Below are 144,179 nucleotides of genomic sequence, written 5' to 3'. Positions count from 1 at the left end.
TATTTGTTTTAGTCGATTGGCAGCCCTACTAATAAATAATGAGAACTCAACAAAGATGGTTTTATAACCCTCAAACAATCACACCAGGTTATCTTGAGTATATTCCAGTTCACCCATGTGCTTTCAGGTCATTTTTTTCACCTATTTTATGGAATGAAGAAAGCTGCCGAAGCAGATAAAGTCAATCAGACTGAGTGAACAAACATGAATCAAATGTCCTCCTCTGAAAGGTAGATTTGTGGTCACCACATGGGTGATAAATCCTATACCTTGCTCATATGACATGATACTGCGCGCTTTCACACATCTTTCTCTCTATCACGCTGTTTTTCTCTGTTTCAGAGCCAAGGAATGTGGGAGGGAAGATCTCTTAAGCTAAAATATGAAATTTTACAAAGAACAAAACAAGATTTCATAATGGCAGTGCTATGGCTATATTGATGAAGCATCACATAACAATGTCTTCTGATAATGGCTAGTGTGGATTTTTAGGTTTCACAACAGTTCTAAATTAAAAGTGCAAAAGGGTTAGGAGTGGAGAACAAGTTTCTGTGCTTGTTTCAAGTGGTGACAACATTATGACAAGTTCACATCTGGTTTTGCACAATTCAGCTGTGTTGCTTGCGTTTAATCATGCTGTTGTGAAGGAAGCTGGCTTCATGGACAATATAGATAAGTGTTTCCAATCTTCTGTGGTTTACTGGAAGACAAAAGCCTTACTGTATTATGAGGAAAGATGCTTTTCACAAACAAATAAAGAGTCAGCAACTTCGGTTTGCCACCAGATTTTCTGAGCATGCGCAAATGTGGTTTAATTTCCACTTCCATGCAATGTTGAGAAGGCATGGACTCCAGTCTAGCTAATTGCTGAAATGTGACTTGTCTTGGCCAAGCACACCCTTATAATAAAATGCCCAACAGGATGAACCTTAAGTAGTATTTTGTCATCCAGCTACATTGGATGGTAGCATTAGCAGCATTTTTCGGCTTTTCCGTATATCACACTTCTGCGTAGTCACATTTTAATACGGCCGTCTCATTACATTGAGTTCGCCTTCACATATAGGTCACCTTTGAATCTGTTATAGTGTGGATGACAGTGTGGTTTTCATAATATCGTAAGCGCAAGAGAAGCTACATATTTTAATGTCTATAAAAATTGATTATATATATATATAGTATTATACACACACATATGTATGTTATTATGTTAAAAGAATATGCATTTAACATACAGTTCTCATTAAACTAATCTTTATCTGGGTCGTTAGGAATCCCGAGGATTTGAACCTTTGGATTACACTGCCCCTATGCACATCAGTAACAGTATTAGTGGGCAATGATAGCTCTGATAAACACAAAATATGTATTTACAGTAAGAGACCATAAAACTAAAACTTCTGTCTTTAATGTTATTCACGTTCAATGCATTTACGCAAAAGATGACTAATCTTTTGGTCTGAATTGACACTTTTGTCTGATAACAGACTTAAATATCAGGGCAATTTAATGTGAACCAGACCCAAACCCTTAGCACCACTCCAGGCATAATCACATTGCTAAATATCCTCAAAATAAACTGCATTATTCCCTTACAACACCATTAGATAAACCATGCGTGGCGGCATTTATTTTCTGTACTATTTTTCTCAGTTACACTTTATTTTACAGTATGTGCACTTATGTGTACTTACAGTGTACTTACCTAAGAAAGTACTGGGTAATATAACTGGTTAAGGTTAGGTTTAGGGGTAGGTTCAGTTAGTACCTAATTATTACCCAGTTATTGTAATTATTATAATAAGTACATATGTACATGGGGAAGATGACTGTAAATTAAAGTGCTACCTTTGTCTCCTATAAGCATTAAGTTTGAAACTATGCATATAATGCCAGATTGTACACATCCATCAACAGTTATATTACAGCCGAGGTGATGGAATGTTTTTGTCTGACTTGTCGTGACCTATGAAAAGTCCTGACCCCTTTTTATTGGATGCTGCTCGGCCATATAGCATTGTAAAGTAGAATTTGAATCGCTTCCAAAGTGAACAAATGATAAATGAGTGCTGAAAACATCACACTAGTCATCTTATACAAATGCCACTGACAGCAGAGGTTCAGCTCACAAAGTCAAAGATGGTGTTTGTTTTTTTCACATGCCAAATGTCTTTTAAGATGTTATTAATGAACCAAGGGTTATGTTGAAAAGGTAAGCAGGAAATCTCTTTTTTCTTTGTTCCAAAGAAAACTTTCTGCTTGAAATGCTACTTTGCAGTGCTTGCTGAACAATAGTGCAGTATCTGCATAGCAGTTGCTTAATTTGATCATTTCTTTAGCAGAAACTATTTCGGTTGAGTTGTATGCCAAAGTTTAATATATCACACTGTAAAAAATGATTGTTGGTTTAACTTAAAAAGTAAGTTTAGTTACCTGGTTGCTTTAAAATTTTGATTTATTGCAATGTAGGAGATTGGTTTAATCAAAACTCAAGATATTATGTTATCTGAACCACATTAATTATCTAAGTTGATTTGACTGAAGAAAAAAAGATGTGATAACAAATCATGAAAATATTTTTTTACAGTGCACTGCCACTGATAATTAAGGAGACAAAATCTATTGAGTTAGTCAAACACTGTGTAGCGTGGATTGTAGCAGGGTTTTTTTTTTTTTGCACACATGCCCTAAAATGCTTAAAATGCTATTAATTATTTGAATTTGAGTTCTATAAAAAAATATTTCATTTTCTGTCAGTGGTTAATGTGTGCTTAAAATCACATTGACGTTCTGTTTAGAAGGTTTAAGTGTGTCAACTGTTTTTCTTTTCAAGTTATGCCCGTGGACATTTATTTTAGCCCTGCAAATGATGGATTAATGATGTTGTCATTTTGATTGGACCAGAGGGCATATGCATTACATGTCGTTTGCTGTTCTCTGACAGATCCATTCAAATACAAGCATAAGAGAAGATGAAGGCAAGGTGGGCTTCCTTTGCCCTCTCTGATTTCCATATGAAATAATTTCCCTTGAGAGATCCCTGTGGCACTGCATTTAAATGAACAGTTCTTTGGTTAGTTCCGTTCAGAATGCTGAAAAAAAAAATTAACGTGTATCATAGTAGTTCTTGATGGTTCTATAATAGCCCATAAGAAAGAAGAATTCCTAATGAGGTCTCTTTAAAATCTCAATCATTTCTCCAAGACTGCAATGAGACAGGGCAATTTGCTTCTCAGATGTTTCTCCTTAGAAACACTTACGTCTCCTCACAAGTTTCAGAAGAGATGTCACAAATATCACACATTTAGCTCATATGTGCAATCTAAAAGTCTGTAAATCAAGAGTCATACATCTCAAAATCAGCTCAAACATTTCTTATCAAATTTTTCTAAGACCATATTTTCCAAAAATATAGGTTACATGCTATTCACTTTAATATTTCTGTTTTGCTATAAAGTATGTTAACAAATGTTTCACCGTATCACTTTTATTTTCCTTTTTTAGGACAAATACACTATTCACTATTTGAGATCAGTAAGATTTTATTATTTTATTAAGTAAATTATTTATTCAGTAATGATGTGTTAAGTTTTTCTGAATGAAAGCGGCTGACGCTCATAATTCATATTAAAGGTATCGAGTATCGACAAATTTTTTCATTTCATAACTCCTGACACAAATTAAGAAATAACTGTCGCTATAAGTTTCTCAGAATACAATAGTGGTCAAATACTGAAACTTGAGTCTTATATCTTTTTTAATGATGTATAGTTTGTCAAGGTATAACATTAAATCTGATAGTAACTTTGAACTAAATAAAATAAAAAAAACGCTTCAGTGCGCGGGCGCACTGGCAACGGTTAACAGGTTAAATTGATCAAACGTGACAGTAAAGATATTTACAATATTACAAAATAAATGCTGTCTTTTTAAACTTTCTATTCATCAAAGAATCCTGAAATATTATGCAGCGCTGTTTTCAACATTGATTATAATAAGAAATGTTTCAAATCAGCATATTATAATGGTTTCTAAAGAATCATGGGACACTGAAGACTGGAGTAATGGCTGCTGAAAATTCAGCTTTGCCATCAGAGGAATGAATATATTAAAATAGAAAATGTTGATTTTAAATTGTAATAATATTTCACAATATTACTATTTTTACTGTATTTTTTGATACAAAAGAGACTTCAAAAGCATTTTAAAAATCTTACCGACCCAAAACTTTTAAACTACTAATCTGAGTAAAAAATCAAATAAAACAAATTAAAAGACAATGAGAACCCTGTTAAGTCTCTATGAGAGAGCAAACTCAGTGCAGTATTATTATTATATATTTTTTTTTCATTTGGTAAGAGAAAATACTTTGTTGTACAAACCACTCCTTGATTCATTAACTAAACATGGATTGATTTCTCTTTGTAAGAACTATTCCTACATAAAATTCTGTAATGCAAATCTGTCAAGCATTACTAAGAAACCATCACAGATTTGAGAACGAGATGGATCAGGTGGTAATGCTGATTTGGCAAGACAAATAGCCTCATTCAAGTCCTCTACCATATGAAGCTCTATAGAATCGCCATTTTTACAGTACCTATCAACAAACCCGTTTTTTCCCCCCACAGTTGTTCACTGATTGATCACACATATCCGTTTCGCTGTGTGTGCCGGCCAGTGTTTATAGTTACTGGAGTGTGTTGGGTAAATACTGGGATTAACATGAAGGATCGATCCATTTTACATCAGCACGGAACTTTTGGAAACCCACCGTGTTTCCTTCACAGGCTCTAATCCTGTGGCGGAGACTTCTCAGCTGCTCCTTCCACTTGTAGAAATACGTTCCCAGGCAAATCTGTGCTTCATATAGATGGGCAGACAATTCCAGAGCACATGCACGCGTAGAAACGGACACTGAGTCACATAAACACTCACATACACTTGAGTCGCAGACCAGAATCAGTCAACATCGAGCCGTGTGAGCTCGACACACACGCTCGGGGCTCAATGTAAATATGCTGTGATCTGTCCTCTGATTTATTTACTACTGACATGCTTTTCCACACACTCATTTATAGACTGTCAAGAGTGCATGCTGGGAAGTGGTGTAAATTCTGTCATCATTTCCTCACACTCATGTCGTTCCAAACCTGTATGACTTTCTTTCTTCCAATGAATACAGTATGATTAATTTTGCTGAATGCACACTTCTATTTTTGAATAATGAGAAAAAAGTATATAGTGACTAGGGTCTGTCAAGCTCCAAAAAGGACAAAAGAGGTCCCTGGACATTCAGGTTTGGAACAATGTGTGGTTGAGTAAATAATGACAGAATTTTCATTTTGGGGGAACTATTCCTTTAACGACAAATGTGATGGCACGCATAAGGTTTTACCCGTTTGGCTCAAATTCTTGCAGTTTTCCTCCCATATTATTTTAGTGCTACCTCAGATTTGGTTGATTATGTGCAGGTCCAATTTTACAACCCTGAGGTTTGGCTGAGACTTGAGCTGCTTTTGATTTTCCTTATCTAGACCACAATCTTAGCCATTGAAGAGTTTTCAGCCTTGAGTAAAAAATAATACCATACAGTGGACCCCAAGATTATTTGGATATTAAGTGGCATTTATTTTAAAGCACAAACTCAAAAACACAAAAAAAGAGTTTTTTAGGTTAAAAAAAATGTATATACTATACACTACAATTCAAAGGTTTTTGGTCAGTACAAATTTTTAATGTTTTTGAAAGAAGCTCTTATTCGCACAAAGGCATCAAAAAATGCAGTAAAAACAAAAACACTAATATTGTGAAATATTTCAAATAACTTTTCTGTTTTAGTTTCTATTTGTAAGTGTCACATGATTCTTCGGCAATCATTCTAATTCTAAAGAAACTTTTCTTATTAATTTCTCATTTATTATTCATATATTTGTTTCAGGATAATTTCATGATGAGAAATGTCAAAAGAGCATTTATTTGAAAATAAAAAGATCTTTTGTGACATCATAAATGTCTTAACTGTTTTGTTCTATGAATTTAATGTGTCCATTAGGGCTGCACGATTAATCGAAAAAAAATCACGATCTCGATTCAAACATAAATGCGATCTAATTTCTTAATGATGGCGATTCACTTCCGTGTATTTCACTGCATTCAGATCTCTGCAGAAAAAGCAGCCAATTACAATTCCCTTGTTGTACAGCCTACCGAAGTTAATGAAAAGTGTATGATAATAATAATTTTTAAGTTGTACCGGCAAAAGTGCGTGTTCAGTGCTGTTCGCGAGTGTCACGAGTCACCACAGCAATCAACTAACCGCTTACGTTTCTGTGGTAATCTAATAGTTAGCCTACAGCTCCTGCACTGGGATTCAAGCAGCTGCAGCTTATTTAAGGTAATGGTGAAAACCATTTTAGAACAGCAGCGAAAATGTAAAAGTAGGCTATATAAACTTTAATATATCCTTTTATTGAAACAGGTGCTTTGCTGTCCTTTTACTTACACTTTTGCGCAGAGACAATTTTATGTCCTATAAATGTGTCGTATTTTTGCTAATCCGCGCAGATTTCATTTGATGATTCTGTTTAAAGTTATTAATAACAAATCATGAATGAAAGATAAAGAAAATAGCAGAATGTGCTTTATCGAAAATAAATATTAAAAGCGCGATAAGTCGCGAAAGAGAGCTGAATTATACTGACAGGATGCTGTGAGCGCGCTCCGAGCGCAACACGGACAAGCTTGTTCCGGTTGCGAGTCTAAACGGCCAAATAAACACAGAAATATTTCAAAATGCCAAGTCGAGTATTCCCGTAAACACAGTAGATGTAAGTACTATGTACATTCTGTGCCAATTGGAGCAAAAAGCACAAGTTCTATTTAGTTATTTTTATTTAGGCTGTTGTTAATGTTCTCTTATGTTCAACAACATAAAGCTTTAAAATTAAAGGGTCTAAAATAAAGAAAAGAGACAATTTTTTTACTCCTGCACTTTATTATACTGAATGTCCTTTTTTTTTTTTTTTTTTTTTTGTACTTGAGTGCAATAAAGTTTGGTTGAAAAAATGAGAATCGTGTAAGAGAATCGTGATCTCAATTCCCATGGAGAAAAATCGTGATTCACATTTTAGCAAGAATCGTGCAGCCCTAGTGTCCATGCTGAATAAAAATATTAGTTTCTTTAAATTTTGAATAGCATATATGCAGAAAAAAGTTTGGTTCTTGGGACCAGTTGAATAAAAGTTAGTTATGTGAGAAATCATTTGCAGATGCCACTTGGTTTGATATTTCTAATTCATACAATTTAAGTGTGGCCTAAGAGTCCAAATACATTTCAGGGCCATTGTACAAATCCATTCATTCCCTATAGGGCATTTCTGTATGACCAATCAGTGTGCCCATTCTTAAACATATGCAGCACAGATGTGCGGTTTCACATCTTTAAGCCACAGACACACAACCTGATGTTTCTTTAATTCCTCTCCTATAATTACAAGTGTCTGCCTGCCGCCCTAGAACACCAGGACGAATAAAGCATTCACATATGAACACTGAATACATGTGGCATGTCAGTCAGTTTATTTCAGTGATGCTGGTTGAAAACCTAAAACGTCACACATCCCACAGAGATCTGTTTTCAATGGATCAAATTGATACAGTGTGTATTTGTTGCCATCCGTTAGGTTTCTATGTAATGTCTGTCTGACAAAGAAGATAAAGCATGTTTGGATAATTTTCTCTTTGCTGGTCTCTTATCTCCATCTCATTCATTAAAGTGAAAATCATGATGGATTAAATTTAGTCTGTGAGGGCTCAATGACAAAGTAAACCACAATTACACTGATCCAGGATGTGAGTGAGTTAGGAAGCAAAGGGAAAATGCAGTCGTGGAACAGTTTTGTGAGCTATTTGTTGTATGTATGACAGTATTTAATATAGTTTCCCTTTCAGTGAACGGTTCTTAAAAGAACCATTTTAATCATCTAAAGAACCCTTTTCCACTATAAAGAACCTTTTGTGGAAATGGAAAGGTTCTATAAATGTTAAAGGTTCTTCATGGAATCATTAATGCCAATAAAGAACCTTTGACACACAAAAAACTGTTTGATTCAGATCTTCCACACAGTACTGGTCTGCACATTTTCCTTAATGCCCATATGATCCTCTAAAAAGTGAACTTATGTTGCATATCATAACTGAAAAGTCTGTTTTTCCATTTTTCTACCCCTCTAGTCAACACAGCTTTCATACTAGTTAGATTGTCTTGACGACAGACATGCAAGCAAGCTCCAATGAGGGAAATCTGAGCAGACATCATGAAAGTTCATAATTCGCCATCTGCACGGTAAGGCTTTTGTGTTCATTTGCATATTTTGACATGGTGAAAGATGAGCCAATGAAGCTTTGGATTGCAAATTTGGTGAGGTTTTAGAAAAGACAGACTGCATTGTTTGTGGTTTAAGTGGAGTTAAGTTAGCTTTTGCTGATTATAGCAGGGACGCCATGCCACTTATTTGATTGAAGTCATGTAATGTTATCCTTATGGAGACTTTCATGATTGAAAATGCAGGCAAAGTCTTTTGACAGTCTAGAAACCAGTCTTCATAGTATGCAGTTAATACATTGATATTAATAAATGTACATTTTAGTCACAATATTGCCAGTTATTTTGCCTATATTTGATCTGCCAAAAAAAAGTTCCAAATGCTACAACAGAAGTTATTGTGCATCATTGAAAAAGCAGTAGTGTTCCTGAATGAATCATGTTCTTGAATGAGTCGTTTGAGTGAATGATTTAGCAACTCATTCATAAAGACAATCACTTTTTTGGTTCCTGAATGAATCAGTGTTGTTACTGAATTGATTATCTGAATTGTTTTAACTCACTTATAAAAAGTTACTTGTTTCATTCCTGAATGAATCAATATTTTGAACGAATTGCTTGAATGAATGATTTTCTGACTCGCTCAAATAACAAAGTTACCTAAAGTTAAGACACTGGAAAAAAAATATGAGGTTACAATGAATTTTGCGACTATTACCACAACAAGGCTGACATTGACTTGTTGTCACCCTAGAGGTACAGTATGAGAACTTTACACTAACTACCTATTGACGTAACAAGAGTCTTCTGTTGTTTTATTACGGTGATACAAGAGGGTTGCCATAGTGTTAAAATGATATGACCACAGAGTTACTCAAAACATATGGCGGGGAAACCACAGTGTTACTGTAGAGGTTAGACATGGCTATGACAGAGCAGAAAAGAATGAAAGAGATGTGTGCTTCACTGTTACATCTGATTTTCTGCAGATGTGCAATACGTCAGTGCCAGAGATGACACATTTTACTTATGTAATTGGTTAGAATTACAATAGTGCACAATAAGTTAGAACAAAAGTAATAAAACGTTATCTTGATGCTATCACACTGTTTCCAAAATCACTTAAGATCACTATTTCAAATATGTAAACTGTCATGTTCACCTCTCATATCAAAAGTAAAATGTCTGAATTTAGGGCTCCTAACTAAGAAAGCTTTGAAATGCTCCACACAAGAGATCATTTATCACTTTTAGTGATGCACAGAGATCTATCGCTGTATTCAAGAGCTGAGCTCATCTAACCAAACCCTCTGGCCCTTAGTAAATTATATATATATATATATATATAAAAAGCAGTGAAGATAATTCACAGGGTTTCACTTAAGATTATTACTCTTGAATTGTATTTTTCCTTTGGCTTTTTAAAACACTTTTGGTGAAAAATGGGGTAGTTCTGGATATCCGTTTGCCTTAAATTATAAATTGGAACACCTTTATTATTAAAGTAAAAATGAAAAAAAAAAAGGTATGTGCAAAAACGTGTTTACATCCTTACCTTGAGGCCATTCATGATTCACACTAAAAAAGGTATTCTTAGTGCTGACCCAATCCAGTAAAATTGCCTATTTTTCTTTTTAATGGTGTATTTCACTATAGCCTGAATTACCCATAGCAAGATTACAGACTGTGAGAAAGCCACATAATGCCTGTTATTGTATTGTTTTAATGGTGGAGGATCTCTGATTTTTGTCTTGGTGGTTACAGGCTCCATTCAGACTACAAACAGTGACATGAAAAAAAAAAAGAAGAAGAATGATGTTCTGTTCCAAAACCTGATAAGGTGCCTAGGCAGCATCTTAGGGCAGCACAGATGTCTTAATTATGCTGCCTCTTAAGATACCTTGTTTTAGCCAAATTCTAAGGCAACATCACATACAGGCGCAGGCGCGTGGTGGCTCTTTACAAAGTGACATCGCCAACTGGCCTGGCATGCATAATGTAGTGTTTTAAGTCATTTTTAACAGTTTTTAGTCATTGTGAACGGGGATCGTTTTGACAACTTTTCAAAAACGCGAAGGAAAAACTTTTCCGCTTTTAGTACTTGTTGTGTAAACTTACCCTACAATACACAGATAAATGAGGACTAAAACAAGACACAGGTGATGATAATCAGTAACTATGGAAGCAAACTGTAAAAGGGAACCACGGGGAACAGGAACTAAACAAGAAGGTAAAAATTAAGAGTAACTGGAATGTAAACCAAACAGAACGTGACACTTCGGTTTCGGTTAGGATGCTGGGTTTTGGAAAAGAACTGTGCACTTTCAGCCAAGTTTTGAGATATTTTTCCATTGAGCAATGCATGTGCTAATGGAAAAAAGTAATTCATTAATTAAACATTATGGCTGTACGTATTGGTTAATTTATTTACATTCTCAACTTGTCTTAAAGTTCAAACGCATTTCTGATTTTGTTTTTGGAACCAACGCAAATCTAATTTTGCATATTTCTTTGGAAAAACCTCAGATGTATTGATTGGTGATGGCAGTGGGCTGGAATTAATTATATCTAATGTCCCTTGACAGTTCTTTGAGCTGGAGTGCAGAGTCTGCACTGTGTCTACAGACTCCCAAACGTCTCGTGATTTAGCGGCTTTTTATGCTCTTTTTAATCCTTTCTGCCAAAGTTTAGACCTCTGAGAAATTCTTCTTTATGAAAAAAGGAGTGTTTTCCATGTCTCTGTGCATGCTTCATAAACACTTACTACCTGAACTTTGGGTTTTCTCGGTCCTGCTGGGAGAAAATCAAGACTCCCTCGACTTATTAATGTTGATCGTATATTCTCAATTCACCCTGCGAGAGGACAGGTGCTCGGCTGAAATGGGGTGAAAGGAACATTTGGCAACATAATTGTGAATTGCTCTGAATCACAGAACAGCCACATATCTCTAAGGTTTTTTTTTTTTTTTTGAGCTCTTATCAGCTGTGGAGTGTGAAATCATATCATTGTGTGCAGGGTCTATGGCTTCCTGTTGTTGTGAAAGTTAGTTGTTTTTTGAGCAAACACTGTTTCTGTTTTATTTTCATAATAGATGTATTATTTTCCATGTGATTAACATGGATGGTTAATCACAGTTCTTTGTCTATTTTAAATTTTTGTTGAAATCATGAATGTATATCGATTATTATAATTTTATTTTTTCATATTTTCAGTTTTCATTTAAATTAAAATGTTAGTAATTTGTTGTGTTTTGTCATTTTTATTAGTATTTTCAATATATATATATATATATATATATATATATAATTTAGTAAATTAAAAAGTTTTCATATCACAAAATATATTTATTTTACTTTTTTTGACAGAGTTCATGACATTCACCTTGATAATATTTGATAATTGTCTGCAATACATGGTAAAAATGCATACTTATGTAATGTGATGCATTAGTAATGTTATTTGGGTGTAAACATCATTCAGTTACAACTACCACCAGCATTACTACCAACAGTACATCATTGGTTAATAAAGCATTGTGCATCAGACAAACATGCTTGAAAACTGATAAAGCACAGATAAAGCAAACTACAGGTTATTTGCATGCAGAAGCGCGTCTTCCTAAAGGTGATAAGATTGCTAATCTTTGCTGTGTTGAGGTTCACCTCTCCTAAAGGCCTGTTGTTATTAGCGATGCACATTTCCATCTCAGAAACAACCTTCAAAATGGAGCAATATCCTGTGCTGGCTGATTATCAAACTCCAGATCTTAATAGATCTTTTGTGAAAGTAAGAGCTAAATCAATCACAAATGTAGCCTGAGAGCATCCTTTTTCAGAGGACCAATTTGTCGACCATTTCACATCAATCGCTATCTCCTAGCCTCGTGTAAATTGAAAGCAGAGTGAGACGAGTGAGTGAGGATGGATCTGGCCGTTTCCAACGCCCGTCTTTCTCGCAAATATCACCCAGGGGTGAGAATGAATCAGGCTGAGGGCCCATTTTCCGAGTAGTGGTTTGCTATTGTCAGACTACACATAGAACTATGCTTTTATCCTTTCTGTCATCACATACATTTATCATTGGGTCTGTATTACCCAGGGTTGTGTGCTAATGCAGTTTTGTGAGGGGAGGGTCCTGCTCAAACAGAGGTGAATGGATGTATTTGAGATTTGCCTGGGCCCCAGATGCATTCATTTTACACACACACACACACACACACAAACAGACACATTTTTTCCCCCAGCAGATATTTTGAACAGATACTTACACTAATCTCCCCCTGAAGATGTGAACAATTGGTAATTTACTGGCAGAAGCAATGCTATTTAAGCCTGTATAGCTACCTCCCATATGTTTTGCTCTGATCCATTTATCGTTTTGTCCTATGGTGGTCTATAATACCCGGAGAAAGGAAGTGTTCTGAAGCATTTTTTATGGATTCTTTTATGAATGAAACGTGTTATTTTATAACAATGTCAAATAATTTACCACCACTTTTTTTTGTCACTGTCACAATTTTTTATAAGGATTTAACAAATAAATAAATTAAAGATAGGGTAGTCAATTTCTAGCCTGGCTCCGCCCTCCTACGTACTTCCGCTCAATTTTCATTTTTCTGGGTTTGAGGTATATTCTTGGGTTGATCATTTTTACCGTTCCAATCAGCGAACAGAGGGAGTGGCTGAGAACGATGACGTTGAGGTCGTGCGCTAGTTTGAATTGTAGGGTTACGTCATGACCAAATGTTAGCGATTGGTTATGGCAGATCCAGAGTGGCTGTGGGCAGATCCAATAGTTTTAAACTTCAACAGAATACCCACCTTCAAGGAAGTTAACACTTGTCAATGTAGAGTGGCCAGACTCTCTGTACAAATGAAATGTACGAGAGTCTGGTAAGACCATGCTAGGCAATTTCAGAGAGGCTAGCAATAGCAAGCTAGCTTTGAAAGCATAGGATCCATCATATAAAAGATCACCATAATCAATTATAGAAAGGTACTCTCTAATATTCTCTTTCTGGCCTAATAAGGGGGAAAAAAATAAGCAATCAAAGACCCCAATTTTGGCTTTATCCACAAAGTTTCTACAAATATTTTAAGTTTTAAACATTGATAATAATAAGAAATGTTTCTTGAGCAGCAAATCAGCATATTGGAATAGCTTTCCCAGGTTTTTATGTCGTAATGAGGCTCTATACATGTCATTATTTTTGGTTACAAACACAAGACGTGTTCCCCTATTTCCTGTAAACCACCGTAACTCAGTTTTGGCATATTTGAGCTCACCATCTCATTAAGGTACCAAAATCACTCCTTTAGGGAGAAGTGTCTCTTATGTCCCAGCTCACTCCTCTCCAACATTCTGCCTCCACGCTAAATCTTTTCCTCTATGCATTAGGAGTGATATAAAACACAAAGGCTGAGTACACGGATGACAGTCAGGTCAGTGCCTGAGAGGGGCTCGTATGTCAGTGTGCCGAGATTGGCTCCAGATGCCGTGAAATGTATTACAGACCAACAGTGGCTTTGTAATGTGAACGTGTGGGATGAGAGCTCTCTGTGAGAGCCACATGCTTCTCTTTTGATATGGGCGGCAGACGTATGCCTGGGCCTCATGGTAATTGCCTGCTCCATACGTGGTCTGAAGAACCTCTCAGAGCACAATAGGTAGGAGGACACGCTGTTGGCTGCTGGGTCTGTCCTAATAAACTGGTCTACTGCAGAAGATGGGAGATTTATGCTTCTCACATAGTCAGACTTTTCACTTGCAGCAATATACCAGTCCTTATTTTGGTTTGTTTTGTTTTTACATTTAATTTAGGGACAGGGTTATCTGAAATACAGAAAGCTTATGAATATAATATCAACATGCCTGCTAGTTTAAGCTGTAGGATGTGACAGTATTTGTCAGAACTTTTGTTTCTATATATAACGCTTGATAAACCACTGTTTATTTTTTATTTTTTTGTATTTCAATTGGCGTAACTTCATCAACCCATCTCGTGATGAAAAAGCGATGACAAGGGAATATCATTTTCATATATATTTGATGCTTTTTGGCTAATGTTTTTAATTATAATTTTATTTATTAAGGCAGATTTTTTTATGCTAACAAAGGCTGTTTATTTGATCAGAAATACCAACCCGTTCTCATACCCAAGGCGTCACTTTCAACCATGCTTCAATATCTGACGCTCAAAGCACCCTTTAGCGTCCATATGAGACGCATAACCCTACCACAGACCTAAACCTACCCAACCGAAGCGTCACATATTGACGCTAAAGGGTGCTTTGAGCGTCAGATATTGACGCTTCCGAAAGCGTCAGTTACATGACGCCTAAACCTACCCATAACCGAAGCGTCACATATGGACGCTAAAGGGTGCTTTGAGCGTCAGATATTGAAGCATGGTTGAAAGTGACAAAAAGTGACGCCTTAGGTATGAGAATGTGTACAGTCAAAACAGTAATATTGTGAAATATTATTGCAATTTAAAATTGATTCTCCATTCTTCAGTGTCACATGATCCTTCAGAAATCATTCTAATATGCTGATTGGTGCTCAAGAAACATTTCTTATCAATATCAATGTTGAACAGCTGTGCTGCTTAATATTTCTGTGGAAACCATCACTGTAAAAAAAGTACAATCAACTTGGATGTTTAAGTCATTTCAAATTACATTACATTAAACTGACTTAAAACATGAGTTGAATCTTGTATAACATTTTTTTTTTTTTAATTGCTTAACTTATTTTGATGATTTAAAACATATGTAAAAACATGTCATAACTTATCGATCATATTATTTTTTACAGTGCATAATACTTTTTTTCAGGATTCTTTGATGAATAGCATGTGTTATTTTGTAACAATGTAAAAGACTTTACTGCCACTTTTGCTCAATGAAATGTATATTTTATTCAGGACATGATGCATCAATTAAATTAACTAGATTAATTAGAAATGCACTCATGTCAATCAATATGTGTGTGTGTGTGTGTGTGTGTGTGCCCTTGTTTATATTACATTGTGGGGACCAAATGTCCCCATAAGAATAGTAAAACCTGAGATCACCTACATTGTGGGGACCAGCCAGCGGTCCCCACTTTTCAAAAGGCTTATAAATCACACAGGATGAGTTGTTTTGAGAAAGTAAAAATGCAGAATGTCTCCTGTGATGGGCAGGTTTAGGGGCAGGGGCAGTGTAAGGGGGTAGAATGTACAGTTTGTATGGTATAAAAACCATTACGTCTATGGAGAGTCCCCACAAAGATAGTGAACCAGACGTGTGTGTGTGTGTGTGTGTGTGCGTGTGTGTGTGTGTGTGTGTGTGTGTGTGCTTATAATGATATCAATGATATTCATGTAGACTCACCGTTTGGAAAACATCATTAGAATATTCTGTGTTGGATTCCAAGGTTAGGTGGAAAGTCAAGCTTGGTGGTTGGTAGATATGGCTCTTAATCAGTAAGTACAGTGAGGGCCTCCAGATCAGCCATAATGAACGGCACACTAATTGGACTCTGGAAACCTCTGTCCTCATCTGGCTGCCCTTTATTATGTATGGGTGGAACAGGCAGGAGCCAGGAAGCCCACCACTTCAGAGAACACCGCAACACAAATAAAACTGCACTGATGAGATTAAGCAATTCAAGATGTGTGCGTGTACTTTTTTAGGCAAACCGTGAGAGAGAGACTGTTTCTCTCTTCCGTTGTTGTTGCGTCCGGTTGTCGGGTCCTTGCGTGCACACCTCGCACAAAAGCCACATGCATTATGTTCCATTCAGTAAACAGAGCTGTGTTGTTTTCATTATGCCTTTATGTGTCACTCAGTAAATAAACATTGTTTCCCATAACTATTATATGGGAAAGATAAATACACAAAGCTAATTAAAAAAAAAAAAAAAAGCCTTGGGACACTGCTCAGATGATGCTCTGTGATTCATATTTTGGGTGAATCTTAATGCTGGCTTTGAGAAGGAGTGGAAAATAAACATTTACAAAATGTGACTAGGATAGACTGCTGACCAGATGAAACCTAATTAAATTTGAATTGTTAATTTTATGCACATGCACATTTCACTGAACCAAACAAGCAGTGTATTTTGTATGAGTGTTTTTACAACATAACACATTGTTGCATTTTTGTTGCAGTTATGTGGAATTTTGGAATGCATATATATATATATATATATATATATATATATATATATATATATATATATATATATGTGACAGTTTGAGGTTTTTGAGTTCTGTTTTTGAATCTGTTTTAGTGTTTTCAGTTTCTGTGATCCGTTTCCCCCCCCCCCCCCCCCCCCCCCCCCCCCCCCCCCCCCCCCCCGGTCTGTTTAATTAGTTCATCTGTGTCAGCTGTGTCTTGTTAATCATCCTGTTTGCCGGTGTATTTAAGCCCAGTGTTTTTCCTCAGTCTTGGTCTGTCGTCGTCTATGTATGGTTGGTTTGATTCCTGGAGTTTTGCCTTTTGATTTTGAAATCTGAAATGATTTCAGTTCTGGTAAATAAATACTTCTTTTTGAATTACTTGAATCCTCGTCTCAGCATCCTGCCTGCTACAACCCTGACAATATATATATATATAATGAGATGTGTGATTATTTATTTATTTATATATATATATATATATATATGCATAGATAGATATTTATTTATTAAAGAACTGCATATGAAAAAAAGCACATTATTATTAGTAGTATTATTATAACTTTAAAAAATGGTTTTATTTTATTTATTTATTTTACAGCGTAGTTGTGCTAGCTGGGACTGGAGCCCAGAGTTCTGATGCCCAGGCCACCATGGCTTTATAAGTTGGCTCTTGTGATGTTGTCTGAGATTTTGTTTTGCTACTGCCTTAACTGTCTCATTAGAAGACAATTCCTGTGTTTATGTTTTATGGTTAGTGTGCATGTGCATTTATTTGTGAAAAGGGCTATCGTGTGGAGAGAGTTCAGTCCTGTCAGTGTTTTGTTTTTTTCACATTAGAACGCCTGTCTCATTTTTAAGCCTGTCTGTCAACAGTCCGCCGCATGCTGACAGCACACTAGATGCTGAAATAAGGTACAGCAAGATCCTAGAATGACCACTTACTGAAAAGACACATCCATTCAGCTTTTAAAGGCTTTGCAGGAATCTAAGATTTCTCTTAACTGTTTGATAAAGCGTGACAGACAAGCTTGAGTATCTTGAGGGGAATATCTCATCATTAATAAGTACACTACACTTCTAGTATATATGTTCAATTATTCATTCCATTACTTAAGTTTCAAGACACATACAGACGAAGATGAAACGGGGGTATAAAAAGAAACAACGAAAAGATACACGTGTTTTTATCTTGCTTTTATCACTTGTCCTTCACATGATTGGTTTTAATAAGTTATTTTTTTCAAATTTAAAGGCACACTAAAGAACTTTGGCATCTCGCCATCTGTGGCTGAAACAGTTACTTGTGGAGCTGTTTTTTTTTATATAATTTCTGCATGGATAAATATTCTGATGGTTTGATGATTTCCTGCCAAATCTGACTCGATACTCAAAATATAACCCATTATTGTATAGCTTAACGTGAGACAAGGACACATTTCTGAACACTGGTATTTTATGTATACCGCTCAGACTAATTTGTAGACTCATTTGATCCAATATTTCTATGGACTTTGTATTTTTTATTTTACAATTGACTTATTAGCATATATTGTCATTATCTTAGCAACATGTTTAGCATTATACATTTTATAGTATTTATTAATATTTTAATTTAGCTTTTAATTTTCAGTTTTCATGTCATGATCAAATGTAAATGATCATGATTTTGCAATGTGCTTGTTATTTTTATTAGTATTTTTTAATCTTTCTATTTAGCTTTAATTTATTTTTATTTCAGTTTTAGTTTTAATCATTTTACATTTTAAACGTATTTTATTTCAGTTGGTTTCCGAAGGGAAACAAATTTTTATCTATATTTATTTTATTTTATATCAGCTTTATTTTAATTGATAAAAAGGATTTGAATAGTTTTAGTTTTACTTAACAATTACCACATATAGACGCGTTTCCACCACAGAAACTTTCCCCAGGAACTAGGAACTTTGCGGTGGTACTCGGTGTGTTTACACCGCAGGAACCATGGGTCTAAATGAAGTTCCGGGTAAATACTGTATTTCCCCCTCCGAAAGTCCCTGCTCGCGAGGTAGTACTTTTTCAAAGTTCAGGAACTTTCAGGTGGGACTTGGGAGCTGAACATGCTGATTGGTTGAGTTCATGCCGCATTTTGATTGGTTGATTTCACGCAGCATTTTATTCAACCACCATCTGTTGCGGTGCGTGCAGCAACAGTCGTCTGCTATTCGAATCAACAATGGAGTTTAAAAAATACGACAGATGGACCGATGATGAGGTTCAGGCTTTATTAAGCTTAAATTCAGAGGATGAAATCCAGTGGGAACTCTAAAGTCACGCACAGTCCTACGTCACCGGACTATTTGCCTAATCTTCACGGTACTTTAGACCGCGGCTAGCAACAGGTCTGGGGGGTGGGGGGGGGGGGGGTTCATGGTAAAAAAGTTCCTGGGACAAATTGTTCTGGGTAATTTTGGTGGAAACGCAATGATTATGATTATATTAGAATCAATATGATTCAAGTATCCTAACATTCACTTCTTTTGCTATGGAATTTTGGATACACAAAACACTTGCAGTCTAAGGGTTTATTCATACATGTATACTGGTTCTCTTGGTTCTTTTGGTCTAGACCAAAAAAGAAAATCGTACATATTTAGTCCTGGTTCGCTTCGCGGTCACACTGTATTTTTTAACAGCATATGACATGTTTATGACATATATTTTGCAACAGAACTTACCAGACATCCAAATCAATGTCGTGTGCTGGGCTAAATGCGCTTGAAAATGTGATGCAAACAAATATCTGCTGCAAGAACACAGCAGTTCCCACAACTGTACCGAAATGTAAGGCAACATGGCTCCTATAATGAGAAGAACTTAGTTTTGCTTGAGCAATCTGTCCTTTTTAGGGTTGCATCTTAACCTCAAGCAGTGGTGGGGGGAAGATCCATCATATCCTCTATGTTCATCTCCTGCTTCTCTCAGACACATCCTTACCGGTTGTAAGATAAGCCTGTCTCAAGGGAGGTACACATGGAGACACAACCAAGTGTTAAAATGCTTGGCCGCAACGATTGAGACCAAAAGAGTAGCCATCAACGCCCTGCCCATTAGAACATCAAGTATAGCCCAGGCAGTGCCGTTCATCCGGGAAGGGCAGAAGGTACAGGGAGGTAGCACGAGACTGGAAAAAAAAAATTTGGCTGATGTGGGCAAACAAGCGGAGATGGCAGCGGATGCAAGAATGGGAAGCATTTGTCCGTCCAGTAGAGATCGGTTGCAGGGGCTTTGTGGCAGCAACAACCATCAGGTTGCTGAAAGAGCTGGGAATCCACGGCCAAGCCCTGCACAAGTCCATCAAGGAGACAGCAACGACTGCAGAACGCTGCAGGCAGTGGCTTTGGATCAGACGTAAAGACCCCAGTTGGGCTCAAAGATGCATGGGGACACACACCCGGGCCTGATCAGGGTATATTAGGTTTAAAAGGGTGAATGACGCGAACGGGTACTAATAACCCCCAGCATCTAGTAGTGGTTGGCGCATTCCAACATTAGTGCTGTGTAAAACGCCCTTAGGACTATGATTAAACGGGACATTAACCATCTTGTCCTACTGTATGTGTTCATCTGATATCACATCCTGTTTTTGGTTCATTAGTTTGAAAAGGTGGGTCTTGGGTCCTCTTGTTTGGTGCACACCAGGGGTCAGATTGCATCGTTCACAACCTATTCAAATGAACCACACTAACAGACCAATCCCACAAGAGTTCGCTTTTATCGAACCAAACCTGCCAAGGGTGAAGGCACCCTTACATGTACAGATAGTACAGGAAAGTACTTGCATACTTTCAGAAATAAAGTATTAGTACCCTTTATCAGCCAATGTCAAATAAAGGCTATACAAGTCAACACTTGTGGAACAACAATGAGGTATGTGTACTAGCCTATAATGTAATGTGTAAAGTGCATACTTAACAATGAGTTGAACACCATTAGAAGTGGTCATTAAGATTACTGGACAAACATGGAGTCACCTTGAGGATATTATGTATGGAAAACCAGTTGCAAAGATCTGTTCTTGGTGTAAATACATAGAGTAAAACCTTTATCTTCCTATTTTACAGGGTGTGAACTGTGGCCTGTGCTGACCTCTCAATGGAAAAACTATTTCCAGCTCGGTCACTGCTGTTTGCCCCTCTACATACAGATAACCAATCATTTTCCATCCTGTTTTTCATTGCAAGCAGTTTATGTACGAGACAACGATAACATTTGACGGTTGGTGTGTTATGTTTGTAGGTTCAGGGTATCATGTTTGACAGTGTGATGGTCAGCTTTGTTTACACATGTGCAAGTATGGTTTCTTGGCTTTATTTTAGCGAGATTTGAAAATGGATTCTTATCAAAGGTGTGGTTAGAGCAGTGCAATATTTTTGTCTAAAGTAACCGGTGAAATGTAATTTGTGGGCAGTGTGCATAGTTCGTGTGGCAACCCAAACACCAAGTAACCTAAAAGCATATTTCAGTGATGTTTACTGTATAGAATTCAAAGTGGTCTTTATGTTTTAGTCCAGCTGAGTGGAAACAGACATGGCTCTGGGTTATGGAAAAAGAGATTGTGTTTTGGATGACTGTCAAAATATTATCAATCAATATGACCAATCTAAATATTTTTCCCCCACATTGTACATCTGTCTCACTCTGTGTTATGCTGATATGCCTACTGTGCTGACCCGACGTCCAGATAAAAGCCCACGACACACAAACAGATCACTTCCCAGACTCAATACTGAACCCACGGCTCAGAGAGGTTCTATAATCTCAGACAGCACTGTAACCAGTGGGATGTAATTAAAGCACCTCAAGCGGTGCACAAAAGTAGCTCCTCTGGAGCTGAGGACATTGTCCATGTGGTGCCTTAGGTTTTATTTTTTGCATGCAGGGAAAATATGCAGGCCACAGTTAGACTCTTTCATGTTTCATGACTCAGATAAAAAATTTTGAACGGGGGGTTCAGTTTGTCATAATGTATTTCCAGCATTTTTAGCGCAATTTTCCACCGGACAAAATTGCGATTGTTAACTCATGATTTCTGTTCTGTCTGTGCGCACCAAACTTGTACTTCTATCTACTCCTCAACCAGACCACCTAGAGACTTCGGGTTTTCGGCATTATGTTAAGGAAGGTCTAATCTCGGGAACGCACAAAAAAAATCCAGGAAAAGATTTACTATCTCTTACGCCGCCTTCACACTGGCAGTTGAAATCAGCTCCGTAATACGCAATACGCCCCCAGCGGACGTCGTACACAACGGTGAAAAGCGTCGGAAGCACTGATCTATATAGAATGACATTATATATATATATATATATGTCATTATATAGATCAGTGGTCGGAAGCGAGTATATTTAAATATTGAATTATTTAATTGTATTAACTGCCCTAATAACGTTAAAACATCATGAAAAAAATGACATGACAACTAATCGTTATAAAATCATTATTTATTTTATTAAAAGTTAAGAATCCAGGTTTGTTTATCAGTACCATATAGCAACGCTAACTTCCGTTGGGATGTTCGGATAGAAACCGTCCGTAGCCTTTCGCAAGAGTTAATTTTTTTTTAACGCATCCAGATGGCCAACGGACACGATTTTTTTCGCACCGCACTCGTTCGCACCTGGTTCGGACCCATTCGCATGCGGTCTGCGAATCTCCATAGGAAATGAATGACTTCCGGTCGTTTCGCTGCCGTATCGGAGCTGATTTCAACTGCCAGTGTGAAGGCGGCGTTAGTGTTGTGATCCCATGACGTCAGAAAATTGCGCTAAAACACTCACTGAGTTTTTATTACTTGTTTCCATTCAAATCTTTCCACATGCGTTGAAGTAGTATGTTAGTTCACCCAAAAATTATGTAATTAATTACTCACACTCATGTCGTTCCAAACCCTTAAGACACGTTCATCTTCGGAACACAAATTAAGATCTTTTTGATGAAATTTGAGAGATTCCTGTCCCTCTATAGACAGTCTACGCAACTACCACTTTGATGCTTCAAAAAGTTCATAAAAGAGATCGTAAAACGAATCCATATGAATCGAGCAGTTTAGTCCAAATTGGGCTCTGAGGAGACACAATCACTTTATGATGAATAAACTGAATTTAGGCTTTTATTCACATATGAACATTCATCAACTCACTCATCAGCTGTGGTAAGCGGAAGCTCAAGCATGTTTGCTTGACGTGCAAAAACCAATGAGGTTTATTCTCGTGTTACGCAGCATGTTTGAGCTTCCGCAAGAACCAATGTGGTTCATACTCATGTTACGCAGCATATTTGAACTTCCGCAAGAGGTTTGTTCTCACACGCCAAGCAGGTTTGGTTGAGCTTCGGTTTATGTTTGCTGATCAGTGTTTATACAGTATGTGAATAAAAGCCTAAATTCAATCTGCTCATCATATATAGTGACTGTGTCTCTTCCGAAAATTTGGACTAAACCGCTCGATTCATATGGATTAGTTTTACGGGTTCGAGCCTCCTCCAAGGACAGCAAGCAATGTTAGTTTACTATTAACCTTTAAGGCTGAATGGGCAGGCGAACTAGTGAAATATATATAGCATATTCTTGTTTTCTTATTCTTTTGTGTTTGCCCTCCAAATTTTATGAGGCTCTGTATATTTTGCCATAGATGAAGGTATGAATCACATAGTTAAATACTGGATTTGTTTGGACGGATAAACATAAATAAATCACCCCCAAATTATGTCAGGTGACCTGAACATAATTCAGTGCCCAAGGTTTGACATTTGGTGCTTTGCCTCTGGTCTCAAGTAACACAGTCCTCTCTGTATATGAAAATGTATATGGAGCATTTTACCATAGTGCAAATATGGCAGTGGTTGTCATAGTAATGGTGCTTGGTGCGCAAGTTTCCAACTAAAGGAACACCAATTTAGGCTAACTGTGCTAAGCATGTCTGCAACTCTGTCTTACGAAAGGCATAATTATTTCTTGTACTACATTCAGCAAAGTTTAGCATGTTTGGTATTTTTTTCTCACAATTTTTGTGTTGTAAAAATTGTATAGTTAAAGCTTTTATATTTAAGACTGAGGGGGGAAAATAAAGAAAAAACAGAGGAGCAAAGACTGAAAAAGAGAGTAGGAGAAGGAGAGAGAGAGAGTATATTTTGTCCACACACTCAGTGGTAAATCAGCAGTCAGTAAACTGGGCCAGTTCTATTGTTGGTGCCTTGCAGCAGAAAACAGAGTCACTCCTCACATTAGTATTCAGGACTGGACTCATTACAATTCAGACAGTTTTCTTGCCTTCTATGTCTGCCTGTACACTAAACGAACTTTACAAAACCCAGTTATCACAGATCTAATGAATAAACTGCATAAGATAAATAGTATTCGTTGCAACTCAAAAATTTACTTCAAATAATCAGCCAAATAATACTCATTTTATCTCAATAGCCTCCCTTTTATCAGACACTTTTGGTACCAGAATAAATAAACCAATTGGGGTGACAAATATGCCTGGTGATAATAGGTATAATTCTCACTCGGCCAACAAAGCATAAACAAAAAAAGTACTTAGTGCACCTTTAAATCATTAGTTAACCAATAGTCAAACTGCGAACTACAGATGTGCAGGTGTTTGGTTATTTTAAAGCTTGTAAATGACAATCTGAAAGTATTCGGAAAGAACAGGTTTTTATTTCCTATGTGGGAAAGGGAAGCTTTTAAAAGCTACATGCCTTTGGCAAACTATTCCTCATGTAATGCTTTTAATGTAATGGGTCTTAGGAGGGGAAGTTGTAAGTTACCAAAGGCAATTCTGCGAGGTGCTACAGTTGCAATCAAAATTATTCAACCCACCCGGAGACTGTAATAATTTACAAATGTAAGCTTTTCTAAAGATACAGAGGTTTTTTAATGCACCTTTAACAGTTTAGTGGCAAATTAAAAGTGATAGCAAAAAAAAAAAAAAGAAGCAAATATGGCCAAGTCAAAAAAGCTCTCACAAAAGCTATAGAGAACAAACTGTTTTATTACATAAGAAAGTCTATGGCTACAAGAAGATTTCCAAAACACTAACAGTTCCTAGAGAGACAGGTCCCGCATGTGCACCGCAATATATTAGAAATATACTCACACATCGGTTTGTTGATTGACATACACTTGTTAATGCTGATTTACAGTTGCAATATCCCATAATGTACCTCAAAATGATTAGCTTATCACTGAGAAACGTCCTGCTCAAGATGTCCTTGCGATGAAGGTTCAGGTTGAATAAGTTCTTCCAATGTTTCATCATCGGACTCGCACACGGATTGAAATGGTAAAATCGACGCCATTGTTACTGTCTTTACAGTGTGTACAATCGCTGAGGACTGAGGAAGCCTCCTGAGCTGAAGTTCAGTTATGATAAGCGTTAGCTTCTGACATTAGCTGTAAACGGTAGACCAATCACAACAGACATGGGCTGTCTGGCCAATCAGAGCAATGTAAGCTCACGGAAAGGAGGGATTTAGAAAGACTGATTCCTCTAATGAGTTGTTTGAGAATCATTTAACAATGTGGTGATGTGCAATGTACATTATGAGAAAATTAAAGTGTTTTTTGTTTCATGTAAACCTGTTGTAGGAGACCTCCAAAGCAAAATTAGGAAACTTTAATATAGCATAATAGGGGCACTTATAAAAATAAATATATAAATATATATAAAAAGCACATTATCATTAAGGGGAATAAAATGTTTGATCAGAGCAACTGAGAAAAACCCTCAATTTAATGCCAAAGACTTGCAAAATGACCTGATGAAAGGAGGAAAAATCATTTCAATGCAGAGTATAAGAAGAACACTAGACAAAAGCATGGCCTTGATGTTGGGACGAATGCCTCTCTTGACCAAGAAGAACATAAAAAGCTGACTTGAATATGCTAAAATTCATTTGGATAGACCTGTGGAGTTCTGGAAAAATATTTTATAGAGTGAAATTACCAAACTGGAACTTTTTGGACCCATGGATCAACGGTAGCCTATGTCTGGTGCAAAAAAGGCAAAGCTTATGAGCAGAAGAACACCATCTCCATGGTCAAACACTGTTGCAGGAAGTGGAAATCTTGACTCTATGAAGGACATCATGAATTCATTGAAATGTCAAGCCATTTTGGGAAAGTGGTGATGCCTTCGGTGCAGAGACTGAAGCTTGATGATCAAGCTTTCCTGCAGGACAGTCATCTCAAAGTGTACATCCAAATCTACTGAAGCTTGGTTCAGGGATCAGTCGTAGAATGTTCTTGGGTGGCCTGTACAGTCTTCAGATTTAAATCTCATTGAAAATATTTGGTGGATATTTTTGAAGAAAGCAGTGGTGATGTGAAAATCAAAGATTATCAGTGATCTGGAAGCCTTTTCAAGCAAGGAATGGGCCAAGATTGTAGTAGAGAGGTGACTTACAGGTGACTTATTGAAGGTTATAAAGAATAAAAGATTCTGCACAAAATGTGCAAATGCAAAATGCAAAACTTCTGGGGGTTGAATCATTTTGTACATGAATGTTTAGAACCAATTTTATTTATTTATTATTTATTTTTTATCATCAACTTTATGTTCTCAGAATCACTCAAATGTGTATTAATATGCTTTCTATAATATTTTACTGATGCCTTTGTTGAATTTGTTCATATAATATTGTTCTCAGCAGCAAAATGTCTTGCAGGTCAAAGGGGTTGAATAATTTTTATTGCAACTTTTTCATGTAAAACTGAAAATGAAAAGCATTTCTCTGTGAAGAGCTGTCTTATATCTCAGGCATCAGAGTTGACAGCAAACAGAGCCTTAATGTGCAATAATGTGTTTTCTAAATGCAGTTTTAGCCACCAGTCTCTTTTTCTTTCTTTTATACATACAGCGAGGTCAGCATGAGTTTACATTTATGTTCTTAGCAGATGCTTTCTGACCAGAGTGACTTAAAATAAAGTGCACAAATCATGTTAATGGCTATTTCCATGACAGATAATTGCCATTCATGTGATTTGTGCACTTCATTGTAAGTCACTGTAGCGTCACAGGCTGGTTAATCTCAGGTCTCAGCTCACAGTAACACACCATTACCTGCCAACACCTGCTGTCTCTCTCTTCCCGAACTCTATACCCCATGAAAGTTCGGTCCACACTCACCTTCATTCACTCTAATGCATAATGCATTATATTATTCCCTGTTAAAAAACTCCCAGAACACCTCTAAACTACTTTCACTATTTCACTTTCACAGCCAGATAACTGCGTCTTGCAGTTTATATCGATCTCTAGACATCAATGTAAAATGCATTGAATCTAATTTCTGTGTCTGTGATATCTGAAGAGCTTAATTCATTCTCTTTTTAAAGCTTTTTTTGTTTGCCTTTGAAGTAGAGGTTATTGAACTTTTCCCTGTTGCCTAAATTAAAACTCTATTGTATTTAAGCATTAATCATCAAATCTGAACGTTATTGCAATTTACCTGCTGTTTTATGCTTCAACCACAGATGGCGGTAGAGAGGCCAATTTTTTGTTCGTCACAGAACACCAATGGCTGTGTCCGAAATCGCATACTCTGAGTAAGTACTTCTTATAATATAAACAGTATAAATCTGGACGAACTGCATTCACCATGTTGTCATTGTCATGTGACCTACCAGTGTCAGTTGCGTCGCTTCACCTCCATTCACAAATCCTCTCCCATGGCCTCATTGGATAGTAAAGTAAAGTAGCTGGTCATTCAGGTTTTCTGTTTAATGAATACTGTGAATTCAGACATTCTATTTTCAAATACTTTTTCCAGGAAGTACGCAATTTTGGATACAGTATGGCTTGCAATACAGTGCAAGAGGCAAGTTGAATACATTTAGGGAACATTTATCATGTAGTGATGGGTCAATTTGGGTCGGTTCATGAACGATTTGAATTCCGTAGTCTTCGTTTCCCCGCCATAAATAAAATAAATCCCCCGACAGTGATTATATATGCATCTGAATTAATGCTACATAAAACAAGCTACATACACAATTTTTTGCTGACTTGAGTTTTACAATTTTTTGACTCTATTTTTGGGTCTCGTTCAGCAAAGTAAATCTTTATTTATGGTATTTAGTTCATTTGAGCTAAGTTACAATTTTTACAACAGCTGCATTCCCCTAACACACTCAAATATGCAATCTTTGATCATATTCCAAATTAGGAAATCACTATGCAGTTACAGATAAATTATGAAAACCATAAATGAGACTTTCATTAAGTTGTCACGTGACAGATGCGATGAAAAAAAATTTTCATGAATGATCCATCACTACCTTTTGAAGCATATTAGTGTGATTCACCTTCCATTTTTAATTGCATTGAAAAGCAATGAGAGAACAAAGCACTTTTTTTCTAAAGTGAATGCACATTTTTATAGTTATGCAGCTTAATATTCTTGTGTACAGTCAAACTTGCTAGTCAAAAAACTAAATCAAAAGCTAAAAGTTTAGGAGTAATAACATAAATTCAAACGTCTGACAGAAGAAAGAAGATAATATGGGTTTAAAATGACGTAAATGGGAAAATGATGACATACTTTTATTTAATTAACATCATTTCAGACTTTTTTGTTTTCTGCCAGTCTTGATATCTTATCCTGTAAAGCACCCCCACAATATGCTCTTCTGTCAGGTGTGTGTGTGTGTGTGTGTGTGTGTGTGTGTGTGTGTGTGTGTGTGTGTGTGTGTGTGTGTGTGTGTGTCGTACAAAGAGCAGTAGTACGCCTGAATGCTCTGTCTGTGGTCTAGAGGATGATTCAGCTTTCCATGTGGATCCTCTGCCAGACACATTAGCTTCAATCTGCTGGGAATCTCATCACATGTTTCTTGGCTTTATGATGGCATGCTGCTCATCAGAACCAGCAATGCTCTGGTTGTAAAAACCTTCATCAAAAGGATTTGAGTCTAGAAACATCTCACATACCTCTGTAGACGCTCTGTTGAAGAGTCTGTCATGTTGTCAGTGACAGTTCAAAGGGTGCCAAAGCCTGGATATGCTGGAATGATTGATGGGAAGGTTTGATTGATCCTTGTTGCTGAGTGGTGTGTGCAGCAACCAAAGCTGTCAATCTCTTTTTTATATATATATAATCAAAAAAGTTCTTTGGCTATGAGAGAATTATGAAATGTTGATAGTTGTTCACACCCTTGAAATGATCCTGTCATCACCAATAAACAACTGTAAGTTAATGCAAATAAAGCTTTTTGCTTTTTCTATGGAAAGGGGGAGCTTAACATATAGAACATTTGCATAAAGGATTATTGCTCTAATATCTAATTTAATGAGGCTCAGTTAAATGTTTGTCTATCACATTCAGCTAACAGTGAATATTCTCAGAAAGTTGGATAACGTTCTGGCAAGGCTCTCTCAACGTTATGAATTTTTTTCCTCCAGTAATGTTAACAGAATGCTCTTTCAAAATTTTCTGGTATTTGTTCTCAAAACATTAGCATATATATATAAAAAAAATTATTTATACATTGTTCATGGAATGTTTTTTTTTTCTTCTTCCTGAAACAATTTAGTTGGACGTTCATCTGTTTTTCTAATGTTTAAATGTTATATTTGTTTCTTGGGTTACTTGTTACTATGGTTATCTGAACATTCTGAAACATTCCCATAATGTTTGGAAAATGATAAAATGGAATGTTCCCTTAACATCATTAATATATATATATATATATATATATATATATATATATATATATATATATATATATATATATATATATATATATACTGTATATATATATATATATGTATATATATAAAGCATACGTCACCAGAGAGAAGCCTGTTGTTTGCCTGATTAAGCATTACCAGGTCAAATTCTATAACATGCATTTACAAAATGCACAGGATAAATTTTCATTTCATGCCGACCGGGATGGTTCGGAGTAATTTCAACCTAGGGTCCTTTGCACCATGACCTCAAGCCAAACGGAAAGTTTGTAAGTACATCAGGAGTTTATTTAAATAACACTTGCCTGATGGCTAATGCTACCGCTAACCCGGACGTCGAGGTCACTTCCATGATTTGGGAAAAGCCTGTAAAAGTCCTTTGCAAAACTCACAAGTGTAAGGGAAAAATGGAAAACTTTTCCGAAGTGTTGACAACTTAGTGTTAACTAATAATTGTTGCAAACTGGTACTTACCAACAAAATATTAGTGCATTCCTGGAACTGTGCGTCGTTACACTACATTCTTATGCATCACTTTCTGACAGGACTTTTACAGGCTTTTCCCAAATCACGGAAGTGATCTCGACGTCCGGGTTAGCGGTAGCATGAGCCGTCAGGCAAGTGTTATTTAAATAAACTCCTGATGTACTTACAAACTTTCCAATGCCTCATTTTATGAGTACAGAACCTATTTGTACTATTGTAGAACTTTGGTACTATTCCGGGCATTATAAGTGGGGTAATTTACGAGATACAACCTTGGAACAGTTAGCTAAAAAAAGCTTCTGGGGGGGGTGTTTGGCTCGAGGTCATGGTGCAAAGGACCCTAGGTTGATTTTACTCCGAACCATCCCTTTAAGGACCTCATGAAATGGTGTCAAAGGAAAATTGGGCTTTGAAGGGCTTATCAAATTGCTTGTCTCATTTTTAAAATAGCCAGAAGCATTTAGTCGAAAACATTAATTGCTGATATGCATATTTTGTTCCCGGAATATAAATTCTGTACATTTTAAATGCGTACATTTTCTCATTTTAGCAGTATAAAAGCATATTGACAACAGATATTGACTGAGTAGTCACTGCTGACAAGTTTTAATAAAACTTGGCTGTGTATGCAGTAGAAAGGGCGGTGGAAATCTGGTCCTATTTGACAAGAAAAAAAAAAAGACACCCATAATTCACTTTTAATTTTGGCACCACCCCTCTGTTGATCTGCACTGTCCACGGGTGGAAATACAGTTCGATCTGTTGGTTTGACAAAAGCCCTGGTTTGCTGTCAAAATCCAGCAGGTGAGGTGACACAAAATTACACTTTTTGCATCATCTGGCAGACTTTTGCTAAAAAATAAACAAGGATATCTGGGTGTAGGCAACCCAGAGATAGAGTTCGCATTGTTCATTTACATTGTGACAATACAAATCTAGTTGAAAATCTATAAAAAGCTAATAGACTAAAAGCCACAAAACTCCCATTTCTATTTCATGGCTTCGTTACTCTTATGATCTTTCCCAAAACCAACGACCTAGCAACCACGCTAGCCTATAAATAGAAATTTAGATAACTTAATTATTCCAAATGTCTTGCAGTGACCCTCTCATGGTTTCAGACTTGAAGGTCAACACCAGTGAGTCTGCTGACCCACTTTTAGATACCAGAAGGAGCACCCGGCCAATGACTGAAAGGCATTCTGCAGCGCACCATCTGCGCACATGGATAGGTCAGATGTCAGCATGCCTTCTGAATCACACCTGGGGAAATTTCTAAAGTGTGATGGATTAGAGAGAACTGCTTAAAGCATACGTTAGGAGACCATCATGGTGCATGGACTCTCATCAATGTTAAAAATTAACAATTACCTCTTTACTTACATATACACGTTCCTGGTTTTATTGTGCACAGTTCATCACTGGACGTTAAAACAAATAAAAACTGCAGTTTGTGAGGCTGAAAACATCTTTCCTTTTCAGCTGACATCACCAATCCATCTTATTTTTCAATCAATGTATGTAACAACCACTTTTAAAGATCCATAATTTCCCGACAGAATAAATCAAGTCCCACCTTACTTTTTTCCTCATCGAACATCTTGTTTCAGTCGGAAATGTGTCACATTATAAAGTAAAATGGGTTATGAATGCCAGTTGACTTTGAAAACATGCTCTATTTGACTGATATGTGAGGAAAAAATGTGTGAGGATATGGAAGAAAGGTTTATTTCAGCGATTCGAGTTTTTTGAGTGTGGAAAAACTGTGCAACTGGGTTATTTGATTATGTAAATCAGACGTGGGAAAGCCATTGGATGCGGAGAGAAACTATGGGCGGCTGGAACAGGCCGGTTTTGGGGAACAGGCCTCCATCCAAGCCTCTTAATGACAGTCATTGACCCCCTTCTGTCTAATACTGTTTGAGAATAAAGCCACAAAAATGCATACATTCCTACATTCATACGGTATAAACAGATGGGAAACTGAAGATATTCTCTTGCAAAAGGTAGGATAGTTTACCTGATACCACGAGGAAGCAATCTTTTACACCATGGAATTTCCTTACACATAAATTCATGTAGACATGAGCCTGGAGAAAGGTTATCTATAGCCTTCAGTTGTTATTACACTGATGTTCTGGGTTAGATTTTGTATTACGTTCTTCTGTTGCTAGTGCCGTCCATCCGTTCATTCTTTATCACACTTCTGTGAGTAATATGAGATTTCCATCTCTGCTGGAAATAACCTTAACTACTTTTGATGTGTTGTGAATGTGTGCAGGTGCAGGTACTCGAGCGTAAAATACTGATTCTTTGTGTTTTATGGGCATGAAACACTTTACGCCAACTCGTATAATATAGAGTGGATCTTTTCCAAATACAGAATTCATTCATACTTCACATCACACATGTCTTCGAGACCATAGTTGCTCAGTAGGGAACTTGCAAAACAACTTCTTTTTTTGCCCAGATAAAGTTACCAAAGTCAAAATCATGTGGACATGTGAGTGGAAATGTTTTTCATCCGTGACTCATTCAATGCAGATCTGTCAAAGTCAATCTAGAGTTTAATAATTGAAAGACATCCAAAACTTCCAAAACCTGTTGAAGGTCGCTATGCAATTATTTACTTGAGTTTATTATTAGTAGGTACTGTAAAAAGTGATCAGTTAACTTAACTTAAAAAAGGTGAGGAAACCCATTGCCTTAAAATGATTAAGTAATAAACTTCACTGTAAAAAGTGAACAGTTGGATCAACTTAAAAAAATTACTTCAATTGGTAACACCTAAAGAAATTAAGTTTTCTCAACTTAAATTGTCACGTTTTTCACGATAAAATGTGATCATTTAAGTTGAGAAAACTTCATTTCTTTAGGTGTTACCAATTGAAGTTATTTTTTTTTTAAGTTGATCCAACTGTTCACTTTTTACAGTGTTGATGAGTAATTGAAAAAATTAAGTTATGTGAACTTGACAAACCACATACCTTTTTTCTTTCTTTTTTTTAACTTAATAAATTTAGGGCAATGGGTTTCCTCACTTTTTTAAGTTAAGTCAAGTGATAGAGGAAGGTTACAGTATATTTCCATTTTCCTGGTGTTGGCTGTTGATGGCCTGCTGACTTACAACCTGCTTGCTCATGAATGACTTTCACTTTCATATAAATGCCTCACTAATTACTTTTTTAACTATGCAGAAAAAACCCTTCTCCAAAAGTGGTCTGTTATTGAAATGGCATTTTCAATGGCTACTCTATACTGAATTCAGCATTTTAAAAATGAATTCAGAGTTTTATTTTATTTTTTTGGCCAGGGAAATCTCTATATCTCTAAACACTGATGGGAAGTTGATAATAAAACAGGCATTATGCAATTTTGTCAATTACATGCACTTACAGTCCTTGGTTACAAGCTAACCAAGCCTGCAAACCATAAATGAGTAATGAAGGAGCAAATGGTATCAATCACAAATGTCACTCTTTCTAATCTCATGGTGACAAATACACCAGGTTCTCCCATCCATCACCGCATCCTATACATTAAATCATTCTGCCTTGAAATGAAATGGTAATATCACTTATGTGGCTAAAGGCCATGTAAAGAAACTGTTTTTAACTGTAGACATGTGATCTTGTGGGCTGTAATCTATTAAAATATAACAGTTGCATAGGAACAAATGGACATAGAGGGGGTGAAGCTTTGAAAAGAGGAGAACATAAAGTACAAAGAAAGAACAAACTTAAAATGTTAAGTTTTAAAAACCATTAAATGGCTTTTTTTTATTATTATTAAATATATTTTTTTATAAATATGTTGTAGCCGTTAATCCATACAACAGATAGTCCTCGGATTTGATCATATTTGTATCATTGAATTATTCACCCAACAGATTAATTCAGTCTTATTGGTGTGAATCATAGAATCATTCTGTCAAGCGAATCAATTTGTTCAAAAATGTTGATTCATTCAACAAAACACTTATATTGTGTTTCTTGGAGATTCACAATGATTTATTCTGCTGTCGGTATTAACCGTTTCTTTCTTTAAATGTTAGTTTAAAGCAATATCAGGGAACACTTTATTTTACAGCGTCCTTGTTATATATGTTACATGTGTAATAAGAGTAAATTATGCATAATTACATGCAATTAACCCTAAACCAAAACCTAATCCTATAGACCCTAACCCTATAGTAAGTATATGTTGTTAATTATTATTACTCAGTACTTAAATATATAATTACACTGTAACAATGAGACCGTAAAATAAAGTGTAACCCAATATCACACTGATATGAGATTTGTATCAGACCAACAGCACTCATGTCCATGTAATATTGCTTAAATAACTTCCTGAACTAAAACTTTCTTCCAATACAAAAAGACATCTATTGAAACAACGGCTTTACAAAAGTTCTTTACAAATATTTGGTAAATAGACAACATATTTATGAAGTGCTAAAAGGCTAAAAAGTGCTAGTTGCAAATGTAAAAAACTAGGCAAATGAGTTTAAAGACCATATGCACATAGCAGGCTATGTTAACCTTAAAGTAACGGAGGTTTCACACAGGAAACAGATTATTAGAAAATCATATGAATTTGACATTGAAAAATGGCATGCACAAATAATACATTTACAAGAGGGATTACACCTATTTCATATACAGGAATTTGATATTATACTTTAGTTAATGACATTTCAGCATGGTCTATAAGTCTTCGTATAATCTTGAATTGTTATAAGCAAACAGATATGTACTTTTCGAGCTCTTTATTGTGCACTCAATCCATTTATACCTTCAAATGTGAAGCATGCCATGTAATTTGCAGCTGGCACTGTGCTGCAAATGAATTTGAAGGGCCACATACTTCAAGCGTACTTATTCTGCTCTAAAAGAGATTGTGGGATTTGAGACTTTGCTAAGCTTAAATTTGTGGGCCTTAGTTTAACTGCTTCTCGTACCTACGTAGAATTATCACAGTGACAGGAATTTTGAGGTTTCCGTGTATATCCCTATTCTGTGTGCACAGAATTATCTCAAATTAAGCCATGTGGTCATGAGGAGTCAACTGAAAACTATAGTCTCAGAAAAAAAAACAAATGGTTGTCTTATGGCACACCCATTCCTATACATTTTTTTTGTGAACATCAACTAAGTGCATGAGTTACAAAGGGTCAATTCCTACGATTCCATCAGTTCTGTAATAAATCACATCATAGTGTCCTGCTGTTCTGTGAATGGCCACATTGAAGCCTGTCTAAGTAGCCCGAGTCTCGCTATTGAACTAGAATTACATCAATATTCACTGGACCGTAGAGCACTCTTTGTGTCCTTAGCAACTACAAGATTGATTCTTTCTCTCTTCCTCGGTTTCTTTTCTTCAATTTCTCAAGTCTTCAAAGGAATCCAAATACTCCCTGCTGTTTGAAGAAAGCAGTACATATTACACATAAAGCCTGCTTAAACTGTATGGCTGCTGCTAAATGAAAAATGTATGTAGGTGGAAGACCTGATTATAGGAGCGATACATTTCGTGTTTCTCCACTTTTGCCAAAGACAATGGCATGTGCTCTGAATGTGGGCCCTCTACTGGATGTTTTAAAATCCACCTAATTTAGGATTGCATGTATACAGACTTGATAGACTATGCGTTACTAGTAGTACTAGTAGTAGTTGTTATCATCATTATGGCTGTTTTTATAGGGCAGGATGGGGGAAGATGTTCCCCTTAAGAACAATGTGGATTTACTTTTAAATTGTAACATTTAGATATGTGCAGGATGATGATGCATCAGCCAATGCGTTATTATAGGAAATAAATAGAAACATTTGCTAGTTTAGCTGTTACAGCACAAAATGTCAAATATTAAAAGAGGGTTAAGCTGGGTGAATAGGCCCCCGTATCTCAACATAATGCAAATTCATCATATTACAATATTTTCCAGAGACACAAAATTAGATCAATTAACCTCAAAACTGTTTTGACAAAATAAATCTCACAAATTGATATTCAGATGAAATGACAAAAGTGCTGAGATGAGATTTTCTGCCATCTATGGTCAGGGAAAAAAATAGGGTGGGGTTGGGGGGATCATCTTTCCCTGGGGGTTATCTTACCCCAATACCCTACTACTAATAACTGACCTGGTTTTGACTAAATCCAAGCGCTATAGAATTAACGGATCAACCGAAGAGCTGAGTGCTAAACTCAAACTAAGTGTGACAATGTGTCAAAATTATCAATTGCATTTTGTGCCTTAATGATCTGCTGAATCTCAGCTCTCACCAGATGAAACAATGATAAATGCATAATGACAAGATGACACCCTTTTGAATTTTCACTCACTTGGATGCACTTTTAGCACATTTTAAATTTACACTGCTATATTTATCATTAGTTGCTGTTAACACCACAGCAAATTAAATCTGAGACACAAGTAATTGTTTAACATGCACTCTTATGTCAAGAGACACATTTTAGGCTTCAGAAGAAAGCTCAGTCATGACAGAATAAACGTTTAGCATGGTAATGGTCATGATAAGTTAATGTATCTGTATGCAATATAATATGGTCCTACTCATGCATTAATTTTACTGTAAAAAAAATCCTGTTAAATTTACAGAACAAAAAAGTCAGCTGTTGTTGCCAGAAAATTACCAATTTTGGCAATTGGTAAACCATTACCCAAACAGTGCACAGTGTCATATACACAATGACGAACACCAGAATAATGCAATAAACAACATAAAATGTAACATAAACCTTCTTATTTTGAAAAAATATGAGCAAATATAACAGATAAAGATGCATAGCTGTTAAAAAGCTCAAATTCATTAGCGAGCACAGATATTTTTCTTTATTTAAAAGGTCAGAAATGTCAGGTTTATTTAAATTCTGGAACTGAAACATGATAGGCTACTTAAAAAGGAACACACCCACATGTTATTGCTCAGAAATGTTTTAGGTCACTAAACAGGTTCATTTTATGCAAGAAAAGTGAATCAAACATGGCGTAAACATTTTATAATGCATGCAATAGAGGGTTAAGTCAGACCGTGTGCATGTGTATACATACCCAGGAGGAGGGGTCGTGCGCATGCGCACTGGAGCCACTAACCACACGCGGCTCAATCACGACATTTATTCGGCGTTCACTATGCATCACCTCAACACTCTCGGTGTAAGGACGCCCAAACACAGTAGACCGTACTGTAAATACTACACGTGCCCCATCCACTCTACCTTACAGGATTCTCTCCGCAAATAACATGGGTTAAGAGGAGGATGTCTGGATAATTCATTTCAACTCTTTGCAAGGATGGGGACTCGGATATTGTTTTCTGGCAGAGGCATTTTGACAAAGACGAAGAGAGAAATCAAAGAAGGGCTTTAATATCATCCTTCAACTCTTTCATTTCCTTTCCTTCTTTTCTTTTTTTGAGAGATGATCGCAGAGTTGGTGTGCAGCGCCGTGGCACTGCTCCTGTATGTCAACACACTGGACGCCGATTTCTGCTACGATGACAGGTATGCCAATGAATGACTCTGATACATCAGCACGTTCTTCCTCATCTCAGTGAGTTCAGCGGTTTCGTAGCAACCGGAGAACGTTGAGCCGAATGTAGTAGCGGCGGCTTTTGTTCTTTTGATTCCGTTACATGTTGCGACAACGCAGGGAATGGCGGCGCGAGCATGACAACTGTCAGGAGATAAACAGAGCCGGCCGTGCAAGTTTCAAACCTCGAGTGTTGCGCGTGTTTTGCTGGTTTTGTTTTGCAATGCGCTCAAGGACGCGAATCACGTGCTATCTGTTTGGGATTGAATGTAAAGTGATGCCTAAGAATATCCCAATCTGTCCGTTTATTTATTACAGGGGAATTGTGTCAGCCCGGGGGAACTGGCCGTGTTTGAGCCTGGTAATTTAGGATTAGTGTCAGATGGTGATATTTAGGAATGGGAATTAGGCTATGTTCCGATTGCATTTATGATCATTTTAGTACTTTTGAGGAAGAAATAAATTTGAATTCTTATTGCCCCCAGCAGTCTTCTGCCACAAATGAATAATAATAGCCTAATAATAAAAGATAATTAAAAAGTGTTATCACAGATTTTTAGTGACTTTTAAATTACTTTTTTTTTTTAAGCGGGCCAAGTGCGATCGAATTAGAACTGTAGCCTATAGCCTCCATTCCAAAAATATGTGGCAACATTTCGTTCATTCATAAAATATAATTTGATTACACATTGTGATATCAAAAACCTATGATTGAAGTTTCACAAGCCGTACAGATTTTGGTTCATTTTGCATCAGACATTACGAACGTAATTTGCGGTTCAGTGAGTGAGTCAGATTAATTCAGGAACCACAACGACTGATTAATACGTGTTTTTAAAAGGATAGTTCACTCAAAAATGAAAATTTTGTCATTACTTCCTCACCCTCATGTTGTTCCAAACCTGTATGCGTTTCTTTCTTTCTGTGTTCTGTTGAACACACACAAAAAAGATATTTTGAAGAATGTTGGTACTGTAACCAGACCGTTGACGGCACACATTGCCTTCCATAGAAGGGGGAAAAAAATACTATTAAAGTCAATAGGTGCCGTCATCTGTCTGGTTACCAACATTCTTTAATATATCTTCTTTTGTGTTCAACGGAAGAAACTCATACATGTTTGGAACAACATGAGGGTGAGTAAATGAAGAAAATGTAAAATTTTTGTGTGAACTATCACTGTAATTCCCTAAAAAGAACAGACTCATCATCTGTTGGGGAATTGTACTGTTCTCGCTGTTCTGGCTGCTCTTTATGGTTTTGATTCAACCAAAAATAACCAGTTAATAGGACTAATTCGTTTGGGATTTGGACCGTACCGGTGTTGTTGAAGTCTGCTGCTCCCCTTTGTTTCCTATGGACTTTAAACATAATCCTATTCCTAACCCTACCAGTAATCTATGGGGAACATAGGTGGATCAGACTGAGAAGTAAGACCAGTCGCAATGCATGTTTTTAATTCAATAAGAAGAACCTAGTTATTAACCAGAACATCATGAAAATATCATAAATCTCTGACCCTAATCCCAAACCCTAGTAATATTAAATACTTTTTATAAAACAAATATCTCAACACTTGCTCCGGCCACTTGTTTTTAATGGATGGCAAAGCCAAATATCCATCAACCCTCACAGGGAGAACGGTAGCTCTTCATAAGCTATTCACCCTGCCACCCCATGGGGATGACAAATTTATTTTCCTAAGTAGCGTTAGGGCACTTTATAATAACATTAAAGAAACCTAGAGCTGCATGACAGTTCCGCACAGTTGAGAAGCAATAATCCAGAGAGCAATCAAGCGATGAACGCGTCAACTGTCGCCGATTGTGAAATTAATGTGTCTCCAGGGTTAGATTCCTAAATTTACTGTGACTAATTTTTTTTAATTAGACGCCTAACAGCTTTCTTATGCTATAAGAACCATAGGCTAAACATGTTTTTCTTTCTTGGTGCTCTTGACTATCTCAAAAATGTGTGGAATCTTAAAAAAATGGTTTTCCTCAGGGCGTCCTGACACGAGTTTCTTTTTCATTTTCCTTAGCTATTAGAGCAATTACAGTCCTCTGGGCAATAATACCAAAGTACCCGTTACTACTTGTATAGTAGCATACAAATTGTGCACTGTATATTGGTATTTTTGTGTAAGTTGCAGTCTGCGTAGGCTTTTCAAGCAGTACCTTCTGTTTTTATGCCTCATTTTTGTAATTAGTAGCAGGCGTCATTTAAAAACTGAAATGACATTTTGTCTCACAGCGTTCCTTGAGGTGGAAAGAGCACAGAAACGAGTTTCAGGCCGGTCCTGGGCAGTGTTACACACCCTGTGCTAGTTATCGTTTAATTTGCGCTGAGAAAGAGCAGATGTGACGTGGTAAGGGACGAGAAGCCTTTGTTTGAATCCTGATATCACATGTGTAAGCGAGAACCGTCTCCTAAATCACTGCACTGACCTCTGTTATTGAACCACAGGCTTGTGAGGACCAATGTTGGTAACATTTAAGAGAGCACTATCAGATATCCCTAGTCGTATAAGGGCTTTATTAAAAACGGGAGGTTGGCGTTTGATTTTGGAGCATAATAAAAGCGTTGAGGAATGGGGGTTATGATTTTTAATGTGGGGACAGGAAACGGAGCACTTAGCAAAGTGGTTCTGCACATATATATTGCAACCAGCTTAATGCACAAAACATTCGCTTCAAAATGCTGGCTAAAAAGCTGAAAAATGTGAAATTTTGATGGCAAAGGCAGCATGAGTTATACGTCTAGTCACTTTTTAAGCATGACATGCAGTTTCATTTTCAGGCAACTCATGGCTGTTTCATGTTGGAAGAAGTTTATAACAGGAATTATTGTCTTAAGGATTATAACAGAATTCTAAGTGAAAAAACATTTCATTCCTGATTTAAATAAGTTGCCTTTTAAAAGTGCATCTGCATCTCTTTGTCTTGTGGTTTTATTTATGATGCACTGTTAAATCCATTTATGAAGACAGTTGCTGTAAATCTAAAAGGAAATTGTCCATCTAATAATATGAGAAATAACTATTACCGGTACTACATTTTCTTATTGCTTCCTCATTAAAAACTTCAGCTGCTTTCTCTGCTGGTATCCGAGAACTGTTTACTCTGTTGTGACATACCATCACTCAGGTCTATTAGACGTTCAGTAAGCTTGACTTTAGTGCTGTGTGTCCCAGCGGTCCCCAGGGAGCTCTCCGTATCTGCTCTCTGTCTCCAAATCACACCCGACCCTGACACCTGCTCCGCTGAGTGGAGGCCATAACTCGTGGAGCTCATATCTGTGATGCCATAATCCTCACACCCAGAGCAGAGATGGAGAAAAGAGTGGAGAGATGCCAGGGCTGAGTTATGGCCTCATCTCCGTGGCCTGCTGTGAACCTGTCCAGAAGCCTGATAGATGAAGTCGCATGAGGAATCGTCGTCATTCACCTGAAATTGAGGGCAAACCCATTGCCGTTTCAAGTTCTTGCAGGCTGTATTTATTTAGGGTTTGTGGTTTTGGAAAGAAGGCAGCTTTGGATGAATTGGAGTTCCTTAAATGGCTAATTTTTCTTTTTTCCTTTCACATGTCAAATAGCATCAGATAAGTTTTGACTACTTCCTCCACAAGTACTTATGAAGACAGCACGAAATGGCATTTGCAATGTATTTATCTTCCATAATGTGACCTTTTTCAGAGTGTAAAAGAATTTGGAGCTGAAAATAATGTAGAATGGGATTTGTGTGTACAGTGAAGTGAACCATTGTAAATAAAAAACAAAATTCTCTTTCTGTGCAACCTTGGCTGTGTAAGCAGAAATAATTATTTAAATTTTGTAGAAATGGAAACAAAGAGGGCTTATATATATATATATATATTAGGGCTGTCAAACGATTAATCGCGATTAATCGCATCCAAAATAAAAGTTTGATTTTACATAATATATGTGTGTGTACGGTGTATAATTATTTTCTATATATAAATACACACACATGCATGTATATATTTAAGACATATTTGCATGTATATACTGTGTATATATATATATTTATATATAATTTATATTATATATAAATATTTTACATATAAATAACACATTTTTCTTAAATATATATGCATGTGTGTGTATTTATATATAGAAAATAATTATACTCCATACACACACATATATTATGTAAACACAAACTTTTATTTTGGATGCGATTAATCGTTTGACAGCCCTAATATATGATATATATATATATATATATATATATATATATATATATATATATATATATATATATATTATACTGTATGAAGAGTTCAGATGCAAAAGCCTCTAAGTGCCATCTGAAATTTTCTTCTAGTATGATCATTTTTATCAAGTTTGTTCATTTAAGTTCAATAATTTCACTTAAATGGCAATGCATATTACCTATTAATTGTCATTTAGGTGAAATTACTGAACTTAAATATACAAGGTTTATAAAAATGATCATTCTAGAAGAAAATTTCAGATGGCACTTAGAGGCTTTTGCATCTGAACTCTTCATATATAATATGTGTATGGGTGTGTGTTTGTATGTGTGTGTAAATACTTGCGATTCTGACCTTGTATCAAGAGGTTCTAAAATATTGATAGCAAATGTTTAAACTTGTAATTTACTTTGCGAAAAATTAAATGGCAGCTTTCGTTCAGACCGAGATTTAATATTGACAGAAACAGCATCATATTACTACAGTATTTTCAACACTATAAAGGCATAGCTATGTGACATTTATTATAATAGATTTATGTAAATATTGTTTCAAGTTCACTTAAATTCAATTTTGTTCCTTTTAAAAGCCCAATAAATGTTAAAAATTATGGCTTGTAATTATACTGTATTGTTAAATGATTCATTTCATCCCCAGAATTTGAGAAAAGATCGATTAAATAGAGACATCAGTAGCAGTTTTGGTATCAGTGATTTGGTATCAGTATACTTGCCTTCATTCATAGTACTAGATGAAGTAAATAAACAAATACAAAACAAATATGCAAAATATACTGTCTTTGTTTCTTTTTCTACGTTATTTATGATATTCAGTGTGAACATATGTATTATAGTAGAAAAATATATTATTGTATTATTGCATAATGTATTTTTAGGTGGGATTAATTCCAGAAAAATGTTAGTGCGATGATTTTTTTTTTAAAAATTGATTAACAAAATATTGGATTAATCAAAAATATTGTTATAAGTGTGTTATTAAATGTGTGCTTTTAAAAAAAAAAAAACTTCTTTGGTGCTTTTATCTTCATACTGACTCCTCTCCATTAAGCAATTTTCCGAGTGCTTCTATTGGTAGTTTGGTTACTAAGCCTGTTTAGCTGAGGCTGCAGGGATGAGCTGGTGTGCGCTTTAAATAGTCTGTGCTGTTGGTTTGGGTTTTGTGGTGCTGTCTGGCTCTGTTCTCCTCAGGCACTGCTGGAGTGTCCACCCTGTGGATCCGACCGCACACTTTGGCTCTGTGGTGATGTCGAGATCCAAGGGCGGCAACCCAGACTCGGAGCATCTCTCTCCTCAATCCGTCCATCCCAGTGGTACCCTGTAATTATCTCTGAGAGAGAAAAATTAGAGCGGGAGAGCTCACAGCACCCTTACACGGCCCCCTTTTAATCCTCCAACAGCTCAGTCCAGATGGTCATGTTTGCAAAGCATTGTGGGTGTTTCTCTTTTTTTTATGTTTTTGTGACTCCTCTTCTGTACTTTTGTTTGAGGATTCATGGGGAGTTTGATGTAGACATCAGCATTCCAGATGACTACGATTATGCCATTGACTCAAAGAGTCCCTCGCGAGAAGGCGCTCGGATCATTGGCATATTGTGGTCAAGTTCAATGTGTCTGTTCGTACTTCAGTCAGACACTGTAGAGACTCTTTGTTTGTTAGTCTGTTGTGTTTTCTGCATTGCTCTTTATTAATTAGTGCAATGTGTTTCCTTGTGAGACTTGTAAATGATTAGATCTTTTGGGATAAGATTAAAACCGAGGCTCATCAATTTTTATGCACAGACAGTGCAAAACTACACCAAGTGCGTGCCAGTGACTTGCAGGTTTAAGAGACTTCAAACTGTGGGTTAAGTCATATAACTTCAGGGAGTATTTTGGCACATCCAGAATGAGGGAAACGTATTGCCTCATCTTTTGGTTTGAGTAGAGATGTCATAAAATAAAACACCAGATTGAACAGCCACCTGTGCCATTTCACTGTGAAACAGCTGCATTCGCTTTCACGGCATTATAAATATTTTTGCTTTAAGTTCATTATGGCGTGACTGTAGTCTGCCATTGCATGAGTGTATAGATGGAATCAGAGCCCAAAGTTAACACTGTCATAGTGACAAATGCTGGTTAAATTGGCTTTGGTCAGCAACCTGTAACCAGTTGGCTTGTAACTTTATTAGGAACCGCAACACAAGTGGTGTAAGTCTTGACATGCGTGAATCGACTCTGGCATACAAACTGTCTACTAAAGAAAAGATCTGTGACGTCTGTGTTTTATGACAATCTCAGTGGAATTAATTTAGCATGTTTTTATATGGATTTAATTTTTTTTTATAGTATTCGCTTTTTTTTCCTCTGTAACATATATTTCGACTGTCGCAAATATGTTAAGAAAAAAAAGCGTAATATTGTATTATATTTCACTCTTCTTTATTGGTATTGATGTTTCCATGAAGAACCTTTAACATCCATAACTTTCCATTGCACAAAAGGTTTCCAAAGCATTGAAGGTACGCATTTTATTAGTATATTGATAAAGTGTAAATTAGTGTATTGCTAGACTGGAAAACATTGTTGTCATTGCCCTCAGAAACACTAGGGTTGTGGACCGTTAAAAGTTGTGGATTGTAGACATTTTTGTTCTCTGAGGATCCTCTTGGACCATTCTCTCTGTGACGTATTCTAACCTCTGAGTTTTGGGTCAGCGGGCCTTCTGACAAACCACAAACACTATTAAACACAACCCGCCCTACTGTATGGTGTTTGTGTGGGGTTTTGGTGTCTCCCACTGAGTAATCTGACTAACAATTACTATGGCCATGACCTCGTAAGGTCAACTTTCATGGCTGTAAACTTGGACAAACTATTTCTCCAATTTACTGCAGTTCTTCTGTGTCTGGGGTTTAAACTGACTGAAAAACACCATTCTCTATGTCTCAGATAGAAATACCAGTGCAGAGGTGTATTCTGAAATGTTCTGTAAAGGTATGTAACCTAAAAATTACAATTGGTATCTCCAGCTGCCTCACACCATCATAATCAGAGTGAATTTGAGGAATATTTTTCAGTCTCTCATGCTTTTGTGCATAGAAATAACTGCCACTTGATAATTATATTTAACAAAATATAAAAAACAGGGATCCAAAGTATCCAAAGTTTTGTGATGCATTGATATATTCACTCTTTGTAAAAAATATATTAAATTAAATTGGGATTATAGGGATTGGAACAAAAGCAGTTTTCAGCATTTTTACACACTTGGAAAAAAAATGGTGTACTAGAATTTTAATACCACAGAAACTGCTTGTAAATTTCACAAATAATTACAAAGAAACGACATTAATGAATTAAACATGAACTGTACAAATGCCTGTTATACAAAAATTCCTCTGATCATCACCATCAAGTTGTTCCAAACCTGTATGAATTTTTTTCTTCTGCTGAACACAAAGGAATATATTTTAAGAATATGGGTAACCAAACAGTTGATTGACCCCATTGACTTCTAAAATATGGACAAAATACTATAGAAGTCATTGGGGTCCATCAACTGTTTGGTTACCAACATTCTTCAAAATATCTTCTTTTGTGTTTAGAAGAAAGAAATTCATACAGGTTTGGAACAACTTGAGTGAGTAAATGATGACAGAATTTTCATTTTTGGGTGAACTCTCCCTTCAAGTTTTACAGTGCATCGCCATTAAGCATCAGATCAAAGCTCTTTATTCCTTTTTGAACTCAAAATTATGATTTACTATGATTAATCATTTGCAAATTGCTTCTTTATAGACATCAAACATTGGAACAAACTATTATCTTGTGCTTTATTTTAAAAAGCAACAGCTAAAATACTTAAATCATGCAGGTGCCTCTTGATAACCATGTCCATTGTCCAGATGGCGTCTAGACTGAAATGTCGGGATTGGGAGCGAGCCGAGGTTTTTCCCCTCTCTCCTCAATCGTCTTGGTAAGCAGCAGAGGGGGGCTGTCCCTCCAGCTTGATTACTGAAGTGAAGCTTTGTCAGAACAGACTGAGATTGGATGGCCGTCATCCCACTCCATTGGCCCTCTGAGGGAGCAGCTTCTCTCTGTGATTGCCAGGGCAGATGATTGTCATTTGTGATGTGTGAGCCGAAATAAACTGCAGGCCAGTGCGGCCTGACCCATCGCTGCCCATAGGGGCTCTAAAATGGGCTGTTGGTCACAGCTGATGGCCTTTCAGGCCTTCTAAATCAGACAGGCCGTAATCAGGGCTGGAAGAGGAAGGCCATATGTACGGCAGGTTTACTGCACAGTAGAAGACAGCAGTGCAGATTAACTTTATTGGACATGCTGTAGGATCGCATGGCTACCTCCGCAATCGTGCTGCGTCTTTGCGGCTGTCATTTTAATTTAAACCTAACAGATTATCTGTCTAGATTCATTACTTTGGCCGCCTTCTTTCTGCCCCCTTCAATTATTGAACTAATCACATTAGCCACTAATTAAGGTAGAATTAAGCCTATGCTTAAACTGTAAACTGTATGCAAATTTAAGGTAAGTCATGTACTTCCCTTTGTCCTATAAACTAGGGTTACACAATCAAATGAAAAAAAGTTAAATGCATAATGAATAATATTCAAATAATAATAACAAAGAATACTAAGAATACATTATTATTATTATTATAAATGTTAGAATTGTATTATAATATTGTAATAATTTGTGGTCAATTCCTTCACTTAGCTTTGCTAGAGTTTTATTAAAGCAAAGTTGGCAGCTAAATAATATAAATTAATTAAATACAACAAAACTTCACTTTCAACAAAGTTCATATACAATGTAAATCCAAAGACACTTGAATTCTCTTTCACTCTTGCATAGTTTTCGTGCATCAAGCTGCTGTTTCAGTGGGATTTTGTGTTTTTATTTTGTATTTTTATTTTATTTTTTGGCTGTATCTGAGCAGCAGAAATATTACACATACATATCATATCACAGTTCAAGTCGAAGTCACAATATTTGTCAAAATAACACAACCACTACAACCACTCTCAGAAATGACATTATAGACAAGAATGAACTTGCAAAAGAATAAACAACAAAACTTGGCTGTACTGACAGAAAGATGGATTTTATCTGTCAATTAGTGGGCTGATGCTTCAGGGGATATTTAGATGGAAGCCATTTCACAAAATGTTAATGTGATGTCACGGCCTGATCATTACACACGGGTCTCTCAAATCATTTTCGTTCATTTCACTAGTTGGGTAAAGGCCAGAGACAAGAGGTTTGATTTCCATCTAATATTCTTGATGGATCTATTGCCATGTTCCGGTCCTGTGCCGGCCTGCCTTCATTTTAATAGGATTAGCAGTGCCCTGTGGATTGTGGGGGGTGCTGTGTCAGGAAAGCGTCTGATCCATTTGAAGCACAAAACCCCCCTGTTGCTAGCGTCTGAGGAGGATGCTATAGTGCACTTAAAAAAAATAAAGCAAGCCTCTCTTTTCTTTGGTCTACCTTCTAGTGTCTCCTATGCAGCTTATGCCTGCAGAGGAAGCTGCGACATGACCTGGCCAAGAAACTTTTGTGCTTTGTGGAGAGCTGTGTGGTCTCTATTCACCCTTCTGCCTGTGCACACCATTAGCGTTGCCGCTCACTGATGAGAAATAAGCCTCAGTTGTGTTGCCTGTTGGCTCAAATGAACAATGAAGTGCTTTTTTTCTTCTTCCTTGGAGCAGGGAATACATGCATTGCCTTTGTGTATCTATCAACCTGTCAGAAACGATCTGATCAGCCCTGCAAACATGTACGTGCCAGGACAGACATCTTCCTCTGAAGACCAGAGCATTATTTAGGTGTTTTTTAGGTGCATTGTTTTTATCTTATAGGGTATAGTCAGTTTTTTGTACTGGTTGCTTATTGGATTCATTAGAATTGGAAATAAATATATGAAATCCGAATATGTGAATATGAATATAAGCCTGAATATATAGATGCAAATCCTAATATATAGTTATAAGCCTGAAAGTATAGTTATAAATCCAAATATATATATATATATATATATATATATATATATATATATATATATATCCTATACAACATAAACATCTGTTTATTTAATTGCATTGAATTGTTTAAGATCATATCAGTATTAGATCTTAACACCAGATTTTTTTTTAAAACTGTTGCATTTACTTCTTTCTATAAGTATCAGTGAAATGGAAATCATTTTACTGAGACTTTCAGTAATCCAAAAAGTATTCCCTCTCTCTTTCTTTTTAAAGATCTTTAAATATTTGCACAAATCTTTTAATGCATTTATGCAAAGTCAACAAATGATGTTGTTTTTGGCTCAGGCTCAGTAAAGCTTTCATTTCTCTAAAGGTTTTTTTTTTCCACAGTCCTTTTTCTACACTGATCTTATCATTGAGATTACCTTTGATTCAACAATCCTGTGGCTGGATTTGCAAGCCAGAGATGACTTTGCCAACCTCATGTAAGCAAACTAGGGCATGTGAGCCGGCGTCTGCTTTCCATATCTGACATCATGCCAGATGGGCAGTGCCCGTTTGGTTTCTTACAGAGATCAGGGGGATAGGAGGATTAGATTCTGGTATTTAGTAATAAAGGCTTTAGAATATGATGTAAAGGCCAAATGGTATGATTAGCACAGGGTGTCCTTGTTTACCGGCAGTCTGGTTTCCTGTATCTCTAGTAGACAGGTGTTTAATCTAAAAATAACTTCTTAATTTGTGGTTTGAGTTATTTGACTGCTTTAAAGGGACAATTTACCCCAGAATTAAGGGTCCGTTTACGCGACAGTTTTCAATTAAAAACATAGAACTTTTTGGCCGTTCATTTACACAACAACAGCGTTTTGGGGGCTTGAAAAAAACGCAAACTTTTGAAAACTGGTTGAAAGTGCAAGTTTTTGAAAAACGATACCGTTAACGTCTCCATGTAAACTACAAAAACGAAATAATAGAATAAAGAAAGAAAGAAAGAAAACCTGTTTTTAAAGAAAAATGTTTGTCACAAATGTGTAGCTGCTCTTTTGAAAGCCAGTGGTTACTGATGGACAATAAAAGCATGATGAAAGTGTCATAAAGAAGTCCACTTGTCCTCTGATTTCATATGATAGCTCTGCATGAAGAGAAGACCAAAATGTTAGTTATTTTTCCATTTGCCGCAGTTGTCAGATTTCATTCAGCTTGCATTTTATTCATATTTGTCAAATTTCAAAAGTGGAAAAATTTGACGGTCATGGAACATGCAAGAACCTGTGAAATTTGACTCGTCACTGAATTGGATTTGAGAGCTTATGGTAGAGGGAAAGATTTGGTGAGTGAATGATGATGAAATTGACATTTTATTGGTGAATAATTCATGTAAATAAATTTGAGTTTGTATTTCGAATTGAAACCTAATTTTAAAATGTGCCATGTCTGTAATACCATCCATCCATCCATCCATCCATCCATCCATCCATCCATCCATCCATCCATCCATCCATCCATCCATCCATCCATCCATCCATCCATCCATCCATCCATCCATCCATCCATCCATCCATCCATCCATCCATCCATCCATCCATCCATCCATCCATCCATCCATCCATCCATCCATCCATCCATCCATCCATCCATCCATCCATCCATCCATCCATCCATCCAAATTTGTGGGCCTTCACAATGCTTTTGTTAATTGGCCCCATGGAGGACACTTCTGAATGTCTAAAACAACACTTGCTGTTTGTCACCAGTTTTCTATCTTTCAACATTCAACAGACATCAAACTTCTTTTTTTCAGTCTGTGATCTGTGATACCAATATCAGTCTCTGAGGAGACCAAGACAGCCTGCACTGAGATGTCTGTTCTTTTTTTAATTTTGATACATTTTCAGTAGAAATGAGCGAAGGAGGGAGCAAATCAAACCCAGCAGCAGTCACCGAGGCTTCCTTTGGCTGTGAGTGATCGCATAGAACATCTTGGAGGTTGAGTCATTGCTTTTGGAACAGCGTTCATGTTGTTCTACTTCTAAGTTATCTCTTCTGTCATCACTGTAATGCATACAAACATCTCTAGCTCTGACATCAGCAGCAATATGACAGGGAAGAGCATTTGTAGAGTAGTTTATGGGACAGACTAGATTAGGGTTGTCAGAACACTGTAATTTTAGTAGTCGACAGCAAAACAAGTGAAATTGCACAAGTCTCGATACCAATTTAGAAAAAAAACTAATGCTAAATTAATGAAAAATAAAACCCTCTCTTGTATGTAAGAAGAAATGTATACCGTTCAAAAGTTTGAGTTCAGTAGGATTTTCAAATTCTTTTGCTCACCATTGCTGAATTTATTTAATTAAAATTACATTAAAACAGACAAATTAAACAGTAAAATCTTAAAATGCATTTTGTTTTTTTGTGAAACTGAATTTTCGGCAGCCATTACTCCAGTCTTCATTGTCAAGCGATCCTTTAGAAATCATTCAAATTTTCCAAATTGGTGCCCAAGAAATATTTATATTCTCAGTGTTGAAAACAATTGTGCTGCCAGTAATACAATAAAGATCAGAGAAACAAATTTCAATCAATATAACAATGTAAAACAATGGAACACATATTAAAAATGAAGTAAACCGTGATTGAAGTGATTTTTCAGGAAGTGGTGTCTTTGTGCTCTTTCTGGAGATTATTGTAGTATAATATTGTGCAATATTTTTGCAATATAATAGACACACACCATTATTTGCATTGCGCTTAGCTTGACCTTGCTTATTCAATCCATTCAGACTTTCGTTTGTATTATTAACCAACTTTTGACATTCCTAGACCGGATACTATTCCAACATCCACTGTTTACTCTAAAAGGTCTATATCAAGTTTAGGCTGCACATTTTTACACTTCTCACACTAAAAATAATAGTATTATTATTTGTTATACCAGTCATAAAACCAAATGGAAAGTTTTCATCCTATGCTTTACTGTGAAAAGATGTCCAGTCAGGCATTCCTCCAGATAAAGAAATGCTTTTGTGTATTGTGTGTGTTGCAGAGCATTGATCTTGAGAAAGCGGAACTACAGGAAGTTTTCCCTTGCTCTTGAACTCACGCACTGTTTAGTTTGCCCAGTGGGACATCAGGCAGAGTGGGGTCTTCCTTTCCTTGATGGGGGAGTTAGTGGAGGTTTATTTTTGGGTCTCAAAGGAAATTTAGCTTTTGAGAGAGTACATGTGTCTTTTTGACAGGTTGGCCACTGATCCTGCCACAAAATTAAGTGTAATGTTCTTGCTGCTTCTGAATATCCCAGATTTGAGAAAAAAAAAAAAAAAAAAAGCATTTTTTATTCTGCAGAAAAGACTCTAAGCATGATTAGTGAAAGACTCTAGCTCAGTCTAAAAGTGTGATTAGGTTTAAGTGTTCAAAGAATAACAAACTAAGAACTGAAGAAACGCCCTTGATGACTTGGTGGGGATCTTTAAATAATCAATAAGTAGATGTAGTCCACCAGATGTAGCCCACCAGCTTCACTGCCAACATGTTGAAAATGTCAACATGTCTAATTAAAACCATTTTAAATGATGCGGACCCTCTTCAGCTTATCGAAGATGTTTGCTTTTGCGTGATTGACTGCTATGAAAGTTTGAGGCCCATGTCAATGGTTCTCATCAGAGAGACACAATAACTTCAAAGTTTCCATCTTCTCATCAAGGACTTAAATAAAGGAACTGTTTGGGAACTCTCAATTGTGCTGCCCTGTGACTGTCTGTGATTGATTTTGTTGAACCTTGTGGTAAGGTTACATTACACAAGTGTTTTTTTTTTTTTTTTTTTAATGAATGAATGAATGAACGTCTGCACACCACTAGGCTACGGCTCTGGCTCTTTCAAAGGTCAGAAATCCAAACATCTAATGCAGTAATGGAAGTCACTCTGTCAAGATGAGATGTTGCTTCCTGGTAATGCAGTTTGTCTGTGATGGACAGAAGTGGATTTATTGTCTCAAGTCACATCTTAAAGCGTTTTGTGTCATATTACAGCATTACCAGTTCATAGCAAACCCATGCATGGACTTCAAAAGCACTTTTCACATTTATTACAAGAAACATTGATGAAAAGCTCAGCAGATGTATGCATTGTTTGCAGATTGCCATAAAATGACATCATCTGTTGGTTGTAGCATCTACTTTCCAGCCCTAAATGACATATAAACGTAATGTGTCTGGGAAAGGCATCTTTCCTGCACACTGTGTCTGGGGAATGGTTTGTGTTTGTCTATGCATGTGGGTGTGTTAATTGTCTCTGTGATTAATAATGGTTGTCTGTAGTAAGATGAATTGGCAGGCTCCTGCCTTCAAATGTTTGTTGGCAAAATCTAGCTTTAATTGCACAGTAATGGCCTGACATGAAAAAAAAAGAGAGAGAGAGAGACAGCGATCTCTGGTAATCATGAACTTAGATTGAAATGTAATCACATCTTGCTCCTAGCTTTAGAAGGCAATTAGCCAAAAAACAGGTTTTGTTAAGAAACGAAAGACCAATTTCGTCTCGCAAGCCTAAGAGGACAATGTTTCCATTGGGCATTGCTTAGTGATGCCTATGCTCAAATGGAGCTTAAGAACTGGGAGGTTTCTTTCCAACCACATTTTACACTGACCTTGAATTCATCGGTTTATCCAAGTTGCATCCTCTGTATCTTCTGCTGATGTCGTCAAGAGGCAATAAAGTGGTGTTTGCAGAGTGTTTTGGGTGGACTCGATGTCGATCCCCCCCAATAAATGTATTTCATTCTGAAGTGTTGTTGACTCCAATGAAGGGCCTAGAGTCTATTACTTTTTTTGTTTTACTATTTTATTTTTTCAACCTACTATGAGTTCTAAAAGAGCAATAGTCAGTTTTGGTCAATTCACCAAAAAGAATTGTTCACTTTGTTTGCTAATTAATTCTGTGAATCTTTCTGTAGGTCACATTATTACATTAGTAGGTGTTGATGAGTTAAGTATCTTTTTGAGTATTATGAGTGATTGATTCACTCACTCACTCATTCACTCAACCACTCAACCGATTCATTCAGCTAGAAAAGGTGTTGATTTTATACATTTAAAATTGATTTTATTGTGAAAGCTAGTAGTCCAGTGACAGAATGGTGCCATATGGTTTGTGACGTCGACAAAATAGAAAATGTTTTTATTTTTTGTTAAAATAACATGCCCTGTTAAATCAAATTTAATAAGACCAGAATCATTTATAAAGAAAGTAAATTGGGTCCATTTTGACTTGAGCTTAGAGCACTGAATATGGATTTAGGTTGTGGTCAGAGTTGAAAAAGCTAATATGTTGTCTTAATCCTAAAATTATATTGCACTACACATATTTTGACATCTTTCAGACTTCTTATATTTGTTATTTTAAGCCACCCTATTTCAAGTCTTGTCATTCAATGTATTTAACTATACATTTTACATAATCTTGCCGTCTTGGGTTAAATGCTCATTTCACAGCCAATGTTAAAATTAATCATCCAGAGCTGCTGCTGCTGCACAGGGTCTAAGAGCATGTAATCAGCTCCATTATAAATTAATTTTAGTAATTATCTCTCAGTTCTGTATTCAGACACCCGTTGCATTTGTCTGGTTAAACATGATCTAATCTGGAAGGCAGCCATTAAACAAAGATCATCTTGCTTTGTATGAATAGGATATTTACATTTGAGTGAACAATACAGACCCTGCATTTCTTACTGCTGGAGTCACGCTGATGGCTTGACCGGCACTGTGGCTGGCTGCAGATCTTTCCATTATTTCCTTTACCCAAGTGGTGTCGACTTGAACGTCGACACGTTCAAGTCGACGTTCCAGTCACTTTGAAGTTTCTCAAGTTAAATTGGATATTGTCTGTGCAGCATGAAGAGCATTCAAGAGTTATTTGTCTTACTTAGACCATATCTGATTCATAGCGGAAAGATCCATTTGAAATGGCAGTTCCCTCTGAAATCTATATACTCAGAACCCGCGGAGGCACTTGGCTTTTCACAGGGTTTGGTTTCAGCTCGTGTAATGGTTGTCGTTGGTTAATATCACAATTTAAGCTCTGTTTAAATGCTTTAATCATCCATTGGCCAGGATTGTCTTTCTTTTGGGTCTGGTCTTGACAGGACTACTTGGCATCTACTGTCTTGACTTGGCTTAAGTAATACTGTACTTTCAAATTATGCTTTTTCAACTCTGTTTAACCAAAGGGATTCATCCTTTACATATTGGAAAACATGTTATACCTGTATGCCAATCTATGGTGCCCCTAAAGGGACATGAGAATCATTCGCCCATATTTCTCTTGCGTACACGAAAGTCTGTATATTTTTATTTTTACAAAGGCCCCATTAGGGGCTCCATACCAATCAATGTAAGTGAGAAAAAAATATTTTTAGAACAAATTTACCAATATATACATGGTGTATACAGTTCGGTTCCCAAATTGTTCCTTAAGTTGCAAGTAAATGAAGGCAACAACATCTAAATTAAATTTGAACTCTTTTTGGGTGGTGTTTAATAATCAGTGGTGCCAATTGAATGAACGGCAGCTGTTACGGGCTCAGACTTTCCCGATAAACCAGATTAAAGGTTAAATCCTCAGTGGCACCTTGTCTGGGACTGAGAAAACCCTCATTCTCTCCTGTTAATTTTACATTCGCACACCGTGGAGGGCTTACGTTTCATAATTGCGTTTATAAAGAAAGAAAAACAACACGTGAAACATCTTGATTATCTTTGCCACAGGGTTCTCTCTGTTGGAACAGGCTGAACTATAACTGAAACATGTTGTGTAATGCTGTTACATTCACAGGAGAGTGTTACTCGGAAACATATTTGTTGAAAGTAAAACTTCTTGAGCTTGAAAGTCTACAGATGCTGACTTGAGATTGGGAATGTTTCATGCACGTATAGTGTGGAACTTTTTCAAGCTTAAAGTTAAATGTAAATGTAATTGGGGTCGTCACAATACTGAAATGTCGCTAGTTTTTATACCAGAAATTGGTATAAACTTTTCTTTCTTTCTTTATTCCACTTTCTTTTTGACACATTGGTCAGTTATCGGTATGTGATTTTATGCAAAGGCTAATACTGTCTTTCTCCAGGGGTATATTGAGAAGAGCTATTGAATTTATTATGACTGGGACAAGCATTTCCAGCTGTGAGAAATTGACAAGCCCCTTCCATGAAAGTTCTACATCTTGCCATGAAATTCCCTAGTTACCATTTGAGTTCTTCACTCACAATCCTACATTTTCTTTTGTTTCTGTGTCCTTCCCACTGTTTGAAATCATTTAGTGTTTGTCTACAGAGAGCATCAGGGATAATTCTGACAAACTCAAAGTTATCTTGAAGCAGTTTAATAAGCTCAGATCTTAAGCGCAATCACTGACAGAATATAAATGTATTTAGAATAGAATTATTTATTTTTTTTACCTGTCATCCGACTATTAGGAAGTTGCTTTAACTGCCAAACAATGTCTGTGTCCAGATGTATTTGATGATAACTCTTTCATATAGCGGCACATTTGAGGTAGTTTTGTGGTTTGTCACTATTGTGTGAAGATAGTATTTTATTTGGGGAATTACTGGGTTTGGCAATCCTGTCATGTCGATAATAGGTAGTTGTGGGGAAAATATATATTTTCGACACCATCTTTCAGCTCTTCTTTGCTATTACGCCTTCAACTCTGAGCGGATTTATGAGTATTCACAGTCAGTGGTTCCAAAAGTGTAATATAAGCCAGTTATTGTCATTTCAAAAGAGCACTAATAGATGCTTTGAGCATCTAACAAAGAATCGTGCCAAGTCTTGATTCTGCATGCTTATTTACGGTTTGCAGAGATATTTTCAATGCCACAATTTAATGTTCATACTTTCTAAATAAGCAGTTAAGTGGCATAATTGTGCAGTTGTAACGTAAGAAGGATCGTTGAACTTATTAGGATGTTTTGTGGTGTTAGCTTGGCATGGAACATTGTCTCGACCAACCAATAAAACCAAAGCTGCTTTCGTGTCAAACAGCTATTTGCCTCAATATTGATTCCCAACTTGTAGCTAGCTATAAACCGCGAAATGTCCTGATTTCTGAAGTCCCTAGATTGTGCTTTTTTTGGGATGGGGATTATTTTGACTCAAGTCGGTATGTTGAGACAAACCGCAAGTGTCCATCCGGTGCGTTCACATCTGCTGCGAGAATTCGAAAGACTGTTTATTTTGGTTGATTCAAAGCTGTTTAGATTCTTTGTGCCATTTTATTGGATCAGTGGTAAAAATGTCTATTGTTTCTTCTAAGTATGTGCCTTTTCTAGGGATGATTCATGTGGCTGAATGGTGCGTTTTGGCCGCTGCTACTAGGTCATTGCTGAGAAAGTACATCCATTAGTTGCTGACTTGGACAGTGGCCAGCGGTGAGCGGTCCTTTAGGCCTTTGCACTCTATATTGATCAAAGGAGGTCATCGCCATCACTGTTCCCAATAAATGCTTGGACTCGGGCATTCTATCCATTGTCCTCCATTACCTAATTGGAAAGGATGAATCAATGGCAGTGGAGCTGAAATCGGCCAGATTAGTTCATGTCCGTTGTGCCGCTATTGGCTCTGATTGTGCGTGAAGTGACGGATGCGGAGGCCATCAATGCAGCAGAATAATTAAGGCGCTGTCTGTGTTCTAACCTATTTTAACTGTGATTGGCCTGCCTGGGGCAAACCATCTCCTGGCTGGCCTTCAGAGAGAGTGCTCCTCAAAGACAAAAAAACACTCTCAAATGAATGTTGAAGGACAACAGCCCTGTTTGTCCAACAGGCTGACAGCAATGCTGAGGACAGGGCCGGTAATTAGGAAGGATCGCTGTAGTGGATCCAACTGAGCTTTTAATGGCAGCTAAATGCCACATACGTTTTTTTTTTGTTTTTTTTTGTTTTTTTTTTTCATGTTCAGTGTAGAAGTGTACAAGGGCAGCACTGTGTAGCACTGTCTCCTCACAACAAGAAGGTCCACGGTTCGAGCCCCGGCTGAGCCAGGAGTCCTTTCAGTGAGGAGTTTGGATGTTCTCCCTTTGTCAGCATGGGACATATGTGGGTCGTTTCAGGTTTGCAATTTTGCAATTAATGAGAAGTCATTTCAGGGCAAAAAATAGGGAAAGAGTCACTTTGTATTTCTCTGTTCAGCACAAATGCAAACTTAACTGAATGTAGTTCATCCTTTTGTTCCTTTTTGCAAAGACTGCCTATGCTGTTTGCTGCTTTAATGAAGTGTATGGGCCACGGCAAACAGTGGTAGTCTGATGGCTGATTTGATGGCTGTGTTTCATAAGTAATATGATAGTTTCTGAACCTGACAGTATTGAAAATTATCTGAAACTGGTGCTTTCACACAGTGGCTAGTGTTACAACTGGAGAGTCCATATACAGTGTCTGCACAGCCAATTTGCTTGCTTGTAACCATATGCTGGACCAAGTGCAGTGCACTTTTTAACTGTTTGCAATCTTGACCAAATTTGTACATAGTCTTAGCCTGACGTCGTCATACTCAAATTCTAGTCAGTGATTAAGGGGCGTGTTTCAACCGAACCAGGAAAGAAAATGCCTCTGCACTCAATTGGATAAACCTACAACCAATCAGAGCAACGGAGTAAGTTACGAATGTAACCGATCGACCAATGGGCCTGATCCCGCCCTGACAATTAGATTGGTCCGAACAGCTCTGGTTCGAGCATAGTTGCTCTACAACGGATCAAGTCCAGACCGAAATTCCCGACCTCAAATGTTGTGGGCGGGGCTAAGTTCGGCTAGCATCCAGGCTAACATAGTCTTGGTAGTTGTTTGAGAGTTGCTAGGTAGTTTCTCAGGTGTTCTGGGTGGAGAAATGTGTTTGTCATAAAGATGCATTGAGCAGCATGCCATTGTAAATTTTCATCCAACTCAAAGCTAATGTTGTAATGTTGTAAATAACTGATTTTCCAGGAGAAGAGTCTATAACAGTCAAGATAGTTGTCAAGTGTGAGGTATTTCTGAGTGTTTAAGGGTTTTATTCCTCTGTAGACTAAAATAAGGAACTGTTAAAACAGCTGCTTTCTTGGATCAAAACACATCCAAATCCTGTGTTTTCATGCGCTGAGCCTTACCATACCTGGCAACGTCGCCTTCCAGCAATAACACTCACAGCCAAAACAGGGTTTGGTCAATTACACCTACACTTTTCAAATCATAAAATCTCTATATGTGTATTATTCTTTGGGTTTAAGAAGTCCTGAGCCAGGGAAAGGGAGGAGAGGAGATGAGAGGGGATGAGGAAGCAGAAATAATACTCTGCTTTGCACCTCATAAAGAATGGAGCTTGCATGTGAAGTAGGGTTATCCACAATCCTAGATCACTCATCTGCTCCGAGTGTTGTTTGAAGTGATAAAGACTTGTTAGAGGAGCACAAATCTTCCACACTCTCGCAGCTCTTCACCACCTTGTGTATTAAAGTAGAAACACCTGCTTGTTGGTCAGGATTCCATGAACGAAACTTTCATGGAAAACTTTAGAAAGAGTTTAATTGACTATGTGGACATACTCTCTGAACTACCGTTTTCAGTTTAAGTTAAATACGATTGGATAAAAAGACAAAAAAGTGTTGTCTGGGCAGCTGTATGCATGTAGAAGCAAGCCTACTGTTTAACATGTGACTTGCTCAAAATCTTGATATTTCTGTTATGGCAGATTGTGGGTCCATGATAATGCGATGTCAGCTTTTAAACAGACAGAACTTTTTTTTTTTTTGTTCAGTTAAACACATGTACATCACATTTGCGTAATAAATGGAATAACCTGTAAGCTAGCAATAAAAACAGGGATTTAATCAATAAGCAATTAAAAAGTCAAATAACAAGAATGCATTAATTGAAATTTATGACAGAAACATCTGCAAAACAGCTATTATAAACAGAAATCAATAAGAATTAAAAATGCACTAAGAGAGCAGTGCAGAATGGGGAAATGGCTATCACAGCTGATGCCACAATATGAAAATGTACAAGAGTTTGTAAATGGTATTTAAAAACATTAAAATGTTACAAATAAATATTATATTGTTTAATAGTAGTATTTTTTAGGGCTGTAAAATCTATTAATCACATCTAACTGTGTGTGTGTGTGTGTGTGTGTGTGTGTGTGTGTGTGTGTGTGTGTGTGTGTGTGTGTGTGTGTGTGTGTGTGTGTGTGTGTGTGTGTGTGTGTGTGTGTGTGTGTGTGTGTGTGAGATATCAATTTCTGTGTGCGCGTGTCTACAATACAATATACTGATTGTATATACAATATATATCAATACACTATACAAGATACTGTGTGTGTACACTAAAAACCCATCCAAATTGGAAACTCATCTAATTTTTCAGGGCTTCCAGATAAAATCAATTATCAAAAATCAAGTTTATACTAGTCATTCAGGTAACCCACTTGATTTTTAATATGTAGTTTGCATGTGCACCTTTTAGTTTGTAGACTATTTATGGGCATGGATTATGTTAGCAACACCATTTCAGTTTGATGTTATCAATCTGATTTTGACTTAAGCACCATCTTTTAGCAGTTCTTGTACTGTGGTAGAGTGAAAACAGAGAGTTTTGGGAATGTTTTACCTCTTCTGTTTCCATAGCCCAGACTTTGGCAGGAAGACAGAGCGATGCAGGGCATTATGTGCTGAGATTAGCTGCATTCGGCCACAAATCCCAAATGCTTGTGTCCGCTGAGCAGAGCTGAATGTGCGTACTGTGTGAGGTTTTAACCCACTTTGCGTGACTTGAATATTTAATAAGAGTTAAGCTCTAGGAATGCGCACACTCGATCGGACTCCCCCGGTCTCGCTTCTGTTTTCTCTTTCTCTTTCCCCTCATTTATTTAATCATTCTGCAGAAGCTTGGGTGAAACACCCCCATATGCTGAAGTGCTGATTTAATTCATTCAGCACATTAATGGAATAGAATGCATGGGCGGCAACAGATGCCATGCTTCTAAGAGAGAGTATCTGTGCTATACGTGTCTTAATCTGAACTTGTTTATTTTTGCAGTACGGGTGGAGTGTGGTTAGACCATTGCAGCTGTTCTCTCAACGAGGCTGATGGAAAGAATAAAGAATATTTATTTGTGTATAATTTTATTTAGTACATGGTAAGACTCTTTGCAGCTTTTAAATAAAATCCCCCTGCATCATATTTGCTGAATGAAATCCAATACTTCTTTCTTCTTTCGTACTTGATGGAAAGATATTTTTTGAAGTCAGTATCATCAAATTGGGTAATATTAGAATTAGAAATTGAAAGATGCAGGGCTGTGTGTGTAATTAATGTAATTCTAAATGTTTTTTCGACCACTATCGTCATAATTTCCCTCAGCTGCATCTGTGATCATTCTTGATCACAAGATTGGTATGGGATTATCCCGATTAACCTGACAGAGCGCCGTGGAAAGCGTTGAAGGGCCTCCACACATCCTGCTGAGAGAGGCTTAACCTCTGTACCTAGAGAAAGTCACATTTGGTGATCTGCATCAAGACTCTTTGTTAAGATGTGTGATGCAACACAGTGAAAAGACATTTGACACTGCACCGGTAAATGTCTTAGCCTGACTCTCAGACTTAATGTCATCTGTGTGCCAGTTGTCACCGGTTTGTGTTCCTTTTTTCTTACATTTTTTTTAGGCAAGGTTTTGGTGCCGAGTCTGTTTGACGTCAGAGTTTGGTTCATAAACCTCAGGTTTGGACCTCCCAGCTCAGTCTGTTTTGCTCATTTGATTTTAAGTTGACCTTCAAACTTCCCATTCGAATTTGAATTATCTAACAATCAGAAATATTGGGTTGAATTTGGTAATTTCCTTGTTGTTTTTCCCCGCAAATGTTATTTTGCTTTTACTTGAGAACATCTGTATTGTCTATAGACATTTTACATTAAGTAGGTGAATTTCCTTTCTTTTCCCCAGACCTTTAACATAGTTGTCATCTGTGATCTCCGTTTTATCCATATCGGTGCCTTTACATAATTGGTTAAGCCGTCATTCTTTCCATTTATTGTCTAATTAACCTTGATAAGTCTGGTTGAGAGGGTTTTCTTTGACCTGAGCTTAAGCATGCAAATCAGATCACACTGAGCAATAATAAACACTGATCCAGTCACATATTGACCTCATTGGACTGATTGACACACACAAAATTATGTTTGACATGCTCTGATTTGCACTGCAAACATCTGAATGTCACCATCTTCCAAACATCTCCTTGAGATGTTAGTCCTTCGGATGTATATTTCTTTCAATGTATATGTTTAATTCCGTCCCTTCAATTAAGTGTCGGCATGCTTTTGAATATGTCAAGAAATGTCAAGGTTTCTTGGAAAGATTTGTATCAGTATGATCAGGCTGGGAATTTTTTTTTTTTTTTTTTTTTTTTTTTGGCACAAATTTTTGGGTGAAAACTTTACTTGACCTGTGTTCCAATCCAAAAGTCTTCACATTTTTTACATGACTTTTGCAGACATAGATTTTGTATCGGCCTTGGATATAAGTGCATACTGGAAAAGCTGAGCTCACACAGTGAATTATTAGGAAGAAAAATCTTCGACATTAGGCCATCTTAATATTTAATAATGTTTTGTCTGCCTCTGGGCTGAACATACAGCAGTTTTTTGACAGGAGGAAATACACGGGAGCAAGTTTGCTACAGTTCTGAAAAAAAATATTAGAAATATTTTACTTATAGAAATCAGGGTCACACTTAAGATTAGGGTCAAATTCTCTAGGGTCAAAACTTTAGCCTCAATAAACTCCTAATTACTGTGTGGTAATAGTTAATAAGGTAGTTGTTAAGGGATGTAGAATATGGTTATGCAGAGTAAGGCATTAATATTTGCTTTATAAGTACTAATAAACAGGCAATTGGACCCTAAACTAAAGTTTTACCGAAATAAGTTCCTTATTAAGAATATAAACAGACTAGGGATGCACAATATTGGTCTATATTTTCCGGTTTTATAATCAGAATTTTAGAATTTACTGGTATCAGTAGATATTAGATATTTAATTTTGTTTCGAAGAGATGTCACTGCAAGTGGTAGGGGAAGTTATTTTGATTAAAGATTGAGGAAACATGAATTAAAAAAAGATAATGATGTGATTAAATAATTTATACAAAATACTGCAATATTCCATTGAAAATAATTATTGTCAAATTTTAATAAATAAATAATATGTAAAATACATTTTTAAAACACCAATAATTTAATACTGTTAACAAAGCTCAAAATGAATATCCATTTTTCGTGCTGTATACTATGTTTTGTTATTCACTTGTAACATTTAAAACAACTGATTTGAGTATTTTATTTATTTATTTTAGACAAAAACATGTATAGTTTTAATAAGGCCATTTATTATGGGACATAAAAGTTTATTTCAGAGTTTTAATACCAGTGCATTCCTAACACAGACACATTAAATGTGATGCAAGCGCAGTAGTAGCGTGGTGTTAAATGCAAGACTAAGAGTCTTATCCTGTGTCCTTAATGAGAGGAAGTTGTGTGTAATTGTCATTGGCACTGACGGAAATGTGCAGAGGATCTCCAGAATGGCTTTGATGCGGCAACATGCAGAAGATTACTCGCAGCCGCTATCTGTTTCCCAGACTCACAAACAACGTGTGCCTATAAAACAGATTTTTACCCGAGCCGACATAGCTGTGCAATGTTATTTGCTTATAAAAAGAGCTCGACCTAAACCCAAACTAGACACAGAGCACATGATGTGTTTTATTCATTTGTTCGTGGCGATGAGAAAGTGCCTTTGTGGTGACATGACGATTAGGTCTGCGCTGAAGGCAAGCAATGTATGCACAAACAAACAAAAACACATCTTGAATCCAAGTTGTTGTTTTTTTCATGGTTTTTTAACTTTTTTTCAAGTTAGTCATATGGAAGGTTTGTTTTCTTTCTTTTTTTTTTTTTTGCATTTGGGAAGCCACCCCGCCGTGTAGTTTATGTCCTTACTTTATGAGCTTGCATCTGTAATGTCCCGGAGAGAATTTACTGCGACAGATTTCTACAGGGTGAGCAGGCCCGCTTCCCCAGCCCTCGTCCCAGACCTCCCAGTCCCTGTTTAACAGGGGAGCTTCATACAGGTGGTCTGGAAGTCACAAACTGTATTGTTTAAAACAAATTTATTTGATCTGACCTTTGTGTAAAATGCTTCCTCCACTATTGCTTTAAGACTTTAGCACCCCGACCGAGATTTGAATGCATCAGAAGTGCTTCGGGTTATACGATCATAATACCGCGTGCTTCAGTAGATGCAAGGTGTTTTAAATCACGTGCTTTGTTTTTACACAAGACTCTCATCTACGTTACAGCTAGAAGACGGACATCCATAAAAACGCTTTTAATTGCAACCAGTAGTTGGCTGTCCAGCTTTCCCGGGCTCAGCGTACATCCTTCATGCCATCATGCCGTGAAATAACGTCTGGTACGAGAAGGTGTAGCATTTTGTTTCTTGTGCTCCGGCTTATTATATGAGAATTTGAAAAAGTGAGAGAGAAAATGACCAAATCCACCAAATTCAAAACTATAACATTTGAGAAGCACTTCGTATACCTTCATATAGTGGTTTCCGCTTGTATGTTGAGTATCAAATCCTTATCAGGTGGTTATTTGAAAAAAGTAAAAACTATACAAAGCTATATTTTGAGTGTGAGCAAAGTGAATTTTGAGGAAATGACTGGCACATTTCCATCAGAAAAGGAGTCTGGTGTACGTTTGTGCCTTGATGTGGTTCCAGCACTTCAGCAGCATGAAATTCTTGTGCTCTTTGCTCTTTAAACTTGGCCCCTCATGTCGTTTTGATTTAAAATGTGGTAAACGTATCCACATGAAAGCACCGCTGGGTTGCAGTTAGTTGTCAGTGCACTGTTAGAAACTTTGCGATAAGTCACTCTTTCAAACTGGCAGTCGACCCGATGCCTGTTATTTTGGAAAAACTGCTTTTCGCAGTGATGTGCTTTTAATATGCAGTGCCAATTGATGCTCATTACGCTTTATTTTCAGGAATGGTTCACATGGCGTTTCCAAACCTAATGTGGTTGCTAGGGAGTTGCTTTTTGAAAAGCCTTTAGCCCTAGTTTAAGCATGAGCAATAGTAAAAGTGAAGCTTACCTTTTTCTAAAGTGGGCGTTTTCATGACACCTTTTTTAACTAAAACCTTAAAACTTTTTTATGCTTTTTGCCCATTCATTTACACGACAACAATGGTTTAGGGACCTGAAAACGCAAGGTTTGAAAATGATACTGTTATCGTCTCCATGTAATCCAAAAAAAAGTGAATTTGTGAAAATGGTGACATCATGCGCATATGTCTATAGGTGTACTGTAGGTTTTTTGCCAAAGAGACATTGCCAACTACTGGCCTGGCATGAATAATACCGCGTTTTTAGTCGTTTTGATGGATCCGTGTGAATGGGGATCGTTTTGACAACGTTGTCGTCTGTATTGTGAAAAAAACAAAAAGGATAAACTTTTCCGGTTTTAGTACATCGTCATGTAAACATATCCTAAAAATCCTTTCACGCTATGCTTTTTATTTTTTTGAGAATGGGTTAGTTTAATTCATTTAACGAGAAATTCGACTAGCTTGCTTCTTTGTCTTCCTCTCCTCCTCATAAAATAATCATGAGCTTACGATCACTTCACCGATGTAGTGCTTCTTTAAAAGGCTTGTGCATGTGGCACCCTGGAAAGCCTTTTACCGCTGAGAGCCTTTGAATCGGTTATGGTGGTGCTTTCTAGGTCACTGTATCATTTGTTGTTCTTGCACTCCTGTGTTTATAAAAAAAAAGGAGGGTTAACCTAGAGGGGGGATGGGCAAAAAAAGTACCAATAGGGTTTCTTTGCTTTTGCCAAGCTCACTCAACCCCCCAAAAACAGGCATCAATCTCAGCAGCTTGACCCAGAAACACACCTCTTTCTCGGTTGCTAAGCTATTAGAATCCACAATGAACAATTAGCCTGAATTAAAGATAATTTAGGAACATTTTGTAGACTACTGGCATTGGTATGCACTTGGGTAGGGCGATACAGCCTTTTTAGCAATACGTTCATAGACGAGTACAGTATATGCCTACTTTCAACTGTTTTTTCCAGTGTTATCAGTGTGTAATGATATTGTAATTTTTTATATATATATATATATAATTGTAAGGGCTAATTCATGATCTTCCTGATTGCAGAGCTTTAGCTTTTCTGCATCATCTGTTGTTTTTCGTGAACCACTTGATTTATTTTCATCCCAGTTATTTTTATTAACTTGAGATTATACCTTTTGAATAACATGACCTTTTCTCCCATGATATCTCAGTACATAAATATACTATCTTACATTTTTACTTGGCTTGTATGAATGCATTTATCAACCTATACAGATAACTTTTCACAGACCATGTTATGGAATGATGTTCCCCCAGTCGCAGTCCTCCTTGTACCAAGATGTTCATGAATTCCCGATCAGAGCATTTCTTCTGCAGGTTATCTGCATTCTTTTTTTAAACACAATTCCTGCTGAAGTTATAAAGTGCGGGGAAGATTAAATGAGCCTTTCTTATCCAAGCGCTTTAAGCTCTCTAATAAGAAAAGGTAATGTTTCACGATGTTTCGCTGTAGCTTGGCTCAGCTCAAACGTTTCTTTGCCTGAGCTCTCAGATAAGATAATCTAATGTTTAGACAGCTTAAGCAATAGATTGTGCAGTGGTTAGGTGGGGCTGTCAACACTAATTGTCTTTGTGCTGAACATTTGTATCCCTGGAGTGATAAATCTGGTTAAGTTCAGAATGTATATGTACATATTTATATACATGTATGTGTATATATATTTATATGTATCTATCTATCTATCTCTATATCTATCTCTATATCTATCTATCTATATATATATATATCTATCTATCTATATATATATATACTATTTTATTTAGACACCTTCAACATTTTTCACATTATCACAGTTTATTCGTTATAGTTTAGAAAATGGTAATACAATATGACAAGAACTCAGAGTTATCAAATCAATTGATATTTCACTGGTTTTGGCCATCCTTCTGTAAGACTGTCTCACAAATGAATTGGGTTGAATAGCTGTCAGTTGTCAGCTGTTAAATTTAAGTACATAATTAGTACCAATTTAGGTCAACAAATGACCAAGCAATGCTTCATTTTATTCAGTCTCTGGTGCAAAGAGGTCCCATTTAGCAATTAAAGAAAAACCCCTTAAGCAAAACATGGTCAGGTCAAAGTGTCTGAATTATATTTGGTCCCAAATTTGTGTACATTTTACTGGTAGTCCAATACTATACTATATATAGATTCATATTTATATATATACAGTATGAAGTGAATAATATACAATACAGTATGAAATATTTACTGGTAGTCCACTGTATATACTATACTATACTATACTATATATATATTCATACTATATATATACAGTATGAAGTGAATAATATACAATACAGTATGAAGTGAATAATACAATCTGTTGACAAATAAACACTACTGCTTCCATATTTTCATCACCATTTTATTGCAGAATAAGCTGCTTGTATTTCCCACACTCAAAGCAAATGCCCTCAAGATAGTCTCCGTGCTAGTAAACACCCCAGACACATGGTCTTCTGTCAGCGTTGGTAACAGGCTGATGACATCTGTGTGTGTCTGTTTATGTTCTCAGTATTGCCTGTTGCACATATAGCAGACTGTGAACATCGTTCAGGAGGAAGTGCAAGGCTGTTATCTCAGCTAGTTTAGCCACCATCCTTCACACCTTCCTTCCTGCATGACACTTCATCCTTCGCCGCTGACATGTACACGCACTTGTACACGCACTCACACTTTGACCCTAATTCTTTAAGAGGAGTTTTCCTGGGTTGTGCCTTGTGACCTTGTTCTGCGCATGGCCAGGATGGGAAAAGCAGCGACAGACTGACGTACACAGATTCAGATTTTAACGACGGGTTTGTAGATATTTGGTCTGAGACGAGTGAGACTGCGACTCTGTTTTATTTAGCTTGCTTTGACTTTAAAAAGACATTGCACTTTAACAAAAAGTCAGGTGCATTCATCAGTATCTCACTCAAATGAGAACTGACTTGAGTTTGTACCTTTTGAAACTCTTCAAGCCCAAAATAATATTATTTAATGCAATACGTTTTGGCAGAAGTAGCCATTGAGCAGCCAAAAAGTCAGAGACCTCAAACATTGTAATTTTAGAAGTTTAACGTGTTTGAGCAGTGCTTTCTGACAGGTATTTCTTAATCTTCTTAGATTGTTTTGATTTCTCCTTACATAAAAAAAAAAAGATTATATTTGCCATTACTTCTATCAGAAAGGACCACATTTCAGATTTCCAGTACTTGTACTGGCTAGTCAAATGGATCTACATAGTTGCACTTCTATATGGTGTCCTGGTGTATTTGCATGTCTTTTGTTTTGTATGGTAACCTGTGATGGTTTGAGTTTTGTTTGGAGGGTTCACCAGGGTTGTTCAAAATTCATAATTGAACAATTGGCTCCTATTTAATTCATGAGTGAGAATTTGAATTGAATTAGCCACACATCAAAGAAAATTTTATTGGAATCTGAAAAAACTGAATAACTGTTCAAACTAATTCAACACAGGTAATGCATTTTTGGGAAATGTTATCTGTCTCTACCTTTTTACTATCTTTCTTCACTTAAAGACTTGATATGTAAAAAAAAAAAAAAAAAATTTAGCTCTGCTTGTATTCAGGATGACAAATTAGTCCTCAATTAGAAATTAGGATTGCACCGATATGAACATTTTGGTCGATACCGATAACCAAGAATCCTTTATATTTGAAAGCCGATAAGCGATATATTGGCTGATAAATCTAAATCCATATTTTTATATAATTTTTGAGAGCCTGATTACAAAAACAAAAGTCTCACCATTAAAGCCATGTCCCAAACACACAATTATTATGATGTTCTCATTATAATTTTATGTAGACTATATGACAGACTTGCGCTGCACATGTTGCATAGAAGTATTTTCCTTTTTAAAGTGATTCCAATCATATTTCAAGCAATTCAAAACCATCATGGTGAACAGTGCGCATCTGAAATGTCTCAGCTGAAGGAAATAATACATTTTTTATTGGCTATAATATATCGACCAAATTTTCTTATCGGGGCGATAACGATAACATTAAAAATGATCATATATCGGCCGATACTGATATGGTGGCCGATATATCGTGCATCCCTATTAGAAATTGAAAGAATAATTAGAAATAAGGGAATTAATTGGAATCTACCAGGCATTTGCAATTCAGTTTTGAAAGACGCACAACCCTGGTATTAATGTGTCATTTACAGAAGGTAAACACTGACTTGCTTATTCGTTTTCTGGAGAACTCTAGCCAACTAGTAAAAATGAGTAGTTTTGCAAGCCCTATGATAGTCATTGCACTATTCCTGTTTTCTCTCACCATTCTCCATGTTGCCACCTGGAACAGTTTTTCTCTCCCCGAGGTATTTTGAAGTGCCTGCATATTGCGACGCATTCAATAGCCAACTCAGCGACGATGAATGGGCTTAACTATTTCTCAGGGCTTTTCTTAGTTATCAGGCCTATTTACCCACCGAGGGAGCTTCCGCTGTCTCGTAGGCATGGGGAATAGTCAAGCTGTTACTGGTTGAGTAATGGACCACACATGATTGAAGCTCACACTGCTCCTCTATTGCCGTGCCCTCAAGTGTGGGCAGAGGAGCACCTCTCCTTCTCCGCCTCTCCCTCGTTCTCACTCTCGGCCGGCAGTTGAGAGCCTCAGTTGTTTCTTTGTGTCATCCATTCATAGGGTTGGTGTATTGGGCAGAGCTGAGCCTGGTTCTTTGTCCTTAACGTTGGGAGTACCCTCCCTCAACCCCCTCCCCTAATCTTTCTGCTCTCCATCTACAATCCAACAATAGACCACTAGCAAGCATCTCAGACATGCTATGAATGTTAGTTCCCTTTTGTTGGTTTTCGTTTGCCCTGATAGAGTGGTGAAAAGCAGGCATTTCAATTTTAGACATTGACACTCAAGGTTTTGTCTCATATCCCAGAGTTGTCTGCCGTCTGAAATGAGTATTTTATCTCCCTCTTTGTAAAGCCTAGACGCGTAGATGCTTCAAAAGATTTTACTTGTATAGTCTTGGTAAAACTATTCTTGGCATTCTTATATATTTAGTTCAGCCACATTTTTAGACTATGTCAGACTATGCTGGTTGTCTCATATGTTTGCTTTTGCTTTTAGAGGACAACCCCATAGAATCACGCTTCTTGGCATTATTTTGTGGCACAGTGATAACATTTTCTTAATTCCCAATGTCAGTTGATTACAGAATGCATAATGATGCATCTAGTAGTGCAGGTCAGACTCGGAGCTTTATTTTCAGTGCTATATGGAATGAAAGGAGCCCGACCTTCTTCAGATGGTTGCCATAATCACATCTGCTGTTCTGCAACATAATATACACCACTTAGTTCCATATTTTTCCATGACTTGTGTTTCAATCATAATTCCTCATACATGTGAAGGTCATTTTCTGGTTAAAACAAAGAACCGTTTGATGTGTTGGCAAATTCCTTCTCTTGTATTGCGTCGTTGGGGTCTCGTCTTAAACGACTCTGGGCGTAGTTGCTTTTTCCCCATCTGTAATATTCACCCAAGGTAATATTTTATAAATATTGTGCAAACTTAACAACTGATGTGAATTAATGCATTGTCTAGTAAACATGCATTTTTTATTAGTGCAAAAGTTTTATCACTTGTTCTCTGGCCTGTATCGACGAAAATATTAACGGATGTATTGAACGTTTTCTGGAATTATGAAAGTAATCCATTTGTAGGTTGATTTCTCTCCAAAGTATAAACAGATGGCTGTGTTGATTTCAAAACTTTTCTTTGGTTCAGAATCCCTTCCAGCGCAACATTGACATCAATAGCTTGAATTTGGGGGCGTGACTAACTGTTTGCGTGAAAAATTGCTGACGGACGGAAACATTTTATGTTTTTGCGATTCCTGTGCCGCTATTTGCACAGATTTGACACTGACTCTTAAATTCGGATTGACGAAAATCTGTGCGTGTAAACAGTCGCTGATTAGGATGTTTATGAAAGACCTCTTTTATGAACTTTATCAAAATAATCTCAAGCATAAGCAACACAGAAAGCCTCTTTTTCTCATGCACAAGGCTGTTGCTAATCAGGAAATACATTTTGTTTGAAGACTTCAAAGACGCACACTTGACAATGGGAAATGGCTTTTTCCTGACGAATGTTTGTGCTTCTTTCCAGAGGAAATGAAAACACCTCTGTAACGCACTTTCAGCTTTAGGTTCATGCTCATACGTCCTGTCTTCTGGAGGAATGTAGTAAGCGATTTGTCAAGAAGGCCTCATCTGAAGTGCTGACTTCCCCAATACCTCAGTTTTTATTTTAAACAAATGGTTTCTGTCATCATAATTTTTGCAAAGTCAATCATGCACATTTTAGCTATAACTGTGGGATGTATTTTAGCTCCTTGTGAGTCAGTAATGTATTGTGTATTAGGTCTTTTTCCACATTAACGACAGGATAATGCAGTTATAATGACGAGTGCGTGGTGTGCCACTGGCCTCTTTCAAAGTGAGGTATTTGCTATGGCCTGTCTGTTTGGATTCGATTCCAGAAGACGGTGGAGATTTGGCTCAGAATGGTATTGATTGATGGATTGTACTCCGAGTATTCCTCTGTTTCTCCATCTCAGGCAGTGAGGAGGAGGGCAGGGTGCATGAAATTTTAGCTTTTATTCTGATGGGTTTCCCCCTCGGCGTGGTCAGCTGCAGTCGTGCACTGAAGATCTCTAGGGTTCTGATTCATTGAAACCATATGATGAACCAAATTTCCCAAGCAGTGTAATCTGTTTGCTATTTTTTTAAATGATTTAGAATTAATCAGTCTTGGGTGGTAATTGGTAACTCGAGCTTGAATTTTAGTGATGCTTGGACTTGTTGGAGAACCGATGTCTTTCCTTTGTGGTCCCAACATGATTGAAAAGTCGATTGCGAAATCAAAAGGCTGTAAAACCGAATTGCTTACCAGGATGGTGGTGTGGTTTCTGTGATTTTTGTGACTATAAAGTCTAAAATGCGTAAATGAGCTCCTTTACAAAAATGCAAATTGACACCATGTGGAAGACAAAGCATTTAAAAACAGTTAAGTGGCTGGTTGGGTTCCTTTTAAGAATGTTTACGGGATTACCAGACGCTTTCGTCTCACGCAATAGCACCGCTAAGTATATTTTGGTAACACTTGAATTAATGTCACTCCTTAAGGGGAAAGATTTAGTTGTATTTCATTTTATTGCAAACTTTTCCACCCCTCATTTTCCTTCCAGCCACTAATTTAAGAAGTTTGTTTGTTTAAAAAGTCAAAGGCCAGTCTGCACTGAATGAAGCGATTTCGATTGTTTTTCGGAAGCTTCATCAGGGCTTCTTGTTTTTCACTCTTGTAATGAAAAATAATTTTTTTCCAACTTCTATAACATATGACATATAATATTGTATTATTATTATTATTACTATTATTATTATTATTATTATTATTATTATTATTGAAACGCATTATTATAATATATAATAAAAGTGGGAAATATTTTTATATATTTTAAAGTTAATTTATCATTAACATCATTCAGTTATATTTCTTTAAATGAGAAATCACCTTTAAATGAAAAAATTTTTTTTAAATATGTAAAATGTTTTATATATATATATATATATATATATATATATATATATATATATATATATATATATATATATATATATATTATTTATCAATTAAAAGGGGATACATTTTCAAAATAAGCATAAATATCATATATATGTTATTATAATATATCAACTGCAACTGATGTACTGCGATGAGCTCAGTGAGCTATATAATGAAATTAATTCTGTAACGGAAATTATTGGTAAAAAATTGCTCTGTGGAATTCAAATTGGATTATATTACCCAATATTTGCGAGTAAAGCTTTTATGCTTATTAAAGTATCACTGTTAGCTTAGCAGCATGCAATCATAAAATTCTATTGAATTTGTCGAGCCTATTTTTGCTGCCTATTTTTTTCTGTGACTGTTAAAATGCCTATGTAGGCAGCAAGGCAGCTCACCAAGTTTTGGAACACAGCTGTTGTGTCTTAGGTTTTGCACAGAATTCATTATTGGACATGCTGAAAGGATGATGCGTTCCATGGCAGGAAGGGGGTGGGGTCAAAGTCAAGGTCTCATGTATGTACTGTTGGGGGTCATCTGTGATTTCACTCACAGGACACTCACACGGGACAGTCAACATATGCACCTTCAATTATGAGCAAGCCCCCTAATGTTCTACTAATAACTTGTGTGCCTGAACAAGGGGCATCTGTGATAACAGTGTGATTGCTTCTAATGAGATCACACTGTGCACCACCATGAACAATCCTCTATGATTGTCTATAATTAACATGGAACATGTGGAATCACGAATGGAAGTGTGCTTTGTGCTCAGGCGAGCTCATTAACGAAGTGAATTGTTGTATGGCTGCATGACAGTGGGATAGAGACACTGATCTATATAGAGATCATTATACAGATCAGTGAATAGAGAGAGTTGTTCGGATTTTGCATTGTAAGGAAGAAGATTATTCATGATTTTGGCAGTTAATTTCATTGACTAATAATGTTCGTAAATTTTTTTTGACAAATTTCGCTGTCAAAAACGAGATAAATAAATACAAAAACAGTTTTTGTTTTTCATTGACCTTTTCGTCAATGAATAGAACGAGACGAAAATGTTACGGAGGGAATATTTGGAACGGGATTCAATCACAATAAATCTCTTGAGTGGTAGGAAGGTTAGAGGCACGCATTTGAATGGTACCCAGCAGTAGATCAAAAAGTAGGGTAGGCAACAAAAACTGTTTCTAAAAAAAACATTGCCTGTGAGAAAGAGAAAAACAAACATATAGATATATTTTCACATTTGATGTAAAGGAAAACAAGAACATTTGTAAACCATGTGGAAATGCAAACTCAATAAAAACACAAAGAAATTAACAGTATAGCTCGACAGCAAGGACTGCACAATGGCCTAGGAAAAGTTTATCATGCATTTGCAGGTGCTTGGCTAATTTTAAACTATTAAAGCACAAGACTACGCAATAGAGAACTCTGTATGGGACGGTCTTCTGCGCACATAGAAAGCCACCTCTCTAATAGCTTCTTTTCACACTTGGAAGGACAAATACACTAATAAACAAGCGGTTATGTCTTAAGTGAAACTAAACAGTTGGGAGAAAATCGGATGTGTATCATTGGATCTGTGCATTAGTTCTTAAAGTGACAGCAGCCTAAATCTTCCTCTGTGTGAGTACTTAATGTTAATTCAGAGAACAAGAGAAAAAAGAGAAAATCACTCACTGCTCTTGAATGAGTAACTTTAGTAGCTTTAACAGGGATTTTTGCAGGGAAGACTATGCACTTTATTTAATTTCTGTATAGGCTACTATTTCTTACCTGAATACTATTGTTAGACCTACATGACAAACTTAAAGCACTGTTTATTTCATTTGTATATTGTGTTTAGGCTATTTGTTCTTATTTTCGTTTCTTATTTACTGACTGTTCGAGTTTAGTCGTATTTTGTGGACTAAAATCTTATGGTATTTAGTCGGCTAAAAATATAAATTCAAATAACTATAATATGACTAAAACTATGGAATTTTAGTCAAAAGACTGACTAAAACTAACTCTAAATTTGCAGTCAAAATGAACACTGGATTTTGGAAGTACACTGAAAAAAAAAACACTTAAAGGAACAATGAACATATTTAGTCTCTTTCTGAGCTATTACTGTTGTTTTATTTGAAATTAAGCATTGTCAGGAACTGTTGCACCAAATTGAACATTCAGCAAGTGTATTTTTTTTAGTTTTATTTTTTTATCTTTTCATTCATGGACTACCGATTTTCCACGAAAAATTTTTTTTTGAAATGCCATGCATTCTTGAGTTGTTTTTTTTTAAGTATAAATCATGAACATCACAGATCACCCTAGAGGTCTTTGAGCTGTAGTCAGCCTCCTCTAGATTGATTTGCGTTCGTGGATATCTATCTAGTTGATAGATTACCTGTTGTCCTCCAAAAGGCTGAGGTAATCATTATCCCTCCTAGCAGATCAGACTTATGATGAACAAAGGTTTTTGGGGTCACGATGGAGGAGAAGATCTGGAATAGCCATATGCAGCAGGAAGAAAAAAAAAAGTATTATGGTCTGAAGGCATTGGGAGCTGCGTGTGGGTGGCAAAGTGGGTTTGGCTGCCAAAATTTTACTGAAGATGCTCAGATTTGGTCGGTTGAGTTGCTGGCATTCACGGTCGTTGTGCTGTGCTCTTAACTGTAGTGAGTCTTGGCTAACCAATAGCATGCCAAGGCCTGGCGCGGCCCGTTTGCTGGTATGCCTCATAAAAAACGGACTGCATCGCATGCAAGCAGTCACTCCAACCCACAACTGCAGAACATCCGCCACGTGTCCGTAGACCAGAAGTCTGTACACTCCAGTGGAGGAAGCAAAGCCAAGTTAAGATGCAAATGACACTCCAATGAATTCATTTCATTTCATTCCTCTCTCAAAGAATTTCTGATGATTTTTGTCTACAATGCAGATGTGCTTTTTGAAAATTTCAGACATTTGCCAGACTATTGCACATAACTGGCTGGAAAGCCAAGACACCCCGCTGACAAGGCAACAGCAGAGAATGTTGCTGGCACACCAGTCCAGAAATGAAGGGAAAAAAAAGAAAATTCATAGGAAGAAAAGGGGGGAAAAAAGCCTGCTCAGTGGTCGCAATATATTCGCTCCCATCTGAAGAGTTTTGTGTGTGTGTGTGTGTGTGTGTGTGTGTGTGTGTGTGTATCTCCTCGGCATTCATTCCCATCCCTGTACCACATGTTCCTTTCTGCATTCTTTCAGCTGGTTCTCATCCATCCAATGTCATTCTCCTCATTTTCCTTCCCACGTGCTCCTGTGGGTCAACAAGAGCCGCACGAATGATAAACCATCCCATCGGTGATCAGGATGGGCCTTGCACTCAAACACAGCGAGCAGGCCGCCCACTCTCTCGCTCCATGGGAAGACAAAGAAGCTCCACAAACATGCAGGAACAAAGTCCAGCTAATTTATTGCACTCCGGCCAGAGGGACTCGAGCCGTAACAAACAGCCTCCTGTTGAGAGGCCTGTGTACTGTGGCCAGAGAGTGGGCTGAGTATTCAGACCTGGGTCAAACTCTGGATAAAACAAAGGCACTTTCATTTACCAGAGGATTCACAGAGCATGACACGTTTGGCAGATTAGGCTAATTGAGATTGAATGGATGATATTTTGTATCCATTGTTGCAGCTAAGTAGCATTTGACAAAGCTTATCCTGAGGAATTTGAAAAACTGTTTGTTATCATTGTTGAGGAGTAACTAAAATATGTAGTAGCAGTGAACAGTAGCTCATCTGTTTTCAAAACTGTATAGTATTGCTGTTACATAAATTTTTAACCTAATAATTGCTTACATTTTATTTAGTGTTCTTTAAACTGAATGTTAACTGTGACAACATTATACTATTACAGGTAGGTTAAAGGTAAGCTAGGTTAAATGATTGATAGCCCTATTTTTTTTTACCCATTTAGTGTATTTTAGCTGCGGTTTTGTTAGTTACTAGCTACCTACAATTTGGCATACGTTTTCAAAGAAGCTTTGATAACACTGGTTGTGGGTGATCCAATATTAAAGTGCGGAGTGGGAGTTTTTGTTTGTATTTTCTATGGTTTAAGGACAGGTGCCATTTGCAACAAACCCAGAAGTTAAGAGACTTTAACTGCAGGTCGGCAGCATGTGTGCGAGTCTCTCATGTTGTTCAACAGTACATTTGTTTTAACAATCTATTTGATGACTATTCAGAAAATCTCTGTTCAGCACATTTGTAACCTTTATGCAAGATGTATCTTGTGTCAACACTGATGCCAAACAGGTGGCTTAGTTCACAGTCTGAAGTGCTGACCGGGAGGGCGCACATGCCACTTTATGATCCCCAGGAAATGAACTAAGCTCCAAAGATTTTACCTGATACAGTACAAAGCTCGCACATCTCTGTGAACAATGGTTTGTGCAAGATCTTGCATGTTATTGCTTAAACTCTGGCAGAAATTCAGCTTTTTTGTCTCTTTTGATTCTTGTTAATACTAGTGCAAACCATAAGAATCCATTTAGTGGTTTTCCATGTTGGGCACGAGTCACAATTTGAACAGTAGACCTTTTTCCTATTTCCTTAAAAGGTACACTATAGTTGTGTTCACACTGCAAGCCTTAGTGCTCAATTCCGATTTATTGATCCAATTTTTTTTGTATATCTATTGTTGTTTTAAATGTGGCCAATATCAGATTCCAGTGTGAACCGATCATGGTCCTGAACTGACCTGCATGTGCAAAAGAACGATAAAAAGACGTCATGCAGCATGCAGTCATATGGAAGTAAACACAGAGGACAAATAAAGTAAGTGATAATGCATTTATGTATAGTGTGATCTGCCACGGAATCCAGCGAATGTATGTGCAGGCAATATAAAAAAAAATTAAGACGAGGATGCGAAAAATATAGCAGAGTTTTTCAACCTTTATGGTTAATAGAACCATATGGTTAAAAACAATAGACACTGTACTTCCTTGAAAATAAATTCCAGCACAGGGCTACAACAACCATAATGAAATGACCCTTCACAATAACTAATGTTTTACAATGGTCTCTGTTAGAAAGCTACATATGGCAATTTATCCGTTCAATAACCGTTGAGTCATAAAAACACAATCTCTGTGTTGCTTTTACAACATTTCAAATACCTCAGGTCTTGCCATCTCTGAAAAGCCAAGCCAATGTTGATTCTTGTTTTATTGCGAGCTCTGTCACGTTCTCTTTTATCAAGCAGATGCTCCTTTGTTCTGCCTTTTTTTTTCTTGTTTTTTTTGCAAAAAAAAAAAAAAGTGGTTCCCCCAGAGGTTCGAGATGTATGCCTCGTTTCCACCGAGCAGGACGGGACAGTGCATTACAATTCGGGACGGTAAACTCTGATCCGGGCTTGCGTTTGCACCGCCAATAGTATCCTTACTTGATAGGCGTGGTGTATGCCGGCAAGTAGCGATCATTCTTTCGCGAAGAAGAAAGTGACACAGTAAACAACAATGGAGGAAATACAACAGATCTTGTTCTTGCTTCTCAACATGTGGCTGTTTGTCACAAGAAGAAACGGTATTGTGTTTCAACATTATAAAAAAAAATGACACCTCTTGTGTTGTTCCCCTTGTTGTTCCCCATTCCCCTTGTAGCACGTGCAGTAGTAATGTAGTGACGATTCTCTGTCAACCAATCAAAGTTCTGCAGTGAGTCTAGCTCCACCCTTTAGTACCGAACTATTGTGCTAGGCTAGGTACCCCAATGGAAGGGTCCCAAAAAAGTGGTACGGTTCGGAATTAGGGTACCATTCACAACTTCTGACAATGGAAATTGTGTACCGCACCATTCGGTGGAAACAGGGCATTATGGCCTGCCTATACTGGCAGCTATACTGAGCTGCCTATCTTGGCCAGAACACTCCCGTAAACGAGATTTCAATCTCAGTGAGTTTTCTTTCCTGGTTAAATAAAGGTTTATATTAGTGTGCTCCATGTCAACCTTTCTCAAGGTGACAACTAACCTATGCCACTCCCACATGTGTCAAAGTAAGCGGGAGCAACTTCTCTCTATTTACAGATATGACGAGACACTCACGGACAAGTGACACAAGTACACAATTTCAAGAGAATAGCATCCAGCTTGGTTTAAAATATAAACGCTTATAACATGCTTACCATAGTCAATCAGGGAAAGACAAAAACAAAGTTTTGGAAGAAGGATTGGTGTATTTACATATGTACATTTTGTTAAATGTGAACAAAAAAAGTTACATAGTGCACCTTTAATTGAGGCCAGACATTTCTTTTGGGTTTAAAAGAGCATCTTCCTACAGATGTTCCACTGAAAGTCCTTCTGTAAAGTCTGTTACCATCCATGAAAGTGTTACAGAGCAAATATGTAGGGTGTAACTTATTTTTTCTGATTGCTTTTGGCCAAAGCTGCTCATGCTTTGTATATAGCTGTCTGCTATTTACAGCAGATATTCTGCACACAGGAAGTGGATTAAGGAGTGACTACTTTCTCTTCTCCTTCTCTTATTTTTTTTTCTTCTCTGTTTTTTCTGTAATAAAAAAAAAAAAAGAGGTTATTTTACTATTACACGTTTGTACAGCATACGTTTAATTTTGTTTTGCATGCACTGATATTTTTCTTTTAGGAAATGTATATCTTAGTAGTTGTTGATGTGTTATCTAATTAGTAGAGTTCAGTTGTAGCATAATATTCTCTCATGATACAACTATTTTAAATAGTGAGTCCTGTCAAAGCTGCTTTTCCCAAGAGGGGTGGCATGATATAATGAAATGTGGTGGTCGCTTTTTCACTATGCTAATTTAGTGGGAGTTCACAGAACCATGTGCTGAGTGTGCGTTTTTTCCCTTCTTTTTGGTCAATAAAGTCTAAATGGAAATGGCGCTTTCATTGATTTGCCATTAGTGGACAATTGATTCATTCATGCCCATGAAAAGGTTATGGCTGCTGATGTGTGCATATTATTTTGTGAAAATGGTTCAAGGATGAGAGTTTGTGGAAGGTAGAAAGTGTCATAAATTGAATCATGCCTGAATGTATAATATATATACTATTTTTTTAAACAAAAACAAGGGGGGAAAAAAAACCATTCTCTTTTTACTTTGACATGGTTGTAATCTAGATAATGTGGCTATTGTGGCATTTAGATCAACACTGTCCAGCCATGACCATGTTGATTTCATGGTGACCCGAGATGGTTTGTTCCGACTGCAGAGCCCCCGACCCTTTCAGTGTGTGTCTGCTTCACTATTTGTTGAAGCCCACCAAATGAAAGCCTTTAGTCCCATTCTGTCTGACCTTAATTCAATAATACACCAGCTGACATTTTGACTAACTTGCCAGACTGACATATTGAAATACATTGAGTTTACTGTGGTATCGATTTTGTGTTGTTTAACAACGAACAGTTCAAAGTGTCAATTCTATTAGTTAATATCTCAAGAGAGCACTTTGTACCTCACTCATTCCTTGACATTTTTTGTGCATAAGTTGGTGACGGAATGCATTTTGTGACTTTGAAATGTCAATAGCTTATTTTTCTTTCCAGGCGTATTAATTGATTTGTAATGCCAGCATTTATAAGATTAGCCTGGTGAAATGTCTTTTCGCCTCCATAATCTGCCATTTATAAATGATGTATGCAAATAGTTTTTTATTTCTCCAGTTTTGAGGAAGCTGTGATGGTGTTAAGACCTTTTGACATGATTTGAAGCATGATCTAAAGCTCTTCAATTGAGGAACTATAGGAAGTATTCACTGCAATAGCATATGTGGTAGCTAGCGGCGACTTCTTGGTAAAGCACAGACATTTATTTCAGGTTGATCTTGCATACATTTGTTGAGCATGAACCCCAACTTCCTCTATCTTAAATTTATTTTACTAATATGACTAATAATAATTTATGTATTTCTGTTCATTTAGGTGTTGGTTGATATTGAAGGATTAATGATTTCACTGGAAAACATTCTTCTTGTGAATCTTTTTATTTTTTTTAAGTCCTATGGCATTATAATTTTGCAGTGATGGAATCAGAAAGAAAAAACATGATGCAATAAACAAACATCAAAATGAAAGTAAAGCAGAAGCCCCTCATAGACGACTGACGCATAAACTAAAACAAAACAACAACATAAACTCCAGGCCTGGTCCTCTCTCTTCCACTGCTGTCACTCCTCCTTTTATCCTTCCAGAGCTCCTCCGTGGGACTCGAGGCCGGTGCGGCACGCTTCGCTCCGCCTGCCAGAATACTGTATAACGATTACCCTCTTTATGTATTATGCCATTTATATGGTACTTCAAGGTTAAACAAATCTGAACCAACTGATATTAGCACAGTACATGTCCAAAAATTGTATTATCAATGTACCATGTCCAATGAATAAATTATTGAGAGAATGAGAATGAAAATGAATGATAAAGAATAAAAGAATGACTGAAATGAAAAAGAATGACAGAACAAATTGACCAAAGGAAAAAATGAAAGATTGGCCAAAAGAAAGAATGAATGAATGAATGAATGAATGAATAACTGAAAGAAAGAGGGAGTGAATGAATGAATAACTTAAAGAATGAAAGACATTTGTACTTTGTGAGTTACTCGGCATGGAAGGTGTTTCCTCAACAGTTCAGTCCTTTATTCTGACAAATTAATTGATTTTCCTCTCTTTATGGCCCATACAGCTTTTCTTCATGAAACTACACAAAGGAACAAGGCTGTTGTCCCTGAGAGCTCTTCTCGCATAAGTACCACATAAGGGGAAGGTATTCTGTTATTGACCTGCAGGCATTCTCATGGGAAGAAACCATAGACAAAAGCCCAGGCATGAGAGCAGAGTGGACAGACCGGACAGCCTCTCTGTAGGCACTCTCAAAATATGACGGCGGCCCTTTCAGACACTGAAGCCGGGTGATGACACATACTTGGCAGACTGAAAAACACATCTCCCCACTGCCTGTGTCTTTCTCCCCCGCTTTTCACTTACTGGCACAAATATAAAACAATTGTGCATGTGCAATTGGGACTCAAACTTTCAGAAGAATATCTGAAACCATTTTTTGATGTTAAGATAAGTTATTTAGATAGCTTTAAGTTAAAAAATATTGACCCCGGATGGACTTGCTGACATCCATGCACTTTGGCAGAGCGAATTTACTCTGTGCATTAAGCTAATCATGCTTCAAGAAGTGTATCCGTCCGATTCATAAAGAAAGACAACCCATGGAATATGGTTGCACTGTAGTTGGTCGCTTTTGATTCCAGAGACTAGACACTTTGTATGGTTTGTTTTGCTTTTGGCTCGAATTATAAGCCTTTGTTTTGGATCTAGCAAAGCTGTACTTGTCCGAAAACATTGAGGTCGCAGCCTGCTATCAACACTGCTGCATTTAAGCTCCTCTCATGGCTGCATAGCTAAATCTTGCTCCCAGTCTGAGGGAACTGGGATCTAGATTACACAGGACTTATTTTGGATTTCACTTCTCATTAGAGCTGCGGTCATCCAAAATGTAACAACGTACCAGTCACGGCAAGGATAGAGTGATAAGCAAACATGCTTTGACAGATGTGGTCACAGTATCCCCAGCATGCTGATTGGACTCTAGATGAAATAAAGTGCCCAGATTCAGGATTGCGTGATACCACCAGTCCCCTGAGAGTTGTCGAGAGTAAGAATGTGCTCCTGCATATAAAAAAGCTGCCACTGGACTCCTATCCCTGTCTACATCCTCTACGGGCAAGAAGTATCAACTCATGCCAGAGTTTGACGTTATTTGTCTTAGTAACACCAATTAGAATCATTCTAGGGAGTCAGACTTCCTCGTGCTGTCAAGCCAAATCAGGCAGTGGCTCAAGAAATCATGTATTCGTCATACAATCCGAGAGCCTCTGTTGTTCCTGATCTTCAGTTACAATCCAGCTCTAGAGCTCCAAGTGTTCCTTTCTGATTCACACTTTATACGAAAGCCGATCTCTGAAGCCCCTGCCTGCTGGCCCTGGCACAGTCTGTTGTCTTGTCTGAGCTGCTGGTTGTCGAGACTTCAGGCCATGGAGTTTGTTTTCTCTTGCTCTCCAAAGTATCCAGTAAATTGGCAACTCCTTTCAGTTGATTCAGAGGTGTAATTGAACCACAATGGCTCTCGTGTTATCCCTTTGTATGTAAGAATAAAGATCTAATTTGCTGAATGGTTTGGAATAAAATGAAGAAGGTATACCTTAGGGAGAAAAAAATCTGTAAAGTCTACCAAGACAGTGAATCTATCAAAGTCAAGGCAGAGATTTGAAATGTGTCCGATGATGGAGAGCTTTATCTCACGGAGAAATGTAGTTCTCGATGCATCTGTTTTTCTTGTGGACTTTTACAAAGTAATGGCCGCAATTTCAACGTGTCTTGTCAAAATTTTCCCCCAAGACTAGTTCTTTTTGGCAGTTTGGTCTTTTGTAATATCTCCTCACTTCTCCTAGTTCCATCTGTTCTCATGGGGTAGGAGTAGACGGGCGTTCGCTGCTGGCGACTGTGCAAGTGTGCTAGCTAGTAGCAAATGATAAAAGACTTTGGCTCTACAGCCAGGGATCCATTGCTCTTTTTGCATCAAATCTTTCTCTTGTAAACATGTTTCCATTAAACCTTTTGTCTCCATTCGTTGTTAATTACACATTCTTGGCACCATTGCTGTGAAGACTGATTATTCTGTCGCTTAGATGGTACGTTATCGCACTTGTCACGTATTTCCCGTTGCATGTTTTAATTACAGCTTATGTCATTGCTTGCGCTCTCTAAGGAGACTAATTACACTCGACGGTTCAACACCATCTTCATGTGTGCAGCCGTGTATTCACGATCACAGGGGGTAGAGGGTGTTTGTTTCACAGCAAGATACCACTGCCTAGGGTTTGAATGACATGGATTTTGGCACGGATGACTGCATATGGAATAACGTAACTGCTTAGTTGCTTTGTTTACACATGTTTGTGGTGTTTGTTTGCCTTGAGGGCTCTCTCAGTCTTGTTGGGCGGCGCAACACAGGCAGACAACGTGGGCACAGTATGTGTCTATGGCCACTAGAGCATATCCCGCCCTGCCTCCCCCATTGTCTGCACAACTCTATGCTTTTATGAGGCCTTCTTCAGACATATTTAGAGTCCCAAAGCCTTCTCCCAGGGAGGGAGAAAATGGCTGATTACTCCTTCAACTCGCTCTTTTCTTGCATTTCTGCATTTTTCATTCCCCTTAGATTTTATCTTTCTCTTTGTCTTTGAGTTTCTTCTTGGCAAAGTCGGATCGCTTTGATTGACAGACATTTGGTACCACTTCGTGCTTGCTTACAGCTAAATGGATGTCCCTGTTTTTCTGTTTATCACTTATTTATTTTTGGTCAAGTGTGCGGTACATATCCTCAGTTTCTAAACGTTGAGGAATGTCGGAATCAATGTAAGGTATTCTCACATATTGATTTGCAGTTTCTATTGATCTTTATGATCCCTATGAACGGTTACATCATATTATAATTAAAACTGCATATCATTTGTAAAATTGTTTTTTAATATTTTTCTTTTCTTTTTTACTTAATTTTAGACTTAAAATTGAGGGTTTCATTGTTCATTGTAAAAATTGGGAATAAATCTATACACAAAAACACAGGAGAAGTTTGCTATATGACTAATGACTTTGTCAGCTTACATGCAGATTTGTACTTTCACACATGGTCTCATGCCTGTGATGTGTGTGTTTTAGTCATCCCCTGTTCTTTTATGAAGAAGACTGCTGTGTTAGGAAGACTCAAGGCTTTAGCAAGTGACGAATGTCAATCACAACACTCATAGTGCAGCTCATACAATAGCAGAGCAAGTGATGTGGGATGAGGACAAACTCAACCTTCACTCTTCAAAGCAATGTCCTTGTGCACTGTAGAGAATTAATTGACAGTTTTATAAATTCGAATAATTCTGTTAATGTCATTTGACTCTATTTGGATCACCAACTCTTTTTTTTTTCTCCACACAGCCGTGCTATCAAGACCAACCAGGACCTTCTCCCCGAAACGCCTTGGATCAACATCTTCTACGATGACTTCTGGGGGACACTTCTCACCCACAGCGGTAGCCATAAGTCCTATCGCCCTCTCTGCACACTCTCCTTTCGACTCAACTACGCCCTGGGTGCCTTAGATCCCTGGGGTTACCACCTGGTCAATGTGGTTCTACACTGTGCCACGACTGCCCTGTTCTCTAGCCTCTCAAGGCTGCTGCTTGGGTCGGGTTGCTGGAGCCTGCTGGCTGGGCTTCTCTTTGCCGCTCACCCCATTCACACAGAGGCCGTGGCGGGCATTGTGGGCCGGGCCGACGTGGGAGCCGCCCTCTTCTTCCTTCTGGCCCTACGCTGCTACATATGCCATTGTGCCATGAAGACGAGTGCCCACAGGCGAAGCTGGACGTGGTTTTTGGCCACCTTGGCATGCGCTTCTTTCAGCATGCTGTGGAAGGAACAAGGCGTAACGGTGCTGGCTGTGGCTGCCATGTACGATGTGTTTGTCTTCCACAGGTTTAAGCTGCAGCAGGTTCCCGCTCTCTTCCAGAAGGTAAACAGCCTTTATCTGCCATTTGGAAAACCAGCTGTGTTTTTGTTTTTTTGTTTTTTTAATGCATGTATTTGATTTCCTAAACTCTTGCAGTGGCCCGGCAAACTATGGATAGTGCATGTGTGTGCTGGTGGATAATTTGTATAAACGTTCATGTGTAGTGTTTGCTTTCCATCAGGATAAAATTTGGAAAACATTTTGGCATGTATGTTCAACTGAGTGAACCGTAACAAACCGTACAGTTTTTTTTTTTTTCTTCTTCGTAATGGACTAGAAAAATGCTAGCCAAGGCCAATCAAAAGAAAATTGGTGTTTGTTTGGTGTATTAACATACATGCATCTGGCCAGAGATGTTTGTGTTTTCACTTGGCAGCACACGACGATCTGTAATTACACGAAAACGTTTCTGCACCACATCAAATTTCGGTAACCTTATTGCATCTATTTTCACTGCCCTGATTTTGAGTTTACTGAACACTGGCTCCTTAAATTTCAATGACCCGCTCTGCTTTCTCAAACTACCGTTCATCTGAACCCGACACGGGTGAAGTCAGTCCCCTGTAAACTCCTGTTTTTAATGAACCCTTTATAATTGGAAAATTTTCAAGTGAGGCCGGAAAAGCCTGGCTAACATTCTGAAATTGTTTTATTAACGGTCAGAGTGAAATCGCAACGAATGCTCCTTTAATGATGTCTAATGATGTGGATGTATTGTGTTTACATGAGAATGGTAATTAGCGCAGCAATCGCTCATAAACATTAGAAGTCAGTGTGTGTGCGTATAGAGTTATGGTGGCGAAAGCTAGACAGGGAAATCAATGATATTAGAAGGATTGCACACAGCAGTGCCCTGCTCCTTAGGGCAGATCTCTGTTCTTCCAAGAACCCGACTATCAGGTCGAGTTTTGCTCAACCCTGTCTTGTCAAAAGGATTTACCATCAGCTCTCAGAACACAGTGACATTCGTAACCCCCAGCCAATCACTGCAAGCTGTATTGACGTGTGCACAAATGTGACTAGGATTAGAGACCCTTTGAATTCTCATGCCAGGGTGTAAAGATAATGTTAATAATGTAAATTCATGTATTCATATTCATCAGAAATAAACCATGGGGAGAATTCCTCAATTCCACAATAAGTGCCATATTGGATTGTTGGTGATATTACAGATTGATTTATTGCATCTGTTGATACTCGATATATTGGTCGATTTTGAATATTTAAATGTTCATGCTTATTTCCTGTATTTTTACATTTAGGTAACCATTGTCATCATGTAATGCTCAATTTAAAGTTAATGTTTAAGATCTTTAGCAGATCACAAAATAAATATACATTTTTCATTCTATACATAATTTTGTGATCCCTAAATTCAGTTGACTGTAGTTTTTATTTGTTTAGACAAAATAAAATAATTGGCCAGAATTGTAATATCGTGCATCCCCAAAGGGACCTTTGCAAAAATAAAAATATGCAGACTTTCACGTTCATGAAATCGTGCAATAGTTTTCTCGTGCACATGAGATATGTCTCGTGCGCACATGAAAGTCTGTATATTTTTATCCCCTTTAGGGGCTCCATAGGTAACAGTTGTTTAGATTGAGAATTTATTTCAATGAATTTATTAATTCAAATAAATGCATTTAACATAAATGGAAGACATGCTCTGCGTTTATTGTGTGTTAGACAGAAATGTGCTCATACCAGAAGAAAATGGGGCAAATTTAGACCTTAAAGTTCATTTCTGACACTTATGGGCACAAATCATACAAACATTGTACAGTACACCAGTGTATTTTGGACCAGCATGGCTTTTCATCATAATGGCCTGTGACATCTCAGAGAGAGGCTGAGCTGTGATGCTGTCTGCCTTTGGATTATTCATAGATTGCAGCAGACAGGCCCTCTAATGGCACATCACTTCAGCCCGGGAAGCCTGGCCTATAGGTGTTAAAGAGCACGATCTCTCATATCTGACATCTCCTCTCACTCTGATTGACCATCTCCCCATCAATCATCAGCTCTTCTACTGGCCCAGCTGTCGTTTTAATTAATCCATACTGTAGAAATGCTTTGCTCTGCAGTGTGCAAGGGAGCATTCGCTTGTCCGCAAACCCATGTGCTTCAAATATCCTTTCTGCATCATGTCTCGGCTGTGTTTTCACATTGCTGTCATCCGGTTAAAAAGTCTTAGCATGTTGTCAGAGGCAAATAATTCCAGATTTACTTCTTTGAGTATAGACCGAGTCACTCTGACTTATGACAGCTTAACATAAAGTAGAGTCGAAGGGGAAGCCAGAATTACTATGTAAACACATAAGCATCAAGGCGTCTACGATCCGCAAGCCCAAGGACAAATATCTCTCATCTGCCAGGCTACAGTGCGGCGATAATTCCAGAGATGAAAGCTGGATGGGTTTTAGTGAGGAGACAAACTGCTTCCTACATCCAAGGGCCCGAAGACTCATTCGACGTAATGAGACGATAAACTAAATAGGGGGGAAATAAACTCAAAAACACCAGCGTTTAGATGCACATCTGTCAATGTGGCATAATAAGCACGTCTATAATTCTCTCTGCAATGCACTTTTTGGTGCAATACGTCTGTGGGCTTGCTTAATGTGTGAGGCACAGGGACATATTAATGGCCGTTCAACGTCTGTCCATATTAGATGTGCAGGCGTGTATGAGAATAGCGGTGTGATCGTAAATTGGGCTGCTTATCTGATTGCGCTATGCAGTTTATGACATCATCCCATAGCTTTATATTGATGCTAAATCAGGATGTCTGCTATAAGTAAATGCTCCCTGGGCAGCTGGTCTGGACTCAGGACAATTACTTACAGAGATGGATGGTGCTTTCGATTCAATAATCTCAAGTTTAAGAGGGTCTGGATGTTGTGAGGCTTCTAAATTGCATTAAAGTGTTTTTTAGAATCTCCCTGGACTGTTCCGAATACTCAATTTATTTCCAATTTTCTCTAACTTGAATTTGTATTTACGTTATACGAGTAAAACCGCAGTGTTTTGATATGCTTATTAGTAGAGTTAAGTCAAAATGGATGCCACATTTAATTTGATGCGAGTGAAAATAAGGCTGAAAGGAACAGAAGTTCAGTCCGTTTAATATTGGTACCATCTGTAGTGGTCAATATTTAGTGATGCTTCATCTTACACAAGCACGTAGTGATGTTGTGGAAATTGTTACAACATTACAATGTACAAAATTGGAAGATCAACATTCGTTTTGAGATTTGCTAAAGATTACATTTAACATTAGTTTTTAAAGATTAGATGTTAGAGAGTGTTAATGACAGCAAGTTAATCTAAAGGAAGAAAATGCAATAAATTAACTATCAGCAAATACATGTTTATCCAAAAGTGACCAATATTGATAAATGAGAAAATTTTAATAACCGATATGGTACTGATATTTTATACATTTTTGTCCATAAATTATGCACGTTTCCAGCTTTACAATTCACCTGATTCTTGTGAAATCATTTTGAGAGATATATTACTGCACCTGAGTTCAACTCGGTAGCACTGACCTGGCTATTTTTCTTCCGCAAATTCAAAAATGCCTATAAAAAATAGACTTATATCTTCTAATAGCATTTTAATCCCCTTAACTTGTAACTCAGTGTCAGAAAGTCTTTTTCCATATCGTTGTAATCATTCACATACTAACGCTCTTTTGCCTGGATCAGGCTGTAATGTTCTGGCTGCGCATTCCTCACACCTCTGCTGTCTCTCCGCCGTAATGATAGCCAGACAGACGTATCAGCTGTGAATGCATAATGGGCTTTTTCTCTTTCCATTAGAGCCGGGATTCCATTATCCCTGCAAACAGTTTTTGTGGCTCTATTATGGTTTCATTGTTGAGAAAAATCACACTTGCATTTAAGGAAATCAAGCCACGTCTTGGGTTGCATTTTACTTCTACACTACGAGCATGGTAGAAGTAATTTAAAGCTCTGTTTTAAAATCCAATGAGCTGTCTGCATCCTAACATCGAGTGACCGATTTGTACACTTAGACATCAACATCCGTGTAGAACCCAAATATGTGGAATATTCTACTCAATCAATTGGTTCTAAAAGAGTTTGACAATGTATGTTGAGTAAAACAATTAAATTTTAAAATAAAATAAACTATTTTATTGAATACTTTACAGTGTTGTATAAAATATGTGTATAGTCAAACGTGTAATCATTATTTCTCCTGCCTTATATGCTACGCTAGAATTTGTCTAAAATTTGGTATCTTGAATACCTAATCAAAATGGACAATTGCTTTTTTTAATGGAATATTGCAGTATTTATTATAAATGATTTATCCGTTTTAATCCCTCGTAATTTTGAATCATAATAACTTTCCCCGCCACTTGCAGCAACATCTCTTCTGTTCTCCGAAGATGTGTTTACTGGCATGAGGGCGAGAGAACCTGTCACTCACATGAGATCACGGCAATAGCAAACCACAACCATCAACAAATCAATCAATTCCCAAAGGACAAAATCAAACAAGTCCTGCCCTACTACATTTTTTCTTGTTCAAGAAGCAGTATCACTCGCCGTATCATATACGTCCCAATAGGGAATAAAAGACTATCGCAACTTCCATTTCATATCAGGATTTGTACGTTTTGAAACGGCCTCCATTGGGCACCTGTGATGCCTAAACTGCAGTCTAGGTAGGCAGTTCACTATGTTTCATAAGTCTGCACATGCGTATGAACATGAGAAGGAGAGGGAATGACTTAAGTGCATAAGCACATGTTGAGTTAACAGGGAGCTGCGTTTTAAGCGCCTTTGGCAGCGTCTCCCAGCGAAGCTCTTGGGGGATTTTTATTAAGAGTCCTGGTAGAACTCTAGGATGCTTTTGGTCATTGCTCACCCTTTTAAAAAAGCCTCCACGCTCACAGCCAATCAAAGTGTGCTTGCTGAGATGTTTTACATTTTATACTCCCAGATTGACGCAGATTTTCAAACTTTATCTGTAACCCTCAGTCTAAAACAAAATGAATTTTTAGAGCAGGTCAAACCTGCATTTCTGTGAATGTAGGTTTTAAAAATCTAGCTCTCACGTATAACATTGTTGGCACTGGCAGGTATTGTATTTATGGTGTAATCAGTTTATCTTTATGTGGAAAATGCCGTTTTATTAGCTCATTTTCTGGAACAAGTTAATAGGCTCATTTTCAGTAACAGATACTGAAGTTAGATACAATTAGCACAGCACGTTTGGCATACACACCTTTCAGAGTGAGATCACAATAGTTATTCATCAGCATTAAGCTGTAAAATGTCTTTCCTGAGGACTTGGCAATTTTACTGTTTTTCCACAGTACAAACGGCATTGTTGGTAAGCTAATAAGGTAAATGTGTTTTGTGACAGAATTTTGCATGGCTTTGTGCTCCACAAGGGAAAAGTTATTTAGCAGTTGTTTATCTTTTTATATTTGTTACAATTAGTTGAACTGTAGTTTTGATTTGGTAAATATGTCGTTAGAAATCAAATCATAGAGATTAAATAGAAATAGACAAATATGAGAAACAACTTTCCATAGTTAAATTAAGGACATCAATAACAATCTAGAAAGTAGTAAATAAGTGTTTTGTATAGAAATAAAGTGTGCAATAGCAGTATGTGAAATAGTGGGTGATATAAACAAACAATATGAATTCCATTTCCGCCACACAAGAAATAGCTGTCAAATATAATTATATGATGACATAAATTCAGTATTACATAACATTTTTTGAGATCATAATAGTGACAATGAGGAGATACTAACTTATGACGTGAAAAAGTTGAGTTTTTGGTTGTAATTGACTAGTTTTGACTGTTTATCTTTAGTATCTTATCATTTTGCATCCATAATGTTCTTTAAAAAAAATGGATCTAACTACATATATACCACAATATACATGTTTTTTAATACCAATGAACATTTTGACTCAGTATCCAAAGTAAAAGGCCATGAGAGTTGTGCTTTAAAGGGATAGTTCACTTTGAAATTAAATTTTGGTATGTTTTAGCTTACCTCAAGGGCATCCAAGATGTAGGTGTCTTTTTTTCCACAGTAGTTTCAATTTTGATATTTTTAGGTCAAACCGTTCTTGTCTGTCAGTCCTATAATGCAGGTCTATGGACACTGTCTCAAAGAGCATGCACAGAGTCCAAATTAAAACAATTCCCCATCGTCCAAATTAAACAATTCCCCATCGTAAGTACACATTGATGGCCTAAGACACGAAACGAGCGGTTTGTGTGAGAAAACGAACAGTATTTATATCGTTTTTTAACTCTTGTACACAGCCACGTCCAAGTGATCTGAGGGCGCTCGCGCATCCTGCTGTGTGACGTGTGCGCAGACTGGTGCATATATATACACTAGATGTCGCCTTGGCTACGGCAGTTCATTGGAACGAATGCCGTAGGCAAGGCGGCATCTATTCTAGTGTATATATATCTATGCACCAGTCTGCGTACACGTCACACACCAGGATGCGCGAGCGCCCTCAGATCACTTGGACGTGGCTGTGTACAAGAGTTAAAAAACGATGTAAATACTGTTCGTTTTCTCACACAAACCGCTCGTTTCGTGTCTTAAGCCATCAATGTGTACTTAAGATGAGGAATTGTTTAATTTGGACGATCAGGAATTGTTTTAATTTGGACTCTGTGCATGCTCTTTGAGATAGTGACCACAGACCTGCATTATATGACTGACAGACAAGAACGGTTTGACCTAAAAATATAAAAATTGAAACTACTGCGGAAAAAAAGACACCTACATCTTGGATGCCCTTGAGGTAAGCTAAAACATACCCAAATTTAATTTCAAAGTGAACTATCCCTTTAATGCAGCATGTTTCTACCATCTTTTTCCTATAAAAACAATGTGGTATTTGATAAGTCTGGTGATTTTACTGTGTGGGTGGTTCAGTTCAGAAGAAGCCCTGGTATGTCAATGAAGCATGTGTTAAGTTCAGCTCTGGGTGTGTGTTGCTGTGTTTTAGGGAACAGGTGTGAATTTATTACATGGCCTTGTGTGTACACATGGTCACGTATGCACACTCTTGCACAGATGGCATGTGAATGCTCTAACGCCTTCTGTCAGTGTATGATGAAGTGATGCTTTGTAGGCATCACCCCGTACAAGAGCACCTGCCCACCAGGAGCCACATTTATATCAGTCTCTGTATAGGGGCTTCAAAAATCAAAATGGCTGCAAACTAAATTCTTTTTTCTATTGTTATCTTGTTTTCCGGTCTTTTTTCACAATAAATGGGAATTTGAATTAAGGTAAATGCAAAGCTCTCTGCATGTATATATCATGAATTAAAATAATCTGCTGTGTCGTTGAGGTCAGCACAAGCGGTGACCCTGCTGTGCATTCGGGCATGTCACCCTTTGCCCTCACCCTTTCTTTCTTCTCTCAAAAGAGCACAGCAATATCCGTGACTTTTCAGAGATAGTAATTCAGAGATGAACACAATGTGTGAAGGACTCAAATCCGTTTTGGTTTTCCTAACACACAGGAAACAGATCTGCATAAAAGGGGCGGAGTCTAGGATTAGAGGGGACGCTGTGCTCTCCACTGCCACCTTGTGCCCTCTTCACATTGTTTGGACTGTTTTGTACAAGAGATGAAACATCAGTTTAGTTTTAATAACCATATTTTAATAAACATCAATTATTGTTCGCTAAGAGGGTAGCTTGGTTTTTGTTTACAACCAAAAATCTTTTTTTTTTTTTTTTTTCAATAAAAAAATGTTTTAGTAAAGTGGTTTGTTTTTAAATTTATTCACTTAGACATTTAGGCCTTGAAGGGTTGAAATATAAGTGAAATCATCTGAAAAGGGGAGTAGTTTCAGAGTTGGAGCAATCTAATAAATTTTGGTAAAAGCTTCCTTCCTTCCTTCCTTCCTTCCTTCCTTCCTTCCTTCCTTCCTTCCTTCCTTCCTTCCTTCCTATTTTAAGTTAAATAAATAAAATGACAATAAAATGTCATATCAACAACAAGAGTATTTGTGTTATGTATATTTTTTATATATCATATTGCCAGATTCTTGGCAATACACAGCCCTAATGTTTATATGCATATATATATATATATATATATATATATATATATATATATATATATATATATATATATATATATATATATATATATATATATATTAGGGCTGTCAAAAGATTAATCGCGATTAATCGCATCCAAAATAAAAGTTTGTTTTTAATAATATATGTGTGTGTACTGTGTATAATTAAATTTGTATATATATAAATACACACACATGCATGTATATATTTAAGGAAAATGTGTTATTTATATATAAAGAAAATTATATTTATATATAATATAAACTATATAAATATATATACAGTATATGTATGCAAATATTTCTTAAATATATACATGCATATGTGTGTATTTATATATACAAAATAATTATACACAGTACACACACATATATTATGTAAACACAAACTTTTATTTTGGATGCGATTAATCGCGATTAATCTTTTGACAGCCCTAATATATATATATATATATATATATATATATATATATATATATATATATATATATATATATATATATATATATATATATAAAAGATAATAGAGGCAGAGCAGTTTAATACATTTTGGTTAAAAGTACTCAAACCACTGCTCAAAAAAAATCTATAATGGTGTAAGCAGAAGGTTTTGAGATTTTACAAGAAGTATTTCTTTTGTGCTTGTGAAAATGTATCCTGTATCGCTGCCTTTTCCTTGTCTGATTTAATTTATGTGTTCTCAGCTTTGCGGAGAGGTGTGTGTGAAGCGTTGCAAAGCTTCAGTGTTTTGTTTTTCCCAGCGTTCTACATAAGAGAGCTCAGATCCAATGATCTGTCATGCATCCTCTATATATAGTGCTCTGTGGTTAGTGTGTCTGAGCGGGTCTCTCCTCTGCTGTCTACCCTCAGACTTGAGTTAATGCAGCCTGGAAACACGAGACTCCCTCTCCCACACAGCCACACAGCAGCGGTGATGATCCACTGATCATTTGGAGATATCTGGTATGATGAAGGTGATCATGTGGTGGATTTGTTTGGTTTTGGCTGACCTGGGTATCTGACATGCTTGATTCACCTTTGAATGAACTCATTCAGTGTTGCAATAAACACACAATAGACAATAAGCCACAGGCTTTGTTCTGACAGGGGTAGACAAAAATACAATTTGTTTTGGAATATCTGACTCAAAATTGTTTAGGTTTTTGTATTATACAAACAAAAATCACAATCCAGTGTTTGCAAACCCAATATTTGGATTAATGTAGTTATATTAATAGCATGGCCTGTCTGAATACTCAATTCTGGGCGACTCAATTCCATAGGTGTGCAATGAAACCATTTTATGCACATGTAGTTCCAAGTCAGATTAATCACCTTCTATATTAATGCTCTGCTTTCACTGAGAACACACACTTCATCGCGCTGCACAGACACAGAAGCAGGAGCAGAAACTTCTTGTCAACTCTGCTCCATGACTTTTATTAATACATTAACTTTTCTATTCAATTGCTTCATTATAGGCTATTACTCAGAAAGGAGGTTCTAACGTCACTGTATTTGAAATAATTAAACTTACAGCTTCACTGCTAGTAGAGAGAATGTTGACTGAATTGTTTGCTTATGTTTATACAAATTTCGCATATTTTTATAATGGGTGTAATTGTTCTTTTAAATATTAGTGTTCAATAAATAATACTTTGTTATATAAATAAAGGGGTCTGCTAGTGACTGATTTCGACTTTAGTGAAAGTTACGTTATTATGACATTTAGGTGGCGTCAATGAAAGAGTCAGTAGCAAAGACTTTTATATGGAAAGGGACTGAAACAAATGTTGTAAACAAAGACATTATTTTGTTCTTTAAACACCTATAAATCTGTTAAACTGTCAACTTGACATGAATCCGCGGTGGAAGGTAGTTCCGCACAAAAGATGGTTTTAATATGACACATTGTTTCTTATTTACACACAAACATCAAACTGTTGTATAAAAGCTCTCTCTCTCTCTCTCTCTCTCTCTCTCTCTCTCTCTCTCTCTCTCTCTCTCTCTCTCTCTCTCTCTCTCTCTCTCTCTCTCTCTCTCTCTCTCTACTACAGCCAAAGCTTTTTATCTCTTATCGGAGGGGTATCTTATTAATCTAATGACGGCAAATAAATTACTTGCAGATTAGCTCTCTTTATTGTTTCTGCTCGTAATTTCTCACTCTCTAATTATCAGTTAGCATTATGCTCAGCCGACTCACTCACTCTTGTAATTACTCGATCAGCGAGCAGAACATATGGAGGTCAAAATTAGATTTGCATTCTACCTCTGAAAACCCGCTCAATGAATCAAGAATATGTTGATGCGATGTTTGCTAGGGAATGTTTCTGTCTTTATTGATTGTGCACTGCATTGCTGTGTAAATACTGATGGTTCTTGAGGTGGTGTTTTAAAGGGCAGCTCTGACATGCAGCGTCTTCCTCGAGCTCCTGGAGATACTGCGTACTCTGGAGACAGTGCTGCCATTTTGCATTTCTTGCTTCACGTAAATGGCACGATCATTGAACCGTGCATTAATTTGGCTGCATTCAAGGGAAATGTTCAGAGATGGTACTTTCTCTTGGTGCTTTATTCTGGCTTAAAACTGCTTTTAGGAATGTGTGTAAAGGGGCTGCATGTTGCACTTTTGTATAGTTTTATTTCACTTACAGTATAATGTTAGCCAAGGTGCTTACACAACAAAAAAAAACGTTGGTTTTTACATGACCATTTTCCACCATACCTTTAAGACAAATGGATGATTTATTGACTGTAAATGCCACTGGAATTAAATGAGAACTTTGTCTGCATAGTATTGACTAAAAAAACCAATTTGTTCTTCGATAGATTTTGTAATTGGCCAAACAAACACTCATTGGCTTAATAATTGATTTATCAGTAGTTAATAGAAATCAACTACGATGAATTCTAAATTACCTTTTTGTGCGACTTAATTTGCATAAAATCATGGGTGGGTGGGAGGGAAGTGTTGAGTTCTGTAAGTTAGAGTATATCTATTGAAACCATTTTATATTTACCCTTTATCTGATGTCCCAATACAGAGATCTTCATCACTGCAGAAATCGGCTCTGTAAATTTAAGAGACCACCTATGATCTAACTTGAAAGTATGATGAATATGTAAAATGTAATGTTTCACTGAGCGATTTCTAAAGGTTTGGAGTGAGATTTCTTATGTGGTTGGTATACTGTAGGACTCTTTCTCCACATATCTCTGTGCTACGCTACGCACTAATTTCTATAAAACCAAGAGGGAATGGAGAAATATGAATTCATGCTCATTATCATAACAAAGAGGCAGTTTAAGCAGTGTGATTATTAATGATCACAGGGACGTCTGCGGCGTAACTCCTCTTTCTTATTTCACGTGTATATTTTGTTATTTATGCTAATGTGCACAAAAAGGTTGCATGATGCTCTACTGCTGTTTTTTTCTAATCTTCTTCAACCCACTCTTTCATTTTTTTCTATTTCTCACAGCATTATTACAGTCTTGTTAGTTTTGTGTCCATTTACAATGTGTATGTGTCCTGATGACTTGGATTTAGCACTTCATGAACACTCACAAACAGGGATGTATCTAATATAGAGGAAGCATCCTTTTCTTTCTTATTTATTTATTTATTTATTTTTTCATGAATTGGACTGATCCGGTTTTGAAGTTCAGCTGACTTAATGATCCAATCGCAGTAAACATATTATATTTAGTGAATAAATTCAGATTGGCTGGGCAAAGTCATGTTGCTGAGAACAGTTATTAAAGGGGTCCTATTATATATATTTTTTTTTACTTTCTTTACTGTTTAATGTTGTTGTTTGAGCATGGGAAAAGGTCTTCAAAGTTAAAAAGCACAATGTCCAAAGGGAGTTATTCTCTATATCAGTGCACACTATTTCTGAACTCCCTGAAGCACCTCGATTATAGTCTTGAGTTTTCTTCTGGGAATGTACGTTACAAATTTACTCATTTAAATAATTCCCGCCAAGGCATATGCAGAAAAAAAGGGTGAGGCCTGGTTGTGTTGCGTTAGTAGTTTGTTGAAACTCACAGTTATGGTAAGGGGCATGACATTCTGTATTTTGTGAGTTTTCTTGGTCCATTTCTCATTTCTTTGTTGTACAACATTGGAATTATTAAATGCTGCAGCAGAACCATGAAGAATCTACCCATGACATGAATGCTAATATTGCTTAGAGTGGAACGGCTCCATTTTTCTCTAATGTCAGAGTTGGTTGCCACTTCAGCAGTATTTCAGCGCTGTGATGTTTTTGTATTGAAGAGCTGTCGTTTTGATTTAGCTATAATTCAGCAGCAATGTGGTACACGCAACAAAATGAGAAGAATGTGAGATGAAATATGTGTCTTAGAAGTGTGCCTGAATACCCTGGAAATCCAGAGTTCTCGCGAGAGCACAAGTTGAATTTGCTCAGCGAGTTTACTCTGACGTCGAGTAATGATGCTCATTAAATATGCCCTTGTATCCGAGCTGCACCAATCACATCGGGTTATCTGATATAGGCGGACCAGAGGCGAGCTAAACAGATGAAGACAGCGCTGTGACGTCAAAGTCATTAGTAAACATTGCAAGATGGCTATAAATTAATGAACACCAGTTGTTTGAAATGGCTTTGGCCGCTACAATGAACGAGTTAGACTTGGCTTTTTATCTAAAAGAGGAACAGAAGACGGCGCTCAAATCGTTCCTTTGCAAGAAGTGCGTCTTTGCTGTTTTGCCGACCGAATACGGCAAGAGTCTAATCTACCAGTTAGCTCCGCTGGTAGTTAAGCGTATGGGGCTTGTTGTGATTGGTAGTAGTGTTATCCAATTGCGTGCAGTGAGATTTTCAAATGCATGCTTGGTGCCGCCCCTCGAGCTGGCCGATTTTCATTAGTCTAATCTTTAAGATTTAGGTCTGGATTTCCAGGCTAGTGCCTGAACACATACAGAACTCAAAGGAATAGTTAACCCAACCCTCAATGGAAAGTGCTCAGCTTTTGTATTATTAACAAGTTAAGATGCTTAGAGAAAAGCCAAGACTACAGGAAAACACCAACAACCAAAAAAAGCTGTGAAAGGTTGTAATATTCCCACACTCTACTTCTAATAATAGTCTCTCCCCTCGTGTGTATTTTCCATTCCTTTATATAATTTTTTCTCTGTATGTTTCTCTTTGTATCTATTTGGCAGATATTTGCCCACAGAAGCAGGAGTTGCTCTGTTATTTTGCTTTTCTCTCTCTCTTTTAGTGCAGGCTGGGACTAGTTGTCTCTGAGGATTGTATATTTGTGTTGCACAGATGTACGTAACGATTTTAATCCTGTACGAATCAAACATGGCTGTTTTGATCTCTCACACAATCCTAGTTAAAAGTTACAGAGAAAATTCCATTTACATTATTAAAATTACATTCTGACTCATTCAGGGGTCCTTATGTAATCCCATCTTCATTGGAACATCGTTAATTTCTTGATTGAAACATCAAATAATGTTTTGGGTTTTTTTGGTGCAGATTTATTATTGATTTAGAGATTTTCGCCAATTTTCTGGGTAATGATCAGGTAATGATCCTCACATTAATTAATCTCTTTCCATTATTATATACAGTAATGTTATAATTGAATATCCAGTGGGTTTCATGGCCCATTTAAAATAAGTGCATTTTATGCAAGTGCAAGTTATCTTTTGGTCCTTAATTTCTTTACAAAATACTAGTTAGTGAAAGATATAGTTCACAAAGGTGAATATTTCGTCATTTACGAACCCCCATGTTGTTCCAAACCTGTATGACCTCCTTTTTTTCCCATATTAGTGAATGTTCACAGTGAACACAGCTGTCTGTGGTCTCCATTCACTTCCATTGTATTTGAAAAAGACAGCCGTACATGGTTAATGATGAGGAAATAGTCAGATTGAGTCTCGTTTTGTGTCTCAAAGGAGTCTCAGAGGCAAGAGTCTTTGTACTGTAAGCCCTAATATAAACCGTGGCCCGAAGTAAGCCTTTGTTTGGGTTGTAGTTGCTGACTGGTTAATTTATTGTTGCCTGTCCCCTCCGGTCCAGCGCTGGTCTAGCTGAAGATGGAGTGTGGTGTTCAGGAATCCATAATTTCCTTAGAAAGGCTTTTTAAGCAATGCCTTATGGGAACTTTTAGCATTTTCGTCAAAGATTCAGGTTCTTTGTATGTACTTAGTGCTGTAAGGATAGAATAGAACACAGTATGACCTCAAGGTGGCCACATACATGTACACAAACAGGCTGCCATATACCACAGCTTGTCAATGGCACTCAATCATGTCCTGCGTGTTTTCTCTGGTCAAGAGCAGCCAATGCAAACAGCCCTGGATGGATTTGCTATATGTTGATGCAGCAACAAGGATGGAAGGCTGGAAACTCAGCAAGTCCAAACATTATAACCTACCCAGCAAAATCACAAGTCCTGTTCGTTTCAGATTATTAGTTTAGGAGAGCAGTGCTGACGGTGCAAAGGAGGTCTCACTCGGCACCACAGAACATCCAAACTCTGCCATGGTGAAAGTGCCAAGTTGTTAAGAAGCAAAAACCCAGAAAGTAGTTTTACCCGAGGAGATAAGGTTAGCTAAATTTGTCTTTCATATGCTTTATTTTGTTTCATCTAACTCTGTTCCTCTGAGAAATCTAATTCGATACAGATTGGAATGTCTGTGATTCTGCTAAATTTTTATTTATTTTTTTGTACACTTCTCATTTATTTTAACCTTCGTTGTTCCTCACCTTAATCAATTCCTTCTTTTAATTAAATATGTAATGTTTTAATTATATATTTAATCACATTTTTGCACGTATGTGACCCTTGACCACAAAACCAGTCACATGGGTCAGTTTTCTGAATTTGAGATGTATACATCACCTGAAAGCTGAATAAATAAGCTTTCCATTGATGTAGCCTATGGTTTGGATATGACAATATTTGGCTGAGATTCAACTATTTGAAAATCTGGAATCTGAGGGTGGAAAAAAATCTAAACATTGAGAGAAAATCGCCTTTAAAGTTGTTCATTTATGTTCACGGTTGTGCTGCATTCACTCACAAAAATAAATGTTTTATATATTTACTGTAGGAAATTTACTAAATATCTTCACGGAACATGATCTTCACTTAATATCCTAATGATTTTTGGCATAAAAGAAAAATTGATAATTTTGACCCATACAAGGTATTGTTGGCTATTGCCACAAATATACCCGTGCGACATGTGACTGGTTTTGTGATCCAAGTCACATATACAGAGTTTGTGATCTTTCATAAATCCCACTTTAAAGAAATAGTCCTCCCAAAAATGAAAATTCTTTCATCTCATTTACTCAATGTAATTCCACGCCTCTATGACTTACTTTCTTTTGTAGAACATAATGGAAGATATATTTAAAGTCAAATAGTTCCAAAGCAACACTGGACCCCAATGACTTTCTTTGTATAAACAGAGCTCTTTTGTGTTCTGCTGAAGAAAGTAGTATATTTTTCCGAATTTTTGAGTAAACTACAGAAATCTTGCGAGTTCATGAAATCACAGACGTCCTGTGTTAATAATTTTGACTCGAGTGCTGTTTTGAAAACGAGTCCAGTCCGAATATAGCTTAATATGCTAGTTGTTTCCAGAGTGGTCAATTAAATGGCAAAGTTTTTTGCAAAAAATTCTCCTCGACCTTAGTGACCTCTGAAAGGGATGAATCAGTATCTTGTAACTGCCACGGAGGATTGTGGAAACACACAGGCTCGCCGAACCATTCAGGCTAAATAAACAGCAGCGATTTAGGAAGCAGAAGTTTATGCTAGGAGGTCTCTCTGTGGCTGCACTCAATAAATTTTTCACATGGAGCAATTTTGAGTTTGAATGGATTGAGGTTTCTCAATCTCATCACTTTATTTACGTTTCAGATTTTCATCTTTTGCGGTTGAGCTTCATATTTTTGGTGAATGGTGATGCATAGCTGCAAGGCATTTCTTTTGGCTACCTTGGAAAGCTCTAATTTGGTGTGTAGGCCTAAAAATCCTTCAAATGTCATTCTTCTTTGTCCGTGATCAAAACGGACTGCTGACCTGGCTGAAATACAGAGAGCAGTTTAGAAAGCAAGCAAACCCAAGGCCAAAATAATTTCATCTTTAACTTTCTGATCCCCTTTGTGTTTTCCACAGTTATGGCCTTGCTAGGTAATAAATGTCTCTCTTTATTTGTTAAATATAAAGTTTCATATTCGCATCGGCTCAAACTAGAGCTCCGCATGAGTCTATACCTGCAATCTAGAGATTATTACTTTCTCATTTTTCATATCCATTATTCTTTTGCAAGTACTGCATTTCTTTTCTGCTTAGCCATCCAATGCAAGGCAAAAATGAACCCATACATTCACCTTGAGAGTTTAGATATCTGTTAGCCGTTTGATTATGAAGTTTGTTACGCTTGGCATATCAGTAGAGCCAGCTTATCTGAGCACATTCCCGTTTGAGCTGGAATGATTACAGTAGGACTATGACCATCTGGAACACTGGCATATCTTCAGGTATGGAAATCTTCAAACGTCCCACTAACCCAAGGCCAAGCAAATTAGGGCTGCTCGATTATGGCAAAAAATCATAATCACAATTATTTTGGTCAATGTTGAACTATTTGACACTATTATTGGTGGGCGATACGATCAATGATCATGATCAATTTCATGATACGAGTAATTTTAGATATCAGTTCATTTAGATATTGTGGTATAATAATTATTTTGGTGAGCTCCCACTGACTAAGGAAAATAGGTTTGTCTTTGTTTGTTTTGTGAAATCTCATGTTGTGTGACATTTCAATCCCCACAAATTTAATTAATTATCTTATTTCAGCTTCTGTATTAATAAATGTCACAGTTATCTGAGTGTAATCCCTGCATCCCTTTGCTGCTGCTTTTCTTGTTAGACAGTATGTTGTTCAAGTGAATTTTTTATTTGTCCTATCCTGGGGTCTATTCCTTCTTTTTTTATTTTATTCTAAATATAAGTTACAAATTTATTACAAAACCTTTGTTTCATTTCATTGTTTCACTTAGTCATATCCTCCAGACTTTGATCCATAGTTAAAACGATCCCAGTCATTTTACCTTAAGATTATGAATGTAAAACGTAGAATAGTTTCAGGTTAAAATAATGCCGTAGGGTCGGACAGTGGCCCCATAAATCTTTAATGGTGTTGCTTGGAGGTTTGTTGTCTGAGGCTGAGCTCAGTAAATAATCTTCCTTAGCTCTACACTTGTCTTCAGGCCCAAAGTTGCAGATTCATGTGAAAAGTCTCATTAAGAGCAGCGGATTATTGAGTGCAGACCCGGATGGCTTTTATCCATTGACTCTGCTCACACCAAATCCCTCTTGGTTACAGCCAATTTACTCATGAAGAAAAGTGAAATATTTAACACTTCCCTCTTCTATCAATCATGTAGGTTAAATCCGAGAGCATGCGTTAGCACTCGGAAACTGGAAACACTGACAGACTTTTCAGCAAAAAATCCTTACTCCGAAACTTTGACGAAAGCTCAAAATACACTGGTAGAAGTGCAGTCTGGACTTAATATGAGAGCGGCTTGTTGGTTTAAGTGAATTTTAAAAGCTAAATCCTCATATGGCATCTTGGCTGATGGGCTGTTTTTTCTTGATCCGTTTATAACTGTGCTCAAAGCAGCTTCAGAGTAAATATTCAGCTCTGAATTTCATATCTCACAGGGCTTTCGCTCTGACAGAATGACTTAGATGTTTTTCAATCATGTGCATTTTATTTGTTTGAGCGGCCGGGCATTTTGATTTTGGTTGAAGCATACCTGTGAATGGAGAAGATAAGAGCTCCAATGAATTAATTTTTTATTTACATTTTTTTTTTATGAATTTATTTTTAGTTATGGTGTTGTTCTCAGTCGTATATCAGCATATTAAAACCTCCAGGCATTGATTTATTTTTTCAGGCCTCACTGCTTTTTTTAAACATAATTTAAGAGCTACATCAATGCATTACTGCTTTCCTTTTGAATATTAAATTTGTATAAATATATTGGAAATGCAAATATTAAGCACCAAAGGACTTAAAATTAAAGCACAGTTAATTTCTCTTGGCGGCTGATATTATTTTTAGTAGTTGTTGTGTATATTTTTAAGAAATCAGTATTAATAATTAATTGTGCATTCTTATTTATATTGTACTTTTTATTTATATAAAAAAAATATTAATTAAAAAAAATATATGCACCTTTTAGCATTTAAAATTGTTTTTTTTATATATATATATTTTTTTTAATGTATTTTTTTCTTTCTATATACTTTTAATAGCTACTGTACCATGAAAAGAGTAGTAACAAATATAATTATCAATAATTATTTTCTTTCTTTTTTTTTTCTTTTTTTTACTACATACAATTGAGCAAAATAACAGTAAAAAAAAAAATATATATATACCTTTCTTATTCTATAAATCTCAGAAAATAGAAAAAATCCAAAGCTTATTGATTTTTTGGCAACCTCCAAAATGTCCTGGGAAAAAAAATTGCTGCCAAAAATGGTTTTCTTTCTTTCACTTTTCTTTTGAATTGGTCTGTTGTGTGCTTTATCTTCATGGATAATATCCTCATATGCCTGTTTCTAGTAGTTTAATTTCAAACTGATGGAGAGAATCTGACAATGGGAGGAAGGGAGAAAGCCTGCATCCCTCCTACCGGGCAGTGTTAAACCACTTATTTCAAGACAAACTGGATTAAAGACAAAAGCTAAATTCCACATTGGGCTGCAGAGGGCCTGACATTGAAAACAGGGCCTGTATTATGAAGATGGACACTTTTATGCATTTGTTTATGCAGGAGATGATGGAGATAGAGCCAAGCACTAAAATCCTTGCAGTCTATGACTGGTGGTCGTTCTCTAAGGGTTCAGTCTTATCAGATTTTGTTCTGCCTTTCTAGATGGTTTTCTGCCTCTCTGTCTTGTTCTATTCCCCTGTTCAAGCTCATCTCTAGAGAATTGAATGCCATTACAGGGAAATGAACATTACGCGCATAGAATTGATTTTTCTGTACTGTGTGATAGTGCTTTGAGAGTCCATTCTTTTATAGTGACACGTCTGCATAGACATGCATGTGTTTTCCCCAGTGCTAGTTACTAGACAGACTAGAAGTGACAATTTTTTTTTAGATGGCCAGGTAGTGTGAAAAAGAGTTTTACTATGTCCCCCCCCCCCCCCCCCCCCCCGCACAACCTGAGGATGTTTTCGCTTGGTTAAACACAGCCACATTTAATCCAGCATTGTGCATCAGATACAATAAGGCAAACACATTCTTGCTCAAATATGGTGTCAAAAAAAAAATTTTTTTTTTTTTTTTTTTTTTTTGCCTCCATGTCGTGCATTAAAATTTTAATGCACAGCTAGTTGTGGATTATCCTTTACTTATTTTCAGAGTGGCAATGAGAATAATGTATATATGGAACTTGATTTTATCAGTTGGGATACTAGGGTGCAAATAAAAACCTTTGTTTTTAAGAGTGTATGTATGACTGAATTAAAATGATATGATCAGCGATCGTTAGATTTAATCAGCACAATTTACTGCAATGCTTTTTTTCCCTTAGTTGGTCAGAACAAAAGTGGATGTTACTTACTTGTTCAGATGACATTTTCCAGTGAAAATTCTTATGTTGGTCATACTTCCAAAAAATAGAATCTGTGATTGCAAATGACATTATCTACACCGGCGCGATGACTGACAGCCTCACATTCTCCTCAAAACATTGGATTCATCCGCTCTGTGTTGTGCCGAGGCACAACCCACGTAAAGTTTGTAAATAACTGCAATTGCAGATTTTGAACAGAGATGGCGACAAAGAGGAAAAACTACGGACTGCAGCTTTAAAGGGTTAGTTCACCCAAAAATGAAAATTCTGTCAGTAATTACTTACCCTCATGTTGACATTCGTTCATCTTCGGAACACAAATTAAGATATTAGGTAATTGATATCTGCCAGCCCAGAAAAGTTAGTAAACACAATGTTAAAATAGTCCAAGTGACTACAGTGGCTCAACCTTAAGTTTATCAAGCGACGAGGATAATTTTTGTGCACAAAACCCCCCCAAAAATAACGACTTTATTCAACTATTCATTTTCTTCTCTGTGGGCCTATTGATTGAGTTCACGTAGTGTAACAGCGCAGCGCTTCTGGTTGTACGTCAAAACGTAGGCTCACTATTGGCCAGCATCACACGCATCACACACATGACCAGCGTCGGCCAATAGTGAGCCTACTGTACGTTCTGACATACAACCCAGAAGCGCTGAGTTACACTACGTCAACAGCTTAGGAGAATGACATGGAAGAGAAGAGATGGTTGAATAAAGTGGTTATTTTTGTTGTTTTTTGCGCACAAAAAGTATTCTCGTCGCTTGATAAACTTAAGGTTGAGCCACTGTAGTCACTTGGACTATTTTAACAATGTCTTTACTAACTTTTCTGGGCTGGCAGATGAAATTACCTTGCAGCCTATGAATTGCAGCTCTCAGATTTCATCAAAAATATATTAATTTGTGTTCTTACGAGGTTTGGAACAACATGAGGGTGAGTAATTACTGACAGAATGTTCATTTTTGGGTGAACTAACCCTTTAAGTTATACTGAAAGTATAAGAACGTTATTACATTTGCATGAAATATTACTGTATGCAATAAAGCTATTTTTCCTCATAACAATGTGCTCTGATGAATTATACACAAGACCAAGAACCAGTGTTATTTTAGTATTATTTAAATATTATTATTTTGTTAATGCTTTTTTGTATTAATATATTTTTTTATGTATTACTGTTTAGGTTTAATACATTTTTGTTTAAGTTTATTTATCTTCAGTTAGTAATGTAGTTGCTTCATCTTAAAATGATACAATATACAGAATTGTACGTGTGTAATATCTTCTACACACACAGAGAGAGATTCAAACCTACGCAAATCCCAGGGTCTATGTGTTTTGGCTCTGAACCTGCAAGTGCTAAAACCCATGCTGGTTTTTGAGAGCCTGCACAGTCCCAAACCTGCAGCCGCCTCATAAATCCAGTGAGAATCCTGTGTGCAAGCATTCACACTCCCGCATGACCTCACTGACACATCTTCAGTCTCTGCTAGAGCTCCACAATCGCTCTCTCTCGCTCAGTCTCACCCCTTACTGGGCTTAAGCGGCGTTAGACCGCCGGTAATATGTATAGAGTTGAGTTTTTATTTATTTATATATTTATATGTGTGTGTGCAAGAAACTGCCCATATTTGCAAGGCTTTTCATGAGTGTCGGCTGACAGGGTTATGTGGAGTTCAGTGATTCTCTTGTAAGTGCACTAAAATGACAGATGCGTCCCCATAACTATACTTATTTGCAGAGATTTATACCTGTTGAAAACTATGAACGTCTTTCATCTGTTTGACTTCACAGTCCTTCAGTGCTAGATGAAGATTGTGTAATACATCACCCCAAAGCTCTCCCGGCCCATATAAAAATCCCATATCAATGAAGGGAAACATTCAGGCGAGAAGTGTCATTAGATGAGAAGACATTTTGAAAGCTTTTTTCCTGCAGTGAATTATTTGACTCCGAGGATGTAGTTCTGCTTATATGCTGTGTGATCGTCGCTGGCTTACTGGTGCAGTTCACTAATTAGGGACATGATCTAACTCTGTACTACAGATGTAGTGAAGTATGTGAGGACTTTCAAGTGTAACCAAGGAAATTGCAGATCTTGCAAGGCAGCAAAAAAATTTTGTTAGAGTTGTATCAAGTCTTATGAATTTGCTTTTATAAATAAATAAAATGCCATATCAAAGCCGCTATTTATGTTATCAATTATCATGACACTCGGCTGGCATCTTGTTTTCAGTCAGTTGAAGAAGCAACACGATGTCTTCGCTGACTACAGTACAATTCTCTATGCATATACTGTATGTGCAAATTCTACAGTGACCTCATCACTTTCAGTTAGATTTTGAATGTTTTTATCAATGTAAATGGGAAATGTTTTTCTCAAACTTTTTATCTAGATTTTTTAAGTATAAAGTTTACAAAAAACAAAAATAAAAAAAGCAAGACTGAAATTATCCACAAAACAAAGTTTAAATGGACATATGTGAACACTTTATTCTGAACATACAGACTTTATTCAAATTGTATTTAGTAGATAATTTAACTCTTTGGTGTGCTATTATTTATATTATTATTATTATTATTATTTGGTAAATATTTTAATTACATGCACATAATTGCTAAAGCTTGGTATTGGCAATGATTTCCAGTGGATTTAGCGTGAACTATAGGGCCCAAAACATTAGATTAAGCTTTTTTATTTTTAGGTATATTTATAATATTAGATATTATATTATATTATTAGTATATTAATAGTATATTATTATATTATTTATTTCACATTTATTTGTGGAAAAAAAAACATTTGTGTTTTCATTGTTAGCTAGTCGTCGCACACCACTGAAAAAGACATGGATTAAAATATTGATTTGTTCTGGATTTCATCGATTTGTTCTTTAAGAATCGATACTAAATTGTTTCAATGAAAATAATTTCTGAAAACTGTTATTTTTGCTCAGCTCTACTTGCTGCAGTAGTTTTTTCTTCTAATTTTCTTCTTCACTTCAACTGTATTTATGTCCCCAGGGGGGGCAATTAGTTTTACGGCAAGACATACAAACAGGCAACCATAAAAAATAGAAAACGATACAAGAAATACAAGGAATTAACTTTTTTGAGATTTATGTGGGCAGTTGTAAACTTCATACCATGGTAGTTTATAGGGGGCTGGGTATTGACACAAATTTCACAATTCGATTCGATTTCGATTCACAAGCTTGCAATTCGATTCGATTTCGATTCGATTCAATATAGATTATTTTGGATATCAGGTACAATACATTGCAAATTTTCTCAAGGAAAACAAATCTCTTAACTATTATTGTAACTGATTTGTATACAAACACTTAAAATACACTTTTATTTATTTTTATAATAATAAAGTTATATGAAATTATATATAAATTTAAATGGTGGCTGTCATAAAAAACTTTCCAGATTTATTCAAACATGCATTAAATATTGAAGAACATTAAACATTATAATGAATATGTAATATGGTGCATATATTTAACAAAATGCTCCTCTCTAGAGTTAATTTTTCTAGCCGACTAACGAGTTTATGGTCACTGGATATGGTTTTTCTGAGGTAAATGTGACGTTACATGACATTGTTTACTAACGTCTTTCCACGGTTGAAACATTGATTGAGCGATTCCATGTGACATGATATGGACTTCGATAAGTTTTACTCTATCTTTTAACACATTTTCAGATGCTCATTCATGTTTATTTCGCGCTGTAACTGGTATTATTAAGGCGGAAGAAGATCACGTGCGTAGCGCTGCTTCTCTTGAGCTGATCGAGCTGCGCCAGAGCGATCTCACGCCACAGCGCCAAAACGGTAATTATGTTTTTGAATTTCGTAAGAAAATGGACGTAATTTGAAATCTGAGACTTTGTTTCATATCAATAATAACAAAGCACAAAGATGATTGCGATTTATTGGATTGGATGCGCGCAACAATGTTCCATTCATTCATCAACTGAAAACAGGATGACTAATCGATTCTTGGGATTTAAGAATCGATATCGTTTCGTAAAAATGAGAATCGATTAAAATCGAGAAATCGATATTTTTTTGCCCAGCCCTAGTAGTTTAGGTTCTAAGATGCAGATCCTGCCTGGCTACAGTTCTGTATTTCTCTTCAGTCGGACAGTTCCGCTTGGCCTCTGTAGCCTGCCGCTTCAAGACCCCTGTGGGACGTCCCGTTTACGACCTCTTCCCTTCAGCCTGCAGTTCACTCCGCCGGGACATGCATGCGCGTTCCACCTGAAACGGCCAACCATACTGTATGCATGAAATCAAAATACCTTGAGATCTTATCAATATTTATCATGCTAACCATTTTTATTTATGTACACAATTATTGTGTGTAATATCTTACTGTACTCATTTTATGCACTTCAAGCTATTGTTGTAGTTAGTTGTATTGCTTATTCATCTTTCAGGATCATTAATGCACGCATCATACCTTCGGTCAGCAAACTTAAACAGATGTCACAGGAACTAGAGAGACAGGCAGTTAACTTGATGTTGTGCCAGATTGATGACAGATTGATATGTCTTACAGACATGGATACTGTACTGCAATATACATATATACAGTATTTGTATATTATTAAAACAATTATCTATTCAATTCTCTCTCTCTCTTTTAAGCCTCTCTGATGGCATGTGGTCACACATTCAGAGCTGTGTGCCTGTCAGGACTTATGGTACAGGTTATGTCATTTGGGATATGCTCTGTACATCTGTGCTACATAACATGATTACATGGGAAGTGGCCTGTTACAGACATTTCCCCTGTGAGCAATAATGTGCTCTTTGTCTGAAGCAGAGATGACCAAAAACAGGACCAAAAAAAAATCAATATTGTATAGAACAGCTGGACATTAATGCAGAACACATACTCACTGTCTCATATTCTGTTAGGGAGTCAGCAGGGAGGGGAAACAATTCTCTAAGTTACAATAATGGTGTCTTGGACTGAAATTTTTTTTCGCAAATAACCTTTAGGGGGAATGCTTTGTTAATTCTTCCCGCATTAATCTTTAATATCAGCATTTTCCAGATGTACTGTACATAACATCTTTTATGAAAATGAAAAATCTTCCATTCACTCGCATTGTTCCAAATCTGTGGAATACAAAAGGAGATGTATTCTGTTCTTTTCCATACATTGAAAGTGAATGGAGGTGAATGCTAGCAAACTCTTAAACTGACCAAAAGAATAAATATAGTTCATATGAGTCAAGCATGTTTCTAGCTGAAAATGTTCCCGTCCGCCACAGATCTGAAATATATTTTGCAGCTCTGTGTTGCGTTATTTAACTTACGAAACATGCATTTATCATAACTGATGCCAAAAATGAAGATTTTCAGCAAATAGCGACTTCAATTTTGGTCTATTCCTCGCATATGGTTTCATAAGGCTTTGAATATGACATACAAGTCATATGATTTCTGTGGTTCAACGGTGTGTGTTCTCATTCCCTTTCATTGTACTGGAATTGACTGTTAACATCCTGCCTAACATTTCCTTTTGTGTTCTGCAGAAGAAAGTAAGTAATACAGGTTTGGAACGACATGAGAGCGAGTAAACATTCGTTTTTGGGTGAACTATCCCTTTAATGGCGATCGACGCGGCCTTGAAGTAATCATTTGTGTGTTTGTTTGCCATCCGTGCCGAATGAGTTCCGTGTTTGGAGGAAGTCATAAAACTGCTCGAGGGTGTCCTCGATCCAAAATCAACATGAAAAAAGGAGTACTGAACTCTGCAGCTGCTCTACTGGGAACTATACGATGTATCCCCCCTTTTACTTAACATGTAAAATATTCAAACACTCCATAAATGCTCTGAAATCATTTTCATGTTGGAGTGTTTAATATCAGCACTGCGGTATGATGGATTGGCACCTTTATGAGGCCATATCTTGTTTATTTGATAAAGTCTGTAAAAGCCGGCTGTACGAGACAGAGATAAATGCGGCGCTGCCTTGCGCTGTGACGTCAAGCTGTACTCGCTGACCAGCAGTCAGTGACGCTACGTTTATTATTCTGGGCTCTCTGAAAAATGTGGAAAATGTGTGTCTACATTTGGCCAACGGTTTTAAATTGTTTGCAGTGACTTGAGATGCAAAGGTCTGATTCTCGTTAACCATCGCAGGCCTTGCAAGGATTGATGTCACGATGAAACCGTGGTACGTGCATGTATGTATTGAATAACACTTAAAACTCTGCTCATTAAGGTTGCTTGTGTTCCAGATTGGACTACAGTATTTATTTTTACGATCTCAATTTACTTGCTGTTGGATCTGCTGCTTATTTTCTTCATTTCTATTTCATATTTAATGCAGTTGGAAATCTTTGACTTATTGGTCAGTCTTGGTGTTGATTTACTAACAAGACCTTGTCCAGACCTGAGCTCAAGGGTTTGAAGTCATACAGAAAAATAAAATGGTTCTCCTTATTGAAATGTTCCAGTCAGTTTGTTCTCATCTATGTTTTGTTTTTGTGCAGAAATCGTGCCTTAAAAATGTCATTCATTTTTTATGTAATCAATTCAAATCAAGTCAGCCCAAACTATGCTCCTGAAAAGATTTGATTTATTTATTTATTTGCTGTTGTTTTGTTCAGTTAAACTGGATATATTATGTTTTATTACTATTATTGCATAGGCCTTCTTATTTAGTCTCTTTTGCTAAATGAAATCAAGTTCCTTTTTTGTATGTTTTTGATTGTGCCCAGCCTAATTTATTTTATTGTATACATTTGAATACATTTGATTCTGCTTATTTTTATATATATATATATATATATATATATATATATTTCAGTCATTTTGTGCTCTCATCTATGTTGTTTTCTCTGTTTTTGTTTCTCAGAAGAAGAACCTGCACCTGCTGTTGAGCGTGTTTCTTCTGGGCTTCTGGGGTATCATCCTTCTGGCTTGCCGTCTTTACTGGATGGGCAACAAACCTCCAAACTTCTCCAACTCGGACAACCCTGCAGCCGATTGTCCCTGTTTCCTGACTAGAACGCTAACGTTCCTTTTCCTCCCCGCCATGAACGTTTGGCTCCTCCTGTGCCCTGACATGCTGAGTTTTGATTGGTCAATGGACGCCCTGCCTCTTCTGAGGAGCATTGCAGATTGGCGAAACCTCCACACCGTTGCCTTCTACGCCTCGCTTCTGACGCTGACGTGGTTTGGCCTTCGCCAATACCCAACCAAAAGCAAGGAGACCAACGGGAAAGCCAATCATGTAGCAAACGGGAAGTCCACGAACGGACACAGTTGTAGCTCTGATTATGAACTCTCGAGTTTTTACTCCAACTCAGTGCACGTGAATGGAACAAACGGTACTGCAAAACATTATTCGTCATCTTTACCCACCACAGAGAGTTTGGTGGTCTTCTCATTGGGTCTAATGGTGGTTCCCTTCCTGCCTGCCATCAACCTGTTCTTCTATGTGGGCTTTGTGGTGGCGGAGCGAGTACTGTACATCCCTAGTATGGGCTTCTGCCTGTTGGTAGCAGTGGGGATGAGAGCTTTATACATTAGATTGAGGAGGAAGTCCTCCAGAACTTTGGTTCTAGGCTGCTCTGCCGCCCTGGTCCTTCTCTTTGGGATTAAGACCGTGTTGAGGAACCGTGACTGGCAGAACGAGGAGATGCTATACAAGTCAGGAATATCTGTGAACCCTGCTAAAGGTAATTTTAATATAGTCCAAGTAATTCAGGAGATTCAACCTATTTTCTGCCTATTTTTTGTTCTCTATTATTATATAATTATTCAAATATATTATGATCACCATTAGAAGCTTTCAAGATTGTTCTCTATTCCAGTGTTATTTTAGTATCATTGAGATTGTATAATAGGTTTTATTAATATTTTGAAATAGTATTTTATATTTTCCAGTTTCATTTCAAATTTTTGTTTTTATTATGTCTATATAGTTTTTATTAAATGTTATTTTAGTACATAAGCTTAAATTTTGCCTTGGCAACTAGCTGAAATTAAATAAGTTTACATTATATATAATTGTTTTACATTTGTTTTATTTTTATTATATTTCAATTAACAAATATTTTATTTAATGTGACAAATATGTTTTTTATGGTTTTAATTCTAGTTGACTGTAATAACCCTGCTCTATTCAGACCATAATTCTAGTTTATTCAGCCATATTGTAGTATTTATTTCCCCAAAGTCAAGTTCTCATCCATCAACAGTACAACAACCAGGAGTTGGAAAGTGTTACTTGACGATGTGAAAGCAGGATGTGTTGCAATCATTTATTTCCCCAAAATACAAAAAATGCTTTTGCAAACCAAAAATGGCAGTTGCTCATCATGAAAAGTCTGAGGTTTGAGGTTTCCTAAGCATCTCTTCATTTCTGTACTTCTTTTAGAGTTTAGTGGTGTATTTCTCAAAGATTTTAATTTAAATATAAAACATTAATTTATATTTTTTTAACTAAGTGATATTGACATTTACAAAGTGTAAAAATACTAAAATAGAACCGCAAATGCCTTTAAAGTGCTATTTTCCATTAACACTGAGAATATTACTTATTTTTATTTTATTGTAAGCATTAGCATAATGCATAAAACATAATGCACTAGTGCTAATGCATTAGATTAATTTAAAAGTTCCTTCAGTTTATCACTCACATTGATTTATGCATCAAATTCATTTTTTGTGTGTAAGAGAACCACTGAACTGTTAAATTATCATCCTCTCTTATTAAATTCAATCTATTAATGACAGCCCGTTATCTTCATTTGCGAAATCTCTCAAATTGATTATCACAATTTCATTTAAATCATTTATCAAGCCAGACTGCATCAATATGACTTTGTAATTACCTACCCGTGATCCAATTTTACAGGCTATGGCACTCTCACCCCTTTTCATGGCACAGATACTATGCATGGGTTGAGTCTAAGATTGCATTATTTTAATGTAATTTACTTTTTTACCCTTGCTTGTGCCTCTCGTAAGCACTATTAACCTTTGTGAATTTCTATTTCTGTATCCGCAAGCACAAAACATTTTCATAAAATTTCACAATGTTGCACTGTAACCTAACCGCAACCAAAGTGCAACAGTCTGGAGACCACTTCAAAGATTAAACCAAAAATTTAACAAAGAAAGTACATGCAATTTACATATTTAGATAACCAGAAGAAAAAAAAGTACCACACGGCAACATGCATATTACGTTTTAGTTGCTAAATATGTGTTTTATACAACCATGATAAAATGTCGTGGAAAGTTGTTTTTATTATTTTTATTATCATCATCATTATTTAATTATTTTAAGTTTAAGGGTTTTTTTTTTCGTAGAGCATACTTGCATCTCCTTTTTTCTGAGGAAAAAATGGTCGTTTTTTTGTATTTTATAGGTTGTTTGTCCATCGATTTCAGATGTGTCCATACTCATTTCTTTTGTTCTATTAATTTAAATATGTTTTAATCTCCTTCCTCAGCCTGGGGTAACTTGGGAAACGTCCTAAAGAACCAGGGAAAGGTGGCGGAGGCCGAGCAAGCCTACAGGAACGCTCTGTACTACCGGAGGAACATGGCTGACATGTTGTATAACCTGTGAGTGAGCGAACTTCCTCCTCGCGGTAGACTCTATCGATCTGTCCTATTAAATCTCAGGAAGAGGCCAGACGATGACTATCCCCAGATTCATCAGCCTTCCAGAGGACGGTGACAGGGATCCCCTAGACACATTAACCTCCACAGTCAGGGCATTAAGGCACTTAATACATAATTCATAAACCGCACACGTTTGGGCTATTCAGTTATCCATATAAAGCAGTGGGATTGGGAATCCTTAGGCACCTCACAATTCGATTTGGCTTTAATTCAGAGAGTCGTGATGTGATTACAAAACGATTCTCGATGCATCTCAATTTTTCAACAAGCGCATACATACCCACTTGCCTGAGATTAGTGTGACAGATTTTGCACACTCCATCCCACTGCATGGAACGTTATCCTGCAAATGTTTTTATTATAAACAGCATTATATTATGCATAAGAAAAGTATAAATTAATAATGAATAATATAATCCATTAAAACAATTATATTCTGATTTATAGTTTTATTTATAATGATTTTTCCAGAATAATTGAACCCATCACAGTGCATGTGGGGGGGGGGGGATATTTTCCTCCAGCCTTCTGAAATATTAGTGCAAAATCAAGGGCTTTATGTTAGTTTTTGTTCTCTGGAAATCGATTTTTCATAGTTATGTACCTCAAATATCATTGAACAAATTTGGATAAAAATGAAGTGGCTATAATGTTTTTTTTTATGACCTGTTTCCTTTTTTGTCAATATTAATTAATTGTGTTGCACTATTGGGTCGTAACACCATACTTTGAAACTCTTCTTGTTTTTTGTTTTTTTCTTCCCTTGGATTGCAGGGGTCTGTTGCTCCAGGAAAACAATAGATTCTCAGAGGCCCTCCACTACTATAAGCTGGCAATTGGGAGCAGGCCAACACTGGCTTGTAAGTACAGCTCCTCTTTTTATGAACAATTTCAAGCCTTCTCAGTCTTTACTGTGTCCAGGCAACTACAAATTGAGTGTGTGTAGGTGTGTAGATGAAGTCCAGCATTAAAGAAATAATGATTATTCACAGGCCTAAACAGTTGCTCTGTTTCCACTCTTGTCAGGGAATGACAGACGTTTGATTTGATTTCAACTGGGGGGAAAAAATCATGGCCAAAAAATCCTTTCATACTATCTGGCAAATATTGTACAGTGTGCAGTGGGGCCTTGGGATTTTTAAAGTGTTAGTGCACCCAAAAATGAAAAATCTGTCATCATTTACTCACCCTTGTTTTGAAGAATGTTGGTAACCAGACAGTTGACACTAGCCATTGACTTCCATAGTAGGGACAAAATACTATGCAAATCAATGACTACCGTAAACTTTGCCAACATTCTTCAAAATATTTTATTTTGTGTTAAACAGATGAAAGAAAGTCATACAGGTTTGAAACAACATAAGGGTGAGTAAATGATAACATCATTTTCATTTTTGGGTGAACTATCCCTGTAAGTTTAAGTTTTGCTTCACAAAAGGATAAGACATTTAGTGCAACTTCCTGATTTCCTGATGACTTCCTGATTTCAGAATAAATGCAAATGCGTCCCGTATTTGCCAGATAGTATGAAAAGAATTTGGCCTATTTTTTTTTTTTCTTTAGCAGCCAGTGGTTTTTGTGACGTCTGTAACAGATTTGTAATAGTGTGAGATCAGAGCAGACTGATGGATGTCTACTTTTCCTGATTCCTTGCTGCATGAGTCGTGATGGATTGTCCCTTCCTGTGATGTAAACTCATTTCTATCTGTGGTTCTATGTGTATATTATGATCTATTAAGTTAATCAGAATTAAGCTTGCAGCTGGAGTGGATATTCCCCTGCTGATTCAGAGTTGATTCTGGCCAGGAGGATAGTGAATATGTATTGGCACCTTATCGACTAGACTGCAGGCCGCCAATCTGCATAAATCAACTAGTTCATTCCACTAGCCCCAGTGGAGGTCTTTCTTTGAGCCTCAATAAGCCTCGTTACCTTTTGCATGGATATTCACCCGTTTTTTCTTTCCCATTCAGCCGCCTACTTGAACACAGGAATTGTCCTGATGAACCAGGGCCGTCTAGAGGAGGCCAAGCGCACCTTTGTCACTTGTGCCGATATCCCAGATGAAAACCTGAAGGATCCTCATGCACACAAGAGCTCCGTCACCAGCTGCCTGTATAACCTGGGAAAGCTTCTTCATGAACAGGGTCACCAGGAGGTGAGCTGATCTTTGCACAGTTAAACCCTTTAGTTTTAAAGTCTGTTTACTCCAAATCTGATGACATGATCAAATGACATGAAAGTGTTAGTCTCAACCTATTTTTGCACCACAATTGTAATTGACTTTTAGTCTGAGTGCTTGCTTCATTATGCTTTTAGTTGTGGCTTTTTATTGAATTAATGGTGTAATCCTTTTTTAGGAGGCCATATCTGTATATAAAGATGCAATTCAGAATATGCCCAGGCAGTTTGCCCCACAGAGCCTTTATAATATGATGGGTAAGTTTGTCTCTTTCGACTCACAAGAATACTTCATTCCGAGTCATATGTATTTTTATATTTATATTACTGCAGTTTATATTTATATACAAGCTGTATATGTGATTGTATGTCTCTTGGAGGATAGTATTGTTAAAAATGAGCATAAAACATTCAATGGAACTTTTATATCCAACTAGTATTTGTGTAATAACTGGGATAATGTACAGTCAGTAGGTCATTGTTGCAAAATAAACCACTTCAGGGTGATGCAAACCATCAGTGTCAGGTTTATTTTGTGATAAAGACTGACTGATTGTACATTATCCCTTACATACTGTAAGTGTAACTCCATATTGTTGTTTTTTTATCTTGTCTCACAAGTCTGGGTCTGTTACTTTATTGGTGCGTTTTCTCATGAACCCATTTCCAAAGCTTTCTTTGATCTATAGAATTGATTTTGTCAGTTTGAGTCAACAGCTTCACACACAAGAGAAGTTAGACGCTTTGTACAACACAGAGAGCGTGAGAATCGTTATCCCATTTTATTTAAAGCATGGGAGCAAACTGTTGGATTTTAGTATCTTATGCAACCCATTTACCAACCCACAGCTTTCCCTCTCATCCATTTTCTCACAATTATCTCATCATAACAATCATTTCTCCTTTCCCTGTTTGTTTCTCCCAAAGCTCATTTGTGGTCACTTGTCTTTTTCTTTTGTTTGTTTTTGCTGTTTCAACTGTATTTAGCTCATTTTAACAGCCAAAATGTACAGCTGTGTTCTCTGACCAACTAAGCCAAATACAACTTTACTGAGGAAATCAGGTTGTGTTGAAATGTTGAATAATCCTTTTAAATTGCTAAATAGACCAACATGTGTATGTTTTGTACATTTGGGTCAATGACAAAGCTTCAAAAAAGTTTTTTTTTTTTTTTTTTTTTCAATCTTTTCAAAATGGATGTATTGCATATTCCTAATGCAGAGTCAGGAATTATGTGTTTTTAAAAAAATCAGTTGTTAAATAACATTTCAAAGTGTTTAAATTCATTTTTTGACTTATTTTGTCAGGTGGTGCAACCAAATATTTGTAAAAATTTGATTGTGAAATCTTAGCAAAGTAACCCTTTGAGTGTCTACAGTGCCTAACACATTATTATGTGGTTGTGTATTTTATTCATATCAATTTGTAATTGCATTCTAGGGAATAATATCTTAAGCATTCGATTTTACATTTAAAGACAGAAAAATAATCATGGAAGTATACATATAAATGCATTCAAAACAATAGCTATTCACATCAATTGTGCCACCTGACATCATTAATAATGACAGGAAATATGCTAAATTACATACAAAATTACAAATACAAGTGTTTTAGTCAACAGTCTCTATTGAAGTTGAAGTGGTAAATTGATCAAAAATAGAATAAATCACATGATATCACATTCAGAACATAAGAACTGGAATAGGCTACAGTGCAATTGATTGGTTATATACACCGTAATTGTGATTGAATAACAACAAAGTCATGTTTTAAAACAATACAAAAAAAATCCACAGCGCAAGTCAGTTAAGAATGTTTTATTAAAATATCAAAAATGCACTCCTCAAAATGACTTAATGGACTTTAATGGAGCACTATAATAACTATTAAACAAGATCCCCTCTCTCTTTTCTTTTTGCAAGATATGCTTCTCTTGAACTGTGATTAGATGATGATTACTGTTTTTTTATATATATAATAATAATAATACTGAAAATTCCAGAGTTATTTGACTCGAGGCTGTTTTAATGACCCACATGTCCTATATTTGACACCAACACAACACAGACAGACTTGTATTCAGATTGGCGGGTCATGTGAAACCCCAGTGTAGTCACGTACCCTCTGCTTATGTTATTTTTGCTCTAATTACATTACATTAACAATGTTTAGGCTGTGTTATCTCAGTGAAGTAGCTGTGATTCGCTCTTCTATAATAATCTGTCTGAGTGGAGCGTGTGTGTTATTGCAGATGGGTGTTTATATTAGATGATGTTTAAAGGATAGGAGTGTGTGTTTATACTCGTGTCTTAAAGAGTCTGCATTTACATCTGGATTTATAAGAGTGGTGTTGGCGCTAGGACAATTGCTGAAGGCCAGAGAGGGGCGCTGTATTTTTAGAGTAGTATACATAATTTTTTGTTTGTTTGTTTCTTATATATAGTTTTTCTTTTTCTTTTCTTTTTTTAAAGAATTGTTAACCAATTAATTTAAGTATTTAAATTTTTAAAGTTCGTTTTTGCTTGTGATGTATTTAATTTTATTTTTAATTTTTAATGTAACTTTTTATGCTCAGTCCAAAATTAATACTGAACCAAGTGTGAGTAAATTTTTATTTTATTAATTTTCTTTTGAACTTTCTATTTATCTAGCATCATATTAGATCCTGAAACGTATTAGAATGATTTCTGAAGGATCATGTGACACTGAAGTCTGGAGTAATGATGCTGAAAATTCATATATGTGTGTATATGTATATGTATATATATTAGGGCTGTCAAAAGATTAATCGCATCCAAAATAAAAGTTTGTGTTTACATAATATATGTGTGTACTGTGTATAATTATTTTGTATATATAAATACACACACATGCTTGTATATATTTAAGAAAATTTTTGATTTTTGTATAATTTATATATATAAAAATTATATTTATATATAATATAAATTATATATAAATATATACAGTATATGTATGCAAATATTTCTTAAATATATACAAGCATGTGTGTGTATTTATATATACAAAATAATTATACACAGTACACACACATATATTATGCAAACACAAACTTTTATTTTGGATGCGATTAATCGCGATTAATCTTTTGACAGCCCTAATATATATATATATATATAACTAATAACTAATATTTTGTTGTTTTTGAGCAAATAAATGCAGCCTGGGTGAGGATAATAGAGACTTCTTTCAGAAACATTAAAAAATCCAAAAGGCCATTGGCAGGATAATTTTTGAGGCCTCGTGCCTTTTTATTTTTTTATTTTTTTTAAATATCCCATACAAAAATTGTCTAATATAAATAATCTAATGTAATCTAATAAATAATTGAATGTCTGCTGGTCACTAAACAATCACCCAGCTTAATGTTGGTTTCACTCAACGCTACAGTATCACATTTTAGACTTTTTGTGGGTCATTTTCAGTTGATTGCCTCTATTTCTGCTATGGGATAAACCACGGCGAGGGGGGGGTTTATGTGCTTCCTTAACTTTTGACATGTTGACCTGACCCCTGTCTCCTCCCCTCATAGGAGAGGCCTACATGAGGCTGAACAAACTGACAGAGGCAGAACACTGGTATAAGGAATCTCTCCGATCCAAGCCGGACCATATACCTGCGCACCTCACTTACGGCAAGCTCCTGGCTATGACGGTAAACTCACACTCTAATGAACACTAACCGAATAATGGGTTGTTACCTAGTTATTAAAGAGGCCATATTATGCCCTTTTACAATGTCTTTAATTTTCTTTTTGGTGTGTATAAGATTAGGTTTTCATGCTCGAATGTTCAAGAAACACATTGTTTTTCACATTTTACATTGTTGCAGCACCCCTCTTCCCACTCTGTCAGTAAAGCTCTGTTAAATATCTTTCTTCATGAAGCCCCTCCTTCTGAAAAGCACAATGTGCTCTGATTGGTCGGCTGGACCAGTGTGTTGTGATTGGTCAACCACTTCAAGCGTGTTTCGCAAATGTCACATCCCTTACTATAACCGCAAGTTTCAGCTTACACTTGGACATGGCAGCACACTACTAAAGCAACTCAACCAGGCATTACCCCTTTTTCTTTTTTGTTCTTTTTTTTTGCATATGCCTTGGGTTGGAATTATTTAAAAGAGGAATACTGTGATGTTCCTGGCAAAAAAATCTATAATCGAGACGTTTCAGGGAGGTCAGAAACAGTGCTTACTGATATAGAGAGGACTGTTTTTGACCATATAATAAAAGTCAAAAGGTTCCCAAACAACATTGGACCTCTTTCATCAGATAAATGACCTATTAGTAACTCTGTAAACGTCCTTATCTGGAAGTCAAAATTCTCCTATTGAACGTTAAATACCCTTTAGGCATAATGTAGCTTGAGCACACATTGGCTTTCTGCAAGAAGATACCATTACATAAAGAAACCTTTTTCATCTATAAATCTGAACTGAGAAGTCATGCCTTAAAACCAAAGGCATTCTTTCTTTCTCTCTAATCTTAAAATTTAGAACTGAAAAACTGATCTAGCTAAAAAAACAGAAGACCGGATTACTCGCACATATGCCCTGGTTCTGAATTCACTCAGCAGAAATCCGTGTGGACAGATATGAGAGAAGATGTGTTAAAAAAAGGTTGAGGGGAGGCGATTGCTCTGAGAGTTTACCTGTGTCTGTCTCCTTTCATTTCCACTCTGGCCATATGGTCCTCTTCGGGCCTTTTTCTTCCATGAGGCCACCACCAGCTGATTATGTAAAAAAAATACAGGCTGTCTTAATTTAGCATCTTTGAAAGCTCAGCAAGACAGTACAAGGAAAGCAGTGTGCTTTTGAAAGAGGGATTGTTCTGACGGGTTCTAGCAGAAATGGAGCTCCACTATTAAGCTACTATGGCAATAAAATCAAATGAGAAATGTGATGGAATCTCCACTACTTAGCGGTATCGTGTAAAGTCAAAATACTTTCTTAATACAGGTTCCTGTTCTCATTGTGAATGATTCATCTGTGCATGCTATTATTCTAAAGATAAAAGTTATTTGTGGAATCGCACTGTGAAATAGCAGCTGAACATGTTCCAGGCATGTTAAGCTGTGGTGCTCATTTTGGAAATGTTGGTTCATATCAGTTGTGTGTTGTGTACATAAGGGATCCCTCTCTACATTTTTCCTGTCCTCTGTCATCTTTCATTAAAATTAGGCAAAAAGGCCGAAGCTGTAGCCAAAATGTCTATATACTTTATTAAAAACAGTAGCAGGATCATAGTCATTTTGCGTTATCTGAGGTTTTTTTGGCCAAAGGCTGGAGACTACAGCCAGTAGTAGGAGCTAGTTCCGCATGTTTTCAACCCACCCATAGGGGGTGGGATCTCACGATAAAACAGCGTCTTTTCAGTTTCGAGTCAACTAGTAGCCTAGTTGTATCATTACTTCGATACTGAGTTGTTGTCTTTCATCCACATGAGCCAAAAATTGAAAAAAGTTAATTTATTCACTGACTATTAACCTTATCATTACCTTTAAAATGAAACTACTGAACGTGAACATAATAGCCTGATATAAAAAAGAAAAGAAGTGATGATGGATTTAGAGGATTTTGCATCTGAACTCTTCATGTATATAGCCGAATGCGTGGGCACACACACACACACACATATATATACTGTGAAGAGTTCAGATGCAAAATCCTCTAAATCCACCAGACTTCTTTTCTTTTTTATATCAGGCTATTATGTTCACGTTCAGTAGTTTTGTTTCAAAGGTAATGATAAGGTTAATAGTCAGTGATATATATTTGCTTTTGGGGTTTTTTGTATATATATATATATATATATATATATATATATATATATATATATATATATATATATATATATATATATATATATATATATATATATATATATTATATATATAATTTTTTTTTTCTGGTACCATAACTGACTTTTCAAATATGGGTTAAATTTGAAACACTTTTATGTGAAACACAGTTATTTTTATAAAACTCCGTAAACAGTTTAGATTGACCAAACATTTCTGTCAGTTACATCATTTCACACAACCAAGAATAAATGATGTGAGATCAAAGGGCTCTGTCCCTCTCTCTCTTTGACATTCCTTTCATGTTAGTTGACGTAAACCCCAGTCTGTCCGCAAACATCCCAATACAGGGACTCACACTAGACGCATGATAAGACAAAATAGAAATATCTAAAAAATTTAATTTCCAAAAACAAATCAATTGTTATTGCTCTATTGCACAAAAGCAACAATAACAATTAAAATGTAAAAAAAAAATTAAAAAACGATTCACAGGGGCAAACATAGACAAGGTTTGTGTAAGCCTAGGTAAGTTCTGTTGCTGTTGCTTCTATTTTTTTGCTCTTGCTTCTATCAAAAAACTTATGGTTCGGATCATATTACGGTTTTTAAATCGCAGATTGGATAATTTTTCTGATCAGCCAAAAAATAAATAGGGGGGTTAATGTAACTTTGCTATAATTAAAACTTTTTAAAACTTTCTCTCTATAATTGTCAAACTTATCAATTAATCCGCGAATCACATGCGTGTCAAACCGCTGGGCCTGGTCCATTTGGATCACGGATCAACTGCGACCCGTTGCACCCATATTTGCTTCTGATTACTTTTAGAGGGAAAAGCTGGCCTTAACTGCTGGTCTAGGATCTGTTTTCTTCGTAATAATAGCATGGGCGAAACAGATTTTGTAAGCAATCCAATAAGTGTCTGTGTTGGCACTCTGGAGAGCGTTTTTCTGTACGCATTTTTGCGACGTTGAGCTATGTTGCCAATCACAAACATTTATGTTGATTTCTTGAACGCAATGGCCAATCAGAGGTGTTATTAGAATTCAAATTAGAATTCACTCACCGTTCAAAGCCGTTCAGTGCTGAGTTCTGTACGTTCGCAAATCCTCTCATCATAACAAAGTCTAGACATTATGAGAGATTAATTGTTCAGTCAGCTTCATTGATTATAACGGAACTGTAGATTAATTTAGTTTAAATTAACTAAAATGAGTGACAGCTTTTAAGTGATTATGAAGGGAGCAATCTTTGCACACTTTCTGCCATGCCAAATCACGCATTCAGTAGCCTATACTTGATTTCCTGTTAAAATTTGAAGAGTCCAGAACAAAGTCAGTCCACCAGAGACATCACAGAACCGCACTGCTGTGATGAAACTCGCTCGAGTGAAAGCAAATTCAAAAGGTGTTGTCTTGACTTCAGTCAAGTTTTCAGCTCAAAGCTTTCAGGCCCTTGTGTGTTCTTCTTGCTTGATGCAGAAACAGAGGAAAACATGAGTACCCATAATCCTTTGGGTGAAAACAAAACTTTCTCAGGGATCAGAGGAACCTGGGCTGTGATTTGATCAGTTTTCTGACCTTGAACAAACTTGAATGGTTGAGAGGGCAATGCATTCAGTACATGTAAACAAAATGTATCATTAATCGGGCTGTCAATTGAATAAAATTTTGAATTGGTTTAACTATGTGATGTGCAAATTAATAAAATGAAATGCATATATTAGAAATGAACGTATTTCATGCTTGAACTGCTCTGATGATTGAAAAATTTCCTATACATACACTTGCAATTAATTAGAAGGCATGATTAATTGCTTTCATTTATAGCTTTTTTTAATTAATTACACTGAATTGTCAGCCTTATAATTATAATAGCCCTTTAAATTGGGTTTAGATAATACAACATATTCATATCCCAGTGTTTTCGGTCTTTTTAAAAACATTTTAAAATATTTGTTGACTTTTGGAATATATTTTAAAATGGAATTTATTCCTGTGATGCAAAGCTGAATTTTCAGCATCATTACACCAGTCTTCAGTGTCACATGATCCTTCAGAAATCATTCTAATGTGAGGATTTGGTGCTCAAGAAACTTTTCTTATCAGTGCTGAAAACGGTGCTGCTTTTTGTGAAATATTTTGGTGAATGGATGGAATGTTCAAAAGACCAGCATTTATTTAAAATTGATATATATATATATATATATATATATGAAGAGTTCAGATGCAAAAGCCTCTAAGTGCCATCTGAAAATTTCTTCTAGAATGATCATTTTTATCAAGCTTGTATATTTAAGTTCAGTAATTTCACTTAAATGACAATGAAAATTACTTATTACTTGTCGTTTTAAGTGAAATTACTGAACTTAAATATACGAGCTTGATAAAAATGATCATTCTAGAAGAAATTTTCAGATGGCACTTAGAGGCTTTTGCATCTGAACTCTTCATATATATATATATATAATTTTTTTTTTTTTTTTTTTTTGCAATAGTGTAAAAGTGTTCACTGTCACTTTTGTCAGTCTTCTTAATGTCATTAATTAATGTAAAAAAAATGTACATTAACAATGAGAAATTGTTCATGCAGTCACCATCACATTGTCCCAGGCACCATTTCCAGGAGAGGGCAGGGAAATCTTCACGGTCAAGGGTTGAAAGAAGGAGACATGATGAAACTCAGTCCTTTCCCCTGCTGTGCTGACCTTCCCTGACCTCCATTCACAAACTCACCGGGTCAAAGAGCCCCTCCCCAGGGGTGTGTGTGTGTGTGTGTGTGTGTGTGTGTGTGTGTGTGTGTGTGTGTGTTATGAGTGCTTCAGCTGCATTATTGAATTCTCTCATTTCCGTCGCTAATCAGGCTCAGAATCCGTTTCGAGAACACCTCGGAGACATTGGAACAGCAGTGTGTCTGTTGTCTCTCTGATGTCATGCTCAGATTAAGGGGTCGGGGGTCCAGCAGAGAGGGGTGTGTGTGCGTGTTCATAGGAAAGGGGGGTGAAGCAGGATATTGCTTTAGAGTGATAACATGACCTCAGTGAATGACACTGACATGTGTTTGTCAGGAACTTGACGAAGCTTATCTTGATGCATGTCCTTACTTATTCAAATAAGGACACGCATATTTTTCATATGAATCAAAACCCAAATATATAAAGTATACAGTATATGTATATACTCCAAAATATATATATAAGCCAAAACATTATGACCACCTGCCTAATATGCTGTTGGTCCTCTGTGTGCTGCCAAAACAGCACCGACTTGCCAAGGCATGGACTCTACAAGACCCCTGATGGTGTCCTGTGGTGTCTTGCTCAAAGACATTAGCAGCAGATCCTTCACATCCTGTAGGTTGCAAGGTGGAGCCACCGTGGAGTGATCTTGTTGGTCAAGCACATCCCACAGATGCTCAGTTGGATTGAGATCTGGGGAATTCAGATGCCAGGGCAACACCTTGAACTCTCCATCATGTTCCTCAAACCATTCCTGAGCAATGTGTGCAAGGTGGCAGGGTGACCTATCCTGCTGAAAGGCCACTTCCACCAGGGAATACCCTTGTCATGAAGGGTTGTACCTGGTTTGCAGCAATGTTTAGGTTATTGGCACGTGTCAAATTTAGATCCACATGAGCCCTAGGGTATCCCAGCAGGATATTTAGTCCAGAGCATCACAGTCCCTGCACTGACTTGTCGTCATCCCAAAGTGCATCTTGGTGCCATCACTTCCCCAGGTAAACGGCGCATAGGTATACAGCCATTCATGTGGTGTAAAAGAAAACTGGACTCATCGGACCAGGTGAAGGTCAGCAAGGTCTGCAGCAAGGTCCAGTTCCGACACTTGCTTGATAGCCTTCGTTGCCTTCAAGCACCATGTTGCCGGATTGTGGTTTGCCCCTCCTCTGACTACTATTGGTAAATTCTCACCAATGCTGACCGAGAGCGACCCACAAGCCTTGCCGTTTCAGAAGCCTTGCCATACTCAGTCACCTTGTCATAACAATTTGGCACTCAGATCTTTATTCCTAGCCATTTCTCCTGCATCCAACACGCTGATTACGAATAATGAAAACCGATTGTTTGTTTACCATCTAATCTACCCAGACCTTAATATGTGGCCTTGTTAGGAGATGATCAATGATATTCACGTCACCTGTGACTGGTCGTATTGTTTTGGATCACCAGTATACCATTCAATAGTACGGAGCCGCTAAAGGTAGGCTACCTTTGCAAAAAAAAAAAAAAAAAAAGACTTTCGCGTGCGCATGAGAAACTATTTGTATTTCCTTTGTGCATCTCTGCCATTTTACTGTGAAGAAAACGAGAGTATGGATGCGCATTAATTTAAAAAAAATCGCATGAATTATCTATTTGATAAAAATTTGGCTTTCGTTAGGGCAGTATATCAATATGACGGCATTATGTCCGGCATTTTATGACGGCCGAGAAACCACGCCGTAAAATGGACTGATGGTGCAATACAGCTGTTTGCATTGTCCTATTTGCCAAGTTCGACTGATACCGTAAAAAATTTTAACGGATTTAACTTTGTGGCGGAAATTATTAAGTAGCACAACTGTTTTCAGGAATAATAAATTAGAAGATAAATGTATCTTGAGAAAATCAGCATATTAGAACGATTTCTGGCTGCTGAAAATTCAGTTTTGCCACATCGTGAATAACATGTACTTTATTCTACTGCACCACTGCTCTAACCTTTTTTTCCCTGTTGCATAAACTATAAAAGTCAAGTGTCCCATGTGTCTGTTTTTTTTATTTCTTTCACTCTCTCGACATTGTGTAAGTTCGCAAACATCCATGTCTAACATTAAACAGCACTGGCTGTATATAGTGTAGACATCACTGTGAGTGCAATACATTGATTTAAAGTTACACATCACTGCTTTGGGGATTTAAATTATATAGTGTAAATAAAAATATTTCACTGATTTGCAGCTGGTCCGAAGGTAACTTCATGCACTGTTAATCAAGTGAATCGTGGGAGCGTGCAATGATAATGCCTCTCAGACTGGAATGAGTATTGTTTAAGGTTTAAATTGCAATGGAAGTTTATTCACTTTTGTATCTCATCATTCTAAAGTTACTTTCTTTTCGCTTAATAAAATGATTTTATGATATTTTATGAGATATTTTAGCTTTTTTTTTTTATTTATTTTTTTTGTATTTGCAAGAAGTCTATTACATTTTCACATTTAAAACATTTAAATCACGCTGTCAAAGGGTGTATAAATTATAGCAGCATTAAGCACTGGAATTGCTAAACACATTTCCTGTTGTTCCAGTGAACGTTATACTGTATACGGTCAGAAATCATCAGGTTTAAAGTGAAAGATTCCATGAAAACCTCACCCTGAAGAAATTCCTGATTATGATTTGTTTGTTTTCATTTCAGGGTCAGAAAACTGAAGCGGAGAAGTTCTTTCTCAAGGCGATCGAGCTCGATCCTACTAAAGGAAACTGCTATATGCATTATGGTTGGTAGTGCTTTATTTTTAATCACTCCTAAACGTGCCCACATGGGCTGAAATGACATTAGCTAGTCATCCAGTAATGCAAAAATAACGAGGTCATATGATTCCAAACATTGCATCTGCTCTAGTTTTGCTGATGCAGTGAAATTCGTGAAATACTTTCACAATTTCCCTACAATCCATTTTGGCCATAATTGTTCACATTTAACTCTTTAGCTTAGTCTTGTAATTGAGGTTACATTTGTAGGCTCTTTCACAGCAAGATAGATGGTGCTGTGCAGGAAGTCATTGTTTGGGTGTTATCTGAAGCGTACCTTGTATACAGATGTTATTCCAGGGAGACGAAACCACCCACGCCTCAGCGAGCAAAGACAGATAACGAGACCTTATTTCTCTAAGGAAAAAGCATACGAGGGTTCATGTGTGTCTGCATGTATGTGGTTTAGCCAAACTGTAGCCTACGACCATTTTTTCAGTTTACTTCTTTACTCTTTTTTTTTTTTCTTGTACAATATTTTTGTTTTGTTTGAACCTCTTTCGTAAATTATTATTGTGCCTCACATCCTCATTTTTAGTGTTAATTTTTACATAGTTTTTTATATTAACAGTTTTTGATGAAAATGTGAGTTTAATCAACTTTTTGTCCTGTCATTTTCATTAATTTTAGTCCATTTTGCTGTTCTTGAAATGGAGATGTTGAGGACAAATAACATGTTAGTTGATGATAATGTTTAGTTTAACCAAACTGTAAAACTAAAACATTTTTAAAAAATATTCTAAGTGCATTATTCGTATTTTACCATCGTATTTTTATCAAAAATGTAAAGTCGTTTCAAATTGAATGTTAAAAAAAAAGTTAATTATCCTTAGGATGCATTTTTAGTTTTATCTCGGCATATGAGTCTTCCTTGTATCGTTTTCCCTCAAATCCTAGATTTTCATAGTTGACCTGTCCCTGGATGCTCCCATGTATGGATTTAGTCCAGAAAAACACAGCATCACTGGCTAACCCCAACAATGTGTTTTCCACTCAATCGCTGCCAAGGCATCTGCGTAATATTATTTAGTACGTGTCTGATCAGGCATCTTTAGAACACGTACTATCCAAAGGCCATAAGGATGATCTTCTATTTCCTTCTATTGTTCTCTGGTGTATAACCACTGTCCTGGAGAACGTGCCGCCTTCTTTGTATTTTCCGTTTTGCATGATTGACCACATCGTCATTTACCAAAGGGAGAAAGCTGCTATATGTCTGATTTTTGCAATATTTGTGTAAATCATTTGTGCCACCCAGACATACCTTAATTGATGACAATGTTTAAAGTGCCCCATTACAATTTTATTTATGTCTAATTTGCAATGTTTTGGAATTCTCCTACAATAGGTGTGTAGTAAATTCAGTCTGTCTAAACCCCTCCTTTCCGAGAGTGTACTCTGCTCTGATTGGTCAGATCTGTTGCCCAGTTTGTTGTGATTGGTCTGATTGGTTTACAGCGCATGTTGTTAACTAAACAGCCATTACCATATCCCAATTTCAGCTCTGGAAGCTTTCTCAGCACTTGTATACACAGTGATACGAACAGTAACAATGGTGTTTGTTTTACCATATCAGTTCGAGTCCACTAATGAAACATTGAAAAAAGTAGCTGATCAACCAGAGCACGACTTGAGCAGGACATTTCTATGTAGGAAGTAAGATTGGAATTACTGACCACTAGTTTCAGGCAGTTCAGAATCCGTTCTTTCTTTAGGGAGACAATAAAACTTTGATCTTTGAAACTTTGCAGCATTTTTACATTCACAAAGAGCTATAATTACACACTACATAAAAAGGTAATATCTTGTAAAAAAGCATAATTGGGGCACTTTAAGCTTTCTTCCTTTGCATAACATCACTTCTTATGTTTCTACTTTGGTCCATTGCTATTTGGGAAAAAATGTTTGGTTTTGGCCCTGCAGTGTTCAGGAGTGTGGAGAGCCACTTCGCCAAATAGCAACAGGCTGTTTATTCCACTTCGGTCTTGACCGATGCCTCTAGCAACGATACTGCAGAGGTTTCAGATCCCAGTCGGTCCCCTTTCCACAACCTTACAGGAGTAAGCGTTTAATTTGTCACGGAAACATGCATATCGGAGAAATCTCAATTGGACAAATGGTCTGTCAGATGGTTTGCGCGGCGTGCAGCGCCCTTGCTATCTCATGTTTCACAGAATCATTGAGAGGGCAGACCAAACTATCCGTCCAACAGCCAAAGGAAATATTTCACATTTGTCTTTCTGAGGGAGTAAAAGCAAATATAAAATGAAATTCCCCCCTTTTCTTCCTCAGGTCAGTTTTTGCTGGAGGACTCGCGGCTTTTGGAGGCTGCCGAAATGGCAGAGAAAGCCGCCCAGTTGGACAGTGAAGAATTTGATGTGGTTTTCAGTGCAGCTCACATGCTCAGGTGAGAAGGACATGCATCCATTTAGACAACATTTTGTACCATGATTAAATACCCTGGACAAAGCATAAATGTTTCTTGTAGCAGTCGTACTGGTTCGGTTCGACTTTATACAGCATTTATAGTTAAAAACATTTTTTACAAACTTTATATATTCACATATATATATATATATATATGTGTGTGTGTATATATGTATGTATGTATACATATATATATATATATACATACATGCATGTATGTATGTATGTATGTATGTATGTGTGTGTGTGTGTGTGTGTGTGTGTGTGTGTGTGTGTGTGTGTGTGTGTATGTATGTATGTATGTATGTATGTATTCCTTAAATTCAAGTTGCAGTTCCACTTTGTTTACAACAATAATAATAATAATTCAGTGCAAATCTTGAAATTGAACTGGAGTTTAAAGAGTCTTGTCAATTTGATTGTGAATGGTGCACAACACTGTTTTTACGATGAACAATATTGGTCATGCGTTTCGGTGCCACTTTGATGTCCAATGTAAAATCTGGATCCTGAAGCAAAACCGGTTGAGAACCGCTGCATTAGAGGATGTTTTTCTATCTCTTTCTCTTACTCTTTCCACCTACCCATCTGTATGGATGCTTTCTTTCTTTTGCAGTGCACCACAGGACATGTAATGGAAAGCCTGCATTAATACCCTCGCCTCGAGGTTTCTGTTGAATACACTTCTCATAATTACTACATGGAGTTCACATGGTATATAGTTACACGCTTCCTAAAAAGTATTACAGCCCTTCAGCAGATTTTGCATGGGGCTTTATGCTACACGCACACTTGGTTGTTAATTGCTGTCTTAGGCCGTGTCCCCTGCCTTCATAGTGGCTTGCGGTCCGACTTATTTGAAGATCAGGTTCCTGGTGTGTTTGTCTTGAAAGGAAATGCAGAAGGGTCTCAGATGGGCGGGGGGCGAATTTGAGTGGGACCGGGAAGTACGAGACCGCTTCAGATGTACAGCGTTTTCTTACGGCTCTCAGGGGCCCGTCTGCACCGACAAGTTTGCTTCCTTACTATCAGTTTTAGTTTCCTTGCCCTCTTCAAACGACCGCTGGTTATTCTAAACCCCGACCAAACTGTCACTGCCACGCTAAGGAAAAGCTACGTCTAATTTTACTACTTCCAAACAAGTTTGTTTGTCTGTGAAAGTATCATTTTCAGTATCATTTCTGCTTTAGTATTTTTAGCAGCAATACTTTAAGGGGGATACATTTATAAATGCATCTTCTTAGAGAGGATTATAGCGTGCTGGAAGTCTTAACAGTCTACAGCATGCTAAAACCCTCCTTCATTGCGTCTCTAAATTAATCTCTGTTTAAGCACCACTTTTGTAACACATTCACCTCCTTCCACAATATATTTCATGACAATTGCTGTCTGATTTCAGACAAATTGCCTTTTGGCATTGTTTGCATTTGAGCATTGTTCCCATTATTATCCTTAATCCATAGCTCTCCATTGTTTTAGAGGATTTCTATAGCTTTGTACAATAAAAGGTTACCATTGAAGCTCTCATGTAATGCAGTCTTAGATGGTTACATGAAGTTATGAATTATTTTATGCTTTTTCTCTGAAGGTTGGTGACCACTTTGGAATGATATAATGAGCAGACTGCGGTGATATGGAGGAACAGTTTTGGTTGCCAGATATTAAACATTTGTTTTTATTGTATTTTGGAGGTTTAGATCTGACCTAGGGAGTTCATGTGGATGCTGTCTTTTAGATTTTCACCATATATTGCAGTTGTGGAATGTGGTCATAGAGGCCAGTCCAGTCCTAATACTGTTGGATTTTGACTCTGTTAAGAGTGGTCACTTTCCAGCTGATGATTATAAGGGAATTCTTTGTGCCTGCAGACAATTGTGGTTATGATCAAGCTATGGTTTTTTGTGTGCATGTGAATGTGAAAATTACACCGACTCGTCGTTTAAGAGGAAAGGATTGTAAAACAGAATTGGGGATGGTGAACAGTAACACATGGTTCTGCTTAAAATGCTTAAGTCCGCTGTTGAGAACCGGTCATCCCACAGATTTTTGTCTAACTTTTTATCTTAGATTTTTCTTTATGTAACTTTTTATCTTTAGATTTTAAAAAATTCAAGGTTTAAGAAGGAAGACAAATCATACATTTTTAAAACTGGATACATCTAAATGAGAGGTTTTAAATAGTTTAAATGAAGGCAGATGCATATTTTTAGACTCATTTATACTGCATAAGAAAGCAACAACAGTGCAGAAAAAGTCATTTTTTATAATGGTCAATGTACTAAATAAGTTAATATTTGTAAATGATTACAAAATATTGTCATAAAATAATTAAAATGATATTTTTTCAAACTGACTTCATTTTATTTATTACAGAAGCCAACTGGACATCACCGTAATTTAAAACCATTGACCACCGTAATTTAAAACCACTAATGATTGTAAGGGAATTAAAACCACTGATCTAGATTTGCTGTTTTCAATCATTTGTAAATATAGATAATATAAAGATACACCATGAATATACATCAGCCCCTTTTCAGCGCTGTGCTTGTTGTGTTCAGTCTTCCAGTTTGTATTTCTACAGCATGAAGGTAAGATCTTACGGATTTATGAATGAGCCGCTCATTTTAAAATCTTCCCGGTCTAATTACATTTATGACATCAGCTTCAAACATTACAATGCCCATGATAACTTTAAATAACTTTACAATAAGTAAATCCACTTCACCAGCTAATTACTCTTCGACAGCATGCAATAGAAATATACAGAGCAACTGCAAAAACGGAAAATACACCATTTTTAGCTGTTCAAAGTTCACCATGATCCAAATTATTCTCCCACTCAGCACTTTATTTTATTTTGGGCTTTTTTAATCATAGTATATCAGAACGAGGGCAGGAAATTCAAATGAGAGGAGTTGAGAGTGGGATTGGGAAATATTGCAAGCCGAACTCAAACGTGTGTCACCCACATGAGCAACAGAGCATGTGTCTGAAATGCTGCTTAACCTACATATACCCTCTTCAGCTTTACTTGTAGAAATTTTATCCTGAATGGTATATTAATGCTATGTCTTCATTCATCTTCCTCTTTATTCATCTTTCTCTCTAATGTCAAGGTTGGAACCGGAATGTTTTCCACAGACATCATTTATCCATTATCTCATTGCTTGAATGTTTCAAGTACAGTCCATCCTATTTTTTCTTAATAAAAAGCTATTTCTTGAAACGTTTAACCTTAGCTCTTTTCAGCAAAAACAGTTTGTTGAGGATGAAGGAGGGTCTATAAAACTGGCCAGAATAAGACAAAGCGGTCTTCTATCATTAATCTTCGGCTCTTTCATCATTACAACCCTGCCTGTCTTTGGCTGACGGTCATTGTCTCCATATTGAATTCACTTCTCAAAGAAGTTATTGCTACCAGCAGGTACAAGCAGCTAGAAGATGCATGTGGGGTGTTTTTACATGGAAAAAAACAAAACCTTTAGGTTGTAAAGACGCTAAAGATCTTCAAAGAGCATCCAGTAGGTTGTAGGTCATGACCTGAGAAATAAGGGCACTTTTCTCTGCTCAAAAATTGTATATCCCTATTTGGCTCAGTTTCTTCGTGGCAGTAAAGTTGGTCAACAAATGATCCCTGGTTTGATGGCCAGCAATAAACCTGTGCGACAGGATGAAGTAACACGCAATGTTTATGTGCTCTTTCAGGCAAGCCAGCCTCAATGATGCTGCTGAGAAGTACTACGGACAAGCAGCCAGCCTGAGACCCAATGTAAGTAAGCATGCAGTCCCACTCATATAGCACATGTGCCGTCCACACACATGGTGGTTGAATTGAATTGATTGGTGTGACTCAACTGATCCCCCATAAGTTGTATCAGTGACCAACTGTATAAGCTCTGCTGGCGGTCTTGGGGTTTGTTTTCACAGCATCAGTCTCAAACTTTAAAGAGACGCAGTGTGTCAGAAACGTGCGCTGTGAGGTTTGCAAAACACACAGTTGTTTGATTTCTTTGGAATATGTGAATGCGTTTGATGTTTGGTGTGCAGCTGCCTGAAAGGAAGTTGCCTTGTAAACCTCACAGAAGTGTAAAATGGAAAAATGGAAAGGTGAGGTTGACTTTTAGATTGAGAAAACTTTTTTTTTTTTTTTTTTCTATGGAAACAAAAAAACTAGGAAACCGGTAATGAACCCTCTTTACAACAATGGTGGAGTAAGTTATCATACAGTCAACCAGATAAAAAATCATGTATGTTTAATTTATAAAAAAAAGTATCATTAGTATTAGCATTATAATTATATTACGAAAATAGCTTTGTCTGAGTGATGGTTATGTTTGCTTATATTCATTCTTTGCATAACTTTATTTTCTTTTCTCTACTCTATATTTTATTTCTGTTTAGGAGAAAAAAATGTATTTTGGTATGAAATGTTAAATACATTTTTTAAAAATAAAGTAAAAAATGACCTAAACTCAAGCCACTGTTTTATCTATTGTATTTAACAGCATTTAGAGGTAATATATGAACAGAATCATTATTGAAATTCCGGCAAGCATGACTTGTTTTAAATGTAGCTAAGTGAATATTCTGAATATTTGATGTTTGTCAGCTAATGTCAAATATAGTTAGTCCGGCAATGTTTAATTAATTTGAAGTGCACTTGAACTACATTTACCCCATCTCAAAAATGCCACCTTTATTTCAGTATTGTACAGTGTCTGGACTTTTTGCACTGTCTTTAGGGATGTTTGTCTCCTTAGCAGCTGTTTCAACAAAGGTCCCAAGATCCTTTCCACATCTGGTACTGCTGATGCTGTGACTGCATGCCGTGATAGTGTTGTGAGGGATACTGTGCGGTTAGAGTGTAGGATGAAGAGGAAGGAAAGAGGTCAGGAAACTTCTGGAGGCCACAGCGGGGCAGATTCCCCTCCACTGCTCACTTCCTCTCACCTGACAGTATCTAGAAAGCCTCTATATGGTGGTGAACAATCAAACGTTACACCCTTCTCAAAAGTATACAAACACAAATATGCACATGTAAGAGTTGGCTAGACTTTTAAGTCCATTTTGTTTACTTAAATTAGGATGTTTTTTGGCTTTTTTTTTTAAAAAATTGATACATAATATGAAGATGTTTTTACATTGATGCCAGACTTACCATTTGTTAAGGATATATATTAATCTTTTTAATTTTCAAATCAACTTTTTATTTTATTTTTTTATTTTATTAATCGTTTTGGCTTAAAATAAAATGGGTAAAATTAGATGAGTAACTTTCATTAAATAATTGAATTAACTGGATAATCCCTTTACAATTTAAACCAAAGTATGAATGTATTAATTTATTATATATATTAATCATACAATGATGCATATTTTTGGTCATATCAGACTCACATTTTAAATACATACACTTTAAAAACTGTCTGTTAAAATAGCCAGTGAAATGTACAGTGTTAATATATGAAGGAAATTTTGGTTACACTTTATTTTAATTAACTACATGCTATAGGGTTAGGGTTAGATTAGGGTTTGGTTTAGGGTTAGTTGTAATTATGCATAATTTATAGATATCATTATAGTAACTACATGTAACAAGGGTACTAAAATAAAGTGTTACCAAATTTATGTATTGATTTTACACAGATGTTTTACCCATATTTTTAATTGCACATTGTATTGTGTTTTAGGGTTAAAGGAAATGTCCTTAAACTTAACAGAAAATGTCCTGGCAGAAAATTACCAGTACCTTTTTTTCCTACAGTGTACTTGGATACTTGGAGTTATAGTGAAACAGTGGCTGAATATGTCTTTGAATATATTTGGTTTTGAGAGGAAGGTATACGTGTCACCTGAGTGCAGTTAATGCCACAGTTTGCAGTTCATTTGTCCCTCAGTCTTGTTTTGAGGTTTGACTTCTCTGTGTTGGGTCAAATAGTGCTAATATATTACTTACACGTTGTGTAATTTTACAACGATCGTCTCTTTCTACTTTTCCGTGCGGGAAACCATGGCAGCTGGCCTAAAAAGTCAGTTAGTGTAAGTTTTACTCTCGTGAGAGTTAGATAATATACAAGTCTTTCCCTTCAGAGGTGGCAAGTGAAGCAGAAATGGTTTTGTATTAAATCACAGTAACGTCTTATATATTTTAGACAAACATTTGTGTTGAAATTCTGCAACAAATGTGTTTGTGTATGTCCATGTGAGAACTCATGGTATGCTGGGTTTAGTTAAGGTTCATTTTGATTTATGTATCTATTGAAATCTCCTTATGTGAGAAGAATTGGCGTAGACAACATATTGTTTCCATTGAAGCCTGATGCATTCAACATCACTCATGTAACCCTGACATAAGTAAAATAGATGATGTGCATCCAGGAGAGTTATAGACTGTAGAATAACAGAGTTTCTGGTTAAATTTATGGATATGTGAACCTGAAAACTTTTCCAAAATGCCAAAGATTCGCTATAACCTTGGTTTGTTTTAGAATAAGCATGCAAACAATATTATTTGCTTCCATAAGGTGTAGTCACATTAGTGAAATTTTGCATGCCAAAAAAAGTTCAATTTTAAACAGTATGAAGTCACTTTCAAACCAACCAACTTTCTGCGTGGCAAATTCACATGACCAACTTGAACGAGTACAATCTTCGTGGTGAAATATTTCATCCTCTCACAAAGCTCCCAATCGCACAAATTCCTATTAAAATGACTGGATTTCGCTTGCAAAATTTTGCCGAACAACGGTAAAGTGACTTTTAAAGTGACTTTTTCCTTAAACTGGTGTTTTTTTCCCCACAGTATCCCGCAGCCCTCATGAACCTCGGAGCTATTCTCCATCTCAATGGCAAACTCCAAGAAGCGGAGGCCAATTACCTGCGAGCCTTGCAACTGAAACCGGACGATACCATAACTCAGTCCAACCTGCGGAAACTGTGGAACATCATGGAAAAACAGGGCTTAAGGACCATGGCTCCTTGACTTGGACACATTTGATCTGACAGCTTCTCTGAAGTTGTAAAGGAGATGTTCTCTCTGAGCTCTCAGCAATGAGGTAATTGACATCCTAGGACTGACAAAGAACATCTTCAAAACCTGGGTTACCCATGGGATGCTTAAGCATGCGAGAGCGGCTTCGTCTGGTAAAACTGAGACATTCTGGAACAATCTAGAACTGCGGAGCTCTTCAGACGTGTCGGGAGTCCTTAACTTGAAGTGGCCCATAGATGCATACTTGAAGTCTCATGATAGATTAGATGTTAATTAGTTAGTCAATGCTTAATAGTCTTGAAGGGCAATATTTGCCCTGAGACTGAGAAGGAATTGAGAGTGCTACAACCCCCATGAGGCTATACTCTGCATGTACAGTACATTTAAATGTCATTTCTCCATTCATATGATTGGAATCATTAATATTTAATGAGCACATCATGGCTGACAGAAACGCCTGGACGCAAAAAACAAAAAAAAACAAATCATATTGTCTAAACATCATCAAAATAATTAGGTAAATAGGCCAAACATGTCATAAGTCTTTCTATCTGTAAAAACAAATGCCAATTGTGTCAAAATGATTGATTTGTGAGGTTGTAGACTTAGGGTGTGTTCACACTTTTAGTTTGGTTCTCTTGGTTCTTTTGGTCTGGACCAAAAAAAGAAAAGAATACATTTAGTCCTGGTGTACCAGAGTTCGTTTTAATCGAACCAAACCTGCTAAGTGTGAACACAGCCTTAATGACACTGTACATATGAGCACAGATAATATGTGAAGTTTGGTTTGGGATGCAGAATTTTTAGCGAATGCTTTTACACATTCCATCAACGTTTTGTCAATCCAGACATGACACGCCCACAACACAAGATAACTAGTGGTCAGTAACTTCTGGGATCAAGAAATTGGATCCATTTGCTGCATATTGCCAAAAATGACAGGAAAGGAACATTCGATAAGCTATGTAGCCTGAAGGAAATTAGCGAGTTGAATTTGCAAATTTTGCCTTACTTTGCATAAAACTGTTCTGTAACAGATAGATTCAGCGGATTTGATTTCCTTGTTGCGTTACTAATACAAATTCGGATGAAAAATGTTCATTTGTTAGAATATCACATTTAGCAGAGTGAGTTTATTCACAGTTACACAACCATTCAAAAGTTTGGGGACCGTAAGTGATTTCAAATAAATGCTGTTCTTCTGAACTTTCTGTTCAGTTTACACAAAAAATATATAATAATAAGCAGCATAAAGGTTTTCAACATTGGTATTAAGAACTGATTCTTGAGCACCAAATGAGCATATTAGAATGATGATTTCTGAAGGATCATGTGACACTAAAGATTTAGCTTTTCACAGAAATAAATGACATTTTAAAATAAATAAAAACTTTATTTTAAATTGTAATAATATTCACAGAATTACTGTTTTTACTGCATTTTGATCAAATCAAATGCGTCCTTTTTAAAAAATCCCAAACTTTTGAACGGTAGTGTTTATTAGATCTGAACATTAGGACCATGGGCATCGACTAGTTCTGCTGGTAATGTCCTTTTGACTGAATTGGTTCAACAGACCAGAAATGCAAAGTTTTGACTGGTAACTCCTAACCAAATACAGATAAGTTTACTTGTTGTACCTATCTAACAATATACAGCCATAGTTTTGTAAGGGATTGTTTATATGTATTGTTGGTTTAATATTTTCTTCTATGTTTGAGTGTATAAATGGAGCCTAATATATAAAATGACACATTACACAGTATGATGTTGTTGCTCAAACAGAAAACGATGAGCCAGAATTACTTGTTTAGTTCATTCAGCGATTACTTTGTTTCATGATAGTCTTTATTCCGTGCATGTTCCTGATCTTTAACTTGGTGCTCTTATTTGGTGATCCCAACTATTTTTATGAAAGATTTTTGTAATATGAGCCTTCTCTCCATTATTTTAAAGAATTCTGACACAAAAATGAAAATCTGTCTTTATCTTCTCGCCCTAAAACCCACATGACCTACTTTCTTTCAGTGAAAAATCATGTATCTTTTCCATGCTATTACAATGGAGCTTCAAAAAAGAGTGGTCCATACGACTCATGCGCTATATTCTACATCTTCTGAAGCTATATGATAGCTTTGTGTCAGGAACGAATATAGGAATGTTACATAAACCACTTTTATGATTATAGTTCCCATCCATTGCAACAGCATGGAATTAAGCAACCGAATGTATTTGGTATGACATGAGGGTGAATAAACAACAGAATGTTCATTTTTTTGATGAACTATCCCTTTAAAGTCCTAACAAATGCCATTTCGGACAGCTGAGTCAGTATTAACTTATTCCTTTTTGTGTTTGTCTTGATGGAAAAAAAGAAAGAAAACAGCTGGCTCTGTGTTATGTTAAAAGTGTATTAAAACTTTCTGATTCAAGATGCCCTTTTTTATAACACATTTTTGCGCTGAACTGATTCATCCATTGTTTCACTGAGACGTGTGTAAAGGGAGCATTTTAAAGGGAATAAACCCAGAATTTGTCATGCATTCATCTTGATGGTCTCTCAGATGATCGTTTCTTCACATTTCTCTACTTCTGTGGTCTTCTTTTTCCTTCCAAAGTTACTGAACTCAAATGCAAATAATAACTCAATACAGTCTGATCTTTCTAAAAACTATATATAAAATAATGTTGGACATCATGTTTTATATATATATATATAGCCGAGAGTAGCATAAGATTGGAATAACAAACCTCCCATGTTGTCAAATTCCTCATTACCATAGTAAACCATTTGTATTTTTATCCGTCTCAGTCGTAACGTGATTGTGTCTTGTCTGTCCTCCACAGTGTAAGTTATCTGAGTAGTTTCTAGTGGTACCGGTTGTGACTGCATCGATACTGTGCTGTTTTTAGCTGTACCCAGTGTGTCTGTTAAGATGAGTTTTCATATGGATTCACACAATGCAGACCTACACGACTAAGACACCTGCACCCGTAGGCGTGAGTGTGTTTGTCTTTCCTCAGGGATTTTGAGAGGTGGTGATATCGCGGTTGGTGCTCTCAGAGCAGAGAACGAGTTTACTCAATAAAAGAAGAAAAAAAAATATTTTTTGGAACAGTGCATTTGTATAAATGATCAAGATTTGTAGCCTTTCTTCTGTTTTTGTATAAAGACTGACGTATGTGCCAGATAAGACTTTTCCCAATGTCACATTTTTTCCACAATAAAGTACCCGGTGTTCTGCTCTCTTCTCCAGACTCTATATCGTTGGAATACAAACATTTCAAAAGTCTGTGATCCATTCCCTTTCATCTTGTTTTCTTTAACGTCATTTAACTCAAATGTTGTGCTCCGGTAATGCTTTGAACAATAGCTATAACGGATAGCGTTAAGTGTTCTGAATATTATAGCTGCAATTCTTTAGGGTTACATAAAAACTTTAAAACAGAGCCAAGACATCATTGTCTCCATAGTAACCAGTCTTCAAGTAGGTTTTTTTTTTTTTTGCATTACTTGAGTTAATGCATTAGGTATCACAGTTTACATTATAACCTAGCTTCATGTTAATTTATAAGTGTACTTTTGATGATTATTCATCAATGTATCAATATATGTAGAAATTTGCATTATCCTACAATGTATTATTATTTTACAATAAATTCTGTAAAACAGTTCATTGTTAGTTTATGGTATTTAATGAATGAACTAATTTTAACAATTTTAACCATTATTGTAAAATGTTACAGACCTAAAGAGTTTAAAATGATACCAAATTATTTATTTATTTTTAAATAAATGCCGTTCTGAAATATTCAAAATATTAAACAGCACAACTGTTTTCAACATTGATAAAAAGAAATGTTTCTTGAGCATAAAATCAGCATATTAGAATGATTTCTGAAGGATCATGTGACACTGAAGACTGGAGTAATTATGCTGAGAATTCAGCTTTGCATCACAGGAATAAATCACATTTTAAAATATATTCAAATAGAAAACAGTTATTTTAAATTGTAATAATAGTTCACAAAATTACTGTTTTTGCTGTATTTTTGTACTGTACTTACAAAAAAATACTAATTCAATAACATTTTAATATTAAGGTTTCAGCTTGTTCTGTCACTTTTTTTTTTTTTTGTGTGTTTGCACAAGTTTCACTGTTATTACTGCTTTTACTTATAACGTTACATCAAACTTATGATTTTACCTTTACAGTGAATGATGGACCCAAGATTTTTACAAAGCCAGTTACCGTTTTTTAATGCGAAGATCTAATTAGAAGTTTGACCTGCACATGTATCAAATGCTTCATTCATATGTGAGCATTTGGTCTTGCGGCACAATAATGTAATGTAAACATTGACATTCACATCTGGGACACGTGTTTCGCCCCTCCTCCACACACACTATCCTGTTGACAGCCAGAAGCCGTCCACCCTGGATATGAGAAACTGAGCCATGTGTTGTATCTCACATGTTCTTCTCCATGGCCCTTTCTCACGTCTGATCACACTATGAGGCCTTGTTGATTTAAAATGTGTAAGGCGTCTGTGTGCATGTCGGCTACATGTTTCTCATCTCCTTTACAAAACACAGGTGTCTCGTATCTCAGCAACAGTCAGACAGAAGACTGGTGTGAAAAGTGCTTCAGCTGAAACAGTACAGTCTTTGAACTGCACACCTCTGTTTTCTTACGCATTGCTGTTCTTTCCAGGATTTAAGGATTTTTCCAGAAAGCCAATGATGTATACCTTTAGGTACTTCACATTTCTCTCAATTCTTCAGCAGTCTTTCTCCATGTTCTCAAGCTTTTTCTCAAGCCCAAAAAAAAAAAAAAAAAAAGGCTCTGTTTTATAGGCTAAAATCTTAAAATTAAGGCTACGTTCAGAATAGCATACTACTCCTAATAATTCTGCAATATATGTAATACACTCACTGGCCACACCTTAAAGTAGGGCTTTAAGTAGGGCTATGCAGTTTCGGGAATTTCTTCGCTGTATTCTCGCTTTTTGCTCGCAGGTTTCTCTATAGAGCTCCCCCTACAACTTCGGAATAGATATTTGACAACACTGTCGAAAAACTCGTTGGCGACTCTCAGATACCAGAGGCTATAGATAAACGACATCAAAGCAGATGGGACATTCTTTAAAACGTTTTCTTCATTCGGGTTCGAACAGCGTGAGGGAGCGCAATAATGACAGAATTTTAGCAGATTTTTTTGCCGTAAAGCAATTCGTTACATCGCAAGACCTGATATCACGCGATACTTCCTGACGCTGGCCCGCCGGCCCAAAGTTGCAAGGGTGGTTTTTCGGCTCACAGGCGCTCGGGGGGTGCGAGACGACCACCATTCAAACCGAAAAAAGTCATATAACTATTTCAATGACTCCGAAGCTGTTCGGTTAAGGTAAAAAAGTTACTTAGTTCACCATTAAAGGTGCTCTATTAGATTGAGATCTGGTGACTGTGGAGGCCATTTGAGTATAGAGAACTCATTGTCGTGTTCAAGAAACCAGATTGAGATGATTTAAGCTTTGTGACATTGCGTGTTATCCTGCTGGAAGTAGCCATCAGAAGATGGGTACACGGTGGTCATAAAGGGATGGACATGGTTTGCAACTCAGTTAGGCTGTGGTGTTTAAATAATGCTCAACTGACCGTTCTCAAAGACCCGCCCTCTTTAATAACTCTTGCTATGTCCGACAAGCCACGGCGCTCTCACGCCACACACCATGTTCTCACACAGTGAAATATACATCGCGGAGCAAAGAGGACACTGACAACGCGCTGACAGACAAGACTGACCAGGTTACTTTTGATATGAAACAAAGTCTCAACTTTCAAATTAGGTCATTTTTTTAAAGAAATTTAAACAATAAATCCCATTTTGTGGCTCTTTAATGTGTTGTGACAGATCGCTGTAGTAGAGCCTCTTAAAGCTGCTCGTGAACCGATAATCTCTTTCTTCTAGTTAATTTACAGCATCAAATAAACATGAAAGAACATAAGAAGGAATGTTGCTTTAGCCGCGGAAAGACATCAGTACACTCCGTTTTTCAAGTTCTAATCCACCAACATAAATCTTCTAACTCTCCTGACTGCTTTGTCGCACAAAAATGGTGGATTCAGCGGATGGCTGATTATGATTGGTCAGATCGTCTGTCAATCAAACTCCCTGCACAGGGTCAATTGGTACTAATGAACCCAAAATGTGGCAAGAAAATAACCCCCACACCATTAAACCTCCAGCAGCCTTGAGGCAAGATGATTGCATGCTTTCATGTTGTTTACGCCAAATTCTGACCCTACCATCTGAATGTTGCAGCAGAAATCGAGACTCATCAGACCAGGCAACGTTTATCCAATCTTCTATTGTCCGATTTTGGTGAGCCCAAGCAAATTGTAGCCTCAGTTTCCTGTTCTTTGCTGACAGGAGTGGTATTGCTCACGGTACTTTCATGTCATACACCGATACCGATCGGTCTGCACAGCGCTGCTTCAGGTCGAACACATCTTAAATCTGCAGTAGTCAGGTGGTACAGCGGTGGTAAAAGTCGTAGTTGTCAGAAAATGACAAGTTTACACGTTGTAATTACAATAGTGGAGCGGCTAAGTGATATAATCATTCAGTTTATGATACAAGCGTGAAAATTGGCATGAGCAGTCTCCATGGGTCACTTGACAAGAAAATTGTCCGAGCCACTTGAAATTTCAAGATTTTTCATTTTTCAAGATGGCCGACACCTTAGTGGAGCAGTTAAGTGATATAATGGTTTATTTGGTGATACAAACATGAAAATTGGCATGAGCAGTCTCTGATGGTCACTAGACAATAAGCCACCCACAGCTACTTGAAATTTCAAGATGGTGGCCATTTTTCAAGATGGCCACCACCTTAGTGGAGCAATTAGGCTCATGGCAATTTTCATGCTTGTATCACCAACTAAATGATTTCTTAAGCCTAATTGCTCCACTAAGGTGGTGGCCATCTTGAAAAATGGCCGCCATCTTGAAATTTCAAGTGGCTCGGACAATTTTCTTGTCAAGTGACCCATGGAGACTGCTCATGCCAATTTTCACGCTTGTATCATAAACTGAACGATTCTGCCAAACATAAGCACTTAGCCGCTCCACTACAAGTTCTACAAGAACGTGAAGGCTTTTTACAGTTCAGAATTGTTACGGTAATTACGACATGGTGTGAACGCACCTTTGCCACCTTGTGGCACAATTAATTAGTGCGAAACAAATTCAATGCGCATGTGTGACCTGCGCGTACTAAGAAAAATCATGTGTGCACGTACTATTCTAGTGACGAAATTTGCGTCACGCGCACTGATGTTGAGTGCATTGCATTGTGGGATACAGTAAGCTGTGCAGTGTGTTATGTTGTATGTTGCACATTCAGCAGCAGGTATTTGCGGTAGGAAAATTTGCATAGTATAGAAGATATATTCTGCAGAATGCATGTTAGCAGGTTAGGTTTGTGGATTGTGTTCTGACTTTCCACAATTTATCTGCAGGCCTTTGTTTTGCAGCTGTGCCTGCTCAACTAATCATTGTAATAATTATCCATGATCCAGCTGCAATTAATGTACTAATAAGATTCATTAGAGGGAAGTCTGTTTGATGTTCATAACAAAAATGAATATAAATGTCTCTGCTCTCTGCCAAAACAAGCCTTAAAAGTATGTGTGGTACTGTTAAGCTATGTAAATGTATATGTTACTTGCTTATGAACTGAATGTTTATAAGCAGAATGTTTATAAAAGAATGTTGCAAACAGGTGCAAAGCAAGTAGGTTTGAATATAT

General features: G+C 36.8%; 1 protein-coding gene across 1 annotated transcript; it reads left to right on the top strand.

Moving 5' to 3' along the window:
- The first annotated feature begins 36,829 nt into the window (after positions 1-36,829).
- Positions 36,830-139,616, top strand: tmtc2b (transmembrane O-mannosyltransferase targeting cadherins 2b). Its single transcript, XM_079873461.1, has 12 exons — positions 36,830-37,238; positions 83,380-83,953; positions 110,626-111,451; positions 113,234-113,348; positions 114,183-114,268; positions 115,382-115,566; positions 115,769-115,847; positions 119,146-119,267; positions 126,829-126,910; positions 129,237-129,351; positions 133,080-133,143; positions 136,177-139,616. Exons 1-12 carry the CDS (start codon positions 37,156-37,158, stop codon positions 136,354-136,356), a joined length of 2,511 nt encoding a protein of 836 aa, XP_079729587.1. The 5' UTR covers positions 36,830-37,155; the 3' UTR covers positions 136,357-139,616.
- The last annotated feature ends 4,563 nt before the right edge of the window (positions 139,617-144,179 follow it).

Source organism: Squalius cephalus (genome assembly GCF_949319135.1).
Source record: "Squalius cephalus genome assembly, chromosome: 6".
NCBI lineage: Eukaryota > Metazoa > Chordata > Actinopteri > Cypriniformes > Leuciscidae > Squalius > Squalius cephalus.
Note: the sequence above shows the minus strand (reverse complement) of the source record. Positions and strands in the feature narration are given on the sequence as shown.

Bases quoted from the DNA above. Each gene is read 5' to 3' on its own strand.
- tmtc2b (XM_079873461.1), top strand. From the start codon at position 37,156: ATGATCGCAGAGTTGGTGTGCAGCGCCGTGGCACTGCTCCTGTATGTC. The intron at 113,349-114,182 runs GTGAGTGAGCGA...CTTGGATTGCAG, and splicing joins GCTGACATGTTGTATAACCT to GGGTCTGTTGCTCCAGGAAA. The intron at 114,269-115,381 runs GTAAGTACAGCT...TTTCCCATTCAG, and splicing joins GAGCAGGCCAACACTGGCTT to CCGCCTACTTGAACACAGGA.